General features: G+C 38.7%; 1 protein-coding gene across 1 annotated transcript; it reads right to left on the reverse strand.

Annotated features, from left to right (window-relative positions):
* Positions 1-7,373: 7,373 nt before the first annotated feature.
* Positions 7,374-113,792, reverse strand: HEPH (hephaestin). Its single transcript, XM_033201254.1, is given in 22 exon segments — positions 7,374-8,319; positions 11,024-11,068; positions 14,729-14,891; positions 16,346-16,485; positions 18,937-18,969; positions 18,972-19,164; positions 20,458-20,564; positions 61,149-61,280; positions 62,085-62,224; positions 67,843-68,056; positions 70,628-70,840; positions 72,404-72,554; positions 73,538-73,749; positions 76,195-76,326; positions 77,764-77,900; positions 79,090-79,258; positions 87,830-88,084; positions 89,261-89,443; positions 96,095-96,307; positions 97,301-97,545; positions 99,144-99,323; positions 113,460-113,792. Coding segments are annotated over 22 exon segments (3,639 nt in total). The 5' UTR covers positions 113,609-113,792; the 3' UTR covers positions 7,374-8,086.
* Positions 113,793-144,179: the final 30,387 nt, after the last annotated feature.

Genomic DNA, 144,179 nt, shown 5'->3' on the forward strand with positions numbered 1-144,179 from the left:
TGATGTATAGGAATGCTAGTGATTTGTCTACATTAATTTTGTATCTTACAACTGTTCTAAAGTTGTTAATCGGCTGGAGGAGCTTTTGGGCTGAGATTATGAGATTTTCTAGATATAGAATCATGTCATCTGCAAATAGACACACTTTGACTTTCTTTCTTCCTATTTGAATGCTCTTTATTTTATTCCCTTGCCTGACTGCTCTGGTTTGGGCTTCCACTATGTTGAATAGAAGTGGTGAGAGAGGGCATCAATATCTTATGCTGATTTTGAGGGAAAATATTTCCAGCTTTTGCCTATTTGGTGTAATATTGGCAGTGCATTTGTCATAGATGACTTTTATTAATTTAAGATATGTTCCTTCAATACCTAATTTAGAGTTTTTAATATAAAAGGGTATTGATATTTATCAAAAACCTTTTCAGTATCTATTGACATAATCATGTGGTTTTTGTCTTCAGTTCTGTTTATGTGATGAATCACATTTATTGATTTGCATATGTTGAATCAACCTTGCATCCTGGAATGAAGCCTACTTGATCACGTGGATTGGCTTTGTGATGTGCTGCTGAATTTGGTTTGCAAGTACTTTATTGACAATATTTGCATTGATGATCATCAAGAATATTGGCCTGAAATTTTAATTTTTTTGTCTCATCAGGTTTTGTTATCAAAATGATATTGGTCTCATAAAATGAGTTTGTGAAGGGTCCCTCCTTCTCAATTTTTAGAAATAGTTTTTGTAGAAATGATACCATCGTTTTTGTAGAATTTGGCTGTGAATCCATCAGATTTCAAGCCTTTTTTTTTTTTTTTTATTTTTTAATGGGTAGACTATTCATTACTGATTCAATTTTGGAGCTCATTATTAGTCTGTTCAGGGAATCAATTTCTTCCTGGCTCAGTCTTGTGAGGATGTAAGTATCCAGGAATTTATCCATCTCTTCTAGGTTTTCTAGTTTGTGTGCATAGATGTGTTTGTAGTAGTTTTTGAGTGTTGTTTTTATTTCTGTGCAGTCAGTAAAAACATTCCTTTACCATTTCTAATTGTGTTTATTTCGATCTTCTCTGTATTATTCCTTATTATTCTAGCTCACGTCCTGTTTTATTAATTTTCTCAAAAAAACAAACCTTGGATTCCCTGATTTTGGGATGGCTTTTCGTGTCTTGATTTTGTTCAGTTCAGCTCTATTTTTGTTGTTGTTGTTGTGGTTGTTGTTGTTGTTTCTTGTCTTCTGCTAGCTTTCAGGTTGATTTGTTCTTACTTCTTCAGTTTTCAAGTTACATTATTGAGATCCAAGTTTTGGTGTGGGTATTTAACGCTATGAATTTCCCTCTTTACACTGCCTTAGCTGTGTCTCAGTGATTGTGGTATGTTTCATTTCATTATTTTAAAAAATCTTCTTGATTTCTGCCTTAATTTCATTATGTACCCCCAAATCCTTCAGGAGCATGTTGTTTAATTTCCATTTAATTTCATGGCTTTGACAAACTTTCACAGTGTTGACTTCTATTGTCATTGTGTTGTGGTTTGAGAGTATGTTAGGTATGAATTTGATGTTTTTTACATTTCCTGAGAATTGCTTAATGTCTAATTTTGTGGTTGATTTTAGAGTATGTGCCATGTGGTGATGATAATAATATATATTCTGTTGCTTGGGGTTGAGGGTTCTGTAAAGGTCTATCAGATCCATTTGGTCCAATGTTGAGTTTAGATCCTGAATATCTTTATTTTTTGCCTCATGATATATCTAACACTGTCAGCGGAGTATTGAAATCTCCCAGTATTATTGTGTGGGGATCTATGCCTCTTTGAAGATCTCTAAGAACTTTTTATGAATCTGGATGCTTATGTGTTAAGTGCGTATATATTTAAGATCATTATTTCTTGTTGTTGAATTGAACTCTTTACCATTATGTAATGCCCTTCCTTGCCTTTTTTTTATGTTTGGTTTGAAATCTCCTTTGTCTGAATTAAGGATTGCAGCACTTGCTTTTTTGTTTTGTTTTGTTTCCCAGTGGCTTGGAATATTTTCCTCCATCCCTTTATTTTGAGCCTATGAGTGTCCTCACGTGTTAGATGGATTTCTTGAAGACAGCATGCCATTCAGTCTTGCTTCTTTATCCAGCTTGCCACTCTGTACCTTTTAAGTGAGGCATTTTGCCCGTTTATATGAAAGATTAGCATTGATATGTGTGAATTTGATCCCGCAATTGTGCTGTTAGCCTTGTTTGTGCAGTTGCTATGCATTGACACTGCTCTGTGTGTTTGAGTGTGTTTTTGCATTAACTGGTATCAGTTTTTCCTTTCTATATTTAGTCCACCTTTCAAGATCTCTTATAAGGCAGGTCTGGTGGTAATAAATTTCCTCAACATTTGCTTGTCTGAAAAAGACATTATTTCTCTTTCACTTAGGAGGCTTAGTTTGGCTGGATGTGAAATTGTTGGTTGAAGATTTTTTTTTTCTTTAATAATGTTGAATGTAGGCCCCAAATGACTTCTGGCTTGTAGAGTTTCAGCTAGCAGGTCTAATGTTAGCCTGATGGGGTTCCCTTTGTAGGTGACCTGACCTTTTCTCCTAACTGATTTTAGCATTTTTTCTTTCATTTCAACCATAGAATTTCTGAAAATTAAGTCTCCTGGAAATAATTTTCTTGTGTAGAATCTTGCAGGAGTTCTCTGTACTTGCTGAATTTGACTTTTGACATCTTTACCAAGGTTGGTAAAGTTTTCATGGATGATATTCTGAAATATGTTTTCCAAGTTGTTTGCTATCTCCCCCTCCCTTTTAGGGATGCCAATAATTTGTAGATTTGGCTTTTTTTACATAATCTCATACTTCTCAGAAAGATGCAGGTCAGCAATAGCTCAGTGCAATCAGCCCAAGATGGGGCACCTGTGCTGTGGGCCCAAGCTAGGAGTTCTCTGGTGATGAGCAGTAGCTGTGTGTGGGGGACTCATGGGGGACAGATTTGCCTCCTCTCCTTGGGTCCACTGCAGCTTGTTGGAGGTGTGGATAGGGCACTTAGAGTCTTTGCTCCTTCATTAGTCCATAAGTGGCAAGAGCAACTCCACTGCAGAGGCAGTGGCAGAAAGTCTTTCAGTTGCTCCTGGAGGCTCTGTCCAGAGAGTTGCTGAGTTGTTACTGGCTCAATAGCTCTGGCAGGAAGTGGCTGGAGGCCCAGGTCTGGAGGACCTGCCTGGTGAGGAGAAACAGGAACAGACAGTTATGTAACACTCTGGCCACTTTTCCACAGGGTTGCTGCAGTATGCTTGGAACCTGCTCCAGTCACCTCAGATTTTCCAGTACCTGGAAGTATCACCAATAAAGGCGGTGAAACAGCAAAAATGGCAGTCTGTTCCTCCCTCTGGGAGCTCTATGTCAGGGAGATATGGGCCTGTTGCTGGCCCAAACACACCTGTAGGAGGTGGCAGAAGACCCCATTTGGGGGGGGGTCCCACCCAGTGAGTAGGAACAGGATCAGTGATCTACTTTAAAAAGCAGTCTGGTCACATATTGGTAGAGTAGCTGTGCTGTGCTGGGGGTATGCTTAAGCACACAAGTTGCCTCAGACACTCTGAAGCCTGAAGGCTGGAATAGATATGTCACCCAGACAGAAAAGATAGTGGCCCACCCTTCTCTCTGGGAGCTCCATCCCAGGGAGGGTACAAATCTCTGTTTGCTGTAGAATACCAACAGCAAAGGCTGGAGGCCCCAGTTAGATGTACCAACCAGTGAGGAGAAATGAGATCAGACACCTGATTAAAGCATCAGTCTGGCCACGTTTTGGTAGAGCAGCTGGGCTGTGTTGATGGATCCCTTCTGACGCCGATCAGCTTGGACTCTACAAAGCCTGAAGGTTGGAATGGCTAAGGCACCCAAACAGTAAAGATGGCAGTCCACCCCTCCTCCCAGGACCTCCTTCTTAGAGGGTGCAATGCAGTTACTGGAGGCTGGCTGGAATTACAAGCCAGTGGATCTTATCTTGTGACGTGCCATGTGCCATGGAAGTTGGGACTGCAGGCTGTTGCTGCTCAGTCCCGTGAATTTAGCCTCTTTCCCAGGGTCAATCAGTTATCCACCGATTTCCCTTATTTTCAGGTTATGCACTTGACCAAAACTACGTCAAAGCCCACTTTACCATTATATTTATAGGTGTAAATTTAACCTTCTTTCCACAGCATTTTCTCGGCTTATCTGGAATATTCCAGCATTATTTAGACTACCCCGATGTATGGGGGGTCTAACCTCCCACTTTGCCCAAGTTGCAGCTATTTTGCCAAAAAACCCAAATAGCTAAGGCTCCAGGGTCTCCAAGCATACCTGAGCAGATGCCCTGCCAAGACTCCATGTAGCCCTGCATGTTGAGACTGAAGGCCGCAGTGGAGTGGCTTCACCAGGTGATATCCTGACCTGAGGGCTATAAAGATCCTTGGGAGAACCTCGGGGACAAACAGTCACCCACCACTTCCCTAGGTGGGAGAAGTTCCCCTGGCTCTTTGTCGCCCCCAGGTGAGCCATTGTTCTGTCTTGCTTTTCTTCATTCTCCATGGATCAAGTTGTTTCCTTGATTAGTCCCAATGTGAGTACTTGGATATTTCAGTTTAAAGTACTGTATTTCCTCGCCCCTTCCATTCCTCTCCATGAGAGATAGAGCCATACACACTAGCTGCTTCTAGTCAGCCATCTTGGCCACTCTCTAACTTTTAGGCTTTTTTTTTTTTTTTCTTTTTCGTAACTTCCAAACTGTTCTCTACAGTGGTTGTACTAATTTACATTCCTACCAACAGTTTATGAGCGTTACCTTTTCTCCACATCCTTGCCAGCATGTTATTGCTTATCTTTTGGATATAAGACATTTTATCTGGGGTGAGATGATATCTCATTGTAGTTTTGATTTGCATTTCTCTGATGACCGATGATGTTGAGTACCTTTTCACATGACTGTTTGCCATTTATGTGTCTTCTTTTGAGGCATGTCTATTCAAATATTTTGCCAATTTTTGATTGGATTACTAGATTTTTTCCTGGAGACTTGTTTGAGCTCCTTATATATTCTGGTTATTAATCCCTTGTCAGATGGATAGTTTCCAAATATTTTCTCCCATTCTGCTTGGTGTCTCTTCACTTCGTTGATTGTTTCCTTTGCTTTGAAGAAGATTTTTAACTTGATGTGGACCCATTTGTCCATTTTGGCTTTGGTTGCCTGTGCTTGTAGGGCATTCCTTGAGGTATTTCTGCCCAGACAAATGTCCTGGAGATGTTGCCTAATTTTTTCTTGTACCAGTTTCACCATTTGGGGTCTTAAATTTAAGTCTTTAATCCATTTTTATTTGATTTTTATATATGGCAAGTGATAGTGGAACCAGTTTCATTCTTCCCCATAGGGATATCCAGTTTTCCCAGCACCATTTATTGAAGAGACTTTCTTTTTCCCAGTGTATGTTCTTGGCACCTTTGTTGAAAATGAGTTCACCACAGGTGTGTGGATTTGTTTCTGAATTCTCCATTCTTTTCCAGTGGTCTATGTGACAGCTTTTATTCCAGTACTATGCTGTTTTTGTTACTATAACTCTGTAGTATAATTTGAAATTAGGTAATATAATTCCCCCAGTTTTCTTTTTCCTCAGGATAGCTGTGGGTATTCTGTGTCTTTTGTGGTTCTGTATTAATTTTAGTGTTTTTTTTTCTATTTCTGTGAGGAATGTCATTGGTATTTTGATAGGGATTTTATTGAATCTGCAGATTGCTTTGGGTCAGTTGGTTGTGTTTTAACTTAGGTGGTAGCAATGGAGATGGAAACAAATGAATAGCAATGGAGATAGAAACAAATGAATAAGATAAATATATTTTGGAGATAAAACCAAGACTCACTGATGTGTTACACTGATAATTTCCAGCTTGAGCAACTGAATAGATGGCAATGCCACTTGACTATCAAAAATAGCTACTTGCATCCCTACTTTGAGCAAACTTACAACAGAAATACATTTCTTTCTTAAATACATGGGCTCTGAGTTTCTATTCCTTGACCTGGAGTAAGATTACAAAATAAGAAGAAATGTACTCCATCTCATCTACCACTCCTAGTCTCTTAGATTTACAACTGAGACCAAGCTAAGAACCTCCCAGTTGCATGTAAATTATAACCATTAATTGACTGGAATTCCTAGCATGTACTTGGTCTTCATTAACATCCATGTTAACTGCAGGCCAAAAGAGTTCTGCTGCTGTTAAATGCGTTGATTCTGCAATGGCTTAAATACTAACCCTCGGTTAACTAGCCATCTAAATCTCCCTTCCACCCACATTGTATTTCTAAGATTCTCAGTAAAGCTCTCCAGGAACCCATTGACCATGGAAAAATAAGAGGAATAATACCCTCTTGATTGTGTTTTCCCCTCCAAACTTTAACATTACATTTTAACTGAACACCAGCTCTGTGAGTTTCTACGTTTTATCTGCAAGAGGTTGCTATCTAGACAGACAGATTGCTGGACAGACAGAAAAGTTGGAATCAATATGGGTAAGGTGGATGGAGATTAGTGGATGTTTTCATGATATAGGAGGATGAAATAGGTATTTGGAGTCAAACAGATGAATATTTGAATCCCTGTTCAACTTCTAGCTGAGGGGTCTTGGATGAAGTTACTTACCGTCCATAAGTTTTGTTCATTCAAATGTATAAGTGTATAACATTACTCAAATGTAAAATGTCTTGCTCTGAGGTAATCCCAATGCAATCAGGAATTAAAATGCTTTTTAAAGTGTAAAACAGTGCATAATTGAATCATCATCTTTACTCTCCTTGATACCTCTTCTATTCTCCACTTGTCATGTGGTACAGTATTATGGATACTGCAGTGGGGTGGGCTACCTTACCCAATCTAAAATTTATCACTTATCTGTGCTCTCTAATCAATATTTTACAGAGGCTCAAATTTGCATGTAACAAAGGAATATTGCTGTAAAATACCAGAAAGAATGACTCCATCCTATAAGGAAGTCCCCAAAGTTGCAACTAGACCTTTCACACCACCACTGCCAAAAAGGCTCCACAAGATATGGTCCTACTTCTCCTGTCCCACTGGACAGGTTTGAGTCTCATCTCAGATTTCTATTTCCCTCTGACAAATTTTCTTGGCATGCAGAAAGTTTTTTGTCATTTATGCGATAGCTCCTTTTCTAGGGTGGTACCCAACACTCTTTGATGCTTCCTCTGGAACAGTTTCCTCATTTCTAAAACAAAAACTTGTAGGTTCTACAAAGGCTAGACAAATGCATACTGTACTCACTCACCCCCTAAGTGTTTTCTGTTTCAATCACAGTGACAGAAGTCACAGAGACCATCAAAAATCACCAAATTCAGTCTTTAAGGGTTCTAACAAGTACTTTAATGGATAAGGTTTGCTGTCTAAAACTTGAAGATGTAACTCAACATTCCTTTCAGTGCCACTGTTCAGGAACCTGGAGGACTGCCTTTCTTGAGGAGCTTCTGGCTCCAGAGGTTGTACGTGCTCACAGCAGCAACAACCCATTCACCACTTCTCCAAAGTAGTTCACTGCCAAGAAGAATCAAAATTCAATTTGGATTCCCAGTCCTCAGACTACCTTCAATTTCCCATCAAGCCTAAATTCTTAGCCTTTAGTTTAAATGTGGTTTATCTTAACAGCTCACTTGGCCTCAGTTCAAAGTGAACTTTCCTGAGTCCTTGAAAGAAGTAGAAACCTAATCAATGAGTTTTTCTCTTGGTATCCACTTTGTGAGAAGATACATTTCTAGAAATTTCAAGACCTTCCAAGTGTCAGAAGGCAATATAATGTAGCTGTTGAAATTCGTGATGTAGGATACTAAGGTATTCCCTTAGCCCCAGGTGCCCAAGTAGAGCAAACAAACTAAAGAAAAAGTGAAATCCTATTATTTCCATGTAAAATAAATAAAGAAAGAAATATCCAGATAAGCTTAATTCCTCCCCCCCCTCCACCACCCATGCCCCTTTGACACTGGGGTTAGTGATTAGTCCATGGCCTGCTGGGAGTGCATTACAGATGTGCTTCCTGAGGATATCCCTAGGCTCCAGATGTTACTGCTTGAAAGACAGAAGCTTGAAGCTGTCATCCAGGATAGACCTCCTATTGCGTCGTAGCTTTCTCTGTCGATGTTGGTACCAAACCATACCACCAAGAGCCAGAGCAACAAGCAGGAGGGTGACACCAATGGCAACCAAAACAGAGGCCAGCATCTCAACATTCTTTATGGGGATCTGCATGCCCAGCATCTTCACATTGCCTTCTTCAGTGTCTCTGGGGGTCACTGCTGAAATGGAGAAAGAAAAAAATGGGCATCCTGAGATGGGGAGTACTCTAAAAGGTAACTTTCTATAGTCATCACCTGACAAAACAAGTCAATCCAAATAGGACAGGAGACCTGTCCTTATCCTTCACAAAACCAGCTGATGAAAACAGATTTAGAGGTTAAAGTAAAGAATCAAGGAAACATGATGTTACAGCTATAAGGGTCCTTGAGAATCACTGAGGCCCCAGTCCACCCATGGAAAGAGCTAAGACTCAGATTGGGAAGACCCTTGATACATTTTCTCAAATATATAAAGGACTGTGATATAAAAAGGATGAATTTGACTTGTTCTGTATGGTTTCAGAGGGTAGAATTGGAAGCAATAAGGGAAACTTCAGAAAGAAGTTTGACTCAATCATCCAGCTTATCAATAGCAATTTTGACCATTAAACTATGACAAGAACCTGCTACTAGGCTGTCCAGTCTTACCTCTTTGGGTCATATTAACACTGATATCACATAGACCTTTCCAAGTGAAATATCTGATTGTTAGTTCTTGGCATACAAATTTTTGATGATTCCCAATTAGCCTACAGAGAAAAGCTCAGACTTTTAAATCAGACATTCCAACTCTCACTATCAGGCTCTAATCTATCCTTCTAGTCCTATCTACTACTTTTCAGCCATAGCAACTCATTCTTTCCTCCTCATAAACAGTGATCCCCTTTCAGGCTTCTAAGACTTTGCTTATGCTAATCCTTTTGTCTGAACACACTTTACTCCTTCTTATCTTTCTAGCCCTACCTTAAATGTTACATGTCTCTGCAATGTTTTCTTTGACTTCATTAGAAAATTAATTGTTCTTTCCTTTATGTTTTCCAAGTGCCTGTACCTTGTACTACCATAATTTACTTATTGTGTGACCTTGGACCAAGTGACCCAATCCCGCACTTCCCATCTAAACCTCAGTTTCCTCTTTTATAAAATTAGAATAATAACCATACCTAACACAGAGGCATATTGTAAAATTTAAGTGAATTAATACTTATAAAATATCTAGTACAGCACCTAGCAGACAGAAAGTGCCCAATAAATGTTAACTGTTATTATTGTTTGCCCTTTTTGTACAGCACACAGCATCCAGCATTGCAATTATTATTTCTCTGCCTCATTCCATTGTTAGACGCTGAAAAATAGTGACTATGTCTTACTTGTTTTGATATCCCTGGTACCTGACACTTCTTTGACGATTGTATAACTGGATGAATTAATGTTATAACACAACTGAGAGAAGACAGAATATAATGAGTTCAAATAGAAGCTCAAAACTTCCTGGTTCTGAGTTTACATTCTACCACATACTCCTTTTGTGACATTGAACAAATCACTTTCAATTTCTCAGCTTCTCATGTAGAAAATTATTGGGTTTTATTAGAACAACAGTTTCAAGGCTTTTTTTCCCCATTGTGGAAACTTTTTAACAAATGATAGCTTATGAGTAATGTATATATGTACACAAAATATGTATGTATATATACAAATATACACACAAAGTATGCATGAATGCAAATATATGTAAAATATTTAAATATATATAAAATAATTGAGTTGCTCAGGTTGAAAGAGATATGGCCTGAAGGCCCACCCACACAATCACACCTTTCCTTTCCCCAACCCCTCCAGGACATATCCTGGTCCCCTGGTTAACAGTCCATGTGATACTTAGGCAGATCATTAAGACTTCTCCAAAACAGCTGTAAAACCTCAGACTAAACTACTAATTATCCCTAATGTTCCTTTTAGCTCTCGTAACTTTCTGGATCTTTCCTAGTCTGGAGACAAATGAGGTGGAGAATAACAACACTATTTGGACCCGGGCTGTGCAGAAAAATAATCTCTATAGTATTCAAGGTCAGAAATGGCTGGTTACAAAAGTTTAACTTCTTGGTATTCCATAGATGAAAGGGAAAGAGGCAAGAATAAAAATAGCTGTTGAAGAACATGTGGTGTTTCATCTAGTCTCACACTGTCCTTAGGGGAAATTCATATTTGTGCTACAACTTTTCCATGTCCAACCCAGCAGCACCTAGATTTTACTTATATATATATTTTATATATATATATATATTATATATATATATATATATATTTTTTTTTTTCCCAACAGCTTTAGGAGTACAAGTACAAGTGGTTTTTGGTTACATGGATGAATTGTATAATGGTAAAGTCTGGGATTTTAGGGCACCCATTACCCAAGTAGTGTACATTGTACCTAATAGGTAGTTTTTTATTCCTCACTGCTCTTTTACTCTCCTTGCTTCTGAGTCTCCAATGTCCATTATGCAATTCTGTATACCTTTGCATACTCATAGCTTAACTCCCATTTATAAGTGAGAACATGCAGTATTTGGTTTTTGACTAGCATCTAGAATTTTCTTCTCCCCTCACATGTTAGATGAAAGGCTAAAATAGCAGCCTTTAAATGGGGAGGAGGCTGTTTTCCCCAACTCAGGAGGTTTGGGGTGGAAGCCAGAGAGAATTAACCTGCTGAGGGAAGTTAAACCTTCATTCTTTGGCTTCTGAAGTCCTGCGGACGTCTCAGGATACTTTCTGCTGATGTATTCTAACTTTCAGTCACATAAGTCCCGTTCCCTAAATGTACCTCACCGAACCCTACACACAGACACGCTACTTATAACTCCAGTCTGTGCATCATTTTACATACCTTTTTCAGTCTCTTTGGTGATGGTGGTGATAGTGCTTAAGTGCTCTGGTTGGGGGAAAAAAGACAAGAGGTTAGCCTTGTTGTTCTTCCTACCAATTCATAGGCCCCCTATGAAAGGTCAACATTGGTTGCAGAAGTTTCTCTGTGATAAAGTAAGCAAAATAAAGGTAGAATTTACTACTTTATAGTCAAAGTCAATATTAGCATGTTGATTTGATTTTGAACAGTGACGTGAAATATGGGCAAGATAACAGGCTTGGAGTCCAAAATGTAAATCACCCCTCTGCTATTATTTACGTATTTCTTGGCACTTCCTCTATCCCCATTATTGCTCTTTTTCCCACCATTTGCCACACTTCCTTCAGGAAATCCCTGCTCCTTGTCAAACATACTTCCCTACACATTCAACATCTTCTCAGAACACTGCTTCCTCTCCTTGATTTAATAAAGCTGAGTTCTTCTCTGAGGACCATACTTCATTTACATCCCCTCAATGCTTCTTTGAGATCATTGTTTCTCCTCTTTTTGTAAAGATATATCTCTTTTGAGGCTCATATTATTTGGCTAGAACTACAATCATTTCTTGTTATTGTTAGCTAGCAGTTCTCTTCATTTATGGAAGTCTTTAGTAGCTGGCTCAGTCTTCCTCTCCCTCATTTCCAACCATGGGTGCTGACCCATCAAATACTCAAGCCTCACAGTTTCTGGACCTTTTAACTCCAATAACTTCGACGTCTACTCCAATTCTACCAAGCACTCCCATGGTCACATTAACCTTGTTGTCAAGAATTGTTACATCTCAGAAATCTAAAATCTAACAACAACCTCCCATCCTTTCAGTGCTCTAATACACTTTATTTCAAAAACTTGTTATCCTCCCCTGCCATGAGACCTCTAGCTTTCAAACCCTTCAATTTTTTTCCTCAACCTAGTGGCTTCATCCTGTATTTTCTTCCATTCCTGACCAAGTGAGACTCCAAGGTCTATCACTTCAACTACTAATCTACCAAGAGTGTTGCAATAATCTACCCAAACTCCAGTAACTATAATTTCCCTGTATTTTGTCTGGTATACTGAATGCTGCCAGAGAAAATCACACAATTGTAAAGATTAATATTATTCGTGTCCAATTTCAACTAAACCATCAATGCTGCCTGGCGATAATTTATTTCCCATTCACCAGAGTGGCTATTCAAATTTTTGTCCACTTTTCTCAAACCCTGTACCCTATCACCTGCCCTTCATTCTCAGCAGATGACTCTATTTGCACCATCAGAGAGAAGAGAAAGACCATGGGCTGAAATTCTCTGTCAGTCAAATCCCCTGGTCAAACCTACACATTGATCCTTATATTTTCTGTCTTCTTTCTTCTTACAGTAGAACGATTACTTTCCTCCACTCTTGCACTAATCTTTCACGTTACCTCTGATTCTCATTCCCTGCTGCCTTATCAGAAACCTTGTTTCAAGAATTAATCTTTTCCCTCTATCTTTTCAACTCTTCCTTCCTGTTGACCTGTGAACACATATGGGGTTGAAACAACATGAAATTAGGCCATAGCAGGTTAAAAAAAAAACCCAAAAAGGCAAATAGAAAATATTTATGGGCTGGCTCATTGTCACAGAGAGATATGAGCTATACTTCCTCATGGAAGTACCATGGCAATATGTATTGAAATGGTCTCATAGATTGGATGGCTCATATTTGGGATAACCCATTACTACATATAGAGAAAACCTATTGTCTTGGATCTAGATCTCCCTGATGATGTATCAGTTGATCACTTGACTTTTGTTCTATGTACTTACAACAAAACAAAGAAGTTTCTGTAAATCTGGGTGCTAGGGAATAGCTCCTGAGTAGTTAAGTGGAAGCTGCATTCTAGGAGTATTAGTTGACAGAGAATACATCTTTTAAATGATATAGGAAGTCATAATGTACAATCATTCATCTCCCTCCCTGAGGGTAAACAGAAGATTTGTATTCTCTACCCTCATTTGCTAAGTTTATTTGAATATTCAAAGACATTTTCCCATTCACTATTCCTGTTGATAGAGTGCCAGTGACTGACAACCCCAGAATACCATTTTTGTTTAAATAGTGGCTATATATTCTTTAAAAGCATAGAAAAAAAAAAAAAAAAAAAAAAAACAGCCTTGATTTCTGTGGACCCCAAAAGGCTCTATAGGGCTTCTTGGAAGGCAAATATTGTTGGCAGCTGGACTCAGGTCAGGAACCTTAAGAAGTAAGACATTTGACCCTTTAATTACCCAAATACACAAAAGCTAACACAGCCTACCCATCTACATTTTTTGGTGAAGAACAAGAGTGGCTGGCAAAGAAATTGGCCCAGCTGCTCCCTCTCCATATAAAATAGAAAGAAAAAGTTTTTTCCACCCTTGGTAGTAACTCTGAGATAAGCTGTAATTGAAGGTCAATATCTCTTTCCAGCCTTAGATGAAGATGTTCAAAAACCAAAAGAAACTGTCTTGCTAGATGTGGGGGCTCATTCCTGTAATCCCAGTGCCTTGGGAGGCTGATGTGGAAGGATGGTTTGAGCCCAGAAATTTGAAACTAACCTGGGCAAAGCCCTGTGCCTAAAAAATAAAAGCTAGGCCGGGTGCAGTGGCTTATGCCTGCAATCCCAGCACTTTGGGAGACCAAGGCAGGAGGATTGCTGCTGCAGAAGGAGGCCAAGAGTTTGGAACCAGCCTGCGTAACATAGGTAGACCCTCTTCTCTACAAAAAGTATAAAAATTAGCCTTGTGTGGTGGCACATTCCTGCAGTCCCAGCTACTTGGAGGCTGATGTGGAAGGATGGTTTGAGCCCAGAAATTTGAAACTAACCTGGGCAAAGCCCTGTGCCTAAAAAATAAAAGCTAGGCCGGGTGCAGTGGCTTATGCCTGCAATCCCAGCACTTTGGGAGACCAAGGCAGGAGGATTGCTGCTGCAGAAGGAGGCCAAGAGTTTGGAACCAGCCTGCGTAACATAGGTAGACCCTCTTCTCTACAAAAAGTATAAAAATTAGCCTTGTGTGGTGGCACATTCCTGCAGTCCCAGCTACTTGGGAGGCTGATGTGGGAGGATCGCTTGAGCCTAAGAGTCTGAGGCTCCAATGAGCCACGATTGCACCACTGTACTCCAGCCTGGGTGACAGATCAATACCCTGACTCTAAGAAAAAAAAAAAGAAAAGAAAAGAAAAGAAAAGGAAAGAATTGCCTTTCACAACCCCACAAAACAAATCAATTTAATGGGTGACTGTTAGACTTATTTTTATTCTCTTTTTAGAAAGACTAATTAGCAATATTCCTTGAAATAATCAGTTACTCTAATGCAGTCAAGTAATACATTTGTATATAAGTTAAATTAATTTTAAAAAAAGCAGACCTGCACTAGGCTTCAATGCATAGAGCCAAACCAGTTTCAGGCCGGGTCAACCCATGAGAGCTCAACAGGTTTTGAAGTAATTAGGAGAGGGACAGGTGTCAGGGGATTAGAAATATCAGTCGGGGCAATGGAGGGACAGGTGGAATGGAGGATTAGAAATATTGGTTGGGGCAATATCTAGAGGGAGTCTATGCTCTGTCTTAAGATGTGCTTATTCTGGGATCAGAAGGAGACAATCAAGAGGCTTTTTGGTATTATCTGGTTCCTATAGGCTAAAGTGTTAAAAGATGATCGTTTTGGGGAAGTTAGGACTTACCTGTTCGAGAAAAAACAGTGAAGAGGGTCTCCATGCCAGCATGGACATGGTCAGTCACATGGCAGTGCATCAACCATGTCCCAGGGTTGCTGGCCACCATCTCCACCACTTCAAAAGTCCCTGGGAACAGATCCACCACATCTGCCCGGTAGTTCTCACCATTCTGCAAGAGAGATTGGGAATGAGGAAGTGGAAGTGAAGGGTATAAAGATCATCTTAGAGCTTTCAGGAACTAAAAATTTGTGATGTCCACATTAGGGAGCTGAGACTCCAAGATTCCTAGAGCAGTGAGTGGCTTTAAAAGTCCACTTTATTGAAATCATCCTGGCTAACGCAGTGAAACCCCGTCTCTACTAAAAAATACAAAAAAAAAGTAGCCTGGCGTGGTGACAGGCACCTGCAGTCCCAGCTACTCGGGAGGCAGAAGCAGTAGAATGGTGTGAACCTGGGAGGTGGAGCTTGCAGTAAGCTGAGATCGCGCCACTGCACTCCAGCCTGGACGACAGAGTGAGACTCCATTTCAAAAAAAAAAAAAAAAGTGTCCACTTTATTCGTATCTCCAATGAACCCACCCACAGAAACTAAATCAACAGAGGTGACTTTCTCCTCTTAAAGTGTCCCAAAATAAGAGAATTTCTAGGTTACTTTAGAGAGTTCAAAACAAGTAACTTTATAATTTTCAGCAGGCTAAAATATGAGAAATTTGGTGTGAGTTTTGACCCCTATGAATGAGGCATATATTTCCTTTAGAAATTGATTCAAATAAAGTTATCTTTGCCATTGTCTTTTTCAGCACTTCTAAATCTCGAAGTCTGTATCAGTGCCCCCAACTCCTCCTCCTTTACCTAAGACTAAACTGTTTTCAAAATCTATATATTGTTCCATGTGCCCTCTAAGTTGAAGCTCTTCTTTTTTTTTTTTTTAATCTGAGAATGGCTTTTTTTTATTATTATTATACTTTAAGTTCTAGGGTACGTGTGCATAACGTGCAGGTTTGTTACATATGTATACTTGTGCCATGTTGGTGTGCTGCACCCATCAACTCATCAGCACCCATCAATTCATCATTTATATCAGGTATAACTCCCAATGCAATCCCTCCCCCCTCCCCACTCCCCATGATAGGCCCCAGTGTGTGATGTTCCCCTTCCCGAGTCCAAGTAATCTCATTGTTCAGTTCCCACCTATGAGTGAGAACATGCGGTGTTTGGTAAGCTCTTATTTTAATAGATTAAGGACTTTCAGCAATTCTGAGATGCCACCCTGAAATTCCTTGTTCTTAAAAATCACTGCTCATTGAGTCTCAAGTCCTTGACATTGATTCCTTGACATTGAGTCCTTGACATTGAGTCTTGATATTGATTCCTTCAGTCTCCTTACCGATAAATGGGCCATTTTTTCTCTTCCACATCAGAAGGGAAAGCTAGGGCCTAGTAGGAAGTTATTGACCCTGGGATATACAGCCAGACTAAAATTTCCAGCTCAGTGCTCCATTTACTAGACCTCTGCTCTTTTAACTAATTGTTACCTTGTTCCACACTATTACCCTTTTTCTCAATTGCTCCTAAACCACTGTTCTAATCATCCTTGAGGGACTCAGCCCACTTTCCAGCTCACCCGATACAGGAAGCTCTCTGCATGAAAGTGGATGGTATGCAGATCCACATCTTGACCCATGCCCAGCATGTACCAGGCCACTCGTTCTCCTTGGTACATGGTAAGACCCCTAAGGTTGGCATAGAGTTTCCCATTGATTGCTGTCAAAAAAAGAAGAAGAAGAAGTTTCTTACATCTCTCCTTTTGACTTCCCATTGCCACTGTCCTGGTCCTAATCTTTTTTCTCGAAGATAGCAATGGGCTCCTAATTTGTCTCATCTTTATTCCATCTGTCCCTTTTCAAGGTATCTTCTTACATTGATATTATCAAAATTATCTCTCTAAATAACTGAATGTGATGACATCATTCTGCTGCTTCAATATTTTAATTACTCTCTCCTGCTCCAAAGAGCAAGTCCATGGATCTTTACTTCACCCAACAAGATCCTTCAAAATGTAACTCCAAACCACTTTCCCAGACTTAACTCCCACTACCCAACACGCTTATTCTAATTAGGGTGATTTCTTCACCATCCCTCAAATGGTCCATGCATGTTCTTTTTGTCCTTGTGTTTCTAAGATTCCCTACTAGAAATCCTGCCTTCTTTTATCAATTTTTTAAAGCCTATCAAGTCTTTACTCCCCCAGAAAGACTTTCCTGATCTCCTAGTTCCTCTCCATACCTCTTATTCCCTGCATGCCCTTCCACCTGTGAACTCCTCCAGTACTGTCTCATGACTCCTTGGAACTCATAAGAAATTGTCTTCTACATTTACCTGTCTTTTCATGTGTGAAAGCTTACATCCCTAACTAGACTATAGGTTCCTAATATGCAGAAAAGGATGTATGTATACACTGCATTACTATAGCTTCCTTGTATTTTTTCAGAACACCCAGTAGACAGCTGGGTCAACAGTAAATGTTAAAAAAAAAAGACCTGCCACATTTATGGAATTAATAACATTAATGCATAGAATAGTGATATTAATGCCTGGGATTAATAATGATATTAATGTATGGGTCTCTTCCCAGGCCACATCTTATGCTCCAAGGACATCAAAGTACTCATTGTTATAAAAATTCACACTTCCAGGACTTTTCCCTGGAAAATTTCCCCCACTTCTCATATTCTTACAGAGGGAAGATAATTTCCACTTTATTCCTCAAGAGAGGAAGCAATCATTTATAATCTGTCTCTGTGTCTACCAAATTGTGGATTTCAGAGAGGAAACTAAACATGATCAACTCAGCCTCTTATTGATCTTTTCTCTCACTCATCAGTCGGGCCACAGAAAGGGCAATAGCTGATTCATTATTTCACTGTGGGTATGATTCTCCCTCGCTAAAGAGGAGAGTATTGTTGTCCATCTATGTCAATGACAAGGTGGAAATGTCTATCTGTTGCCAGAGAAGTGTTAGTAAGCCTATTTAGTTGTAGAACTGAAATCAGTTTTTCCATTAGCCTTCTTAGTAATAAGGTTCACATTTGATCTTAATGTGTTGGTTCAGGAACCTGAAAAGGAAGAGAGGGATATTATTTATTTACCCCTCAGATGCAAATATCTCCAGTGCTAGCACTCAGAAACTGCACAACAAATACCTGCTAGATGGATAGGTAGGTATATTTACACCTGAAGAGTGTGGATAGACACATAAACAGAATAAGGTAAGCATTAGCCAAACCCCTGCATTAACAGGACATAACTATGCCCTCTTTCCCTTTTTGTCCTGGGTCATTTCTTTGATTTGACAGTGCTAAAATGTCTGCCCTGTGAAGTTTGTGAATCATCTGTTCTAATGTGAATCATTCATCACTCCATCAAGGAAATAGTTAAAATCTGTAGGATAATAATTACTACTTTTTAGTTCCATTAGATCACTATCAAAGGTACACATCCTCAGATCAAAGAAATCTTGGGCTAAAAGGAATAGTGAGAGATCACTTAATTCTACTGCACTTATGCTCTCCCTTCTTTCTCTTGTTTTTGAAAAGCTACACAGATCTCTTGAGCAAAGGAAGACTTTGATGCACAATTTCTCTCCAAAATCCATTCAAGTACCAAAATGTTCTTCCCTGTATCTGACATAAATCCAGTATGTTTCTCACTGAGGATGTCTTCTTCAATTCTTCCATCTATAAATTGAAACTCTTTTAAAAAGAGACTAAAATACAAGCTTTCATCTGGCTGTATTGGAATCCATTGAGATAACTGGTCCCAAATTTAGAGCAGTAAATAAATAAGATGATATTGGGAGACTAAACTCAGGGTTTTAAAATAGAGAGGCACTAAGCAGTCAGTTTGACAAGTACATTGAAGGTCATACATGTCCATTTTGCCTTCTCTAATATGTTAAAATTTGCTGGTATCACCATGACAACTTTACACAGTCAACTTCCCACTTTCTGGGCACCCAATCTAACCTGGACCACATATCTGCCTTTGTATATGTAAATGTACGATAGTAGGAAATGCTTCTTCTGACTCATTCTCATTTCACCTTACCATGTTCGTGTCCTTTCTGGATTATGTTCCCTTAGATAGTAATAGGCCTATTAGATATCCCCATGTAACCAGTAGGATGCTTTGGAAAAAGAGTAGCTTTTTTACTACTGACCATGCATTTATTACTCTCCAAGAAAGTTCATCCTGTAGATTAATACTGCCGGAATCCTGGGACCCATGGGTTGCCACATTTTCCTCCAAATACCAAGACTGATTTTCATCAAAAATCAAAAACAACAATGCAAATTCCCGGTCCATGTCACTCCGTCCTCCGTGGGGCTCCAGGATGCCCTTTCGGCAGATAGTCAAGGGCCCCACCAGGCCACTATACATGTCCTGAGGAAGGGAGGAAGCAGAGAGACAGAAAGAGATGGAGTTGTTTCTGGGTAGCAGTACTCTGCAGGGAGCCAGCTTCTCATACAAGCCCACTGTGCCTCTCAGCATTTCCTCATGATATCTTACATTTATAAGTACCCCACTATGTTATTTGAATTCATTCTAACAATTATCTTGGGACTTAGTTAAGATGCACTATCTGATCTATGCTTTATCTAGGCTAAAGTATTTATTGACCTCTTAGCCTACCGAATATTTTTACAACCTAGTGTCTTTTTTGTGCTGTTTCCTCTGCCTGCAATGCCCTCCCCATCATCATACCGCTTATCTGATGGCATAATGTGACTCAGCTTTTAAGGCCAAGAGTACATGCACCTCCCATTGTGATGTCTTCTCCAGATTCTCTCTTGCTTAACTAGACAATACTCTTTGAAGGTGGAAATGTATCTTAAATTTATATCATCCAAAGCACCAAGTAAAATGCCTAAAATGTGGTAGGCACTCAATAAATGATGCTAATGGCTGGCGGTAGATGGATGGCTAGATCGATAAATCCATTTTCCAGATAAGGAAACAGAGGCAGAATGACTTATTTAAGGTCATTCTATTTTTTTTTTTTTTTTTTTTTTTTTTTTTTTTTTTTTTTTGAGACGGAGTCTTGCTCTGCCACCCAGGCTGGAGTACAGTGGCCGGATCTCAGCTCACTGCAAGCTCCGCCTCCCGGGTTTACGCCATCCTCCTGCCTCAGCCTCCGAGTAGCTGGACTACAGGCGCCCGCCTCGTCGCCCGGCTAGTTTTTGTATTTTTTTTTTTAAGTAGAGACAGGGTTTCACCGTATTAGCCAGGATGGTCTCGATCTCCTGACCTCATGATCCGCCCGTCTCGGCCTCCCAAGTGCTGGGATACAGGCTTGAGCCCCGCGCCCGGCCAAGGTCATTCTAAAAGCATGCTATAACCAAATTTGGGACTAGAGCCTCAATCTCTGTACAACCAACCCCAGGTTTCTTTTGTGTTTTCTGTTTGCTTGTGTGTTTGTTTTTTTTGTAATGATAGCATGTTACTATATAGGATCCAACATGAAAAGATAAGAAAGAAAATCTTCATGACAAGTATCTGGTGCTGCCGACTCCCTTCCTCCCTCCTCTTGTCTATTAAAATAAGTCCAGCTTTTGGGGAATGTTCCCCAAATTCTAGGCTCTAGTATCCCAGGAGCAAGCTTCTTACTACACCTGGTTAATAGCTTCTTTTTGCCGGGAGTTTGACCCACTTCCAGGTAGCCAATCCTGTATTTACCTTGATGGGATCCACTGCAGAATAATAGATCCAGGAAACACAAGCAGAGTCATTGGGCCCAGGGCCAGATCTCTCTGGGATGTTCCACTGATAAGTGAGCACCTCACCTAGGAAGTGTAACAAGGAACCTCCAGTTGCACTGGGTCAGAAATTTCTCTCAATTCCCAGGTCTCCCCAAGAGGCAGTGGTGGGTGAATCCCATCCTCTTTAAGATCTTTCTTCATCCTTTCTCCATCATTTTATTTTGTGACCTTGAGCTTTTCCCTCCTGGGACACCCTCAACCTTTCTTTTCTGCTTTCCCTTTCCTTAAAGGCCCAGGTCCAATACTCTGGTAAGGCAGCCTTGCTACTTTTTTTCTGCTTTTAATATCCTCTTTATCTTTGCAGGGAAGGCAGGGGAAGGGGGGAGGCAGGGTGAGGTTCCTTGCTTTGGTTTATTTTTTCCAGCTGCTGTCTCCTAAATGCAGTTGTTTGCACAACGTTCTGTCTCAGTTCTCTTCTTTCTTTCCATACTCTCTCCTTGGAACCTTTAGTCACCTTTCTGATGTCAACTATGATCTGTGCATCGATGACTCTTAAATACTTAGTTCCAGCCAGACTCCCCTTGTTACTCAACTCCAACTCTAAATATTCTATTAGATACTGAATATATTTTAAAGATTGTCCTGACAGCACCAGGAAAATAGATTGTAGGAACTCACCTCCCTCCTTTGAAAAACCACCCTCTTTTCCAATCTGTGCTCCCAGTGTCTATCTAGAAATAACACTACCGCTCTTGGACTTACTGAGACTCAAAACTTTAATCTTCTTTACTTCTTCACTTTCGTAATTCAACATCTAACCAAATGGCAGGTCTTATTGATTCTACCTCTACATTATATTTTAGAACCATCCTCTTCTCCTTTCAATTATCATTACTCTTGCCCTAGTTTAGACCCTTGTTTTCTTAACTGAACCATTACAAAGCCTCCTAACATGTTTCTCTGCCTCCAGCCTTGCCCTCTCCAATTCATCTTCCAAATAAATGTTACATTAATCTTTTCTAACAACTTTATTGAGATATAATTTGCATACAGTACAATTCACTCATTTAAAATGTTCAATTCAATGTTTTTGGTATATTACCAGAATTTTGTAACCACCACGATTCATTTTGCATTTCATTACCACCAAAAGACTCCTGCACTGCCCTCACCCTCTCATCCACCCACCCACCCCCACCCCACCCCACCCAAGGTAATCAATATTCTACTTTCTGTCTCTATAGACTTGTCCACTTTGGGCATTCCATAGTTATTGAATTATATCATACATTTCATTTTGTGACTGATTTTTTATTTAATATGTTTTCATTGTCCACTCACGTTGTAGCACATATCAATACTTAATTGTGTTTATTGACAAATATTCCATTGAATAGATATACCACATTTTATTCATTCATTCTTCAGTTGATGAACATTTGGGTCATTTCCACATTTTAGTTATTATGAATAGTGCTGCTATCAGCATTTGTTTACAAGTTTTTATGTGGATATATGTTTTCATTTATTCCTGATTTGTATGGTAATGCTATGTTTAACCACTTAAAGAATTGCCAAACTGCTTTCCAAAGCACCTGCACCATTTTGCATTCTCACCAGCAACATATTAGGGTTCCAATTTCTCAACATCTGCATGAAAACTAGCTATTGTCTGCTTTTTTTAAAAAAAGTTTCATTATCCTAGCATGTGAAAAGTGTTATCTCACTACAGTTTTTATTTCCAATTCTCTGATGGCTAACAATGTTGAGCATCTTCTCTTGTGCTTAATAGCCATTTTAACATCTTCTTGGGAGCAATGTTTATTCAAATCCTTTGCCCATTTTAAATTGGGTTATGTGGTTTTTGATAATAGCATTGTCAAATAACAATGACATCAAGCAAAGTTCCTTATGGATTCTGGATACAAGTCCCTTATCAGACATATGATTATGGAATTATTTCACATCCTGTGGATCACCTTTTCGCTTTTTATGGTGTCCTTTAAAGCACATTTCAAATTTTAAGCTATTTCAATTTATTTGTTCACTTGTGCTTTTAGTGTTGTATAAAAGAAACCATTGCCTAATCCAAGGTTATGAATGTTTGTTCATTTATTTTCTCCTAGAAGTATAGCTTTAGCTTTTATATTTAGGTGTTTGATCCATTTTGAGTTGATTTTGATTTTTCTGTATGTTGTGAGTCAGAGGTCCAATTTCATAGTTTTGTATGTGGATATTCAGTTGCCTCCGCACCATTTATTGAAAAGACTATTTTTTTTCCATTGAAAGGTCTTGGTACTTTTGTTGAAAATCAATTGACCAAAATGAGAGGGTTTATTTCTGGATCTTCAATTCTATTCTGTTGATCTATCTGTCTATCCTTATGCCAATGCCACACAGTCTTGAGTTCTATGCTTTGTAGTAAGTTTAGAAACCAGTAAGTATGAGTTCTCCAACTTTGTTCTTCTTTTGTGACATTGTTTTGGTTGTGCAATATTAATTTTCAAAAATCTTTCTTTGTTCATGTCACGCCTTTTGTCAAAGACCTGTAATGGCTCCCTCATATTCAAATAATAAATTCCAAAAATTTCCCCATCAGCTAAGCCCTCTCTAATTCAGCCTGGCCTGCCTTTTCAGCAATGTCTCTTACTCTTTCTAGTTCTGCAAAATATATACTGGTCAAACCTAACCACTTGCTCACCTCTGGTCATACCACATACTTTCACAGCTCTGTATCTTTTGTCATGTTGTTCTGTTTACATGAACTTCTCTCCAACCTCTCCATCGAGTTCAAGACTTATTCAACAGTCTTCTTGGCATCTCCATTTGTCTAATTTTTATCTCAGACTCAACATATTAAAAATAAATATTTGACCTCTCCCCCAAACTTTCTCCTCTTCAGTCTTCCTTTTCTCACTAGAGAGTGCCACCAGTTATGAAAGCCAAAACCTCAAGAGTTATCTTTGATTAGTCTCACTCCTTCACATCTCATATCCATCATCAAAATTCTGAGGGATCTACCTGAAAAGTATATGCTACCACCATAGTCTGTGCCATTATCTTCTGTCACCTGAAAAACTACAATCGTCACCTATCTTGTTCCTCTCATGTGTTTCACATAACAACAAGTGTAACCTTTTAAAATACAATGTAAGCTATGCCACATCTCTGCAACAGCTCCTCACTGTGAGTAAAACTAAATAAAAATTCCCTACCATTGCTTGCGAGACTCTACATGATCTTACTTATCCTTCTTTATATCTACAAACTCATTTCTTATTATTCTTCATCTTTCTCAGTATACTACAGCCACACTGTCTTCTTCTTATTCCTTAAGTACACTGAGATCATTCCTGTCTCAAGGTATTTACACCTGCAGTTGAAGCTGTCCTGTAGCTTTCTTAATATGGCTGATTTATATGCTACCTTCAAGTTATCAGCCTAAATATAATTTCCTCAGAGAGCCTGGGACTGACCGTAGTAGTCAAAGCTTCACTCTTGTATCCAAAATACATAAAGAACACTTAAATTTTAACAAAATAAAAACAACCCAATTAAAAATAGGCAAAAAATCTGAACTGATATTTCACAACACAAGATATAAGAATGACAAATAAACATATGATAGATGTTAAACATTATTAGCCATTTAGAAAATGCAAATCAAAATTACAATGAGATATCATTACATACCTGTCACAATGGCCTTTAAAAATCAGTGATAACACCAAATGCTGGCAAGGATGTGGAACAACTGAATCACTCACAGTTTGCTGATGGGAATGTAAAATGGTTCAGACACTCTGGAAAAAAGTTTGGCAGTTCCTTATAAAGTTAAATATCCCCTTACTGTATGATCCAAAAATCCTAGTTCTAGGTATCTACCATGGAGAAATGTGAACGATGTTCACACAAAAGCTTCTACACAGCACCTGTAATCCCAGCACACTAGGAGGCCGAGGCAGGTGGATCACTTGAGGTCAGGAGTTTGAGACCAGCCTGACCAATATGGCAAAACGTATCTGTGCTAAAAATACAAAAATTAGCTTAGTGTGGTAGGGGGCACCTGTAATCCCAGCTACTCAGGAGGCTGATGCATGAGAATCACTTGAACCTGGGGGGCAGAGGTTGCAGTTAGCCAAGATCGTGCCACTGAACTCCAGCCTAAGTGACAGAGCGAGACTCTGCCTCAATCAATCAATCAATCAATGCCTCTATACATATAGTCGTAGTAATTTTATTAATAAAAGCCAATAACTGGATAAAATCTAAATTCCCTTTAACAGTGAAAAGTTGTACAAAATGTGATACATTCATACCATGAAATACTACTCAGCAATAAAAACAGTAAACTATTGACACATACAACAACTTAGAAGACTCTCCAGAGAATTATGCTGTGTGAAAAAGGTTAATCCTGAAGGATTGCATACTGTATTATTCCATTTATATGTAGATATCACTTACGTAAATCACAGAATATGTATACATATATATGCATCTTTTTTTTTTTCTAGGAAAGATGTAATAATAGGAATTGAGAACAGATCAGTGGTTCAAAGAAGGTGGGAATAGTAAGAAAGTCAACTGCTCTAATTCCTAATTGCGGTGATGATTATACTAATCTACACATCAAAAAAGTCAATTATATTGTAAGACTTTAACAACTATAGGAGTTTAGATTTATTAATAACTGGAGAAAGTGTTATAGGAGAGTTTAGGCTTGGTCTGAATCTCAAGGAATGAGGAGAGCTTAAAGAAGAAGAGTCAGAGGTGAAAGCACGCAATTTTTTTTTTCACCCATACAATCAACAAAGCTGTGTTGAACACATATTACATGTTGAATGTTGGAAAGAGTCATAAACAAAACAACATAGTGCTTGTCCTCTTAGAATCTAGTCGGGAGAGGAAACAACATACAAGTAAACCAACAACAACAACAACAACAAGAAAACATGTAGAATTACAAACTGGGATAAGTGCTATGTTCTTGTGAAGATCCCTACCCTCCTTTACCTTTTTAAATCAGGTCCCTCCTGACTCCATCCTTTTCCCTATCTGGTCCAAATTCCCTCACTGCCATGATCAGCATTTGAACTAATCTTTTACAAATATACTGTACTCTCATGTATCCTTGCCTGTTACTGTATTCTACACAATGCATCCCCTTCACCCCTCCCACCCCATAATAACTTCATGGAAATCAGTGGTCCTCAAAGTATATTGCTTCCACCAGCAGCATCAGAATCCACATAGCAGCTTGTAGAAATGCAAATTATTGGGAATCTCTCCACACCTGAAGATTCAGAAACTCTGGGTGTGGGCTCAGCAACCTATGGGCAATATAACAATCCCTCCAAGTGATTCTCATGTTCACTAAAGTTGGGTACCAGTAACCTCCCTAGGTGTATCTTATAATCTGGCTCTTCTGATCTTAGACTGTGGCTGAACACAGCTGGAGAAAATTGTACAGCCTTCTGTAGTGCTGCTTCTTCAAATTTCTATTTCCAGTCTCATTGTGTCCTCAGTGCTGTTTGGTTCGATAGCTTCCAATCCTGTTCCTCTTGGTGACAATTCCAAACTTTCACTACACTCCTCAAGCCTTATTTGTTCCTTACTTCCTCACTCTAAAAAACTTAATTCAACTCACATTTCACAGAATAAGAATAATATTGGCAAAAACTTGCATAGCATTTATAAGACATTAACTCAAAATCCCTATGAGACAGATATTACTATCAATTTCATTGTATATATGAAATAACTAAGGCTTCAACTCATAGATATTATATCACTTTCTAAGGATCACACATCATAGATGAAATTTGAGCCCATGCAGTCTAGCTTCAGAATTCCTTTTACCACTACTCTACAAAAACTCTCATCCTTTAAAATTCCATTCTTTATCCACATCTACCAAGCCCTGGAGCCTCAGAGGGGGAAGTGCTCCTACTCCAATTCAAGGTTCATACTTTCTCCCACTTCTTGCCAGATTTGAATTTCCTCTTCCTCCTGATCTTCTGCTTCTCCTCTGCTTGTTCCTTTCCCCATGTAAGCCATGCTCAAGTCTCTCCTTTCTCTCTCCTGTGACCCTCAAGCTACTGCAATTCCTTGTTCTGTCTTCTTCAACAGCAAGGCATTTTTAAAGTCCTGCCAACATCTACTTTCTTTACTTCCTTATTTCCTGTATACTCCTTAATAAGTCTTTCTTCATAGTCAAAAATAAAAAATAAAAAATGAAAAAAATAAAAAATAAAAAATAAAAAACTGCTGACACCTTGATTTGGAATTCTGGCCTCCAGAATTATGAGACAATACATTTATGTTGTTTAAGTCACTCAGTTTATGGTACTTCATAATGGCAGCCCTAGCAAACTAATACAGCCTCCAACACCTTTCATGCTGTGTGATGTAGTTTGAATTTTTGTCCCCTCCAAATATCATGCTGAAACTTGATCCTCAGTGCTGGAGGTGCCACCTAATGAGAGGGTCATAGGAGTAGATCCTTCACGAATGGCTTGGTGCTGTCCGCTCAGCAATGAGTGAGTTCTTGGTCTATTACTTCACACAAGAGCTGATTGTTTAAAAGATCATGGCATCCCTCCTCTCCTTCTCTCTTGCTCCCTCTCTCAACATGTAACACACTTGCCCCCTTTTCACCTTCCATTACAACTGAAAGCTTTCTTGGGTCTTCAGTAGAAGCAGATGCTGGTGCCATGCTTCTTATATAGTGTGAAGAAACATGAGCCAAATAAATCTCCTTTATTTATAAATGACCCAGCTTCAGGTAATCCTTTATAGCAAGCAAAATGGACTAAGACACTATCAAAAGATATAGATAATTTAAATCCTTTCTTTCTTTCCTGATCTTGTGCCTCATTCCTGAAAGCTTAGCTAAAACAATATGCTAACACACAATCACCCAAAAATATGCAAATGTTTGATACCATGAAGGTGTCTCCAGCAACTACTCAGAAACCTCCTCTCTTAGCTCCTGATGCTCTCTTACTCTGATTCAAGTCTCTTTCTCCACTTCACTTCTGCATGTTAGGTCCGTCTCCCATTGCAGCTTTGCTCCTGTACTTTAGAATCTAGCTTTTACAATTGAATGAGTGGAACTAGCAGTGCCTGACCACTTCCATTTTCACTGAAGGTCCCAAACCTGTATCACATCTTCATTTGCTCTGAGCTACTTCTTTACTAAATGTGCTCCAACCTAAGAAGTTAGCCATATGAAGTTTATGAATCATCTGCTGTAATGTCAAGCATCCATCTCCTCATTAAGGAAAAGTAGCTAAAACTGTGGAGCAATGTGATCCTGAGTCAGACTGCATTAGAGTAAATGTTACAGATACGTTTTGTTTTCAGATTTAAAAAACAAGCAAACAAACAAAAAAACTTTTGTTCATCCTTTCAAGAATCAGAGGTTAATTAAAGAAAGTGAGTTCCAAACCGTATCTCCTCTGGCACTTCCCATATTGAGCTGTCTTCCAGTCTACAATAGAACCTTCTAGCTATAGCATCTTAAAACAACTTCCAAGCCAGTCTGCCTAGCTGGTCAGCCAGATGAAGACTTCCTAGCCGTTCAAGGGTGAGGAATGGAAATATGATTGGGATTCAGACACTATTCTTACCATTCGCACTATCTGACCCCTTAGACCATCCTTTTCTTAAAGCTCTATTTGACTTCCAACCACCATTGCCTCCTGGTTCACTCACCAATCTTGCATTCCCCTTTCATTGCTTTATTTTTCTCTACCCATCTCTTTCTTTTTATTTTAAAATAAAGTTAACAAATAACAATTTTTAGTTATTAAAGTAATATATTTACATGAAAGTGTATGCAAATACAGAGAAAGAAGTCTAGATGGAAACGTACCAAACCAATAAGAAGTCTAGATGGAAACGCACCAAAGTTTCAAGAGTGGTGCACATTACACTGTATTCCCAGTAACAGGATAATTTTTTAAAATCTTTCCAAATTGAAAATAAAAAGACAAAAAAAAAACAACAAAAAAAAACAAGAAAATTGATTTTTCTTGGAATTTATTATCTGAAACCTCACGTGGGTCCTCCGTGCTGTTCATCAGTCTTATTCCATTTCTCAGAAAAGTTTGTTTTCCTACCCTTTGAATCAACAATTTCATACATTTTTTCCTTTCCTTCAAACCTTCTACCCCAGTGCACCCACCTGCACAACACTAATGGCCTTTACTCAGATCTGAATCAGAAAATTGAAACCATCAGACAAAAACTCTCATTACACTATTGTAAAATCCTCAAACTTCTCTCACTATACGGTAGTCCCCTCTATCCATGCAGGATACATTCCAAAACCAGTGGAAATCTGAAAGCACAGATAGTACTGAAGCCGATTACTGTCAATTGAAACACATTTCCATTTTTATCTTCCACCCACAAATGCAATGCCTTTTTCGTCTTAACTAAGCACTTATCATACATTGTGGCCATAGCCTCTGTAGTTTGAGGTGCTCCAGAAAAACTTGCATAAATTTATTTTTCCTTCTTCACAATTCCATAGATAGAATATTCATTCTTACCATCAATCTTGGCAACCTTAGCATACAATTTTTTTCATTATTAATTCAAGAATTTTCACCTTTTCACTAAAAGCAGCACTATATGGCTTCTCTTTGGCACATACAAATTGCCAACATCACTACTCTAGCACTTTGGGGCCTTTATTAACTAAAATAAAAGCTACTTTAACACAAGCATTGCAAAACTGTGACAGTTGATCTGGTAACTGAGACAGCTAAGTGCCAAATGGGCAGGTAGCATATCCAGTGTGGATATGCTGGACAAAGGAAAGATTCACATCCCAGATGAGATAGTATGAGATGTTATCACACCACTTATAATGATACAAAATTTAAAACTTTTAAATTGTTTATTTCTGGAAGTTTTCATTTAATATTATCAGATTATGATTGACCATGAATAATTGAAAGCATAGAAAGTGAAACCAGGAATGAGGTGGTACTACTGTACTAGAGTGTGTCGATCTAGCAGAGAGGGAGAGACTGATAATTAGGTGGGAGAGAGAGAGAGATAATAACCATAGGACTTAGGTAAGTAAAAAAAAAAAGAAAATGGAGAGGGAATGGGATCCAGAGCATGAATGATAGGGATTAATATTTAGAGAAAAGATGCCTTATCATTTGTAACTGGAAGAAAGAAAGGGAAGATGGTGCAAATTAGAGGAGTTTTCAGTGCTGTCCAATACAGTAGTCATATGTAGCTAATATAAATGAAGAACTTAATTTATAATTAATTATAATGAATCTAAGTTTATATAGCCATATGTAACTAGTGACTATGGTATTGGACAGTTCAGCCCAAACTATGCCATTTAAAAAACCTTCCTTAGTCACACATTTCTATCGAACTACAATATCCCATTTTTTAATACCCTTTAAAATAAGCCTTGAGAAAAGTTGTTGATACTCCCTATTTTCATTCCCACAACTCCTTTTCACTCTTTAGTTCATGTAACTTGACTTTTGTTCCTACTATTTCACTGAAATAATTACTTATAACAGCTGTTTAAATATGCTTAAAGAACTGAAAACATAAATAAAAAGTAAAGAAAAGCTCCTAAAACTGTATCTGAACAAAATTCAAATACAAATAAAGATACAGAAATAAAAAGGAAGCAAACAAATTCTGGAATAGAAAAGTAGAATTGAAATTTTAATTCACTAGAAGAGTTAAACAGCGGATTTGAGCAGGCAGAAGGCAGAATCAGATAACTTGATGATAGGACAATTGAAAATATCTAGTTATGGCTAGCCAATTTTCCCAGCACCATTTATTAAATAGGGATCCTTCCCCATTTCTTGTTTCTCTCAGGTTTGTCAAAGATCAGATGGCTGTAGATGTGTGGTATTATTTCTGAGGACTCTGCTCTGTTCCATTGGTCTATATCTCTGTTTTGGTAACAGTACCACGCTGTTTTGGTTACTGCAGCCTTGTAGTATAGTTTGAAGTCAGGTAGCGTGATGCCTCCAGCTTTGTTCTTTTGACTTAGGATTGTCTTGGCAATGAGGGCTCTTTTTTGGTTCCATATGAACTTTAAAGCAGTTTTTTTCCAATTCTGTGAAGAAACTCATTGGTAGCTTGATGGGGATGGCATTGAATCTATAAATAACCTTGGGCAATATGGCCATTTTCACGATATTGATTTTTCCTATCCATGAGCATGGTATGTTCTTCCATTTGTTTGTGTCCTCTTTTATTTCACTGAGCAGTGGTTTGTAGTTCTCCTTGAAGAGGTCCTTTACATTCCTTGTAAGTTGGATTCCTAGGTATTTTATTCTCTTTGAAGCAATTGTGAATGGAAGTTCATTCATGATTTGGCTCTCTGTCTGTTACTGGTGTATAAGAATGCTTGTGATTTTTGCACATTAATTTTGTATCCTGAGACTTTGCTGAAGTTAGAATGGCAATCATAAAAAAGGCAGGAAACAACAGGTGCTGGAGAGGATGTGGAGAAATAGGATCACTTTTACACTGTTGGTGGGATTGTAAACTAGTTCAACCATTATGGAAAACAGTATGGCGATTCCTCAAGGATCTAGAACTAGAAATACTATATGACCCAGCCATCTCATTACTGCGTATATACCCAAAGGATTATAAATCATGCTGCTAGAAAGACACATGCACATGTATGTTTATTGTGGCACTATTCACAATAGCAAAGACTTGGAATCAACCCAAATGTCCATCAGTGACAGGCTGGATTAAGAAAATGTGGCACATATACACCATGGAATACTATGCAGCCATAAAAAAGGATGAGTTTGTGTCCTTTTTAGGGACACGGATGCAGCTGGAAACCATCATTCTCAGCAAACTATCACAAGAACAGAAAACCAAACAGCGCATGTTCTCACTCATAGGTGGGAACTGAACAATGCGATCACTTGGACTCAGGAAGGAGAACATCACACACCGGGGCCTATCATGGGGAGTGGGGAGGGGAGAGGGATTGCATTGGGAGTTATACCTGATGTAAATGACGAGTTGATGGGTGCTGATGAGTTGATGGGTGCGGCACACCAACATGGCACAAGTATACATATGTAACAAACCTGCACGTTATGCACATGTACCTTATCACTTAAAGTATAATAATAATTAAAAATAAATAAAAATTTAAAAAAGAGAAGAAAAAGAAACAAGAACAAAAACGAAAACAAAAACAAGAAAAAAAAAGAAAATATCTAGTATGAGGAGCAGAAGGAGAGAATAATGAACAGAGCATAAGGGACCTGTAGGATAACATCAAGTGGATTAATATATACATTATGGAAGTCAAAGAAGGGGGAGAGGGAAAGGAGAAAAAACATCTGAAAAAATAATGGCTAAAAATGTCTTACATTTGACAAAACATATGAATCTATACATCCAAGAAGCTCAACTGACTAAAGGTAGGCTTAGCAAAACCCTACCCACACCAAGGAGCATTGTAATTAAACTATTTAAATAAAGACAAAGAGAACCTGAAAAGATGCAAAACAAGATTTGTCACAGAAAATAATTTCTCAATAAGATTAATAGCCAATTTTTTCTTTGAGACCATGGAGGTTAGAAATAAGTCAATTGACATATTTAAAGTGCTGAAAATAAAAATACTCTTCATCAAAGAATTCTATATTTGACAAAATGGCCCTTCAAAAACGAGAGAGTGGGAGCAGCCAATATGGCAGAATAGAAGCAGCAAATGTACTCCACTCTCACAGAGAGGAAACAAAAGGTTAGTAAACACTGTCCCTTCGGGCTAATCAACAGAGAAACCATGTCAGGATTCATCAAGGCAGCAGGGCTACAGAGATCAGGGAAGAGGGAAGCTGAGCACTGGGCTGTATGGGCACAGCAAAGAGCCAGAAGAACCTCTCCAACAGGGGGAAGGGTGAGTAAGTGAGAATCTTCTGGGAAATTCACATCCTCCACAGGAACCTATGCAAGACTGGGAACAGCAGAATCACTCTGCCCCTCCCCCCCCCACTGCCCCCACCATGCTTCTAGACTGAGGCAGAGAACCACCTGGATATTTTGCAGGGGAAACTCTTGACTCCAAGAGGAACTCTACAAGTCTTAAGCCACAGAACAGACCAGCACTGACACCACAGCCCCAATAGAGACTAGAGTCATGGTGCCTAGAAGGAGTAAGATTGCTCTACTGCTCCTCATCAGACAGGGCTCAGCATCAGCTTCTGACACATTGGTCTCACTTCTACCTAAACTCAGCCAATATCTGTAGCCTCTGCTGTCTTAAAAAGCACCCAGATGGCAGGAATGACAATCCTACCCACTCCTGCCACTGGTAGCCAGGCAGGTAATGCCTGCTAAATTTTCTAACCCAACAGTCTCCCTCTGTCTGAACTCAGTCCTGTTCAGCTTCCTGCTGTCCCAGGAAATACCTGGACAACAGGGCAATCAATTCCATCCACCTCCTCTCATGGCCAGACAGGCTACATCTGATAGAGCTTCCAATTCAGCAGTCCCACTTCTGCTGGAACTCTGTGGGCAGGCACAACCCCATGTTCCCCCAGGAAACACTCCAACAGCAGATTACAGCTGACCCAGCAAGGATATGGCCTGTCTGCAACTGCAGCGCTTGCCTAAGGGAGCTTCATGGACAAGAACACCCAACAAAAGAAACACAGGCACAGAGACAGTAATCAGAGGGAGTTATTTAAAGACCAAAGAGTGGACTACAATCAAAACCATTTCACTGAACCCACCTTGCACCACAATCAAACCCCAAGGGCATCAAAGAATACAAAAGCAAGAAAAACCTATCCGAAAGACAGCAACTTCAAAGACTGAAGGAACATCGGCGTACACAGATGAAAAAGAATCAGCACACAAACTCTGAAAACTCAAAAAGCCAGAGTGTCCTCTTACCTCCAAATGACCACACTAGTTATCCAGCCATGGTTCTTAATCAGGCTGAAATGGGTAAAATGTCAGAAATAAAATCAGAATATGGATAGGAATGAAGATCAACATTCAGGAGAAAGTAGAAACCAATTTAAATAATCTAAGTAATACAATAAAATGATACAGGAGATAAAAGAAAATAGACATTTTAAGAAAGAACCAAGCTAATCTAATAGAACTGAATAATTCACCTCAATAATTTCATAATAAAATTGCAAGTATTAACAGCAGAATCAACCAAGCTGAGGAAAGAATCTCAGAGCTCAAAGACTAGTTCTCTGAAATAATCCACTAAGACAAAAATAAAGAAAAATAGAAGAATGAACAAAATCTCTGAGAAATATGAGATTATATAAAGATACCAAATCTACGACTCATTGACAACCCTGAAAAAGGGAGAGAGCAAGCAACTTGAAAAACACACTTGAAAATGTCCATGAAAATTTCACCTAGCTCACTTGAGAAGCCAGCATTCAAATCCAGGAATTGCAGAGTACATCTCAAGGATACTATACAAGATGACTATTCCTAGTGTGCACAGTCTTCAGTTTTCTTCAAGGTCAAAATGAAGGAAAAAAATGTTAAAGACAGATAGAGGAAAGGGGCAGGTCACCTGTAAATGAAACCCCATCAGGCTAACAGTGTACTTCTGAGCAGAAACTCTACAAGGCAGAAGAGATTGGGGGCCTATGTAAAGCATCTTTAAAGAAAAGAAATTCAAACCAAGAATTTCATAACCAGTGAAACTAAGCTGTATAGGAGAAGGAGAAATGAGATCCTAAGATCCTTTTCAGGCAAGCAAATGCTAAGGGAATTAGTTATCATCACACTTGCCTTACAAGAGGTCATTAAGGAAGTGCCAAACATGGAAAAGGAAAGACCCTTACCAGTGACCACAAAAACATGCTTAAATATATAGACCATTGACACTATAAAGAAAGCACACAATCAAGTCTTCATAATAACCAGGTAACAACACAACGACAGGATCAAACCTACATGTATCAATAATAACCTAATATAAACGGGCTAAATGCCTCAATGAAAAGGCATGTAGTGCCAAGTTGGATAAAGAAGCAAGACTCAACTGTATGCGTTTAAAAGACATCCATATCACATGCAATGACACCCATAGGGTCAAAGTATAGAGATGGATAAAAATCCACCAGCAAATGGAAAACAGAAGAAAGCAGGAGTTGCTATTCCAATTTCAGACAAACAGACTTTAAACCAACAATGATCAAAAAAGACAAAGAAGAGCATTCCGTAATGGTACAGGGTTCAATTCAACAAGAAGACCTAACTAGCTTTTTGATCCTTATCTTCCTGGCATGCTCCACCCTCAAGAACGCCCTGTACTCTCTTGTACTCAAAGTTTAGCTCCCACTTGTGAGTGAAAACATGCAGTATTTGGGCTTCTGTTTCTGCATTAGTTCACTTAGGATTATGGCCTCCAGTTCCATCTATGTTGCTGCAAAAATATGTCATTCTTTTTCATGGATGTCTAGTATACCATAGTGAATAGTACCACTTTTTATTATCCAATACTCTGTTCATGGGCATGAAGATTGATTCCGTGTCTTTGCTATCATGAAAAGTGCTGTGATGAATATACACGTCAGGTGTCTTTATGATAGAATTATTCATATTTCTTTGGTTGTACACCCATAATAAGACTGCTGGGTCAAACAGTAGTTCTGTTTTAATTTCCTGGAGAAATCTCCAAGCTGCTTTCTACAGTGACTAAACTAATTTACATTTCTGCCACAGTGTATGAGCATTCCCTTTTATCCACAATCTCATTGGCATTTGTTAGCTTTTGACTATTTAATAACAGCTACTCTGACTGGTGTGAGATGGCATATCATTGTGGTTTTGATCTGTATTTCTCTAATAATTAGTGTTGTTGAGAATTTTTTCATATGCTTTTTGGACACAGGATATAATGTCTATGCCTTCAAGAAGTATCTGTTCACATCCTTTGTCCACAAGGTTGTTTGATTCTTGCTTGTGGTTTAAGTTCTTACAGATTCTGGATATTAGACCTTTGTTGGATGCATAGTTTGAAAATATTTTCTCCCATTCTGTAGATTGTCTGTTTGCTTTGTTGGTAGTTTATTTTGTACAGAAACTTTTTAGTTTTATTAGATTCCACTTGACAATGTTTGTTTTTGCTACAATTGCTTTTGGAGTATTTGTCATAAAATCTTGCCAGGCCTATGTGCATAATGATATGTCCTAGGTTTCTTCTAGGGTCTTTATAGTCTTAGGTTTTACATTTAAGTCTTTAATCCATTTTGAGTTGATTCTTGTATATGATTAAAGAAAGGGTGCAGTTTCAATCTTCTGCATATAGCTAGTAATTTATCCCAGCACCATTTATTGACTAGGGACTTCTTTTCCCATTCCTTGCTTTTGTCATATTTGGAAAAGATCAGATGGTTTTATGTGTGCAGCTTTATTTCTTCATTCTCTAACCTGATATATTGGTCTATGTGTCTGCTTTTGTACCAATACCCCACTGTTTGGTTACCACAGCCTTGTAGTATAGTTTAAAGTTGGGTGACGTAATGTCTTCAGGTATTTTTGTTTTTGTTTTTGTTTTCGTTTTTTCTGCTTAGGATTGTCTTGTCTACTCAAGCTCTTTTTTGGCCCCATGTTCATTTTCAAATAGTTTTTTTTCTAATCTGTGAAGAATGTCCTCAGTAGTTTGATAGGAATACCATTGAATCTAAAAATTGTTTTGGGTGGTATGGCCATTATAACAATAGTGATTCTTTCTATCCATGAACATGGAATCTTCTTCCATTTGTTTATGTCATCTCTGATTTCTTTGAGCAGTGTTTTGTAATTCTGTTGCAGACATCTTCCACCTCCCTGAATTGCTCTATTTGTAAGTATTTTATTCTTTTTGTAGCTATTGTGAATGAAATTGCATTCTTGATTTGGCTCTCAGCTTGGATGTTACTGGTGTGTAGAAATACTACTAATTTTTGCACATTGATTTTGTATCATGAGATTTTACTAAAGTTGATAATCAGTTCTAGGAGTGTTTGGGCAGAGACTACATGATATTTTAGGTATAGAATTATATTATTTATACGATAGCTTGACTTCTTTTCCAAAGTGAATACCTTTCTTTCTCTTTCCTAATTTCTCTAGCTAGGATTTCCAGTGCTATGTTTAATAGGAGTAGTGAGAGTGGGCTTCCTTGTCTTGTTCCAATGCTCAAGGGGAATGCTTCCCTTTTGTTCATTCAGTATGGTGCTGGCTGTGGGTTTATTATACATGGCTGTTATTTTTAGGTATAATCCTTCAAAGCCTAGTGTTGAGGATTTTTTACATGAAGGGATACTAAATTTTATCAAAAAGCCTTTTCTGTATCTACCGAACTAATCATGTGGTTTTTTGTTTTTTGCTCTCTTTATGTGGTAAATCACATATATTGATTTGCACATGCTGAATCAGGCTTACATACCAGGAATAAAGCCTAGCTGATTATGGTGGATTAGCTTTTTGATGTGCTGCTGGATTCTATTTGCTAGGATTTTGTTGAGTATTTTTGTGTCTAAGTTCATCAGGCATATTGGCCTGAAGTTTTCTCTTTTGTTGTGTTTCTGCCGGGTTTTAGTATAAGGATGATTATTGCCTCATAGAGTGAGTTAGAGAGGTTTCCCTCCTTTTTGATTTTTTGGAATAGTGTTAGTAGGATTGGTACTAGCTCTTCTTTGTACATCTCATAGACTTAGGCCGTAAATCTGACTATTCAGGGCTTTTTCTGCTTCATAAGTTTTTTTTTTTTTTTTTTTTAATTGCTAATTCAATTTCAGAACTCATTATTGGTCGGTTATCACTTTCCATTTATTTCTGATTCAATTTGGGAGCTTGTATCTTCCAGGAATTTACCCAATTTCTTGTAGGTTTTCTAGTTTGTGTGCACAGAGGTGATTGTAATAGCCTTTGAGGGTTTTTTATATTTTTGTGAAGCTAGTGGTAATATCCCCTTGGTCTTTGCTGTTTGCATTTATCTGGAACTTCTCTCTTTGTCATTAACCTAGGTAGTAATCTATCCATTTTATTTGTTATTTCACAGACCCACTTTTTGGTTTTATTGATCTTTTTATGGTTTTACTCATCTGCATTTCATTCTGCTCAGCTCTGATTTTGGTTATTGCTTTTCTTCTGCTAGCTTTGTTGTTAGTTTGCTGTTGTTACTCTGGTTCTTCTAGATGTGATATTTGTATGCTACCTTGAGATATTTGTTTTTAATGTGAGCATTTAGTGTCATAAACTGTCCTCTTAATACTGCCTTACCTGTGTCCCAGAGATTATAGTAAGTTGCACTTTTGTTTTCATTAGTTTCAAAGAATTTGATTTCTGCCTTAATTTCATTGCTTACCCAAATGTCCTTCAGGAGCAAGTTATTTAATTTTCATGTAATTGTATGGTTTTGAGATATCTTCTTGGTATTGATTCCCAGTTTTATTTTGCTAAGGTCTAAGAATGAGGTTGGTATAATTTTGGTTTTAATTTGTTGAGAATTGCTTTATGACTGAGTACGTGGTCGATCTTTTTTTTTTTTTTTTTTTTTTTTTTTTTTTTTTTTTTTTTTTGAGACGGAGTCTTGCTCTGTCGCCGGGGCTGGAGTGCAGTGGCCAGATCTCAGCTCACTGCAAGCTCCGCCTCCCGGGTTCACGCCATTCTCCTGCCTCAGCCTCCCGAGTAGCTGGGACTACAGACACCCGCCACCTCGCCGGCTAGTTTTTTGTATTTTTTAGTAGAGACGGGGTTTCACAGTGTTCGCCAGGATGGTCTCGATCTCCTGACCTCGTGATCCGCCCGTCTCGGCCTCCCAAAGTGCTGGGATTACAGGCTTGAGCCACCGCGCCCGGCCAATGGTCGATCTTAGAGTATGTGCCATGTGCAGATGAGAAGCATGTATATTCTGTGGTTGTGGGATGAAGTGTTCTGTAGATTTCTGTTAGGTACATTTGGTTGAATGTCAAGGTTATGTCCCAAATATCTTTGTTAATATTATCTCTTGATAATCTGTCCAACATTGTCATTGGGGTGTTGCAGTCTTCCACTGTTATCGTTTGGTTATCTAAGTATCTTCATAGGTCTCTAAGAACTTGTTTTATCAATCTGGGTGCTCCAATGTTGAATGAATATATGTTTAAGATAGTTATGTCTTCCTGTTGAATTGAACCCTTTATCATTATGTAGTACCCCTGTTTGGCCTTTTTGATTGTTGTTGGTTTAAAGTCTGTTTTATCTTGAATAATAATAGCTACCTCTGTTCTTTTTTGTTTTCTGTTTTCTTGATAGATCTTCCTCCATCATTTTACTTTGATCTTATGGGTGTCATTGCATGTGAGTGGCTTTCTTGAAGACAGCATAGAGTTGGGTATTGCTTCTTTATCCAATGGGCACTCCATGTCTTTTAATTGAGGTGTTTAGCCCATTTTCATTCAAGGCCAATACTGATATGTGGAGATATGATCTTATCATAATGCTGTTAGCTGGTTTTTATTAGGCATGATACGATAGTTGCTTAATAGTGTCCATGGACTATTCACCTAAGTTGGTTTTTGTCATGGCTGGTAGTGGTTTTTTATTTCCATGTTTAGCACTTCCTTAAGGACTTCTTGTAAGACAGGTGTGGTGTTAATGAATTCCCTTAACAAATGCTAAGTGCTTGTCTATATTTTTAGTAGAGATGGGGTTTCTCCAAGTTGGCCAGGCTTATCTCAAACTCCTGACCTCAAGCAATCTGCCTGCCTTGGCCTCCCAAAATGTTGGGATTACAGGCATGATCCACTGTGCCTGGTGTAATATTTTTTCTTGTATGATGACCTTGCAGAATCTGATGACTATGTGTATTGGGGGTGTTCATCCTGAAGTAGTTATTTAACATGTTTTGTAGTATAGGTGTGTAGGCAATGAATCTTCATAGACTTTTTTTTTCTGAAAATGTGTTTGTGTTTTCTTTTTAATTTCATTGTACCAAATTCTGAGTAAACTATTTTTTCTTTCAGCACATAAAAGATTTTTGTAACATTATCTTCTGGCTTCTATGGTTTCTGATGAAAACATTGCTCTAATTTTTGTTTCTTTCTATATTTAGTTTTGTTTTCTTGGTTTTTAAGATTTTCTGAATGTCTTTGGTTTTCAGTAGATTTTACGTTGTATGCCTAGGGGTGGGTACATTTATTTATTTTTTTAATAATTAGCCAAGTTGTGGTTCTTTGAGTTTTTTGGTCTATGGTTTAATATTTGTCAACAATTTTGGAAAATTATCAGCCATTTTATTTGAAATCTTTCTTCTGTCACATATTTCTTTTCCTTATACAATTAGAATTTCATTTATGTTAGGGAGTTTGATATTATCTCACAGATCCCGGATGATATATTTCATTTTCTTCCTTTTTTTCCCCTAGTGATTCAGTTTGGATGAGTTTTATCGACATATCTTTAATGTCACTAATGATTTTCTCAGCTGTGCCAAGTCTCCTGATAAGGCCAATAAAGAGACTATATGTATTATTGTGTTTTTAATTTCTAGCATTCCATTTTATTCTGGTATATTTTCATCTCTCTAATGAATTACCCAGCCCATTTTGCATGTGGTTCACCTTTTCCATTAGAGCCTTTAACGTTTTAATTGTAGTTATTTTTACTTCCCTTTCAGGCATTTCTAACATCTATATCATTATCAGAATCTAGTTTGTTTGATTTATTTGTTTCTCAGAAGTATGTTCTGTATTAGTCTATTTATACGCCATTGTGAAGAAGATAAAGCTTAGAAACATAGAAAATAGTGGCAGTGTTTACCAAGGGTGAGAAAGTGGGGGAAGGGCTTGACAACAAAGGGACAGCATAAGGGATAATTCTGAGGTGATTTAATTTTTCTTTATCTTGATTGTTATGGTAGATATATGACTCATTTTGTAAACTCATAAAAACACTACATTATGAGAGAATTTTACTAAATATAAAGTTTTAATTTAAATGTTAAAAATCTTAGAAGAGTGTGTTCTTTCTGCTCTGGAACCATAGGATTTGGCTAGGCCATGCTCTGTGCGGTCAGGGTCTAGATCCTGCTTGGTTTCACATTTTTCTCTGGCTATGAATCATGCAAATCTTCACGTGATGAAGTAAACAACAATTAAAATATCTGGGAACCCAAAGCGATTATGTGGAAGTAATTATCACATAGAGGATGGTCTGTTCCATCTATGAACAAGAAATCTTAACCATTTAAAAACATGTCTCAGGTAAAGTGGCTGACCAGACACAGCCAGGTGGAACAGATGCCACCGAGATACTGAGACAAATGGCATGCTTCTAACAAGTATTCAAAGGGAAGACACCAGAAGCTGGGTTGAAGTGGGAGGAAGCTGTGGACTCTACAAGGGGCTACCATGCACCCGGACTCATTCCTGGTCCCCAACAACTCAGGGGGAATGGGTGAGTTGAACCGACAAGCAGCAATTTCCTGTCACCATGGGCCTCTGAAATACCAGCAGAAAGAGACCCTTCAACCACCAGGGATACTGGACTTGGCAGGGAGAAATGCTTAGGGAAGTGGTGGGGGCAGCAAGCCAACTGACGTGGAGCCCAGAGGATTTGGTGCAGGAGTGTCTGTAGCAGAACATGGCCAAGATGGCCATTCCCCTAGACTCAATTTGCTCCCATAGGAGACTTTAGCCCTATGGGAACTGTCAGACATAAATTCTGCAGTGTGATCTTGCTCATCAGACAAAACTGGCCCAATCTGAGAACGTTTTGGTTTGCTGGCCTCTACCAAGGGCCCAGCCTGGCTATGCCTGCTTCCAGGACAGCCTGAAGTTCCCTGGGGACAAACACAGTTCCTCCATGGAAGACTGTGTCCGGCAGGTGGAGAGCTACAGCGGGATGGCCCTAATGGCCATACACCAGCCCATCTGCTCCCTTCTCACACTGCAGCTATGTCCCCAGAACCACAGCAACCCCCACATCACTTTGCTGGCACAAGTGTACACAAGTGAGTTTTGCCTTTCTTGCCCCAGTGGAGTACATGTGTGGGTGCATCTTGCCATACCACTGCTTCAGCCAGAGAACAGTCCAATCGCTGTACCCCCAGTGGGCCATCATTGCAGTGAAAAGTTTTGGTGAGCACAGAGCCAGCCAGCCTACCCCTGCCAGTGTATCGCCCCTGTGCCAACAAGGCCACTGGAATGAAACTAGGCACAGAGGACAGTGGACTCTTCTCCACCCTGAATGACCACCTCTGTCTGTGGTGTTTAGAAAGTGCATGCAGGCGTGCACCTGCAACTGTCCCAACCCTGTGCTAACACCACAACCAGCACAATCACACACACAGTCACCAGAAAGGGCCCCCACCCCACCCGAGCCAGACTACCTCTACCACTGTGGTGAATGACCACATGGAGGCAGGCACCCTGGTATTCAGTAGCATTCTGCCACAGTCAATGAGTGTGCTCCCTGCTACACAGTTGCTGGTACAGCTATTGGCACATGCGAACAAGAACAGATCCCACTGCCACCGCACTATGAAACACTTTGGCTGACACCACTCATCAGTGTAGTGACCAGTGGTCTGGGAGTAACTTGGCCCTATCAACACAGTGGATTCCTAACCTTGAGAAGCAAGAGAAACAAATTAAAGGCCCAATACAATTCCCCCAGAGTTAGAGCACACAGTCCAAGAGTGGGAGCCCAGCTGACCCCCTAAAATCTCCCATATAAGAAGACAGTCAATTGAATTTACCTTATACCACAATCAAACCCTCAAGGTCATCAAACAGGATAAAAGAAAAAAGAATATCCAAAGGTCACCAACTTCAAATATTGAAAAAGCATATACCCGCAAAGATGAGAAAAACACATCACAAGAACTCTGACACTTTAAAAAGACTAAGTGCCTTCTTTTCTCCATACTATCATAACACCTCTCCAGGTAGAGTTATGAACTCGGCTAAGATGGCTGAAATTACAGAATAAAAATTCAACTATAAACAGGAGTGAAGATCATTAAGATACAGGATTACACTGAAACCCAATCCAAGCAAGCTAAAAATGACAATAAAACATTACAGTAGCTGGTAGACAAAATAGCCAGTATAGTAAAGAATGTAACTGATATGATGGACCTGAAAAACACAGTATAAGAATTTCATAATGAAATGACAAGTAGTAATAGCAGAAAGACCAAGAAGAGGAAAGAATCCAGAACTTGACTAGTTTTCTGAAATAAGACCAGCTACGGCCATACCACCCAGAACGTGCCCGATCTCATGCAAAATAAGACAGTCACAATGAATGGAAATAAAAAGAATAGAAAAAAAAAAAAAAAAGACAGAAAAAAGAATAAAAGGAACAAACAAAGCCTCCAAGAAATATGGAATTATGTACAGAGGCCGAATCTATGACTAATTAGTGTCTCTGAAAGAAATGGAAAGAATGTAAGCAACATAAAAAAACATATTTCAAGATATCATCCATGAGAACTTCCTTAATCTAGCTAGAGAGGCTAATACTGAAATTCAGGAAATCCAGAGAACTCCAGCAAGATACTTCACAAGAAGATCATTCCCAAGACACACAGTCATCAGATTCTCCAAGGTCAAAATAAAAGAAAGAAAAATGTTAAAGGCAGCTAGACAGAAAGGGCAGGTCACCTACAAAAGGACACCCATCAGACTAACAGTGGACCTCTCAGCAGAAACCCTACAAGCCAGCCAATATTCAACATTCTTTTTGTTTGTTTGTTTGTTTGTTTTGACAGGGTCTCACTTTGTCACGCAGGCTGGAGTGCAGTGGCATGATCATAGCTACATGCAACCTTGAATTCCTGGGCTCAAGGGATCCTCACACTTCAACCACCCAAGTACAACATTCTTAAAGAAAATAAATTGCAACTCAGAATTGCATATCTGGCCAAGCTAAGCTTCATAAACAAAGGAAAAATAAGATTATTTTCAGACAAGCAAATGTCAAGGGAATTTGCTCCCACCAGAACTGCCTTACAAGAGCTCCTGAAGGAAACACTAAATATGGAAAGGAAAGACCATTACTAGTCACTCCAGAAACATATTGAAGTATACAGACTAGTGACACTATAAATCAACCACACTAATGAGTCTGCATAACAAGCTAATATAATGACACATTCAAATCCACACATTTGACACATTCTAATCCACAAGGTTAGTATAGTATACCTATACTAACCTTGAATGTAAATGGGCTAAAGGCCCCCATTTAAAAAGCACAAAGTGGCAAGTAGCATAAGGATTCAAGACCCTACTCACATGCTGTCCTCAAGAAACCTATCTCACATGCAATGACACCTACAGACTTAAAATAAAGGGATGAAAAAAATCTACCAAGCAAATGGAAAGTACAAAGAAGTAGGGGTTGCAATCCAAGTTTCTGACAAAACAGACTTTAAACCAACAAAGATCAAGATAAAAAAAGAAAGATATTACATAATAGCAAAGGGTTCACTTCAACAAGAACACCTAACTATCCCAAATATGTATGCATCCAACACAAGAGCACACAGATTCATAAAGCAAATTCTTAGAGATCTTCAAAGACATTTAGACTCCCACACAATAACAGTGGAAGACTACAACACCCACCCCACTTACAGTATTAGACTGATCACTGAGGCAGAAAATGAACAAAGATATTCAACATGTGAACTCAGCACTGGATAAAATGGACCTGATGGAAATCTGCGTTAACTATCCACCCAAAACAACAGAATATACATTTTTCTCATCACCACATGGTACATCAAAATCAACCACATAATTGAACAGAGGACACTGCTAAGCAAATGCAAAAAAACTGAAATCATAACAGTCTCTCAGAACACAGTCCAATCATATTAGAAATCAAGACTAAGAAATTCACTCAAAACCATACAATTACATGGAAACTGAATAACCTGCTTATGAATGACTTTGATAAATAATGAAATTAAGGCAAAAATCAAGCCTTCTTTGAAACCAGTGAGAACAAAGATGCAGCATTACAGAATCTCTGGGACACAGCTAAGGCAGTGTGAAAAGGGAAAGGGAAAGTTTACAGCACAAAATGCCCATATCACAAAGTTGTAAAGATCTCGATTTAACAACCTAACATCACAACTAAAAGAACTAAAGAAGCACACGAAAAAAACAATCCCAAAGCTAGCAGAAGATAAGAAAAACATATCAGAGCTGAACTGAAGGAGACTGAGACACACACACACACACACACACACACACACACAAATAAATAAATAAATAAATCAAAAGATTAATGAATCCAGGAGTTTATTTTTTGAAATAACTAATACAATAGATAGACTTCTAGCTAGATTAATAAAGAAGAAAGAAAGAATATCCAAATAAACGCTATTAGAAATGACAAAGGGGATATTACCATTGGCCCCACAGACATGCAAGTAACCAACAAGGAATATATGAACACCTCTATGCACATAAACTAGAAAATCTAGAAGAGATGGATAAATTTCTGGACATATACACCCTCCCAAGACTGAGCCAGGAAAAAATTGAATTTCTGGAAAGACCAATAAAAAGCCCTGAAGTTGAATCAGTAATAGCCTACCAGCCACACTTCCCATAAAAAAAGAGCACAGGACCAGACTGATTCACAACTAAATTCTACAAGATGTACAAAGATCTGCTACCATTCCTACTAAACCTATTGCAAAAAATTGAGAAGGAGGGACTCCTCCCTAACTCATTCTATGAGGCCGGCATCATCCTGATACTAAAACCCCACAGAGACACAACAAAAATAGAAAACTTCAGGCCATATCCTGATGAACACTGATGTAAAATCATCAACAAAATACTGGCAAACAAATTCCACAGCACATCAAAAGGCTTATCCACCATGATAAAATCGGCTTTATCCCTGGGATGTAAGGTCAGTTCAACATATCCACATCAATAAATGGGATTCATCTCATAAACAAAACTAAAGACAAAACCCACATTATTATCACAACAGATGCAGAAAAGGCTTTCAATAAAATTCAACACTCCTTCATGTTAAAAACTCTCAATAAACTAGGTAATGAGGTAACATATCTCAAAATAATAAGAGCCATCTATGACAAACACACAGCCAACATCATACTGAATGGGCAAAAACTGGAAACCAGCACAAGAAGAGGATGCACTCTCCCACAACTCCCATTCAATATAGTATTGGAAGCTCCAGCCAGAGCATTTGGGCAAGAGAAATAAAGAAAGGGAATATGAATAGGAAGAGAGGAAGTCAAACTATCCCTGTTTGCAGGCAACATGATCCTATATCTAGAAACCACATAGTGTTAGCCCAAAAGTTCCTTAAGCTGATAAGCAACTTCAGCAAAGTCTCAGGAAAATCACTAGCATTCCTATACACCAACAATAGTTAAGCCGCGAGCCAAATTAGGAATGCTATTCCATTCCATTCCATTCCATTCCTAAAACACTGCCCAGAGAAATCAGAGATGATACTAATGCAAATATGGGATCATGAGTAGAAAGAATCAATAACATTAAAATGGTCATACAGTCCAAAGCAATGCATAGATTCAACGCTATTCCTATCAAACTACAGATGACATTCTTCAAATAACTAGAAAATATGATTTTAAAATTCATGTGGAACCGAAAAGAGCTCAAATAGCAATCCAAAGAAAAAGAACAAAGCTGGAAGCATCACAATACCTGGTTTCAAACTATAATACCAAGCTACAGTAACCAAAGCAGCATGGTACTGGTACAAAAACAGACACATAGATCAATATAACAGGATAATGAGCCCAAAAAGAAGGCCTACAATGATCTGATCTTCAACAAAGCTAAAAATTAAACAAGCAGTGGGGAAACAATCCCCTAATTCAATAAATGGTGCTAGGATAACTAACTAGCCATATGCAGAAGACTGAAACTGGACCCTTTCCTTACACCATGTTCAAAAATCAACTCAAGATGGATTAAAGACTTAAATGTGTAATCCAAAAGTATAAAAACACTGGAAGAAAACTTAGGCAATACCATCCTGGATCTACAAAAAAGCAATGATTTCATGACAAAGACACCGGAAGCAATTGCAACAAAACAAAAATTCACAAATGGCACCTAGTTAAACTAAAGAGTTTCTACACAGTAAAAGAAACTATCAATGAGTGAACTGAAAACCTACAGAATGGAAAAAAGTTTTGCAAACTATGCATCCAAGAAGGGCTTAATGTTGAATATTGATAAGGAACTTAAACAAATTTACAAGATAAAAACAACCCAATTTAAAAGTGGGCGAGGACATGAACAGACCTTCTCAAAAGAAGACATACATGCAGCCAACAAGTATATAGAAAAAAAAAAAAAAATACTCAATGGCTGCATGTGGTGGCTCATGCCTGTAATCCCAGCACTTTAGGAGGCTGAGGCAGGCAGACTACTTGAGGTCGGCGATTTGAGACCAACCTGCCCAACATGGTGAAATCCCATCTCTACTGAAAATACAAAAAAAAAAAAAAAAGAAAGAAAAAAAAAAGAAAAGAAAAAAATAGCCAAGTGTGGTGGCATGTGCCTGTAATCCCACCTATTCACAAGGCTGAGGCATGAGAATTGCTTGAACCCAGGAGGCGGAGGTTGCAGCGAGCTGAGATCATGCAACTTCAGTCCAGCCTGGGCGACAGAGCAAAACTCCTTCTGAAATAAAAAAAAAAAAAAAAAGATTCAACATTACTGATCATTAGAGAAATATAAATCAAAACCACATGAGATAACATCTCATACCCGTACAGCTATTCCTAAAATGTCAATAAATAAATAAATAAATAACAGATGGTGGCAAGATTGCAGATAAAAGGGAATGCTTATACACTGTTGGTGGGAGTGTAAATTAATTCAACTGTAGTGGAAAACAGTAGGGCGATTCCTCACAGACCTAAAAACAGAACTACCATTCAAGTCAGCAGCCCCATTACTGGGTATATACCCAAATAATATGAATTGTTCTATCATAAAGACACATGCATGCATGTGGTCATTGCAGCACTATTTGCAATAGCAAACGAACAGGTCAACTGAAATGCCATCAATAGTAGACTGGATTTTTTAAAAAAGCATTATAAGTACACTGTAGAATGTTATGCAGCCATAAAAAATAATGAGATCATGTCCTTGGCAGAAACATGGATGGAGTTGAGGCCATTATCCTTAGCAAACTAATGCAGGAACAGAAAACCAAATACTACATGGTCTCACTTACAAGTAGGAGCTAAATGATGAGAACACATGGACACATATGGGAACAACAGACACTGGAGCCTACTTGAGGGTAGCAGTGGGAAAAGGGAAAGGATCGGAAAAAATAACTATTGGGTACTAGGCTTAGTACCTCAGTGAGATAATAGTCTGTACAACAAATGCCCACGACACAAGTTTACCTATATAACAAACTTGAACATGTACCCCTGAACTTAAAATAAAAAATAAAAATTAAACTAACTAAATACAAATAAACATGTTTTGACAGCCTTGGTCTAGAATCATGACTGACCAGTGAATTCTGAAAATCAAGACTTTGGTTAAGTACATAAATTTGATGGATGCCTTGATTTCCATATTATGCTTTTTAGAAATGTATATATTCAATTTAATTTTAATATATAGTATGGTCACTAATAATGTTTCCTTGAGAAAGACAAAAATCTAATACTAGATGCACAGATTAGCCATTGTTAAAGAAGATTTCTTCACTGAGTTACTTAATTTTTTTTTTTTATGTTGATGGTTTTAATGTTTAATGTCGGCAGTGAAGTAGTTAAAAGTTTAACATTGGGCAAAAGAAAAAATTCTGTCCAAACAGATTGCTCAGTAAGCCCAGTGCTCATAAATTCACTGTAGGAAAGCTCCTCACAAATAGCTGGCAATTAAGGCAGACACAAAGAGCAACCCCATCAGCCAAAGCACTACAAAGCCTCCTCACAGACCCAGAACTGTTATTATTACCAGACGTGAACAAAGCATCTAATTTGACATCTGCTGTCTGGGGTCTCAAAACAGGCTTGAGGTTTGGTAATACAGTTATGGATGCCTTTCAGGAGGCTGGTGAAGCATGCTTGGTGGGATTTTTTCAACATGCTTACCTGTGTACCATCCTTCCTCAATAATTAGTTCATCATACACATACATACCCAGTTGGCCAATTGGTTATGAAGAGAAGCAGTTTGTATGATGTTTTGTATTAATTGTGTAAACGATGTTAATTTTAATGCATGATATATTTGTAAAAAATTGTTATAAGATGCTGCATTTTTACTTAAGTAAGACCATTTTTGCTTAGATCATAATCATGCTTCTGTAGGTTAATGATTTGTTGGCTGGCTCTTAAGGTACTATAATTGATATACTTGTATACAGAGTCCTTATAAAATACAACTTATAACTAAATCCAGATATTTAATAATTGGGCCCATTAAGTCCAATCACACATCACTATGACAGAGCAAAAGCTTTTCCAAGGGTATAATTTTTCTATGTAATAATTTATGTTATCCTATAAAAAGTAAATCTGGCCGGGCGCGGTGGCTCAAGCCTGTAATCCCAGCACTTTGGGAGGCCAAGACGGGCGGATCACGAGGTCAGGAGATCGGACCATCCTGGCTAACACGGTGAAACCCCGTCTCTACTAAAAATACAAAAAACTAGCCGGGCGAGGTGCGGACGCCTGTGGTCCCAGCTACTCGGGAGGCTGAGGCAGGAGAATGGCGTGAACCCGGGAGGCGGAGCTTGCAGTGAGCTGAGATCCGGCCACTGCACTCCAGACCAGGTGACAGAGCAAGACTCCGTCTCAAAAAAAAAAAAAAAAAAAAAAAAAAAAAGTAAATCTGGCATCTGGTTTACTGATAGAATATATCATATGCATTTATCATAACTATTTTATGTATTTTGGTGCTATTTATGTGTTTTTTATGTATTTTAAAATTAAATATTGTACATTGATACACAGGAGAGCTTATCATTAAGGTGGGTATACAGGTAGTTTTCTCCTGACTAGACTGTAATTGTTTTCATAAAAATAAGATGTTATGCCACATTATAACTTGCATATGTCCCCATTGCACCATATATTAACCAATCTTATAACTGACAATACTAATACTACACTAGGATTTAATACGGACATTATATTAAAATATAAATTGCTCATGCCAGCGTTCTGAGCAGACACTGCAGATTTTCAATAGTGGTATGGTTGATGTCATAACTAGGTTGGATTTTTATTCTCTATTAAGAGAAACTAAATATAGGAGAAGCTGTATGTCTTCTACGTATTATTGTAACAACCCTTAGAGTAAATTTTCTTTGGAGAGTAGGATGAAAGGGACATATTTCAAGCTTATCAAAGCTTATCAGAATCTATGCCATCTAATGCGATTTAAAGATTAAGATATGTTGGGTATAAACATCTTGGAAAAGGTACCTTATAGAGGTAGTCTTCAAAATGTTTTATTTTTCTTTCAATAGGTTTTTGCGGAACACGTCTATTTTGTCACATGAATGAATTCTGTAGTGGTGATTTCTGATACTTCTGTGCACCCATCACCTGAGCAGTGTACATTGTATTCAATGTGTAGTCTTTTATCCCTCACTTACCTCCCACCCTTTCCGCTGAATCCCCAAGTTCATTGTATCATTCTCATGTATTTGCGTCCTCATAGCTCAGCTCTCTTTTATGAGTGAGAATATATGATGTTTGGTTTTCCATTCCTGAGTTACTTCATTTAGAATAACGGTCTCCAATTCCATCCAGTTTGCTGCGAATGCCACTATTTCATTTCTTTTTCTGGCTGAGTAGTATTCCATGGTGCATCTATATCTATATCTATATCTATCTCACATTTTCTTTTTCCACTCTTTGACTGATGGGCATTTAGGCTGGTTCCATATTTTTGCAATTACAAATTGTGCTGCTATAAAAAATGCATGTGCAAGTATCTTTTTTGTATAATAACTTCTTTTCACTGGGTAGTTATGCAGGAGTGGAATTGCTGGATCAAAGGGTAGTTCTACTTTTAATTCTTTAAGGAATCTCCACACTGTTTTCCATAGAGGTTGTGCTAGTCTACATTTCCAGCAACAGTTTAAAAGTGTGCCCTTTTCACCATATCCACGTCAACACCCACTGCTTTTTTTATTTTTTTGACTACGGCCATTCTTGCAGAAGTAATGTGATATCACACTGTGGTTTTGATTTGATTTTCCCTGATCATTAGTGGTGTTGAGCATTTTTTCATGTTTTTGGCCATTTGTATATCTTCTTTTGAGAACTATCTATTCATGTCCTTAGTCCACCTTTTCATGGGATTGATTTTTTGTTTTTTTTGTTTTTTTTTCTTGATGACTTGTTTGACTTCCTTGTAGATTCCAGATATTAGTACTTTGTCAGATATATAGATTATGAAGATTTTTCTCCCACTCTCTGGGATGTCTGTTTATTCTACTGATTATTTCTTTTGCTGTACAGAAACCTTAGTTTATTTAAGTCCCATCTATTTATCTTTGATTTTGTTACATTTCCTTTTGGGTTCTTGGTCGTAAAGTCTTGGCATAAGCCAATGTCTAGAAGGATTTTTCCAATGTTATCTTCCAGAATTTTTACGGTTTCAGGTCTTAGATTTAAGACTTTGATCCATCTTGAGTTGATTTTTGTATAAGGTGAGTGATATAGTTTGGCTGTGTTCCACAAAAATCTCATCTTGAATTGTAGCTCCATAATTCATGTTGTGGGAGAAGCCCAGTGGGAGATCATTGAACCATGGGCATGGTTTCCTCCATACTGTCTCGTGGTAGTAACTAAGTCTCACAAGAACTGATGGTTTTATAAGAGGAAACCCCTTTTGCTTGATTTTCATTCTCTTCTCTTTTCTGCTGCCATGTAGGACGTGACTTTCACCTTCCATCATGATTGTGAGATCTCCCCAGTGGCATGGAACTGTGAGTCCATTAAACCTCTTTCTTTTGTAAATTGCCCAGTCTCAGGTATGTATTTATCAGCAGCATGAAAATGGACCAATACAGTGAAAGGTGAGGATTCAGTTTCATTTTTTTTTTACATTCAATAGAATTTCCATCAAAATACCAACATCATTCTTCACAAAACTAGAAAAAAAAATCCTAAAATTCATGTGGAACCAACAAAGATCCCATATAGCCAAAACAAGTTGAAGCAAAAAGAAGAAATCTGGAGGCATCACATTACCCAACTTTAACCTATACTATAAGGCCATAGTCACCAAAAGAGCATGGTACTAGTATTAAAAAAAGGCACATAGACCAATGGAACAGAATAACCCAGAAATAAAGCCAAATATTTACAGCCAACTAATCTTCAATAAAGCAAACAAAACCATAAAGTGTAGAAAGAATACCCTATTCAACAGAAGGTGCTGGGTACTAGTATGACAAATGGTACCGATTTGTGTACATTAATTTTGTATTCTGAAACTCTGCTAAATTCATTTACCAGTTCTAGGAGCTTTCTGGATGTGTCTTTAGGGTTTTGTAGGTATACAATCATGTCATCAGCAAACAGTGAGTTTGACTTCCTCTTTACCGATTTGGATGCCCTTGATTTCTTTCCCTTGTGTGATTTCCAGTTGAATAGAAGTGGTGAAAGTGGGCATCCTTGTCTTGTATCAGTTCTCAGGGGGAATGCTTCCAACTTTTCCCCATTCAATATAATGTTGGTTGTGGGTTTGTCATACATAGCTCGACATATCTTAAGGTATGGCTTGTGAAATCTTAAGGTATGCGCCTTCTATGTCAGTTTTAATGAGGGATGCTAGATTTTGTCAAATGCTTTTTCTGCATCTATTGAAATGGCCATGTATTTTTTGTTTTTAATTCTGTTTATGTGATGTATCACATTTATTGACTTTCAGGTGTTAAAACATCCCTGCATCCCTTGTATGAAACCCATTTGATCATGGTGGATTATTGTTGATATGCTGTTGGATTCAGTTCACCAGTATTTCGTTGAGGATTTTTGCATCTATATTCATCAGGGATATTGGTCTGTAGTTTTCTTTTTTTGTTGTGTCCTTTCCTGGTTTTGGTATTAGGGTGATACTGGCTTCATAAAATGATTTGAGGAGGATTCCATCTTTCTCTATATTTTGAAATAGTGTCAATAGGATGGGAACCAAATCTTCTTTGAATGTCTGATAGAATTCAGCTGTGTACCCTGGGCTTTTTGTTGTTGTTGACAACTTTTATTGCCATTTCAATCTCATTGCTTGTTTTTGGTCTGTACAGGTTTCTATTTCTTTCTGCTTTAAACTCGGATTGTTGTATATTTCCAGGAATTTATCCATTTCCTCTAGGTTTTCTAGTTTGTGCATGTAAAGGTGTTCATAGTAGCCTTGAGTGATCTTTTGTATTTCTGTGGTATTGGTAGTAATATCTCCTGCTTCTTTTCTAGTTGAACTTATTTGTTCTTATTTTCTTGGTTAATCTCCATTATGGTCTATCAATTTTGTCTTTTCAAAAGAACCAGCTTTTTATTTCATTTATCTTTTGTATTATTTTTGTTTCAGTTTTATTTAGTTCTGCTCTGATCTTGGTTATTTCCTTTCTTATGTTGAGTTTGGGCTTGATTTGTTCTTGTTTCTCCAGTTCCTTGAGGCATGACCATAGATTGTCTATATATGCTTTTTCAGAATTCTTGATGTAGCATTTAAATGTATAAACTTTCCCCTTAGTAAGGGAGGAGACCACCCCTCATATTGTCTTATGCCCAATTTCTGCCTCCAGAGAAACAAGAAGAAGTGAAAACTAAAAGGCAGAAATGAAATCCACAAGCAGACAGCCTGGCACCACACCCTGGGCCTGGTAGTTAAAGATTGACCCGACCTAATCGGTTATGTTATCTATAGATTACAGACATTGTATAGAAAAGCACTGTGAAAATCTCTGTCCTATTCTGTTCCATTCTAATTACTGGTACACACAGCCCCCAGTCACATACCCCTTGCTTGCACAATCAATCATGACCCTCTCACATGGACCTCCTTAAAGTTGTGAGCCCTTAAAAGGGACAGGAATTGCTCATTCAGGGAGCTCAGTCGTTGGAGACATGAGTCTTGCCAAAGCTCCCGGGTAAATAAAGCCCTTCCTTCTTTACCTCAGTGTCTGAAGGGTTTTGTCTGTGGCTTGTCCTGCTACATTTGCACCACTATTGCTGCATCCCAGAGGTTTCGATAGGTTGTGGCACTATTACTGCTCATGTCAAAAGGTTTTTAAATTTCTATCTTGATGTCCCTGTTGACCCAATGATCATTCAGGAGCAGATTATTTAACATCTAGGTATTTGAGTGGTTCTGAGGGTTCCTTTTGGAGTTGATTTCTCATTTTATTCCACTGTGGTCTGAGAGAATACTTTATATAATTTCAGTTTTGTTAAATTTGTTGAGACTTGTTTTGTGTATCTTGAACTTTGTCTGTCATATAGTGTATCTTGGAGAACATTCCATGTGCTGATGAATAGAATGCATATTCTGCAGTTGCTGGTAAAATGTTCTGTAAATATCTGTTAAGTCCAATTGTTCTAGGAATAGTTTAAGTCCGTTCTTTGTTGACTTTCTGTCTTAATGATCTATCTAGTGCTGTCAGTGGAATATTAAAGTCCCCCACTATTATTGTGTTGCTGTCTACCTCATTTCTTAGGGCTTGTTTTATAAATTTGGGAGCTCCAGTGTTAGGTGCATATATATTTAAGATGGTTATATTTTCCTGTTGAATTAGTCCTCTTATTATTATATGATGTCTGTTCCTCTTTGTCTTTTTTAACTGCTGTGGCTTTAAAGTTTGTTTTGTCTGATATAAGAATAGCTACTCCTGCTCACTTTTGGTGTCCTTTTGCATGGAATATCTTTCTCCACCCTTTTACCTTAAGTTTATGTGAGTCATTATGTATTAGGTGAGTCTCTTGAAGACAGTAAATACTTGGTTGGTGAATTCTTATCTATTCTGCTATCCTGTATCTTTTAAGTGGAACATTTAGGCCATTTACATTAAATGTTAGTAGTGAGATGTGAGGTATTGTTCTATTCATTATGCTGTTTGTTGCCTGAATACCTTGGCTTTTTTTTTGTTGTTGTTGTTGCTGTTTTATAGGTCCTGTGGGATTCATGCTTTAAGGAGATACTATTTTGGTATAGTTTGAGAACTGGTTTCAAGTTTTAGATTTCCTTTTAGCAGTTCTTTTAGTGCTGGCTTGGTAGTGGCAAATTCTTTTCAGCATTTGTTTTGCTGATAAAAAAACTATCTTTCCTTCATTTATGAAGCTTAGTTTTGCTGGTCAAAAAATTCTTGTCTGATAATTGTTTAGTTTGAGGAGGCTGATGATAGGACACCAAACCCTTCTAGTTTTTAGGGTTTCTGCTGAGAAATCTTCTTTTAATCTAATAGGTTTTCCTTTATAGGTTACCTGGTGCTTTGCCTCCCAACTCTTAAAATTCTTTCTTTACTTTTGACTTTAGATAACCTGATAGATATGTACCTAGGGAACGATCTGTTTGAGAGGAATTTCCCAAGTGTTCTTTGAGCTTCCTGTTTTGGGATGTCTAGATCACTAGAAAGGCCAGGGAAATGTTCCTCTATTATTCCCTTAAATATGTTTTCCAAACTTTTAGGTTTCTCTTCTTCCTCCTGAACACCAATTATTCTTATGTTTGGTCGTTTAACATAATCCCAAACTTTTTTGAGGCTTTTTAAAAAATATATTTTCTTTGTCTTTGTTGGATTGAGTTAATTTGAAAGCCTTGTCTTTGAACTCTGAAGCTCTTTCTTCTACTTCTTCAATTCTATTGCTGTGACTTTTCAGTGTATTTTGTCATTCTGTAACTATGTCCTTATGCTATCTATTTCACTGGAGATTTTTCATTTATATCCTGTATCATGTTCTTAATTTCTTTAAGTTGATATTTCTCTTTTCTGGTGCCTCCTTGATTAGCTTAATAATCTACCTTTTGAATTCTTTTTCTGGCAATTCAGAGATTTTTATCTTGGTTTGAATCCATTGCTGGTAAGGTAGTGTGATCTTTGGGGATTGTTAAAGAATTTGTTTTGTCATATTACCAGAATTGGTGTTCTGGTTCCTTCTTACTCAGGTAGACTATGTCAGAGGGAAGATCTGGGACTCAGTGACTGCAGTTCAAACTATTTTGTCCCACAGGGTGCTCCCACGATGTGGTGCTCTCCCCTTTCCCCTAGGGACAAGGAAAGCACCATGTCCTGAGAGGTGAACTGCAGTGATTGTTATTTCTCTTCTGGATTCAGCCACCCAGCAGAGCTACTGGGCTCCAGGCTGGCAATGGGGAGTGACCGCAAAGAGTCGTGTATATAATCCATCTTCATGTCTCTCAGCCATGGATATCAGCACCTGCTCCATTGGAGGTAGCAGGGGAGTGAAGTGGACTATGTGAGGGTCCTTGGTTGTATTTTTATTAAGCGCATTGGTTTTGTGTTGTTTGGACTCCAATCAGGAGGTGGTGCTTTCAAGAACACATCAGCTGCAGGTGTATAGGGAGATACATGGTTCTCGTAGGGTTGCCTTTGGATAAGTGTTCAGTTTTATCAGGTGGTACGGAGGGCCATAGAGCTCCCTAGGGATTATGTTCATTGTCTTTAGCTAACAGGAGTGCAGAATTAGGCATGCCTGAACTCAGATTCTCTTTGGGCAGGGCTTGCTGTGGCTGCTTTGGGGGATGTGAGTGTGTTTCCCAGGCCAATGGAGTTATGTTCCTAGGGGGATTATGGCTGCCTCTGCTACATCACACAGGACACCAGGGAAGTGAAAGAAAGATGGCAGCCCACAGCCGAAAAGGTCAGTCTCAATAGCATCATGTCTCCCCAACAGCACTGAGTTTACTTCCAGGCAGTTGGTGAGCAGGACTGACAACCTTCCCCAGGCTACAAGCCTCCCAACTGAGAAAGCAAGACAACTTACAGTCCCTCATCTGTCCCATGGAGCTTGCAGTGGCAATGCACCTCCTTCAAAGGGTCTGTGGATTCTCTCAGTGGTATGTTTCTACGGTAGTTCCTGGAGCAAAAGTTGATAATATGGATCTCCACATGCTGCTCTGTCCATCCCAGTGGGAGCTGCAAGTTAGTCTACTTCCTATCCACCATTTTCTCCTCCACCACCAAAATGGTTTCAAAATTATTCTTCTATTGAAGGTTTTAGATCAGTTATCTTGATTAAAAATTTAAATAAATTTTTGTTCACTTAGAAATTTAAATAAATATCCAGAAAAATCATAGAAAACAGAGAGAAACTTTGCATGCATTCCCTTGAGATTGGGAGAAAGTTGAAGATGACCACTACCATCACTAGTATTGGTGATCCTGGCAAAAATATATGGAAATGGAAAGAATAAGAGATAGGAGAATAAAACTCTCAATATTTCTGGAATCAACAAAGTAGTAAAACTAACAAGGGAATTCAGGAAGACTATCGGATACAGGTTCAACTTACACAAATGAATAGCATTTCTCTACATTATAAATAATCTATTAGAAATATAATTTAAAAGTAGTATGAAAAACTAAGAAGCATTAATGGATTAACTTAACCAAGCATATGTACAACCTTTATGATGACATTTTTACAACACTGTAAAGTCATAGAAGACCATCTGAATAAATGGAAATCCATTCTAACAAATAATGCAAAGATGCAAATTCTCTCCTAATTAATCTATAAATTTAATACAATGTCAATCAAAATTTTAGCTGTATTTGAGAAACTTGAAACTTACTCTAAAATCTATATGGAAAAAACATACACTTAAGTAAATCCTGAATAAAAGAGATTTGTTCTTCAAATATTAAGACAACTTTCAAGCCTATGACAATAAAAATAATATGATATTGTTGCAATAACTGGATAGACAAATATAACATAATAGATTGGAGACTGATTAATGTATTTAAAGAAACTAAACATGAAATAATGATGGCAAAGCAACTCAAAGGGGGGATCGTCGAATGGTTTAGAAGATGGTACTAATAACATTTTCTTTCTATATAAAGAAAAATTAAAAATGGATTTCTAGCTAATAGCATATAAAAATGCAAACTCTGGTCTGATTACAGATTTGAATGTGAAAAAAGAAACTTATAAATTTAACAGAAGATAATGCAGCAGAATGTCTTTGTGTCCAAGGGTTGGGAAGAACTTGATAAACAAAATTTCAAGAGCACAAACTATGAGGCCAAAATTCCATCGATTTGATCACACCACATCAAGGATTTCTGTTCAACAAAGGATATCACACACAAAGTTAACAAATTGGGAAAAGATATCTGCCATGTTTAAAACATAGAAGGGATTAATGACTAAAATGTAGCAACTACCGAAAATAAAAAAGACAATATCTAGAAACCCCAATTCACCAGCTAATTTCTTAACCATCAAAATAAATCCAGAATTAGAAAACTACTCACCCTTTCCACTTTATTGGGCTGGTCCAAGCTGCCATCATCTCTTACCTGAATTAATCCAGCCACCTTTGCCACTACTTACTGTATAACTCACTCCTTCAGTGATCTCATCCATATTATGACTTTAAATATCATCTACATGCTGATGACTCTCAAATTTCATTAAATTAAGGTAGCTAGATCTGCAGCACAGACCCTTTACTAACTCACATATCCAACTTACCCAGTTGCAGGCATAGATCAACTTACTATATGGAAAGGGGCAGTGCAATAGGGAGTGCTGAGATAAAAGAAACAGTAATCCTGCCCACTGGTGAGACATTTCCAGCGAACATTTTAGCTTCTGACTAATCAAATTAACATCTTTCTTGTCTGAAGCTGATGGAGGTAGAAGGTAGATGTGTGCAGTTAGTAATAGACTAGCATTATCTGTATTCCCATTGCTATTGACAAAGCAGAAGCATGGGTCCGTTTCACGAATGTTTGTTTTGTCCTATTGATTTTTATTTACAGTATCATGTCACTTTAATTATTGTATCTTCATCTTCATAATATGCTATACTATTGGGTTATGCTAGTATGATTTCATTAGTATTTTTAAAAGTGTTTTGGCTCTTCTTGCTCAGGTATTCTTTATTTTTCCAAATGAACTTTGCATACAATAATTTCATTGCAGTACAAAAATATATCCAGTTGTAGTTATACAAAATAATAAAATACCTAGGAATAATAAAAATACCTAGTAAAAATTTTAACCAAACAGATGAAAGATCTCTACAATGAAAACTACAAACACTGATGAAAGAAACTGAAGAGGATACAAACAAATGAAAAAATATCAAAAGAATTAATATCATTAAAATGACCATATTGTCCAAAGCAATCTGCAGATCCAATGCAATTCCTCTAAAAATATTAATGTCATACTTCATGAAACTTTTCAAAAATTTGAACATTTTTATGACACCAAAAAAGAGCCCAAATAGCCAAAGCAGTCCTGAGCCATAAACAAATAAACAAATAAACCATTGGAGGCATTACATTACCTGACTTCTAAATATATTAAAAGGCTATGGTAACCAAAACAGCATGGTATAAAAATAGACACATAGACCAATGAAACAGAATAGAAAATCCAAAAATATTGCCACATATTTACAGTCAACTGATCTTTGACAAAACTGACAAAATGTTACATTGGAGAAAGAACATCCTCTTTAGTAAACAGTGCTGAGAAAATTGGATAGCCACATGCAGAAGAATAAAACTGGACCTCTATCTCTCACCACATGCAAAATTATCTTACAATGGATTAAAGACTAAAATGTAAGATGTGAAACTATAAAAATACTAGAAGAAAACTGGAGAGAAACTCTCCTGAACATTGGTTGAGGCAAAGAATTGACGACCTCAAAAGTACAGTTAATAAAAGCAAAATAGGCAAATGGGATTATATTTAACTAAATATTGCACAGCAAAGGAAATAACAGAGTGAAAAGACAACCTGTTGAATGGGAGAAAACAATTACAAAGTATTCATTTGTCAGGGGACTAATACTAGAATACCAAGAAACTCAAGCAAGTTAAAAGGAAAAAAAAAAAAACACATTAAAAAGTGGGTAAAGGACATGAATAGACATTTCTCAAAATAAGACATACAAATGGCCAACAGGTATATGAAAACATGCTCAGCATTACTAATTATCAGGGAAATGCACATTAAAACCACAATGACAGATCATCTTATCTTAGTCAGAATGGCTATTACTAAAAAGACAAAAAATAATAATAATAACAGATGCTGGCAAGGATGCAGCAAAAAGGGAACTCTTACACACTATTGGTGGAAATGTAAACTAGTTGAGGCACTATAAAACATAGTACAAAAACTTCTAAAAAAACTAAAAAATTACTATTCAATCCAGCAATGTCACTAATAGATATTTACCCAAATGAAAAGAAATCAATATATCAAAGGAATACCTGCATTTATATATTTCTTATAGCACTATTCACAATAGCAAATATATGAAATCAACCTGTGTTCATCAAGGGATGAATGGATAAAGAAAATGTGGTATATATACACAATGGAACACTATTCAGCCATAAAAAAGAATGAAATCATATCATCTGCAGCAACATGGATGGAAATGGAGGTCATTATCTTAAGTAAAATAAATCAGACACAAAAAGACAAATATTGCATTTTCTCACTTATATGTAATAGCTAAAACCTTTGATCATATGGAAATAAAGAGTGGAAAGGTAGATAACAGAGACTGGGAAGGGTGGTGAGTGTTAAAGAAAGGGAAAGATGAAGAAAACTGATTTAAAGGGTAAAAATATACAGTAAAATGGAATGAATTCAATGTTTGATAGCAGATTAAGATTACTATACTTAACAAAAATATATTATACTCGGATGATGGACACTGTACATATTCTGACTTGATCATTATACGTAATATACATGTAACAAAATTTCTCACATACTCCTTACATTTGTACAAATAAAATAAAATATCCAACTGTGATTGGATATAGTTAGAATTACTTTAAACCTATACATTATTTAAGATAGATTACCTCCTCTTAAATAGTAGTATGTCCCAAAGTTTCATTCTCAGCTAATATCATTGTCACTTTACACACTATCTCACTGGGTGATTACATACATATCATGATTTCAACTATCATCCATTGTAATTACTTACAACTGCTAAACTTCTATGTCTATCCCAGGTGTCTCTTCCAAGTTACAGATCCATATCTCAAACTGATGATATTCTCCTATCAGTACAGCTGTCTCATTTCCACCTGGAGTGTGGTGGCATGATCTTGGCTCATTGCAGCCTCCACCTCCTGGGTTCAAGAGATTCTCCTGACTAAACCTCCTGAGTAGCTGGGACTGCAGGTGCATGCCACTGCACCCAGCTAATTTTTGTATTTTTGGTAGAGATGAGGGTTCACCATGTTGACCAGGCTAGTCTTGAACTCCTGACCTCAAGTGATCCACCCACCTCAGCCCCTCAAAACGCTGGGATTACAGGAATAAGCTACCACTCCAGTCTGAAGTACATAATTTTTAAAGGAACAATCCAGAAGCCTGAAGCAGAGGTGATGCATGTCCCTTGTTCTTTCACTAAGTGTCCCCACTCACCAGGCTCAGCAGCCAGTGGCCAGCCGGTAGTAGATTCTAGCACTCCATGAGCATGAACAGAGTAGGGGCGGCTGGCATTGTTCTTGAATACCACAGTCAGGATATCACCAACTTCTCCTTTGATAAGTGGACCTAATGTAGACAAAAATAAGTAAATAAATAAAGTTTCATTAATGAAGGAGTAGGACAGGGAACATTAAAGAAAGTGACATACATGGTCACTTCATAGAATTAGGAGTTTACCCTGAGAAAACATCCTTCTAAGACCTAGAAGGCATGGCTAGCTCCATTTTTAGATTCAGAAGTCCTTAAACTGTTACTATTACCCACAGGATGAAGATACTTCAACGACAAGATTATACTTTCAATTACCTCCACTTTTCCCACCCATACCCTCTATCTATAACAGCCCTAAGGTCTAAAGAATCAAGGTGCTGTGGAATCATTGATGATAAGGAGTGATAAGTTTGGCAGACAATATAGAATTGAGAGGAACTCTTCAGGAGTCAGTGGGTCCCTTCTGTACCATAACTAGAATAAGGGGGAAAACACCTAAAGCAATAGTTAAACAGGGGTACAATGAAAAAACTGATTCCTTGTATATATATATATATTTTTTTCACTTTTTGATGTTCCTAAGTTCTCCTGCCCCTAGCATTTATTACAACTTACCATCTGCAGAAACTCATACCTTGAAGATATAGAAAACCCAGTAAAACCTGGTTCATGTTGCAGCAGAATTCATGATTTCCTTCCTCCTCCTTCACTGTTTATTGCCGTGGTTGTTTCACAAAATGGAACAAAATGTTCCATAATTCCAGTGTATCATATGAAAACACTGAGAATGGGGAATAGTGAGGCCATCCTGGTACAACATAGCTGCCCTAGGTGCAGATCAGGCTGTTAAACATTAGGAGGGAAGTGGAATTCCCTTACCCAAGATTCCCAAGTGTTCTTCTGGTCCAGTCCTTGGCCGAGGGATCCTGAATGTACCATCAGTGTATTCCCTGAATACAGCTTTCTTGTATCTGGAACCCAGGAGCCCATCCTTGTTGTTCAGGAAAATGTAACCATAACTAGAGGAATCCAAAGAGTACTATCAGCACCTGGCCATCCACCCCTCATTTTCATTTGAATATTTATGGGGAAGCCAGGTCAGAACCAGCTTCATGTCACAGATAGAAAAAAAAAAGGGGATCTATTCCTTTTTTTTTCTTTTTTTAAAAATTGATTTATTATTATTATTTTTTTAGAGGGAGTTTCGCTCTTGTCACCCAGGCTGGAGTGCAATGGCACGATCTTGGCTCACCACAACCTCCGCCTCCCGGGTTCAAGCGATTCTTCTGTCTCAGCCTCCAGAATAGCTGGGATTACAGGCATGCGCCACCATGCCCGGCTAATTTTTATATTTTACTAGAGATGGGTTTTCTCCGTGTTGGTCAGGCTGGTTTTGAACTCCTGACTTCAGGTGATTCACCCGCCTTGGCCTCCCAAGGTGCTGGGATTACAGGCGTGAGCCACCACGCCTGGTCCCTATTTCTTCTAATGTCAGACTTCTCACCACATTGGCTGCATAACCACAACTAAAGATGGCAGGTATGCCATACACGGTGGCTCACACCTGTAATCCCAGCACTTTGGGATGCTAAGGCAGGTAGACTGCTTAAGCTCAGGAGTTTGAGACCAGCCTGGGCAACATGGCAAAATCCCATCTGTACTAAAAATAAAAATTAAAAAAATTAACTGGGTGTAGTGGCTTGTGCCTGTAATCCCAGCTACTTGGTTGGCTGAGGCACAAGAATCCCTTGAACCTGGGAGGCAGAGGTTGCTGTGAGCCAAGATCATGCCACTGCACTCCAGCCTGGGCAACAGAGTGAGGCTTTGTCAAAAAAAAAGGAAAAAGGAAAAAGGATGGCAGGTTTCCTTGTTTGCCATCATCCAGATAGAAATTTGTTATATAATTAATACTACAAGAGCACTGAGCTAAGAATCAGAAGCCGCAGGCTTTAGCTGCAGCCCTAATGATGTCTTGATGAAATTAGTTTTACAAAAGGGCAAGGTACAAGGTGGCAGGAAAGCATTAACTATGGTGAGACATAGGAAGGGAATGAAATCTTACAGATTTTATCCTTATAGGATTCTGTCTAGTTTACAAACAGATTTATCGTTTGACATTTCTAATAGGCCTATGGGGTTTAGGTAGGTGCCAGAGGTGTAATCAGTTGCACAGAGATGACAGGACTTATTCTACAAGAGACATTGTTAGCCAGAAAGTGAGCCAGGATGTAGATTCAAGCCTGCTGCTCCTTCCCTCCCTCCTTTTCTAGTCCTGTTCTTTCATCTTATACAGCATAATTTTCAAGATGAGTATACCCAGGCTCAGAGAGAGGAAGTCACTTTTTAAAATTTCCAAAAACTGAAACAATTCAGAAGCAAAAAACAAATAACCCCATTAAAAATGGGCAAGAAATGGGTGTGGCAGTGTGTGCCTGTAGTCCCAGCTACTTGGGAGGCCGAGGCAGGAGAATTGCTTGAACCCGGGAGGCGGGGGTTGCAGTGAGCCGAGATCAAGCCACTGCACTCCAGCCTGCATGACAAAGTGAGACTCCATCTCAAAATAAAAACAAAGGCAAGAAAAATAAATCATTCTACCAAAACGACACATGCACTCATGTGTTCATCACAGCACTATTCACAATAGCAAAGACAGAGAACCAACCTAGGTCCCCATCAATGGTGGACTGGATAAAGGAAATGTGGTACATATAAACCATGGAATTCTATGCAGACTTTAAAAACAATGAAATTATGTCCTTTTCAGCAACATGGATGTAGCTGGAGGCCATTAATTTCTCAGCAAATGAACGCAGGAACAGAAAGAAAAATGTTCTCACTTATAAGTGGTAGCTATACATTGGATACTTATGGACATAAAGATGGCAACGATAGAAACTGGGATGGGGGGCAAGGGTTGAAAACCTATTGGGTACTATGCTTACTACCTATGAGATGGGATCTGTACCCCAAACCTCAGCATCACATAATACACCCATGTAACAAACCTGCACAGGTATCCCCATACCTAAAACAAAAGGTGAAATTAATTAAAAGAAAGATTTAACAGGAGACACTGGGGATTACTAAAGGGGGAAGGGAGGATGGGGAAAATGGTTGAAAAACTAACTATTGGATAGTATGCTCACTACCTGGATGACAGGATCATTCATACTCTAAAACTTAGCATTGCACAATATACCCATGTAACAAACCTGCACAAGTACTCCCTGAACCTAAAATAAAAGTCCAAATAATTTTAAAAAGTATTCTCACTTGGGCCCTACCTGAATGCTAGCAACTAATAATACATTTTTAAAAAACGGATGTAAATATCTCGTTTCCTGCTTCTTTATTTTTAAATTATAAGATCTTGTTAGATGTTTCTCACTGGGTTCTGATCAGAAACAAATGAGAGGAACTAAATAAATAACTGATTTGATATCATTCCTTCTGAAACTATTCCAATCAATAGAAAAAGAGGGAATCCCCCCAACTCATTTTATGAGGCCAACATCATCCTGATACCAAAGCCTGACAGAGATCCAACAAAAAAAAAGAGAATTTTAGACCAATATCCCTGATGAATATCAATGCAAAAATCCTCAATAAAATACTGGCAAACCGAATCCAGCAGCATATCAAGAAGTTTAGTCCACTATGATCAAGTGGGCTTCATCCCAGGGATGCAAGGCTGGTTCAACATATGCAAATCAATAAATGTAATCCAGCATATAAACAGAACGAAAGACAAAAACCACATGATTATCTCAATAGATGCAGAAAAGGCCTTTGACAAAATTCAACAGCCCTTCACGCTAAAAACTCTCAATAAATTTGGTATTGATGGAACATATCTCAAAATAATAAGACCTATTTATGACAAACCCAGAGCCAATATAATACTGAATGGGCAAAAACTGGAAACATTCCCTTTGAAAACTGGCACAAGACAGGGATGCCCTCTCTCACTACTCCTATTCAACACAGTGTTGGAATTTCTGGCTAGGGCAATTAGGCAAGAGAGATAAATAAAATGTATTCAGTTAGGAAAAGAAGAAGTCAAATTGTCCCTTTTGCAGATGATATGATTGTATATTTAGAAAACCCCATCGTCTCCGCCCAAAATCTTCTTAAGTTGATAAGCAACTTCAGCAAAGTCTCAAGATAAAAAATCAATGAGTAAAAATCACAAGCATTCTTATACACCAGTAGCAGACAAACAGAGAGCCAAATCATGAATGAACTCTCATTCACAATAGCTTCAAAGAAAATAAAATCCTTAGTAATCCAACTTACAAGGGATGTAAAGGACCTCTTCAAGGAGAACTACAAATCACTGCTCAGTGAAATAAAAGAGGACACAAAAAAATGGAAGAACATACCATGCTCATGGATAGGAAGAATCAATATTGTGAAAATGGCCATACTGCCCAAGGTAATTTATAAATTCAATGCCATCCCCATTAAGCTACCAATGACATTCTTCACAGAATTGGAAAAAACTGCTTTAAAGTTCATATGGAACCAAAAAAGATTCCGCATTGCCAAGACAATCCTAAGCCAAAAGAACAAAGTTGGAGGCATCACGCTACCTGACTTCAAACTATACAGTAAGGCTACAGTACCCAAAACAGCATGGTACTGGTACCAAAACAGAGATAAAGACCAACGGAACAGAACAGAGCCCTCAGAAATAGTACCACACATCTACAGCCACCCGATCTTTGACAAACCTGACAAAAACAAGAAATGGGGAAAGGATTCCCCATTTAATGGTGCTGGGAAAATTGACTAGCCAGAAGTAAAAGCTGAAACTAGATTCTTTCCTTACTCGTTATATGAAAATTAATTCAAGATGGATTAGAGACTTAAGTGTTAGACCTAAAACCATAAAAACTCTAGAAGAAAACCTAGGTTATACCATTCAGGACATAGGCATGGGCAAGGACTTCATGTCTAAAACACTAAAGCGATGGCAACAGAAGCCAAAATGACAAATGGGATCTAATTAAACTAAAGAGTTTCTGCACAGCAAAAGAAACTACCATCAGAGTGAACAAGCAACCAACAGAATGGGAGAAAATTTTTGCAATCTACTCATCTGACAAAGAGCTAAAATCCAGAACCTATAAAGAACTCAATCAAATTTACAAGAATAAAACAAACAACCCCATCAAAAAGTGGGCAAAGGATATGAACAGACACTTCTCAAAAGAAGACATTCATACAGTCAACAGACACATGAAAAAATGCTCATCATCACTGGCCATCAGAGAAAAGCAAATCAAAACCACAATGAGATACCATCTGACACCAGTTAGAATGGCAATCATTAAAAAGTCAGGAAACAGCAGGTGCTGGAGAGGATGTGGAGGAATAGGAACACTTTTACACTGTTGGTGGGATTATAAACTAGTTCAACCATTGTGGAAGACAATGTGGCAATTCCTCAAGGATCTAGAACTAGAAATACCATTTGACCCAGCCATCCCATTACTGGGTATATACCCAAAGGATTATAAATCATGCTGTTATAAAAACACACGCACGTGTATGTTTACTGTGGCACTATTCACAATAGCAAAGACTTGGAATCAACCCAAATGTCCATCAATGACAGACTGGATTAAGAAAATGTGGCACATATACACCATGGAATACTATGCAGCCATGAAAAAGGATGAGTTCATGTCATTTGCAGGGACATGGATGCAGCTGGAAACCATCATTCTCAGCAAACTATCACTAGAACAGAAAACCAAACACCACATGTGCTCACTCGTAGGTGGGAACTGAACAATGAGAACACTTGGATACGGGAAGGGGAACATCACACACCGGGGCCTGTCATGGGTTGGGGGGAGAGGGGAGGGATAGCATTAGGAGATATACCTAATGTAAATGACGAGTTAATGGGTGCAGCACACCAACATGGCACATGTATACATATGTAACAATCCTGAACGTTGTGCACAAGTACCCTAGAACTTAAAGAATAATAAAAAATAAATTTTTAAAAAAGTGAGGTATACAGCTTCCATGCTGTGTCCTTATAAACAACTCTGCTTGCCCTAGACTTCTTTCTTTCTTCATGATAGCTGGGAATAGCTACAACTGGAACAGACATCTTGGCCCCAGAAAGGAAAGCAAGTGCTGAAGATGACAGGGTTCACCTGCCAGCTCTGAACTGCTCATATTTGTATTATTATGTGAAAAAGAAATAAAATTCTATCATATTTAAATCACTCTGTTTTAGACATTTTCTGCTACATAGCTTAGTCTGTACCTTAATAAATGCAATGCCATTTTGTCAAGGGGCAGCTGAGCTTGAGACATTCAGTCCCTTGAGTAAATCCTGTAAAATTTAAGTCCCAGGGTAAATACTTCAGTTAACTGAAAGAAGAGAGACAAAGATTAAGAGCGTGAAGGTGTGGGCAAGCTTTATTCCCTCACTATGTCAATATAGAAGCGGCACTGAGCTAGAATTCATAAGAGCTGCATTATAGCCCCATCTCCCAAATCTGTTGGTATCATATTAGGAGACCTGAGATAAGAGTCTCCTCATCTCAGAATTTCAGTATTCTCATTTGCAAAATGCTTTTCTAAAAGTGTAATCTCTCCATTTCTGAAGCCTTACCTGTCCTTCTCAGACTGGTTGTGCCATTCCAATTCCCAGCTCCTGTCAGGGCAATAGTCCCACTCTACTTCTTCTGCCATGATATAGTAGATTCTTGCAGCTTGGTAGCGTTGGCGAGGGGTGGCTTGGTGGCCAGGACACTGGGAGACGTTATAGATTGCCCTCATCCCTGCTTCTCGATGGCTGCCTGCCTGGCAATAAATCTCAAATGTCCCTAAGGGAGGATCAGAGAGAAAAATCTGACTCAGAACACCCCAGGGTGGTGCCTGGGGGATTTCCTGTCTTTCCCTAGGCATACTGTAGAAAATAATTAGTCTCAGATAGACTCAGATAAGGCTTTTGTCTTAACTACACATAGATAAAAGAGTATTAAAAGTTTATTGAGAGTAATGAGCTCAAAGGTTAAGAGCGCCAGCTTCAAAGCTACATACACTGGGTTTATTAAAACTAAACTCAGCCACTAGAATAACCAACTTCTTCCAGGATGTTTCAAGTTTTAGCACTGTAAGTCCCATATTTCTAGAAACCTCTTAGTATTAGGCAAACTGCCATGGTTGGTAACCCTATCTTTCATTTATTATATATAAATCATACACACACACACACACACACACACACACATACACACACACACACATTAAACCTTGTGGCAATTGCTAAACCTCTGTTTTTCAGTTCCCTCATCAGTAAAATGAGGATTATTTTACTTTATTTGGTTGTTTTACAACTAAACCCAATAGTTTTTGAACAGTGCTTAGTACAGAACATATTCAATGCTCAGTTAAGTGATGCTATAAATAAGTAAATATAGCTGTAATAATTCTTATTCCAAGAAAAACAGTGATGAGTTGTTTCTCACCAAGTACCAAAGAAAGAAAATAGGCTTCAATAGTTAGCTAAAAAGAAAGAGAACGTCTTGATTGCAGAGGGATGCTTACTTAAGACAGCTTTAGAAGGTCCTTCACTCTTTTTTTTACAATGGAATGTGCAGGTAACAGTCTTAAATGTCTGTGTTGTGGAGTTGCCGCGGTCGGATCTTAAGCTCCAAATTTCTACCTCAAGGATACTCAAACTCAATGTCGATCAAAGAAGCTAACTTTCGTAGAACATTACTCTCATTGTTTCCTTACTTTGCTGCTCAGTGCTTATCCCATTACTACAAACTCTTCTTCCTGGCTGTCAAAGCCTTCTATGAGTTGGTCCCAAACTACCAATCCAGTTCTACCTCCCACACATTGTCTCAAATTCAACTATCACTCCAACTACACGGAACTCTGACTGCTTCTCTCACACATCTCATCATTCCTACCTTGAAATCTTCATTCATTTTGTCACCCTCTTTGTGGAACTTACCTACCCACCCAACCCCCAAGTATCTATGAGAGTCCACTCATTATCCAAGACCCAATTCATGTTTCTTTTCCAGAAAGCCCTCCCTGACTATTTCGGCCCAAACAGAGTTCTACATTCTTTGCTTCTCCACCCCTAATGAACTTTATATCTAAACCATATGTTAAAGGGCTAAGTGCCCCTCTCTTTTAAAATGACCCCTTCTACTAGTTTATAAACACCTTGAAAGAAAGGGTCATTTCTTTCCACATCTACTTCTTCTATTTCCCTTACCACCCTTATCTATTGCATCAGTAAATCCTATCAGCAATTCCTTCAAAATTATTTTTTCGTTTCCACTGCCTCTTCCCTAGTCCAAGCCACAAGCTTCTCTCACGAGAAAACTACAATAGCCTCCAAACTGTCCTTTCTATTTCTGAAGAGACCAGCTTTATGTCAAGTGTTTGTCAAACTCAGGACTAGGTTAAATTTAAAGTGTTGAAGACACTTGTTCAAGGATGTTTTTCCCCCTAAATATGAATGGAATTTACAGGAGTAAAACAAAAGTTTAATAGGAACTGTGTGGAGCTGACAGGTTGTTCTTACAAACACTATTGTCATCTAATGGCTGGAAAAAAAAAATACACCATAGGGACAAAAGAAAAGATAACTGCTCCATTATGAAATGCTAGAAATACATAGAATCTGAAGAAACGTTACAGTCAAACATCTTCATAAAAGGAAGAAAAAGGATATGCAGGGAAGGAGAGATGGAGGGAGGACAAAAGGACAGAAGGAAGGAAGGCAGAAAGGAAAGAATCAAGGAAGGAAGAAATCTAGCTAGAGAGAAGGGAAGTAATTAGACCAAAGTTCGCAGCAAGTTAATGAAAGAGCCTGAACTAGGGCTCCTGTGTTCTTCTTTCCAGGCTGAAATTGTTACATCACCACACACACATACAAACACACACAACGGGGTGGCGGGGGGCGGCGGGGGGGAGTGTCGTGGGGAGAAAGAGAGAGAGGGAGTGACCAGAAATGAGAAAGTCTGTAGAAATCCTCACAGAATATCAATTTGATAGCACTTATAAGTGCATTTTATTGACCTTCCTCCCAATAAAAGTACTATATCTAAAAAATCTCTATGTAGTCAAGTCCACTCCCTGCCATGTAAGAACTGCACTAAAGCTGATCAACATCCCAACTTCCCTTCTGTTGCTCCAGAAAAGAGCTTCCTCCACCTTCTACTAACTCTATTCTGCCTGCTGCTGAGTAGGGAATCCAAGTAACCAGAACATGGAGAGCACATTGAAGAAGAAAAAGAAAAAAGTGTTTTTAAAATCTTCCTAGAACCGTCAGCATGCCTCTTCTTTTCTCTTCACCATCCCTCCCTCTTCCTGACCCCATTCCTGGCCCTATACCCAATAAAGCTTCTAGGGCCAGCCGCTAAGGCACTTACCAAGGTTGTCAGGCTGCATGATGGCCATGACAAAGGTATGAGGAAAGAGCATGGCTGCACCCTTCCTCATGCCCTGAAGCTGCACAGTGTTGCCCTGGAACATGACTCCATGCACATCAGTCTCTGTGCCCAGGCCGAGCAGGTGCCAGGCCACTGTGTCACCCTTGCACATGTCCAGTCTGGGCAGGTTGGAGAATAGAAACCCATTAATGGCTGGAAAACAAAAACACAGGACAAGATGGGGAGATGAGACCAGACTACTCCAGCACTGGCCAGCAGCATGGTATCAGCTATGTACTATGGTTTCACACAACTTGAAACTGCTGAGTCATCCTCAACACCTCTGGCTTTTTCTCTAATCCACTTAACTCTACTCGTGATTATCTGCGTCTTTGGGATGAGCACTCAACTGTCCTTTCTTGCCTCACCTCCACCATGATCCACATCCTGACAACGTTAAACCACTACCGCATACACACACACACACACACACACACACACAACACACACCAATCTCTCCTATTCCCTATTTCTTGAAACTCTCTTTCCTTGGTTTCTGTGGCAACACACTTTCTGGTCCCTTTACAACCACTCTAATTGTTCCTTTTCTACATTGATCTCATTTTCCACCCCTCCATAATGTGTTGGGGATCTGAAAATTCCATCTTCAGCTCTCAACCTGTTTCCTCCTCTTCATCTTCACTGCTACTGCCCTAGTTCTGGCCCTCATCATCCCTGGCCTGAACTCTTACAATAGCCTCCTCTCTGGTACTCCTACCTGAAGTCTGTCCTCCCATCCTCTTCCACACACACACACAAACACACACACACACACACACACACACACATCCCGTTGTCCTTATCTATGAGCTCTATTTTTCTCTGTATTACTGAAACTTTAAACATTGTAGGTGCTTTGATAATACCTGTTGACTTTTCACATAGTTTCCTCTTTCTGCAATAAACTTCCCTTATGGTCTCTTTCTATGGCATCCTACCACTTACCCATCGTATCTTTGTTCAGATATCCTCTGTAAATCAGTTATTACTCTCTCTTTGATCCATGAAACTTTTATCCCACGAAATTCTGCAGTATCAGTTGTCGTGGAATGTAATTGATATACTTTCTGGTGATTTACTTACAAATGTATTTCCTGCACTGGATTGACATAACAGGAAGCATATAATTTTTTTTTTTTCTATATCTATGTGACTGCCTGAGCACCTAGCACATTACCTAGTACCAATTAGGCACTCAGTAAATTCTAACTGGAATGAACTTTGCTCATGAGACAGTTTTACTTTTTCCAAATGATGAAACTAACTAGTAATGGGAACCAAGAGATGGAGCATTTCAAGTGAAGGGAACAGCACTGCAAAAGCATGACATCAGCATGTTCACAAAGAAAAATAGCCCCAGTTGGCTGGAGTATGGGGTAGGGGAGCAAAGGTACTAAAATATAAGGAAGAGGGAGATAAGATTGGAAAGGTATCATCTGGCTTATTCTTCACAATCCCTTGTGGATTTCTTGTGCACAATCCTCATTTTGCAGTTCTTTCTTCCAGTGTCCCACATACTATGTAACACAGGACACAGCACCCAAAGGTACTAAGTATAAGATCTGTTGTGTTTGGTTTAACTTCTCAATCTATCCCGCCTCTTGGACAGAGATGACCAATAAAATCAGTGTTTTCAGGATTGGTCATGATTACGGTTAAAGTTAGATTTTACTTGGGACCCCTCAATTTAGCCCAGGGCAAAAGTATTCCCAATACCATGCATCCGATTGGAGTCTTGGAAGCCCTCAATATCCTCTGAAAGCAGTCGGAAATCCAACATAGCAGCTGCTTGATTGGCATTGCTGTACCAGCTCTTGTTCTCATCCAACACAGTGAAGAGAAGAAAGAATTCTTTATCCACCCCTTTCTGCAGGCCCAATAGAAGAAAGTAGAGGGAAAAATGACAATGGTTTCAGCAGTTGTGGACTGTGTCGTTACAGATCAAGGCATGCCAGATTCTTTCCCATTTCCTTTTCCCATTTTGAGCCCATACCTCCTATCCAGAGCTGCAGCAGTTTTTCCTTAGGTAACCTCAAATTGCAGATGAGAGAAGAAGATCAGAATAAAAGGACAAGCCTGACAGGGAAGAACATATGAAAGTAGGCAGGGAAGGAGCATAGGATAAGAAATAAGAGGTGTAGAGTGTAAAAGAAGAGAGCTGGGAATCACCTGGGGAGAGGAATGAGGGGAGGTGACTAGAAAAGCAGGGGGGCATCTTGGGGGGAAACCAGAAAATAAAAGATAAGTAATATCGATATTAATTATTGTTACCACTAACATTTACTGAGTGCTCACTACGTGCCAGACCCTATGCTAAGCACTTTATATGGATTATTTTAATTAATCTTCACAGAAACCCAAGGTGTCTTCTTCCATTGTTATGCCATTTTTACAAATGAGGAAATGGAGTCAAAGAGAAGTTAAGTAGCTCAACCAGTGTTACACAGCTAGAAATCGTGGGCTGAATACAAAAGAAGACAAGCAAACATTAAAGCAGATTTACCAATCAGGAGCAAGATTTAGGGGCCACCGAGATGAGTGAGAGAGATAGGGAGAAGGAGAGGGAGAAGAAGGGAGGGAAGGAGGGAAGGAAGGAGGGAGGAAAGAAAGAGATGATGAAAGGATATCGTGAATTATCTGCAAGGCTAAAGAAGATATATATTTGTCAGTACAAAAAATAACATGCAAGATAGCATGAGGTCACCAACTATTAATTTCTGATGGACCAGCTCGATTATTTTTCCTCTATTCCATAAACTTTAGAACCCAGTTCCATGCTTAACTCCTATCCAGCAACCCAGCTTCATCCTTCTCCCAGCAGGCTTCATAACCAGATAACCCCGACAATACCTGCTTGCCATCTGCACCCAAGGCACCAGCCCTGCACACAAGCAGCGGGCCCACCAGGCCAGAATTTGTGTCTCTTATGGGATCTGCAGCAGAGAAGTACATCCAGGTGAGACAAGCAGGATCCTGAGCAGTGGGACCGGCATGGGGGGGGACTGTCCAGCGGTACGTTACTTTCTCAAAGGGCTTGGCAACCAAGCCAGGGTGAGATGAGCCTGTAGGGAAAATATGGGACTAATGACTTAGATTGACTAGAATGAGAATCATCAGCTCCAAACAGTGAAATAAAAATTGTGAAGTACAAAGGCATTTTGGAGCAGCAGTAGCAGCAACATGGAATATTGAATATTGAGGAGACCTCTGGTCAAGGAGTCAAGAGATGAGTTTATTTTCTCGTTCTGCCACTATTTGCTATATGAAATGCAGCAATTTAATCTTCCCTATGTTTCAGTTTTCCAAAATCATAGGACCTTGGGACTAAAAGGGACTTTAAGTCTTATTTGGAACATCTCTCACTTGAAAACATACATTAATCTGCTCTTACATCCCTACTTCTGCTTAAAACTCTCCAGTGATGAGGGACTCACTACCTGCCATTATAGCCCATGTCATCTTTGAACAGCTCTGATCATTTAATACTTTTTTATTTTAATATGTATTATGTACATGTGTATGTATATGTTATGTATGTATGTATATATATACACATATATATATAAAACACTAGGCTGTAATTTCTAAAATGGACACAAGACATGGTCAAGCAATGCACAGACTTTTTTTCAAATTTTCACGCCATCAGTAATCAAAGAAGTACAATTGAAAATAGCTAGATAACTTTTTTACAAATTAATTTAGCAAAGATTTTACAAATTGTAATAATGCATGATGGTAAGAAGTGGTTTAGATGGCAACTGCCCTATTCCCTCACCTATAAAGAGTGTAAATGTAAAAGGGAATAACACTTTTGAAAAAAATGTAGACAAAATTTGAAAAAAAAAATGTAGACAAAAGTGTAGACAAAGCTATTTATTTAAAAGGTTCATATCCACAAGTAGAATAATATATGCAATAAATATTGAATGTTCAACAAGAAATAATCAAACAAACATAAATCAAATCAACAGTGAGTTTTGTTGATGTTGTCACATGCCTACAAGACTGCCATTTCGACAATATTGAAAAGATTTAACCATTGCTGATGAGGTTGTAAGAAAAGGAGCCCTCCTCAGGTACTTCTAATGGAACTCTAAACTGATAGGGCTGCAAATCTTTCCAGAGAGCAATTTGGGTGTAGGTACCAAAAATTTTAATGTACGTATCCTCTGATATAGCAATTCCCCATCTTAAAAATATATTCTGAAGAAAGGTTATAAAAATGTTCAAAGAAACATATGGAAGGATATTTGTAGTATAGCTTATAACAAGGGGCTATAATTTAGGATGGTTTTAACCTATCTTTTCTTATTCATTCATTATTTCTTACTCTTCAAATTTTCGAATACACAGAAAACTTTAAAAAACAGTGCAATGATCACCCTATCACCTAGACTCTATTGCTAACATTCTGCCATCTTTATCTAATCTATGTGTATGTACATCTACACACACATACACAGTTTTTGTTGGTTTGCTTTTGTTGAATCATTTGGAAGTAGAATGCAAACATCATGATATTAGCAAGCATCTCCTATGTCACTATAATGCCATTATTCCACCTAAGAAAATTCCCTAATACCATCTAATATCCAATCTATATCAAGAATTTTGCAATCATCTCCAAAATGTCTCCTGAAGCTATTTTTACAAGCAGAATCAATCAAAATTTGCACATTCCATTTGTTATGTCTCTAATCCCCCTATTGATGGTATTGACTTCTTGAAGAGACTAGACCAGTTGCCTTATAGAATGTTCATTCTAGATTTGTCTGCAACTTTGCTCTTTATACTTTCAGTTTTTCTTTTATATTTTAGCTAGAATTAGCATGCATTAATATTCTCAGATAAAGTTAAAAATTAATTACACAATACTCTCACTTCTAAGATTCTCTCCTGATACAGTAATCCAAAATGCAAGCTAAGATATATGCATTCATTCATTGCAACCTGACTTACAATATTCAAAATACTGATAAAACCTACATGTCCAAGCAATAGAGGAAAAATAAATAAATTATGACAAATCCTTGAGATAAAATGTTATATAGTCATCAAAATGTTTGCAGCATTATAATGGCATGGAAAAACAAACACAATACAATGGTAAGTGAGGATAGTAGGATGCAAAACTGTATAAACCATATGATCACATATCTCTATATACAGACTTGTATAAGCACATAAAAATATTTAAAGGTATATCAAAATTTATATAACTGTCTATAAATGATGTTTATTTACTTTGTAATTGTCTGCTTTTCAGAGTTCTATAATACACTTATGTTTAGAATTAGGATATATTTAAATATATTTAAAAGAAATTTTATCTTATTATTGAAGCCTAGCTCTGTTTTACTATTATATTTTTCATTCATTCAACAATACCCACAGAAGGCAACTATTTCTGCCTACTTTGTCCTCCCCATCTCCCATTTATTTGTTTTCTAGAGACATCTGGTACCACCTAGAGCCCACATTTACTAGCAACCCTGTTGACTCACCATCATTGTACACAGTGCCTTCATAATCTTTCTCATAAAAGACCCCATGGGGCTGCATGCTGAATGGCTGGGAGGCACGATTGTAGAAGACCACCTGAATGGTGTCACCCACCTCAGCCCGGATCACTGGCCCTGGAAAATGGGAAGGAGAGACAATGAGAATGACGAAAGGGATAAACAGGGAGGAAGGAAATGGAAGAAGGAGGGAAAGAAAAGGAAAGTGTAATAAGAATAATAATAAGAATAATCCCTTTCAAGTGTATTGCAATTTACAGTTACAGAAAACATCAGAAAACCCATTATCTTATTTTGATTCTCAAACATCATTTTAAGGCAGATAGGGCAGGAATTATTAACTCCAATTTACAGATGAGAACATTTCAGCTGAGAGAGGTGGAATGTACCTACGCAAATTTAAATGGTTGATTAGCCATTCAGTCAGGACCAGAGGCCAGGAATTTCTCTCATCCCACTGTCAGCCCCAATCACATTTTCACTTACTTTATTGTCCCAGATCCCATAGCTACATCTCTTGGTGGACCTATCTAAGATCTGTGCTCGCCTCAATCTGAAACCAATTCTGAGCAAAGAGAATTATTACACCTTCTATTCAGGCACTGGGCTAGGTAATCTAGCCATAACTCCTGGACTCTTCTGAACTTCACTACCCGCCAGATATAATCTAGCTTAGGTCACCTTTGAAGCAGACCAAAAGTACCAAAACTGAGCACCTATTCTGGCTCTAACCCTTGGTCAGAGTTTCTACCTTGGTTTCCTATTCAATTTCCACATCTCATGTTTCACTTCTTCTCAAAGACTGGGCACCCATACTGAAGTCCAGCCAATGATAATTCCTTCACGCTCACCACCATCTCACTTTCCTATGGTGGATGTCTCCTCATTATATCTGCCTATCCAGCTGATGTAAGATCTATTGTCCATGATCAGATCTAGAATCAACTGGCACACACCTATCCCAAGTATGGTCCATTATATTAATTTCCCAAGATTTTTCCATCTGGCCTATTTTATTTTCTGGTTTCATCATGTTACTAACCCACATCTAACTGTAGTTTAGCCCTTCTAGATACCTTCTTCAAGTTCAGACACTAAGCCTATTTTGCATTCCTCCTATTTCAAGTATGTCTGTATGTCATGCCAATCTGCTACTGTCCCCAGATTGCTGAGAACCTATACAGTCTTAATTCCTCATGTAGCCCTTTAGGAATATTTCTAGAGAAGGAATTCTAAAAGTGTTTACTGTACATCAGTGGTATTGGAAGACATTCACTGAAAAGAAGTGGAGATTCATGATAAACAAAAATAAACCTAAGGCTCTTAGAAATCCTGTAGCATAAAAAGCACTATTTAACTGCTTAATTTAGTGGTTTTACAAACACATTCAGACTCATAACCCTTTTTCACAAACAATCATCTCATAAGACTCACTTTGGGAGATATTAGTCTACACCGTGCTCCTAAGTGATGTCCAGGCCTCAGTTTCAAAGTCTTCCTCAATTCAATTCTCTGGCTCTAGTAAATGAATTTCAGAATTAAAAAATTCCTCACCCAGGATTCCAAGATGCCTATCCTCCTCCAACTGCATCTTCTCTTGGAATGTCTCATCTTGAAAGGCTTCATATCGCACTTTCCAGTAAGTGCCCCCAATTCGACTGGAGCTCTTCTGGAAAAACTTATCTGAGATACTGATGTATAAAAAGGAAAATATGATATGATTTCATTTGGTATCAAATAGACTCCCATCTCACCCTTAGTCTCATCAAGTTATGAATCTTTATGTTTAGGAGGGACCTCAGAGCTCATCTAAGTTAACTCCCACCAGTGAAGATATCTTCTTTCGCGACACCACTAGAAAGTTATATACAGCTTCTGCTTGAGCCTTTCCAAAAATAGGAAACTCATATCCAGAGGAGACAATCTCCCTTACTGTTGGTTATTTTAAATTATTGGAATTCTGTTTTATTCTTGGAATATTCTTGCTTATAATTTTCAGGCACTGGGACCAGTTCTGCTCTCCAGAGATTCATAGTCTACATCTGTCCTTAATCATCCTTAGTATTAATAATCCTTTCACTCCAAAATGAAAGCCCACTATGTTAATAAGCCCAGTTCTAAATCCTGGAATCCATGCTGAGACTCAAACACCAACTTTCCTAAGTTTTCTCCAGATTTACTCTATTATTTCCTGCTAGAAGTATAACCATGAAGGACCTTCTCCCTACCCCTCTCTTAGTTGTCTATCAAGCGCCTCCTCTGTGGAAAACCTGTCATCATCAATTGCCCAGTGAGTGGTATGACTTAAGACCCAGCAACTGAGTAGGGCACTAACCTCCTACTCTTTCTTGCCCACATCTGGATCATGAATTAGAGGAGAACTTGGAGAAATTCTTTGAAAAGAATGGGCATGTGATAGCCAAAAAGCAGGTTGCCTCTCTTCCTACATTTCTCAGAGTACTTTTTATACCCCTGCTCAAACGCCTCATTCAGACTATAGAAAGAAATGAAGGAGCAAGGAGGTAAATAATGGGTAAAGTGAAGAAACCTGGAAAAACAGCTATTTCAACTGATACAAGAACTGGTCCTACCTGGGCTTTCCTTTATGAAAATGGCCAGGAATTATAGTAGGACCAACTTCAAACTCTGCTTGGACCCATTGTGGGGATATGGAATAATCCCACAAAAACCTTTGCTACCTGTATCTCCCCAAGAGCAAGCTCTCCAAGGGCCACAAGAACTTGGCTAACAGTTGGTCCATGTAATCCCAGTCAGACAATGATTTGGATCCCCGAGTAAAGTGAGAGATTTCTAGAAGAAAGATAGTAAGTGTTTGGAGCTGGACCCAGAAGTAAAGAGAGGGATCCCACTGCCTCTTACCTGCCTGGCTCTCTCAAATTCTTCCCAGTACTCCCATCATGCCCCATCGGGCCATAGTTCCATTGAATCTCATGGGCCTCAATGAAGTACTGTCGAACTTTGCCTGTGAGCAGGTCCACAGGAGGGGCCATGGAGCAAGACTTGACCTTGTAGAGTGCCTGCATGCCATCTGAAGGAAGAACATTATGGGTGACCCCATTCTATCCAATAGGATTTTAACCCAGAGGACTCACCTTCCTCCTTCTCTTAGTGTTTCCTCCTCCCACCCTCCACTAATCTCTACTCCTGCTCCAAAAAGCGCCACTTTCTCTCACTCTTAAAGTGCCTGACTGAGAGAGAGAGTCCAGGTTAGAATTCAAGTACCTCCACTTGCTTATACTATCACTGATGCATTTACTAGATCCTCATTCCTGCCTCTGAATAAAGACTCACATTGTAGCAACATCACAGAGATGGAAGTAAGGAAACGAGTTCAAGCCCAAGCTTTAAGCACTATCTATAGGACCTTAGGCAAGTCACTTCCTCAATCTGAGCTTCCCTCTTTTGCCAAAGGAGAGAATAGGAATTCTACCTCATGTGGCCGGTAGGAGCATCAAATTTAAAATAGGGGTTAATTATTTATAAATGGGAAGCTCCCAAAATAATAGAACATCTTCTATCAGTGGAGATAAAGCTTCAGACTTGGGACTGTAAGAAAATGTAGATTCTAAGTAGTGTTTTCAAATGTGGAATATACTACATTGGGTCATAATGGCAATGGATAGTACTATCTTATATTGGCTTAGCAACTTATAGAGGTCACTTAGTATATTATTTTATTAGAGTCCCACAACATCCCAGGGAGATTTGAAATCTGTAAATTAGAAACCTGAGGTATGATGAAGGGAGTGGAAAAAATATTCTTTTTTCTTCAACATGTATTATGTTAGGTAGGTTCTGTGTCAGGTGTTTTACATATTTTTTAAAATTTCAGTCCCAGGGAGTACATATGTTACCCCTATCAATCTTTACAACCATTGTATGAAATATACTTTTAATGTCCCCTTTTGCAGATGAAGAAAACTAAATGTCAGAGAGGTTAAATAACTTGCCAAGGTTGCACAGCTAGTGAGAGGTGGAGTTGAGACTTAAATTGCCACCTTTCACCTACAGATCTTAAGTGTTCATTTTATTTTCTTATATCTACTATCTTGGTTACATCATCCCCCTATTCTCTAAGACTCAAAATTACATTTTTACTCTAAAACGTCATTACAATTTTATACATCACTACTGCTATTAAGAGGCTCAGAGAAGTGACATGATTTATCAAAGGTGGCTAAACAAGTGATAGAACCAGATTTGAATCCAGGCATGTCTGTCTCTAAGGTCCATGCTTATTCCACTATCATGCTGCATCTCTAACCCCAATTCATATTTATAGTCTCTTACCTAGGAAGCTTTGGGGCTAAGACATACCCTGGATAATGGAGCACATGTAACTGGCCCCTATTGTGTCAAATCTAACACTTAATATTTATTATCCTATTAGTCTATGAATCCTAACCTACTCAAATCCACTTCAAGAACTCGCATGTCATTTTGTGACACCCATTCTAAGTTACCATGAATCAAATAATTCTAGAAAATGAAAGCTGAAGAGGATATAAAGATTATTTAGACAAACTTTCCCATTTTACGGATGTAGCAAATGTGACCTAGATATGAAAGGCACCTGTCTAAAGTCATATAAAGTTTTTCGGGGGGGCGGAGCTAGATGGCCGAATAGGAACAGCTCCAGTCTCCAACTCCAGCGTGAGCGACACAGAAGACGGGTGATTTCTGCATTTTCAACTGAGGTACTGGGGTCATCTCACTAGGGAGTGTCAGACAATCGGTGCTGGTCAGCTGCTGCAGCCCGACCAGCGAGAGCAGAAGCAGGGCGAGGCATCGCCTCACGTGGGAAGCGCGAGGGGGAAGGGAATCCCTTTTCCTAGCCAGGGGAACTGAGACACACAACACCTGGAAAATCGGGTAACTCCCACTCAAATACTGCACTTTAAGCAAACGGGCACACCAGGAGAATATATCCCACACCTGGTCGGGAGGGTCCCACGCCCACGGAGCCGCCCTCATTGCTAACACAGCAGTCTGCGATCTAACGGAAACCGCAGCAGCGAGGATGGGGGAGGGGCGCCCGCCATTGCTGAGGCTTAAGTAGGTAAACAAAGCCGCTGGAAAGCTCGAACTGGGTGGAGCTCACAGCAGCTCAAGGAAACGTGCCTGTCTCTGTAGACTCCACCTCTGGGGACAGGGCACAGTTAACAACAACAACAACAAAACCAGCAGAACCTCTGAAGATGCAAATGACTCTGTCTGACAGCTTTGAAGAGAGCAGTGGATCTCCCAACACGGAGGTTGAGATCTGAGAAGGGACAGACTGCCTGCTCAAGCGGGTCCCTGACCCCTGAGTAGTCTAACTGGGAGACATCCCCCACCAGGGGCAGTCTGACACCACACACCTCACAGGGTGGAGTACACCCCTGAGAGGAAGCTTCCAAAGTAAGAATCAGACAGGTACACTCGCTGTTCAGCAATATTCTATCTTCCGCAACCTCTGCTGCTGATACCCAGGCAAACAGGGTCTGGAGTGGACCTCAAGCAATCTCCAACAGACCTACAGCTAAGGGTCGTGACTGTCAGAAGGAAAACTATCAAACAGGAAGGACACCTATACCAAAACCCCATCAGTACGTCACCATCATCAAAGACCAGAGACAGATAAAACCACAAAGATGGGGAAAAAGCAGGGCAGAAAAGATGGAAATTCAAAAAATAAGAGCAAATCTCTCCGTGCAAAGGAGCGCACCCCATCGTCAGCAACGGATCAAAGCTGGTCAGAGAATGACTTTGACGAGATGAGAGAAGAAGGTTTCAGTCCATCAAACTTCTCAGAGCTAAAGGAGGAATTACGCACCCAGCGCAAAGAAACTAAAAATCTTGAAAAAAGAGTGGAAGAATTCACAGCTAGACTAATTAATGCAGAGAAGGTCATAAACGAAATGACAGAGATGAAAACCATGACACGAGAAATACATGACAAATCCACAAGCTTCAGTAACCAACTCTATCAACTGGAAGAAAGAGTATCAGCGATTGAGGACCAAATGAATGAAATGAAGCGAGAAGAGAAACCAAAAGAAAAAAGAAGAAAAAGAAATGAACAAAGCCTGCAGGAAGTATGGGATTATGTAAAAAAACCAAATCTACGTCTGATTGGGGTGCCTGAAAGTGAGGGGGAAAATGGAACCAAGTTGGAAAACACTTTTCAGGATGTCATCCAAGAGAACTTCCCCAACCTAGTAGGGCAGGCCAACATTCAAATTCAGGAAATACAGAGAACGCCACAAAGATACTCCTCGAGAAGAGCAACTCTAAGACACATCATTGCCAGATTCACCAAAGTTGAAATGAAGGAAAAAATCTTAAGGGCAGCCAGAGAGAAAGGTCGGGTTACCCACAAAAGGAAGCCCATCAGATTAACAGCAGATCTCTCGGCAGAAACTCTACCACCCAGAAGAGAGTGGGGGCCAGTATTCAACATTCTTAAAGAAAAGAATTTTCAACTCAGAATTTCATATCCAGCCAAACTAACTTTCATAAGTGAAGGAGAAAAAAAATCCTTTACAGATAAGCAAACGCTTAGAGATTTTGTCACCACCAGGCCTGCCTTACAAGAGACACTGAAGGAAGCCTAAACATGGAAAGGAACAACCGGTACCAGCCATTGCAAAAACATGCCAAAATGTAAAGACCATCGAGGCTAGGAAGAAACTGCATCAACTAACGAGCAAAATAACCAGTTAATATCTTAATGGCAGGATCAAGTTCACACATAACAATATTAACCTTAAACGTAAATGGACTAAATGCTCCAATTAAAAGACACAGACTGGCAAACTAATATAAAGAATCAAGACCCATCAGTCTGCTGTATTCAGGAGACACATCTCACATGCACAGACATACATAGGCTCAAAATAAAGGATGGAGGAAGATCTACCAAGCAAATGGAGAACAAAAAAAAGCAGGGTTGCAAGCCTAGTCTCAGATAAAACAGACTTTAAACCATCAAAGATCAAAAGAGACAAAGAACGCCATTACATAATGGTAAAGGGATCAATTCAACAGGAAGAGCTAACTCTCCTAAATATATATGCACCCAATACAGGAGCACCCAGATTCATAAAGCAAGTCTTTAGAGACTTACAAAGAGACTTAGACTCCCATACAATAATAATGGGAGATTACAACACTCCACTGTCATATTAGACAGATCAACGAGACAGAAAGTTAACAAGGATATCCAGGAATTGAACTCATCTCTGCACCTAGCGGACCTAATAGACATCTATAGAACTCTCCACCCCAAATCAACAGAATATACATTCTTCTCAGCACCACATCGCACTTATTCCAAAATTGACCACATAATTGGAAGTAAAGCACTCCTCAGCAAATGTACAAGAACAGAAATTATAACAAACTGTCCCTCAGACCACAGTGCAATCAAACTAGAACTCAGGACTAAGAAACTCAATCAAAACCGCTCAACTACATGGAAACTGAACAACCTGCTCCTGAATGACTACTGGGGACATAACGAAATGAAAGCAGAAATAAAGATGTTCTTTGAAACCAATGAGAACAAAGATACAACATACCAGAATCACTGGGACACATTTAAAGCAATGTGTAGAGGGAAATTTATAGCACTAAATGCCCACAAAAGAAAGCAGGAAAGATCTAAAATTGACACTCTAACATCACAATTAAAAGAACTAGAGAGACAAGAGCAAACACATTCAAAAGCTAGCAGAAGGCAAGAAATAACTAAGATCAGAGCAGAACTGAAGGAGATAGAGACACAAAAAACCCTCCAAAAATCAATGAATCCAGGAGTTGGTTTCTTGAAAAGATCAACAAAATTGACAGACCGCTAACAAGACTAATAAAAAGAAAAGAGAGAGAATCAAATAGACGCAATAAAAAATGATAAAGGGGATATCACCACCGACCCCACAGAAATACAAACTACCATCAGAGAATACTATAAACACCTCTACGCAAATCAACTAGAAAATCTAGAAGAAATGGATAATTTCCTGGACACTTACACTCTCCCAAAACTAAACCAGGAAGAAGTTGAATCCCTGAATAGACCAATAGCAGGCTCTGAAATTGAGGCAATAATTAATAGCCTACCCACCAAAAAAAGTCCAGGACCAGATGGATTCACAGCTGAATTCTACCAGAGGTACAAGGAGGAGCTGGTACCATTCCTTCTGAAACTATTCCAATCAATAGAAAAAGAGGGAATCCTCCCTAACTCTTTTTATGAGTACAACATCATCCTGATGCCAAAGCCTGGCAGAGACACAACAAAAAAAGAGAATTTTAGACCAATATCCCTGATGAACATTGACGCAAAAATCCTCAATAAAATACTGGCAAACCGGATTCAGCAGCACATCAAAAAGCTTATCCACCATGATCAAGTGGGCTTCATCCCTGGGATGCAAGCTGGTTCAACATTCGCAAATCAATAAACGTAATCCAGCATATAAACAGAACCAAAGACAAGAACCACATGATTATCTCAATAGATGCAGAAAAGGCTTTTGACAAAATTCAACAGCCCTTTATGCTAAAAATGCTCAATAAATTCGGTATTGATGGAACGTACCTCAAAATAATAAGAGCTATTATGACAAACCCACAGCTAATATCATACTGAATGGGCAAAAACTGGAAAAATTCCCTTTGAAAACTGGCACAAGACAGGGATGCCCTCTCTCACCACTCCTATTCACATAGTGTTGGAAGTTCTGCCTAGGGCAATCAAGCAAGAGAAAGAAATCAAGGGTATTCAGTTAGGAAAAGAAGAAGTCAAAGTGTCCCTGCTTGCAGATGACATGATTGTATATTTAGAAAACCCCATTGTCTCAGCCCAAAATCTCCTTAAGCTGATAAGAAACTTCATCAAAGTCTCAGGATACAAAATTAATGTGCAAAAATCACAAGCATTCTTATACACCAGTAATAGACAGAGAGCCAAATCATGAATGAACTTCCATTCACAATTGCTTCAAAGAGAATAAAATACCTAGGAATCCAACTTACAAGAGATGTAAAGGACCTCTTCAAGGAGAACTACAAACCACTGCTCAGTGAAATAAAAGAGGACACAAACAAATGGAAGAACATACCATGCTCATGGATAGGAAGAATCAATATCGTGAAAATGGCCATACTGCCCAAGGTTATTTATAGATTCAATGCCATCCCCATCAAGCTACCAATGAGTTTCTTCACAGAATTGGAAAAAACAGCTTTAAAGTTCATATGGAACCAAAAAAGAGCCCGCATTTCTTGACAATCCTAAGTGAAAAGGACAAAGCTGGAGGCATCACGCTACCTGACTTCAAACTATACTACAAGGCTACAGTAACCAAAACAGCATGGTACTGGTACCAAAACAGAGATATAGACCAATGGAACAGAACAGAGTCCTCGGAAATAATACCACACATCTACAACCACCTGCTCTTTGACAAACCTGAGAGAAACAAGAAATGGGGAAAGGATTCCCTATTCAATAAATGGTGCTGGGAAAATTGGCTAGCCATAAGTAGAAAGCTGAAACTGGATCCTGTCCTTACTCCTTATACGAAAATTAATTCAAGATGGATTAGAGACTTAAATGTTACACCTAATACAATAAAAACCCTAGAAGAAAATCTAGGTAGTGCCATTCAGGAAATAGGCATGGGCAAGGACTTCATGTCTAAAACACCAAAAGCAATGGCAGCAAAAGCCAAAATTGACAAATGAGATCTCATTAAACTAAAGAGCTTCTGCACAGCAAAACAAACTACCATCAGAGTGAACAGGCAGCCTACAGAATGGGAGAAAATTTTTGCAATCTACTCATCTGACAAAGGGCTAATATTCAGAATCTACAAAGAACTCAAACAAATATACAAGAAAAAAACAAACAACCCCATCAAAAAGTGGACAAAGGATATGAACAGACATTTCTCAAAAGAAGACATTCATACAGCCAACAGACACATGAAAAAATGCTCATCATCACTTGCCATCAGAGAAATGGAAATCAAAACCACAGTGAGATACCATCTCACACCAGTTAGAACGGCAATCATTAAAAAGTCAGGAAACAACAGATGTTGGAGAGGATGTGGAGAAATAGGAACACTTTTACACTGTTGGTGGGATTGTAAACTAGTTCAACCATTCTGGAAAACAGTATGGCAATTCCTCAAGGATCTAGAACTAGATGTACCATATGACCCAGCCATCCCACTACTGGGTATATACCCAAAGGATTATAAATTTTTCTACTACAAAGACACATGCACACGTGTGTTTATTGTGGCACTATTCACAATAGCAAAGACTTGGAATCAACCCGAATGTCCATCTGTGACAGACTGGATTAAGAAAATCTGGCACATATACACCATGGAATACTATGCAGCCATAAAAAAGGATGAGTTTGTGTCCTTTGTAGGGACATGGATGCAGCTGGAAACCATCATTCTTAGCAAACTCTCACAAGAACTGAAAACCAAACACCGCATGTTCTCACTCATAGGTGGGAATTGAACAATGAGATCACTTGGACTCGGGAAGGGGAACATCACACACTGGGGCCTATCATGGGGAGGGGGAAAGGGGGAGAGATTGCATTGGGAGTTATACATGATATAAATAATGAATTGATGGGTGCTGACGAGTTGATGGGTGCAGCACACCAACATGGCACAAGTATACATATGTAACAAACCTGCACGTTATGCACATGTACCCTAGAACTTAAAGTATAATAAAAAAATAAAATAATAAAATAAAAATAAAAATAAAAATAAAAAACTTAATTTACTTAAATGGAAAAAAAAAAGAAAGTGCAAAGATTATTCCATGTTAATTTGGATTTTACCTTTAAAATCAGATATTATGGTGATGTATGTTATTTCAGCCAATGAAAAATATGAAAAACTCCCCAGATAATTTTGTGTATCTATAATCACACCCAGTGAGAAGAATATATTATCAAAAAAAAAAGTTTTTCACAAACCTAAGACTACAATTCAAACCTAATCACTTATCTGCTATTCTTTCCATTGCCTCATATGCTCTTACTCCCCTCTGATGCATCTGATGCTCCTCAATACATTGCTCTGCAATGACATTACTTTCATGTTTCTTCCTTTGAAAATGAAACCTTCCACTCCTATTGCTATTGAGTTCCAACCAGAGTGTAAGTATGTACCCACAATACACCATGATCTCCTACAGAAATGTTACTCTCTTTTAACTAATCTCTCCGTCACTCCCTGTTCAATATGTTGAAAATGTCTCCAGGTATTAATTGTTTAGAATTCTAAGCAAATAACAAAAAGCTAATTAAAAGTCTACCTATTCATCCCCAACCTATCTTATGTTCAAGGTGGGGAAGATTAAACACAGAGAGATGTGCCCAAAGTTATCCAGCAAGTTTCCCAGCAGATTCAGGAAAAAACCTGGGTCCCCTGACTTCTAATCTAGTGTGCTATCCTTTATCCCAAGATGCCTCAACTGGAAGACTTATCTATGGCTTCAGGCCAGAAGCCCAGCCTCCTTTGACATTACCGTACCTCTGTCTTACAATCCAAGGGTCAGAAATCTTGGATCTCACCTCGAAAGTGACTGTTCACTTGACAGCTAACTAACCAGGTACCAGGTTCCCAGGGCACCATCTCGGCAGTCACAAAGGTGGCTGGAAAGATCTGAGCCACATCAGTGTGGTGTCCACGGGTAGTCAGCATCTGTCCATGGAAAAATGCTGTGTGGACATCAACTTCATTGCCCATGCCAAACAAGTGCCAGGCCACACGTCTCTGTGCACACATGTTCAGCTCTGGTAAATTCCCAAAAACAAAGCCATTGATTGCTGCAAAAGAAAACCGAAGGAAAATATCAAGATTAGGAAAGGACACCCGAATGGAAGAAGCCTTACCATTTGACAATAATAGATAACATTTAAATGAGGTTATAAAGAGCACACTGTGTTGACCATATCTTCTTTAAATCTCAAAACATCCCTTAGAAATAGGCAGATATCATTAGTCTCATTAAAAAAAAAAGAGAGAGAGAGAGAAAAACAAGGCTTAGAGAGGTGGAAGTTACTTCTTTCCCAATGCCACAGAGCTAATAAATTCTTAAAGCCAATATTCCAAACTGGAAATGTGAGGAAGCTCTCTAAGGAATTTAGCTATTTTGCAGGCTATTCCTTCAGGGTGGTTTCATTCTAAAAATTTCAACAGGACAATTGTCAAATTGGCTAATTGGCTGACTAATTAACATGGCTATTATACTCAATTGGTATAAAATTCAAGAGAAAGTTGAGCTGTCCAAACCATCCTTTACATCTTCCTTCTGAATTTCCGCCTCCTTTTGGGGCTGTACGGTTTTTAGCCCACCCCTGTCACCAGTGGCCAGTAAATGACTTCCTTAATGAAATAAAAACAAAATCGACTTGTTTATATTCTTAAAATCAGTTCACTATTTATGCCTCAGATCTTCTGTGACTTTAGTTTCTTTTTAATTTAATTAATATGGCCAATGCCCTTATAGGCATAAGCACAGAGTAGGATGGGAGATATAAACAAGGTAGCTTAAAAGCAACCATTTTTCTCCTCAAAGTGGATAATTTTGCTAACTTCTTCCTTTTTAAAACAAATCAATATTAATTAATTGTATCAGTGGGAAACCCACAGCAAAGTAATTGAGTATATATCATATAACTTTAGGCTGTTTGCTATTCCACAGGCCATCATCAGCCTATGTGGTATTCCACATTATGAGGCAGAATAGCCTAATGGCAAGAGCACAATCTATGCAGTCAGAGAGATCAGGGTTGGAATTTTAGCTGTGCCATTTATCTGCTGCATAATCTTAGGAGCCTTGGTGTCCTCACATGTAAAACAGGGAAGAGCCATCTACTACTCCCTGTCCTTGTGATGACTAAAAAGGACTATGTATGTGAAAGCATCCACCAAATACTAGCCCAGTGTATACCCTCCAACAATGTTCCCTGTCACAATGTGGCCACCTTTTCCCAACTCACCATGCATCTTATTGCTTTCCTGAAATGTCTCATCTTCTTTGTCCACTGAAGCAGGGTCTGAGCAGTAAGTGGCAATGTTCTCATCGAGATGCCAACTGAGGTTCTCATCCACCACACTGAAGAGCAGGAAGAAATCATGATCTACATCCTGCCGTTGAGGAGGGGAGTTCCCATCCAGGGCTCCTAGAGCAAGTAAGAAAGTTTCCCTTGAGAAAATCCTTTCCTTAGCAATAGTAAGCTGAAAAGGGTACTCATAAGAAAGGAATGGAAAGAGAGGGGCCTTAAGAATCTGTAAGCAACAGAAAAGCAGATATAACCCTCTTGGGTTAATTTCATTTCTGAACTCCCCATTTAAAACCACCAATTCAATTGAGCCTAGGACTTGATGTTAAGACACATGGGATCTACAATAATTCCCTCCCACCATCCCTGCCTATGTCTTCAACCCAGGGCCTGAACCTGACCACATTCCTGCCACCCTCTGGTCTTCAAGTCTGACTTTTCCTGGAGAATGTCCTATTACCAGCAAAATCCTCCCAAACCCTGATGACCACACTTTCAATCTTATCCATATCTAAACTCTTACCACATATCTGATTTCAATGTGACTTGACTCCTATAATGACTAATTTGAGATTTAAAAGTGAAGCAACAAAAAATAAGAAGGAGAAAAGTTTGGTGTTTTGTTGTTTTTAATAACAATAATTTTTTAAAAGGTTCCTAGGATCATCATGGTGGACAAGAGTCAGGACTAGACTGCAGCTCAGACTTGGATGGACAGAGCAGCATGTGGAGGCTTGCATCATGAATTTTAGCTCCAACACCTTGCATGAACACACCAGGAATCCCAAGAGGACCCACAGACCCTCTGAAGGAAATGGACTGCTCCTGCAGGACTCGGGAGACACCCCAAATACTGAGCTGATATTCACAGCAGAGAGACCCATACACAGTTCGCATCACAGGATTCTGTGCAGACAACCTCCAGTATCAGTCCAGAGTCAGGTAGACTTGCTGGGTGGCTAGACCCAAAAGAGAGATAACAATCACTGGAGCTCAGCTCACAGGAAGCCGCATCCATAAAAAAGAAGGGAGAGATCAAGGGGACACCCTTTGAGACAAAAGAATCTGAAGAACAGCCTTGAGCCCTAGACCTTCCCTCTGACAGAGCCCACCCAAATGAGAAGGAACCAGAAACCCAACTCAGGTAATACGACAAAACAAGGTTCTTTAACACCCCCAAAAAATCACGCTAGCTCACCAACAATGGATTCAAACCAAGATAAAAAAAAAAAAAAAAAAAAAAAAAAAAATCCCTGATTTACCTGAAAAAGAATTCAAGAGGTTAGCTATTAAGCTAATCAGGAAGGCACCAGAGAAAGGTGAAGCCTAATGAAAGGAAATAAAGATAAAACAGCAACAACTACAAAAATAAGAAGTGAAGGGAGAAATATTCAAGGAAATAGATAGCATAAGAAAAAACAATCAAAACTTCAGGAAACATTGGACACACTTATAGAAATGCAAAATCCTCTGGAAAGTCTCAGCAATAGAACTGAACAAGTAGAAGAAAAAAATTCGAAGGCTGATGACAAGGTCTTCAAATTAACCCAATCCAACAAAGACAAAGAAAAAAGAATAAGAAAACATGAACAAAGCCTCCAAGAAGTCTGGGATTATGTTAAATGACCAAACTTAAGAATAATTGGTATTCCCGAGGAAGAGGGGAATTCTTTTTTTTTTTTTTAATTATACTTTAAGTTCTAGGGTACATGTGCATAACATGCAGGTTTGTTACATATGTATACTTGTGCCATGTTGGTGTGCTGCACCCATCAACTCGTCAGCACCCATCAATTCATCATTTATATCAGGTATAACTCCCAATGCAATCCCTTCCCCCTCCCCCCTCCCCATGATAGGCCCCGGTGTGTGATGTTCCAGAATTCTAACAGTTTGGAAAACATATTTGGAGGAGTAATAGGGGAAAACTTCCCTGGTCTTCCTAGAGACCTAGACATCCAAATACAAGAAGCACAAAGAACACCTGGGAAATTCATCACAAAAACATTATCACCTAGGCACATGGTCATCAGGCTATATAAAGTTAAGACAAAGAAGGAAAGAATCTTAAGAGCTGTGATACAAAAACATTAGGTCACCTATAAAGGAAAACCTATCAGATAAACAGCATATTTCTCAGCAGAAACCCTACAGGCTAGAAGGGATTGTGGCTCTATCTTCAGCTTCCTCAAACAAAACAATTACCAGCCAAGAATTTTGTGTCAAGGAAAACTAAGCATCATATATGAAGGAAAGATACAGTCTTTCTCAGACAAACATATGCTGAGAGAATTTGCCACTACCAAGCCACCACTACAAGAACTGCTAAAATGAGTTCTAAATATTTAAACAAATCCAGAAAATACATAAAAATGGAACCTCTTGAAAGCATAAATCAATCACACAGGACCTATGAAACAAAAATAAAATTTAAAAAGCAAAAACAAAACAAAACAAAAAAAAACCCAAGGTACACAGGCAACAAATAGCATGATGAATGCAATGGTACCTCATATCTCAATACTAACACTGAATGTAAATGGCCTAAATGCCCCACTTTAAAAATACAAAAATGCAAAATGGATAAGAAGTCACCAACCATCTCCTGCTTCAGGAGACTCACCTAACACATAAGGACTCACATAAACTTAAAGTCAAGGGTGGAAAAAGGTATTTCATGCAAAAGGAAACCAAAAGCGAGTAGGAGAAGCTATTCTCATATCAGACAAAACAAACATGAAAGCAACAACAGTTAAAAGGGACAAAGAGGGACATTATATATGGTAAAAGACCTTGTCCAACAGGAAAATATTACAATCCTAAATATATATGCACCTAACACTGGAGCTCCCAAATTTATAAAACAGTTACTAATAGACTTAAGAAATGCCATACACAGCAACACAATAATAGTGGGAGACTTTAATACTCCACTGGCAGCACTAGACAGGTCACCAAGGCAGAAAGTCAACAAAGAAACAACGGACTTAAACTATACCTTGGAACAAATAGGCTTAACAGATATATACAGAATATTTCATCCAACAAACGCAGATTACACACTCTATTCAACCGCACATGGAACTTTCTCCAAGATATATAATATAATAGGCAATAAAACAAGCCTCAATAAATTTAAGAAAATTGAAATTATATCAAGCACTCTCTCGGATCACAGCAGAATAAAACTGGAAATCAACTCTGAAAGGAACCTTCAAAACCATGGAAATAAATGGAAATTAATCTGTTCTCGAATAAGTATTGGGCAAAAAATGAAATCAAGATGGAAATTTAAAAACTCTTCGATCTGACTGACAATAATAACACAACGTATAAAAGCTTCTGTGATACAGCAAGAGTGATGCTAAGAGGGAAGTTCATAGCTCTAAACGCCTACATCAAAAAGATTGAAAGAGTGCAAACTGACGTTCTAAGGTCACACCTCAAGGAACTAGAGAAACAAGAACAAACCAAACCCAAACACTAGAGATGAAAGGAAATAACCAAGATCAGAGAAGAACTAAAAGAAATTGAAACAAAAAAAAATACAAAAGATAAATGAAACAAAAAGCTGATTCTTTGAAAAAAAATAAATAAAATTGATATACCACTAGCAAGATTAACCAAGAAAAGAAGAGAGAAAATCCAAATGACCTCATTAAGAAATCAAAGGGGAGATATTACAACTGACACCACAGAAATACAAAAGATTCAAGGTTACTATGAACACCTTTATGCACATAAACTAGAAATTCAAAAGAGATGGATAAATTCCTGTAAAAATACAATCCTTCTAGATTAAACCACCAAGAATTAGATACCCTGAATACACCAGTAACAAGCAGCAACATTAAAATGGCAGTTAAAAAATTACCAACCAAAAGACTAGATGGATTCACAGTGGAATTCTACCAGACGTTCAAAGAAGAATTGGTACCAATCCTTTTGACACTATTTCACAAGAGAGAGAAAGAAGAAACTCTCTTTAATTGATTCTATGAAGCCAGCATCACCCCAATACCAAAACCAGGAAAGAACATAACCAGAAAAGAAAACTAGGACCTATATCTCTGATGAACATAGGTCCTAAAATTCTTAGCAAAATACTAGCTAATGGAATCCAACAACATATCAAAAAGATAATCCACTGTGATCAAGTGGGTTTCATACTAACTTGATGGGTATGAAAGGGATGCAAGAATGGTTTAACATATGCAAGTCAATATATGTGATGCACCACGTGAACAGAATTTTTTAAAAATCACATGATCCTCACAATAGATGCAGAAAATGCATTCGACAAAATCCAACATTCCTTTATGATTAAAACTCTCAGCAAAATTTATATACAAGGGACAAACTCCAATACAATAAAAGCCATATGTGACAAACCCACAGCCAATATTATACTGAATGTGGAAAACTTGAAAGCATTCCCTTTGAGACCTGGAATAAGACAAGGATGCCCACTCTCACCACTCCTCTTCAACTTAGTACTGGAAGCCCTAGCCAGAGCAATCAGACAAGAGAAAGAAATAAAGGGCATCCAAATCTGTAAAGAGGAAGTCAAACTGTCACTGTTTGCTGATGATATGATAGTTTACCTTGAAAACTCTAAATTGGACTCCTCCAGAAAGCTGCTAGAACTGATAAAAGAATTCAGCAAAGTTTCTGGATATAAGATGAATGTACACAAATCTGTCTCTCTTCTATACACTACCAGTGACCAAGCAGAGAATCAAATCAAGAACTCAACCCCTTTTACAATAGCTGCAAAAACAAACAAACAAATAAACAAACAAATAAATAAATAAATACTTAGGACTATACCTAACTGAGGAGGTGAAAGACCTCTACAAGAAGAACTACAAAACACTGCCAAAAGAAATCATAGATGACACAAACAAATGGAAACATCCCTGCTCATGGATGGTTAGGATCAATATTGTGAAAATAACCACACTGCCAAAAGCGATCTACAAATTCAATGCAATTCCCATCAAAATACCACCATCATTCTTCACAGAATTAGAAAAACAATTCTAAAATTCATACAGAACCAAAAAAGTGTCCGCATAGCCAAAGCAAGACTAAGCAAAAAGAACAAATCTGGAGGCATCACACTACCTGATGTCAAACTATACTATAAGGCCATTTCACCAAAACAGCATGGTACTGGTATAAAAATAGGCACTTGGACCAATGGAACAGAATAGAGAACTCAGAAATAAACCCAAGTACTTACAGCCAACTGATCTTTGACAGGGCAAACAAAAACATAAAGTAGAGTAAAGACACCCTTTTCAACAAATGGTACTGAGATAATTGGCTAGCACATGTAAGAGAAAGAAACTGGATCCTTTTCTCTCACCTTATACAAAAATAAAATCAAGATGAATTAAGGACTTAAATATAAAACCTAAAACTATAAAAATTCTAGAAGAAAACATTACATAAATCCTTCTAGACATTGGCTTAGGCAAGGATTTCATGAGTAAGAACCCAAAGGCAAATGCAATAAAAACAAAGAAAAATAGTAGGGACTTAATTAAACTAAAGAGTTTTTACATGGCAACAGGAACAGTCAGCAGAGTAAACAGACAACCCACAGAGTGGGAAAAAATCTTCACAATCCATACGTCTGACAAAGGACTAATATCCAGAATCTACAGTGAACTCAAACAAATCAACAAGAAAAAAACAAATGAACAATCTCATCAAAAAGTGGGCTAAGAACAGGAATAGACAATTCTCACAACAAGATATATAAATGGCCAACAAACATATGAAAAATCCTCAACATTACTAATGATTAGCGAAATGCAAGTCAAAACCACAGTGCGCTACCACCTTACTCTTGCAAGAATGACCATAATCAAAAAATCAAAAAACAGTAGATGTTGGCTTGGATGTGGCGAACAGGGAACAGTTACTTCTACATTGCTGGTGGAAATGTAAACTAGTGGAGCCACATGGAAAACAGTGTGGAGATTGCTTAATGAACTAAAAGTAGAATTACCATTTGATCCAGCAAGCCCACTACTGGGTATCTATACAGAGGAAAAGAAGTCATTATACAAAAAGATACTTGCACATGCATGTTTATAGTGGCACAATTCACAATTGCAAAATCAATCATGGAACGAACTCAGATACCCATCAATCAACAAGTGAATAAAGAAACTGTGGTATATATATATACGATGGACTAACTCAGCCATAAAAAGGAATGAATTAATGGCATTTGCAATGACCTGGATGAGATTGAAGACTATTATTCTAGGTGAAGTAACTCAAGAATGGAAAACTAAACATTGTATGTTCTCACTGACATGTGGGAGCTAAGCTATGAGGGTGCAAAGGAATAAGAATGATACAATGGACTTTAGGGATTTGGAGAAAAGGCTGGCAGGTGGGTGAGGGATAAAAGGCTACAAATAGGGTGTAGTGTATAGTGCTCAGGAGATAGGTGCACCAAAATCTCACAAATCACCGCTGAAGAACTTACTCATGTAACCAAATACCACCTGCACCACAATAACCTATTGAAAAAAAAATTGTTCCTAACCCACAAACAAAGAAAAAAGTAATGAAATTGAAAAAAAAAAAATAGTGGAAAGTCAGTTTAGCAGAGATTTTCCTTGCTAATAAAAAAGAGTGCTGAATTAGCACTCCTCAAGCTGCTGCCCAATATGTAGGTGGTTCAACCATATCACTGCTACCCCTAGATGTCCCAAGCTGCACCTCATAGCTTATCCTTGGGACTTGTACCTCTTTTACAGGTGATGAGAGGCCCAATTAGGCCAGTTGCAATGTCTCGTGGAGCATCTACATGAGAATGGTAGATCCAGGTGAGGCACGCTGGGTCAGCATCTGTGGGTGCATGGCTTTCTGGAATGGTCCAGTTGTAGATATGACTGCCCCCCGGGGGAACAGAGTCATCGGCTTTCAGTGGCCCAGAGGAGCCATCTGGGTATAGGGAACCTAGAAATGAAATTGCACATGCCCAGGCCCAGAATAAGCGAGGGACCGTGGCAAATACATAAATTAAGACACAGCTGACATGTAGAATCCTAGGTCTGGTCTTATAAAATGTAGCATTCTAATGACCTGCATAGTGTTCCTCACAACCTAAGGAGAGCACAGATTTAGGTAACATTTAACCTAAAAAATCCAGTCCTCACATTAACAATGAGTGGAAAGGTTGTAGCCACTTGAAAAGTTCTATGGCTAGGAAAAGTACAGCTCAGCCTAATCTGGTAATGCCATAGCATAAAGCTGGTGGCATAGAAGCAAGGAAGAAGACAGGATTCCCTCCCTTCAAAAACTCACTTTAAAAAAAAAAGCAGGCAATCACATAATTTCAGTCTACAGTCAACTTAATGAATAGTTGGTTCACTTCTCCATTGTATGGAAGAGAAAACTAAGGAAAAGTAACTTGTCCAGGATTATACAGGGATTTAGTGGCCCAGCCAGAGTCTTCTGACTTCCCTTTCTATTCCTCTTACTCACTGTTGTCAGTATTATAAATCAATGGGCCAGGAATAAGGGAAGTAGAGATAAATAAGCTGAACTCCCCTTTAGGGAAAAACGAAATGGAACTTTCAGAAGACCGTGACACTAGGATGACAATCCTTCACATTTATAGCATTCTCTTTTGTTACCATAAAATATTCAAATATTCTATGGAGATGCCATTCAAATAGTTCCTTGTGTTAAGAGGTAGACTGTGTTTTCACATTTCTGAGAAGGAATCTGAGACCCAGAGAGAGAAAATGACTCATCCAAGTCACACAATATATGAATGGTAGAGCTGATACCAGTGCCCACCCTTGTTTACTCTGAGGAGAGTCTTTGCCACCTCAGATAAATAGGAGGAAAAGATAATCTTCACTGCCAACTCTTCTCCTTCAAATGGCAGTAAAGGAAAAGTGATATTTGTTGGGCATGGGGGAAAGAAATGGCAAAATGGTTTACCTTCGGAGTCCTTCTCGTAGAAGACACCATGAGGGTGGATGGTATAGGGACGAGTGGCAAAATTCTTCAGGTGGATAAGAATGACATCCCCCACTTCAGCCTGCAACACTGGCCCCAGGAAGCCCAACCAGGCAGGCTGGGCCACTTCATCTGTGTATGAGTCATCCTTGTATTCCTTATAGATGGTCTTCTTGTAGATTCCCCCTATCCGGTTCCTGTCAGACTTTAAGAAGCTGGAAGCCACTCTGGGAAAGAAGAAAGAGAGTCACAATTTTGCCCCCCATCTTCAAGGCTTGGAAGGTTCCTTTTCCAGAGGAGACTGGCCAAAAAGTGAATATCTTTGTTTAGGACAAAACAGGAGGAAATGGGATTGTACCGATCAAAACACTAAAGTTTTAGATTTAACTTAAAAATTTCAAATATCAACATATGAAATTGCTGATATTTGACCACTTTAAACCCACACAAAAGGCAATTTCACATAGTTTGACACAATATATGGTAACAAAGAGACAACCAACTGTAGACTGACTCTTTAAGTGATCGACTCCTCATTGACGTAGCCTGACTTAACATCATTCTGAGACATATGGGAGACCTTAGGGCATAGTGGTTATAACTCCAAACTTTGGAGCCAAGCCACTTGGACTGATTTCTTACTCTGTCACTTCCAAATTAGTGGGATGTTGAACAAGTTATTTAACTACTCCGTACACAATTTGCCCATCTGTGAAATGAAAATAATCATAGTTCCTAACTCAGATAGCTTTTATTGGTGACTAAAAGAAATTCAAATACATGAAGAGCTTAGGACAGTGGCAAATAGTAAAAGCTCAATAAATATGGACTATTACTTCAAAGTATTAGGGATGGAAGATAATGAATTTATTCCCTCAAAAAAATTAATACAAGGACTCTGACTCTGAAACTAGGTGAATACTTTGTGTCAAAAAAGACAGAATTGTTATTCCTACTATAATTCTTCTCAGAGAACTCAGAGATGTTACAATCAACTTTGGAAAACTCCAAAGCTTTGGAGAGAAAAAATGAGTAACAGTCACAAAAGATTTTTTCGTACATTCTTTTATTCTTTAACAGATATTTGTGGAGCACTTGCTATTTTCTAAGATCAAGAAAGGTTAATCCTGTGGGATCTATGAGGGACAGAGTGGTGAGAAGAGTATTAGTTTACATTCACATTATCCAGGTTCAAATCCTATCTCTTTCATTTACTAGTTATAGGACTTGGATAAGTCACTTGCCCTCCCTGAGCCTCAGTTTTCTCATCTATAAAATAACTACACACATACTTACCTTCTAGAGTTTTTGTGAGAGTTGAGACAAAGAATGTAAATTTCTAGTATGGTCTGTATCACAGAGTATTACATAAGTGAGAGCTATTACCATTAATTCCTTGATTCTAAGGTTTACTTTCTTTTTTTTCATTTTCACATATCTGAAATAAATATACAGTAGCTTCACCAAACTATAGAAGCATAGCTCCCACACATACATCTTATAACACTGTACACATTTCATTATTCTTTTTTAAAGTCAAAGAGCTGTTATTAAATAAGTAAGCATTGTGGGTATCAGATTAGAAAACAGCAAATATGGAATTCTCTTAGGACTCTAAAAATGTTATGGCAAACTCCAGATAAAATACTGGCTTCTGAGTCAACTAGCCTTCTTCCCAGGAAATCTGCCATTAAGTGTGTACAGCTCGGAGTGATCAGGAATTGGAGGCTACCACATCCAGGGAAAGGGGCCACAAGAGGCTACTTCCTGACCTCAAGGGTGCTCCCACAACTTCCCCACAAATACCACAAGAAATTAAACCTACATGTCACTGTCCAGAGGCTGGTTAGTGATGACGTTTCTTCCCTTGGGAGCATAGTTCCACTGCACATCCCGGATGCCCAGGTAGTAGACTCGAGTGGCTCCATCAGTCAGTTGAGGCCACAAGGACTGCATGAACAGCAGAGCCCAGAGGAGGTGGCCTGACTCCATGGCCCACATTACTCTGGGAAACAGGCAAACAAAAAATGCTGGTATAGAAGAAAGAGAACAAAGGGGCTTTCTACGTGTCCAGAAAACTGAAGAGGCATGAGCCAGATTGAGTGACTGAGAAAGCAAAACCCAATTAGCCCAGTTTCTTTAACTTACCTGATTCCTTCTGGTTCAATAAGTGTTCAGTGATTGGATTTTGAAGGGAATAGTTAAAAAGTCACCCGTGCTGCTAATTGTGTATTACTAGTTCCTTCAGAAGAGAGATCTGGATCCAGTTTTTTCAAAGGTGTAGCAGGAAGAATGCTCTCTGTCCCAAGAATCAGGAAAGAGGCACCAGAAGCCTTATTGGGCCGCTAACACTAATTCTCCCTTTGCCTCTGTTTTCCCATAGGCAAAAGGGGAACACTCATTGTTGCCACTTCCTATCCTCTCTAAATTGTACTTAACAACAAGTGAGAATTTACCAAAAAATATTTACTAGAATATTCATAAACCCAAAATATAAACAGTCAAAATGTTCATGAACACTATAATGAATGAACACATTGCATTTTATTCATAATGAAATTCTTTATAGCAATAATAATGAACAAACTACAACTACACACAACAATATGAATGACTATGACAAATGTAATGTTTAAAAAAATAGACACAAAATAGTACATATTATATGATTTCATTTAAATAAAGTACAAAATCAGGCCAACATAATCTATGCTGGTAGAAGTGAGGATAATGTTTGCCTTGGAGTAGGATTCTGTGACTGGGAAGGGAAGAGGATGGCTTCTAAGTAATGCTCTGTTTCTTGATCTACATGCTGGTTGAAAACGCGTGCTCAGTTGTGAAGATACATTGAGCTATAAACAAGATTTGTGCACTTTATGTGTATTATACTTCAAAAGTTAACAATGAACCAAAAATAAATGACAGTATATGAGGGAAGTATTTTGAACTTCTCAGAAGAAATGTTATCTCCTGATTCCCAAGGCTATTCATAAACTCATTTAATAGGTCTAATCCTGAGTCAGAATCAGACCCAAGATTCTAACCTCTCACTTCAATGCATAAGTCAGGACATTAGTTTTCCTAGGACTAGGACGAAGCATTCAGTGATACCATACACAGTTACAGTCAAACACAGAAACATGGACAGCATTACATAAATACATAAACTTGCACACACAGGTACATGTAGTCTTACCTAAAAGCAGAGATGCACACACTTCCCTTTACACATAAAATCACTCTGTTACATAAAATCTTAGTCAACTTCAGGACAATAATAATAATAATAATAATAATAAAGCTATATTTATTGTATGTGCATGGTGCACCTGTTCCAAGTGTTTTACACAGATTAAATCATTTATTCCTCACAACCACCCTACGAAGTAGACACCATTATTATCCCCTTATTACAATGGAGAAACTGCAGAACAGAGGTGTAAAGTAGTTTACCCAAAGCCATCTAGATAAAAATCGGTAGAGTTGGGATTTGAGCTCAGGAAGTGTGGCTCCAGCATAATCACCATGCTGTACTACCTTCCACAAAAATATACTTGCACACTCACATGTATATACACAGAGAACATACATATGCCCATAGCTACAGCCATATCTGTGAAAAAAACACATACATTCTGAAACAAGCAATTACATGCAGTTATAATCACTTTACAAACAGACACACATACTCATGTAGGCAGAAATATACCTAAAAGATTGTATTAATGATAATGATGATAATGGCTACTATTCACTGAGAGATTATTACATAGTAGCACCATGTCCAGTGCTTTATATAAATTATTCACTAAATCTTCAACCCAAGCACATGAAATAGGCATTGTTAATAAAAAATAGAGAATCAAATGTATGCACAGATTTACATATGGATAGATAATGCCCAGATATTTACCCTTTTTAAGAAACAAACTTGGGCCGGGCGCGGTGGCTCAAGCCTGTAATCCCAGTACTTTGGGAGGCCAAGACGGGTGGATCACGAGGTCAGGAGATCGAGACCATCCTGGTGAACACGGTGAAACCCCGTCTCTACTAAAAAATACAAAAAACTAGCCGGGCGAGGTGGCGGGCACCTGTAATCCCAGCTACTTGGGAGGCTGAGCCAGGAGAATGGTGTGAACCTGGGAGGCAGAGCTTGCAGTGAGCTGAGATCCGGCCACTACACTCCAGCCTGGGCGACAGAGCGAGACTCTGTCTCAAAAAAATAAAAAATAAAAATAAAAATAAAAATAAACAAACTTATAGACTACTTCACAAACTCCCAGACCCTCTCCATATGCAGCAGTGACCCAAGTGTTAATCCCTAGATTCCATATTATATTTGGCAGAAAGCCCTTGATGTAAGAGAGGATCTGTTTTGTGGTTCTTTTTTCCAAAACCTGGCTCTCCCACTGACCAGCTGTGTAGCCTTGGGAATTTCTTAACCACTCAGAAACGGTTTTCTCATCTGTAAAATGGGTATAATAATACCAGCCTTGGAGAAATACATCAGAAAGCTTACATGAAAGGGACAAGTATCATCAATGTTTGGAACATAGTAGGCAGTAGTAACTACTGGTTGCCTTCTTCTTCCTTTTCCCTCCTGGCTACAGTTTGCTAATTCATCTCTACAGTCTCCCATGCATCATACTTTCTATATTACTACTCCAAGGTTACTTTGAATGCTTACTGCTCCAGAAGGCCACCTCTAGCCTCTCCATATCACTATCCTCTGAAGGGCTACTTACTAGCACCCAATTAGATTAAGTCAGACTCTGTATTATTGTTACCTTTCCATCTCATGACCTGCGTCGTGATCTGTCTTCATTTCCCAGATTGTACTACACACTCCTTGAGAGAGAATGTCATTTTTTAGAGGTTGCTGTGTATCTATTACCAGACATGGTGATGGAGGCCAAGTAGATGGGCAATAACAGCTATTGTTAAAGTGACATAAAGAAACACAAGCATACATTTTTCCATCAGTTGGGTCTGGTTCAAGTTCTAATACTTGTTCAGGGTGAATTTAGGCAAGTTTCTTCACCTCATTTTTCCCATCTATAAAATAATTGACTATATAAAGCTGGACTATATAGTTCTTACCTTTTGAGGGAGTCACAGAAGTTTGGTAATCTAAGTGCAGAACCATAAAAATGTGGTATATAATGAGCTCTCAAAGAGTCCTTCCAGCTTTCACATGCTGCCAATACTTACATTCACTGAAGAAACACAGGCATACTCATATACACCTATATATAGCTCTATATATGGTCACACAAATAGTCATGTCTTGGAATCCTTAACAGGGAGGGAGTGTCCTTGGTTCATTCCAAGTCTGAATGCAACATGGAACCCTTTCAATCTTCTTTCTCAGAGAGGTGTCAACAAAGCAGTTGTGCCTTGAACTCATTTACCTAGACAGAAAACTGTCCCAGGCAAGAGCTCCACAACTGGAGAAACACATGATAAAACTGAAAATATTGGGGGCGGAGCAAGATGGCCGAATAGGAACAGCTCCAGTCTCCAACTCCCAGCGCGAGTAACACAGAAGACCGGTGATTTCTGCATTTTCAACTGAGGTACTGGGGTCATCTCTCTAGGGAGTGCCGGACAATCGGTGCTGGTCAGCTGCTGCAGCCTGACCAGCCTGAGCTGAAGCAGGGCGAGGCATCGCCTCACCTGGAAGCGCAAGGGAAAGGAAATCCGTTTTCCTAGCCAGGGGAACTGAGACACATAACACCTGGAAAATCGCATAACTCCCACCCCAATACTGCGCTTTAAGGAAACAGGCACACCAGGAGAATATATACCACACCTGGCCGGGAGGGTCCCACGCCCACGGAGCCTCCCTCACTGCTAACACAGCCGTCTGCAGCGATCTATACGCAAGGCAGCAGCGAGGCTGGGGGAGGGGCGCCCACCATTGCTGAGGCTTAAGTAGGTAAACAAAGCCGCTGGGAAGCTCGAACTGGGTGGAGCTCACAGCAGCTCAAGGAAACCTGCCTGTCTCTGTAGACTCCACCTCTGGGGACAGCCCACAGCTGAGGTCCAATAGGGAAAGCAGCGGGGGCGGTGCAGAGGCGAACGACTCTGTCTGACAGCTTTGGGGAGAGCCGTGGATCTCCCAACGCGGAGGTTGAGATCCGAGAACGGACAGACTGCCTGCTCAGGTGGGTCCCTGACCCCTGAGTAGCCTAACTGGGAGACATCCCCCACTAGGGGCAGTCTGACACCCCACACCTCACAGGGTGGAGTCATCCCTGAGAGGAAATTTCCAAAGGAAGAATCAGACAGGTACACTCGCTGCTCAGCAATATTCTATCTTTGGCAACCTCTGCTGCTGATACCCAGGCAAACAGGGTCTGGAGTGGACCTCAAGCAATCTCCAACAGACCAACAGACAGTCCTTCTGACTGTCAGACGGAAAACTATCAACAGGAAGGACACCTATACCAAAACCCCATCAGTACGTCACCATCATCAAAGACCAGAGACAGATAAAACCACAAAGATGGGGAAAAAGCAGGCAGAAAAGCTGGAAATTCAAAAAATAAGAGCGCATCTCCCCCTGCAAAGGAGCGCAGCCCATCGCCAGCAACGGATCAAAGCTGGTCAGAGAATGACTTGACGAGATGAGAGAAGAAGGCTTCAGTCCATCAAACTTCTCAGAGCTAAAGGAGGAATTACGTACCCAGCGCAAGAAACTAAAAATCTTGAAAAAAAGTGGAAGAATTGACAGCTAGACTAATTAATGCAGAGAAGATCATAAACGAAATGACAGAGATGAAAACCATGACACGAGAATACGTGACAAATGCACAAGCTTCAGTAACCGACTCGATCAACTGGAAGAAAGAGTATCAGCGATTGAGGATCAAATGAATGAATGAAGCGAGAAGAGAAACAAAAGAAAAAAGAAGAAAAAGAAATGAACAAAGCCTGCAAGAAGTATGGGATTATGTAAAAAGACCAAATCTACGTCTGATTGGGGTGCCTGAAAGTGAGGGGGAAAATGGAACCAAGTTGGAAAACACTCTTCAGGATATCATCCAGGAGAACTTCCCCAACCTAGTAGGGCAGGCCAACATTCAAATTCAGGAAATACAGAGAACGCCACAAAGATACTCCTCCAGAAGAGCAACTCCAAGACACATAATTGCCAGATTCACCAAGTTGAAATGAAGGAAAAAATCTTAAGGGCAGCCAGAGAGAAAGGTCGGGTTACCCACAAAGGGAAGCCCATCAGACTAACAGCAGATCTCTCGGCAGAAACTCTACAAGCCAGAAGAGAGTGGGGGCCAATATTCAACGTTCTTAAAGAAAAGAATTTTCAACCCAGAATTTCATATCCAGCCAAACTAAGTTCATCAGTGAAGGAGAAATAAAATCCTTTACAGATAAGCAAATGCTTAGAGATTTTGTCACCACCAGGCCTGCCTTACAAGAGACCCTGAAGGAAGCCCTAAACATGGAAAGGAACAACCGGTACCAGCCATTGCAAAAACATGCCAAAATGTAAAGACCATCGAGGCTAGGAAGAAACTGCATCAACTAATGAGCAAAATAACCAGTTAATATCATAATGACAGGATCAAGTTCACACATAACAATATTAACCTTAAATGTAATGGACTAAATGCTCCAATTAAAAGACACAGACTGGCAAACTGGATAAAGAGTCAAGACCCATCAGTCTGCTGTATTCAGGAGACCCATCTCACATGCAGAGACATACATAGGCTCAAAATAAAGGGATGGAGAAGATCTACCAAGCAAATGGAGAACAAAAAAAGCAGGGGTTGCAATCCTAGTCTCTGATAAAACAGACTTTAAACCATCAAAGATCAAAAGAGACAAAGAAGGCCATTACATAATGGTAAAGGGATCAATTCAACAGGAAGAGCTAACTCTCCTAAATATATATGCACCCATACAGGAGCACCCAGATTCATAAAGCAAGTCCTTAGAGACCTACAAAGAGACTTAGACTCCCATACAATAATAATGGGAGATTTCAACACTCCACTGTCAACATTAGACAGATCAACGAGACAGAAAGTTAACAAGGATATCCAGGAATTGAACTCATCTCTGCACCAAGCGGACCTAATAGACATCTATAGAACTCTCCACCCCAAATCAACAGAATATACATTCTTCTCAGCACCACATCGCACTTATTCCAAAATTGACCACATAATTGGAAGTAAAGCACTCCTCAGCAAATGTACAAGAACAGAAATTATAACAAACTGTCTCTCAGACCACAGTGCAATCAAACTAGAACTCAGGACTAAGAAACTCAATCAAACCGCTCAACTACATGGAAACTGAACAACCTGCTCCTGAATGACTACTGGGTACATAACGAAATGAAAGCAGAAATAAAGATGTTCTTTGAAACCAATGAGAACAAAGATACAACATACCAGAATCTCTGGGACACATTTAAAGCAGTGTGTAGAGGGAAATTTATAGCACTAAATGCCCACAAGAGAAAGCAGGAAAGATCTAAAATTGACACTTTAACATCACAATTAAAAGAACTAGAGAGGCAAGAGCAAACACATTCAAAAGCTAGCAGAAGGCAAGAAATAACTAAGATCAGAGCAGAACTGAAGGAGATAGAGTCACAAAAAACCCTCCAAAAAATCAATGAATCCAGGAGTTGGTTTTTTGAAAAGATCAACAAAATTGACAGACCGCTAGCAAGACTAATAAGAAGAAAAGAGAGAGGAATCAAATAGACGCAATAAAAAATGATAAAGGGGATATCACCACCACCCCACAGAAATACAAACAACCATCAGAGAATACTATAATGCCTCTACGCAAATCAACTAGAAAATCTAGAAGAAATGGATAATTTCCTGGACACTTACACTCTCCCAGACTGAACCAGGAAGAAGTTGAATCCCTGAATAGACCAATAACAGGCTCTGAAATTGAGGCAACAATTAATAGCCTACCCACGAAAAAAGTCCAGGACCAGATGGATTCACAGCTGAATTCTACCAGAGGTACAAGGAGGAGCTGGTACCATTCCTTCTGAAACTATTCCAATCAATAGAAAAAGAGGGAATCCTCCCTAACTCTTTTATGAGGCCAACATCATCCTGATACCAAAGCCTGGCAGAGACACAACAAAAAAGAGAATTTTAGACCAATATCCCTGATGAACATCGATGCAAAAATTCTCAATAAAATACTGGCAAACCGGATTCAGCAGCACATCAAAAAGCTTATCCACCATGATCAAGTGGGCTTCATCCCTGGGATGCAAGGCTGGTTCAACATTCGCAAATCAATAAACGTAATCCAGCATATAAACAGAACCAAAGACAAGAACCACATGATTATCTCAATAGATGCAGAAAAGGCTTTTGACAAAATTCAACAGCCCTTTATGCTAAAAACGCTCAATAAATTCGGTATTGATGGAACGTACCTCAAAATAATAAGAGCTATTTATGACAAACCCACAGCTAATATCATACTGAATGGGCAAAAACTGGAAAAATTCCCTTTGAAAACTGGCACAAGACAGGGATGCCCTCTCTCACCACTCCTATTCAACATAGTGTTGGAAGTTCTGGCTAGGGCAATCAGGCAAGAGAAAGAAATCAAGGGTATCCAGTTAGGAAAAGAAGAAGTCAAATTGTCCCTGTTTGCAGATGACATGATTGTATATTTAGAAAACCCCATCGTCTCAGCCCAAAATCTCCTTAAGCTGATAAGCAACTTCAGCAAAGTCTCAGGATACAAAATTAATGTGCAAAAATCACAAGCATTCTTATACACCAGTAACAGACAAGCAGAGAGCCAAATCAGGAATGAACTTCCATTCACAATTGCTTCAAAGAGAATAAAATACCTAGGAATCCAGCTTACAAGGGATGTAAAGGACCTCTTCAAGGAGAACTACAAACCACTGCTCAGTGAAATCAAAGAGGACACAAACAAATGGAAGAACATACCATGCTCATGGATAGGAAGAATCAATATCGTGAAAATGGCCATACTGCCCAAGGTTATTTATAGATTCAATGCCATCCCCATCAAGCTACCAATGAGTTTCTTCACAGAATTGGAAAAAACTGCTTTAAAGTTCATATGGAACCAAAAAAGAGCCCGCATTGCCAAGACAATCCTAGTCAAAAGGACAAAGCTGGAGGCGTCACGCTACCTGACTTCAAACTATACTACAAGGCTACAGTAACCAAAACAGCATGGTACTGGTACCACAACAGAAATAGACCAATGGAACAGAACAGAGTCCTCAGAAATAATACCACACATCTACAGCCATCTGATCTTTGACAAACCTGACAAAAACAAGAAATGGGGAAAGGATTCCCTATTTAATAAATGGTGCTGGGAAAATTGGCTAGCCACAAGTAGAAAGCTGAAACTGGATCCTTTCCTTACCCCTTATACGAAAATTAATTCAAGATGGATTAGAGACTTCAATGTTAGACCTAATACCATAAAAACCCTAGAAGAAAATCTAGGTAGTACCATTCAGGACATAGGCATGGGCAAGGACTTCATGTCTAAAACACCAAAAGCAACGGCAGCAAAAGCCAAAATTGACAAATGGGATCTCATTAAACTAAAGAGCTTTTGCACAGCAAAAGAAACTACCATCAGAGTGAACAGGCAACCTACAGAATGGGAGAAAATTTTTGCAACCTACTCATCTGACAAAGGGCTAATATCCAGAATCTACAAAGAACTCAAACAAATATACAAGAAAAAAACAAACAACCCCATCAAAAAGTGGGGAAAGGATATGAACAGACTTTCTCAAAAGAAGACAGCCATACAGCCAACAGACACATGAAAAAATGCTCGTCATCACTCGCCATCAGAGAAATGCAAATCAAAACCACAATGAGATACCATCTCACACCAGTTAGAATGGCAATCATTAAGAAGTCAGGAAACAATAGATGTTGGAGAGGATGTGGAGAAATAGGAACACTTTTACACTGTTGGTGGGATTGTAAACTAGTTCAACCATTATGGAAAACAGTATGGCGATTCCTCAAGGATCTAGAACTAGATGTACCATATGACCCAGCCATCCCACTACTGGGTATATACCCAAAGGATTATAAATTACTCTACTACAAAGACACATGCACACGTATGTTTATTGCGGCACTATTCACAATAGCAAAGACTTGGAATCAACCCAAATGTCCATCTGTGACAGACTGGATTAAGAAAATGTGGCACATATACACCATGGAATACTATGCAGCCATCAAAAAGGATGAGTTTGCGTCCTTTGTAGGGACATGGATGCAGCTGGAAACCATCATTCTTAGCAAACTATCACAAGAAGAGAAAACCAAACACCGCATGTTCTCACTCATAGGTGGGAACTGAACAATGAGATCACTTGGACTCGGGAAGGGGAACATCACACACTGGGGCCTATCATGGGGAGGGGGGAGGAGGGAGGGATTGCTTTGGGAGTTATACATGATATAAACGTTATGCACATGTACCCTAGAACTTAAAGTATAATAAAAAATAAAAAATAAAAAAAAAAAAAAAAGAAAATATTCCTAGAAGAGACTAGTACAGGCCTTCAGCATACAGTGAACAAGCATTCAACAGTGGTGACTTATGATCCAAATTGCTTAGACAATAGAATCTGGGGAGTGGGGGGAAGTGTCACCTAACATATCCCTAGCAGTTTCCAGATTACGTGTTTTTCATATCTTCCATCTTACATAATTCTCAAGATCTTGAGAGATAAGGAATACTTACTCGATTTTGCATCCAGGGCATAGGCTTGGTATCAGGCTACCTAAGTGAATCTTGGCTCCACTTTTCCCAGCTGTATGACTGGGAACCTTCTTCATTTATTTAACCACAGTGTCTTTATTTTTTAAATGGTATTAATACTATTAGCTACCTCATAGAGTTTTGTGGGGACTAAATTAATTAAGGTCTGTAAGTACTTTAAGGGCAAATGTAAGTGATCAAATGGTATTAGTGGCTATTACTATCGCAAGTAAGGAAATCGTTTGGAAATGAAACTTGACAGGGCCATAAATATTTTCCATTTTATGAATAGGAAGAAATATGTGCACACTCATAAATTCTCATATATGGTAACACATTCTAAGCATACGGGAATATATACACAGGTATGAAAACGCACACAGCCCAAGCTGAACTTTCTTCTTGGAAACAACATGCTATAATGTAAAGAACTAGAACTTTTGAGTCAGACGAACTTAGGTTTAAGTACTGTTTTACTCTGTATTTAAATAAGATAACTTTTTGCAGTATCTGGGACTTAGTAGGCACCTGATAAGTATTTTTCTTCCTTCTAATTATTGACATCCTTTCTTTCCTCCTCAAATCTGAATTTGTCATTGTTATTGCTGCTATTTAATTTGGTTTTATCATATACTATAAGAGCAGAAAAAATGGAAAACCCAAAAAATCCTTTGTAACCACTTCGATATTAGGCCGAGTGTGGTGGCTCATGCCTGTAATCCCAGCACTTGGGAGGCCGAGGCGGGCGGATCACTTGAGGTTGGGAGTTCAAGACCAGCCTGACCAACATGGAAAACCACGTCTCTACTAAAAATACAAAAATTAGCCGGGCGTGGTGGCACATGCCTGTAATCCCAGCTACTAGGGAGGCTGAGGCAGGAGAATCACTTGAACCCGGGAGGCGGAGGCTGTGGTGAGCCGAAATCGCTCCATTGCACTCCAGCCTGGGCAACAAGAGCGAAACACGGTCTCAATACATAAATAAATAAACAAACAAACAAAATAAAATAAAATAAAATATAACCACTTAGATATTTCATGGTAAAGTGGACTGCGTTCAGGTACCAGAAAAAGTAAGTTCTAGCTCTGGATTCATCATTTATTGGTTATATGACCTTGAACAAGTCCCTAACTTCCTGAGCCTCAGTTTCCTCATGTCTTGAATGAGGATTGTCTCTACTTTGGGCCCCTCGTTAGTTTGTAATAAAGGTCAAATAATATGAAAGATGTGAAAACTCTGTGTAAGCTTTTCACTTGGGCAAGGCTATTTTTTTCTCAGCTAAGCCGATAGAGAAGAACCAGACTGATGAGGAAAAAGAACAGGAAGAAATAAAAGGAGAAATGAAGTAAGTAAGTTGAGAAAGAATCCTGGGAAAAAGTAAAAAAAAAAATAATTAATTAATTAAAAAGGAAGGCAGAAGGAAGAGGCACTCAAAGGAAGGAAAAGAGAAAGAAAATTTCTAGGCTATATGGATAGTTTAGTTAAGATATAATGAAACCTTGTGCCAACCTGGAGAGAAAATCAACCAATATAAAGTTAAGCCTCCCTTAGCTTTACCTTACATTCCTGTCATCCCAGTGTCACCTGGGTCTGGTCCCTATTATTCATAACAATTTGCATTGCTGTGTTCCCTGGAATTTGCAAACTGTTCCTTTATTGTGACAATGCTCTTTTCTCTCCCTCCATCTCCCTTCTCAGTTATAGTACTTTGGGCTAGACAGGCTCATCCTAAACAAAGGATTACTCCACTGAGTAAAGGAATGCTGAGCCAAATTTGGGGCCCTGTCTCCAATCTCTCAGCAGCCTTCCTAATAAACCCTCCATCAAAATTCCCCTTTTGGTCCTCTGTTTTCTTAACTCGGTGATAGAAAACATACCAATTTGAAGTTAAAGACCTTGATTTAAATCCCATCTCTTGTCTGTGATAGCTATGTGACCTTTCAATAAATTATTTTAGCCTTAGTCATCTCATCCAAAAAATGGGATGATATTTATTTCACAGGATTGTCTTGAGGCCCAAACAAAACCATGGATATTTGAGTCCCTAGCAAAAGGATTGCTTGTCATATAACAGATGCTGAGTAATGAAAAACTGAACGTGTTATAGATTCACACATGCATGAAACCTTTAGAAACGATCTTTTTCAATCACTCTCATGTGATATACAAAAAACTGAGACCAGAGAGGTGCAGGGATTTGCTCAAAGTCAGGGAGCCGGTTGTTAAAAATAGCCAGAATTTGAACCAATGATTTCTAAAAGATTTTTGCTATTTAGACACTAAGACTACTCAAATTCAGATGTTTAGCTTAGTTTAGCTATCATTTATTGGCTTACTCTGTGCCAATCTGAGTCTTGGTCTCAAAATATGAAACCAAACATGGTTATTTTTAAGTATTTGAGTTCCCACTTATATAATCCTTAGATCCATCACCTCAATAAATTCCTCAACCTGTGAGACAGAAGGTGAGCAAGCTGTTTCGACAGGAAAATGAACTATTCTGTATGGCTCCAGGATTGGCCCTGAAACAGACAAGCCAGTGTGGTCCTGGCTACTTGGGCAAGAGGAACAAAAGGAGCCTATTGTCTCCTTTAACTTTCCTGCACACCAGCCAAACCTCCTCCAACTTTTAGCCACTGACTTTTTCTCTCAATGGCCAAGACTCACCTAAGCCCAGCTAAATAAACGTTTTTGCACAGGAAGGCAGGTGAGGTAGGATTTGAAAAGAGAAAATAAAGCTTACCTTTGCTAGAGAAAACTACTCCATATCATGTCAGCGGCCATTAATGCTGCACTGCAGACCCCGGCCTGAGTCCGCCAGCCATGTTCAGTCAGTATCTTGGTTACAGGGCCTTTCTCCTAAATAAGTCCAGGATTCCAATTTGGCAGGGGTTACTGGGATGGGAGGATGAGGGAGGGGGAAGGGCTGGGTGCCCTCTTTTCCAGAAACAAAACTACTGGAACTTCCTGTTCCTCTGGGGCCTGGTTTGATACAAAATCCGGGATGGTTCTTTACCCATATCCGGGTGTTTTACAAATCCTGGTTAGGATCTCAGGAGGAATTACAAGGGGGTGGGTTGTACTTCTGTTTTCAGAACTTGTTAATTGGTCTTTGCTGAGAGGAGGACACTGTCAGTTTGGCCAGCCAAAGCTCATGGGTAGATTTCAACAGCTCCGTTTAAGAAATGAGGTAGAAATGGAAAGAGTCTCCATCTCACCAGTTCTTTCCCTTTTTGCTTTGAGGCACAATTGTCAGCCCTGACTATTATTCTGAGGTCATGGCTGCTTGGTCATAACTAAAAATAAAACTGGCAGTAAAACTAAGAGCTTTTTTTTCTACATTCTAAGTCCTATGTTAACCATTTTACATGCATTCTCTTATTTAAGTCTCACAATTATCCTGTGAGATGAATACTCTAATTCTCTCTATTTTACAACTGAGGACAATTCAGCTGTGAGAGGGAAGGTAGCTTGTCCAAGGTCACACACTTAGGAAGTAAAAGAGAAGAAAGATTTACTGGGCCTGCCTAAACTTTTAACCATGAAACCACCACATACACTGTGCTGCTTAGGGGAGAAACACAGTCCTTTCGAGGGGGTAGAAGGGACTTCACAATTATTGGAAGTCTACTGGCCACCAGGCACTGTTGAATTTTTTGTTTTTTTTTTTTTATATACATTAACTTTGCCTCTGTCATTTCTAACAGATTCTAGAGTGAAATTTTATATTAACTATATTTAACATTTTCCACCTGAGGAAACCAGATATAGCTAGAAGATAGCCTGGATTAACACAGATCAACATCCTAAAAACTAAGACACGGAAGAATTGAAAATACTAAAAAGAAAAAAAAACCTAAATGTTCTCCCAAAAATTCAGGGTAAAACTAAGGTCTGGATTGTTTAAAGTCAAAGGTCATTCCCATTCCTGGTGGAAGAGAGAACAGTGAAAAGTCACCATCCTGAGTCAAGTGACCAAGGTTCTTATCCCACTTGCTCTAGCAGTAATCAGCTATGTGGATTTTGTGGATTTGGCCCACTCCCTTCTCTTCTCTAGGCCTTTTTCTATTTCTATAATGAGGGTGTTAAACTAGATATGGACCCTCCTAGCCCTATAAATTTACATATTTAGAATTCCGTGAAGAAAGTATAGTCTAGATATTAAACATAGAAGATAAAGAGGTTTTGAAGACACAAAGTATAGGAAAAGAATGAGTGGGGAGCAATTTGTGGCGACAGGTCTGAGAATACTATGCCTCTCTAAAAAGGACTGCATCTACCCAACAGACCCAGGTATAGGAAGGGGACAGGTATGATGGAGGTTCCACCACCTGATATTCTTACTTTGTGATGAGGAGATCTTGGCTAGGAGCAGATGCTTTTCTCCAGGCAAGCTGGGTACATTTTCCTCTTGTGAATTTAAAGTGTCTGGAGCACGGTCCAGGGAAGAGAACATTCAGAAGTCTGAGCTGGTAGGGCAAAGTCTGGGTCATAAACCACTAGAGATTCTTAAGTTAAGTGTGCTCAGACACTTAGGCGCTGCCCCATGAACTGTAACTCAGACCAAGGCAGGTGGAAGCACCAGTAGGAAGGAGGGAGGAGCCACCAGCCTCAACTCCCTTAGAAATGCTCAGTGGTCAAGGGAAGCTTAGCCAAGCCACGGCAGCTCCTAGAATTATCGGTCTGGCACACATGTGAACCTTGAAGCAAGAAAGGGGAAGTGGAGACAAAACTCATTAAGCTGAGATCCAAGTCCAAACTCTAAGGCATTTATGACAGGGAGGGGAGGGATAAGGCCTCTGCTCTGACTCATGAAAGACAACAAGAACAGGTCATAATAAACTTGAATCAACACAGTGAAGACTGAAGGAGGCCAGGTAGGCCAGGTTTCCAGGCTTGTATTATTCATTCACCAATTTCACTGACAATACAAACAGCACCCACCTCTTCTGCAAATCCAGGGTACATTTCTGGTTCCTTCTCCTGGAGGTCACTTGAAAAACATTTTAAAGTTGATGTCTACAGACCAGAGGTTGGCAAACCTTTTCTGTAAAGGGCTAGTTACTAAATATTTTATTTCCAGAACATACAGTTTCTGTTTGCCATAACTACACAAATTTGTCTTTGTAGCTCACAAGGTATATCATTGTTCCAATAAAAATGTATTTACAAAACAAGCAACAAGCTAAATAATAGACTTTTTTTTCAATATAGACATTTGAAATATGGCATCACTATTAAGAGCATGAAAACTGAAATTAGATATTCTGAACTGAAATCCCAACTGTGCCATTTCCTGATTCTATGATTAAAGAAATTTAATCCCCTTAAACCTCAGTTTTCACCTCTTTAAAATGGAGATAATAATATTACCCATTTTATAAGGCTGTTATAAGAACTTAAATAAGGCTCACATGTACCCTAGAACTTAAAGTATAATAATAAAAAATAAATAAATAAATAAGAAGTTCCAGATCAGCTTAGCCAACGTAGCAAAACCCCATCTCTACTAAAAATACAAAAAGGAGCCGGGAGACTCTGGGGAGATCCTGTGTCCAAAAAAAAAAAAAAAAAAAAAAAAAGAAAAGAAAAGAAAGAAAGAAAAAAGAAAGGAAAGAAAATAGATATTCTTGCAATTTCTTTTTGACAACACAACTGAGGGCAGCAAGGTACTTGTTCTGCAGTGATTTTTTGTTATGCAAATAGTTTGATGCAATTCACTTTTGAAAAATTACATTGACATTCATGGCTAACATTTGCCCTGGTGAAAAGAAATGAGTGTTAACTTGTTTAGCCAAAGTATTCAAAAATAAGAGTAAATAGCCCTTTTCATGAATTCAAAATGGAAAAAAAAAAAAAAGAACTTAAATAAGGCTATACATATTAAATATTTAGCACAATAACTGGAACATAGTAAAGGCAAAAATTAGTTATAATTTTTAATATTTCAATTCTAAATAGTTGTTAAATCTAAATAATTGTTTCCTCATTAGGACACAAACTGTATTAACTTGTGTAAAAAAGAAGAATGTTTCAAGAATCCTGGCTTCATGTTCTAGTTATGCTACTAAAGAGCACACAGTGACCCTGGACAAGTCTTTTTGCCATTCTATCACTCAGTTTCTTCACCTCTAACATGAAAAAGGTGGTCTAGATTTGGATTTCTCAAAATTAATTTTGGCAGCAGAACCCTTTCCCCAAACAGAATCTTAGTAAACACCCACTACTTATGGAAGATGAAAGTGGATTTGTTCTAGGTAAGGCAGGGAAGGAGATAGGAATGGGCAAGGGTGAAGGGACAGAGGAAACTGTCCACTGGTTATGATTGGTTTCCCAGACAGTGTGATTATGTCCGGAGCACCAGTAAGAAATGTCTAGTACACTAAAAATATATTTGAAAACCATAAGACCAGAATACCCTTAAGGGGCCTTCACGTGTTAAAATCTGTCACTAGAACATCTTTTCATTTATTCATTCAACAAATATTTCCAGGTTACTCATCTGTGGGCCATCATTAACAAATGGCCCTGGGGTGGCTATAAAGAGGAGAGGACCCCAGGGACCTTCACATTAGAGTCAACATGGTCTAGTGTGAGAAGCATGGCCTTTGGGGTCAGAAAGACTAAGGATTGTACCTTGGCTGCCTTTTTCTGAGCTATGTGACCTTGGGCAAATCACTAAACTTTTTGAGCCTCTGGTTCCTCATCTGCAGAATAGGAATAATAACACTTCCATGACTGAAATATTGTGAGGATTAAATCAGCTGGCATTTGTGTGAACCCTTAGCACAGTGCTCAGCATGTTGGGACCCCCACTAAATGTTGTTTTCCTTCCCATATTTTCCACAGTAAAATTTTGTGACAGTATCAGGTACCAGGAGAAAATTAAAAAATGTTGTTTTCCTTCCCATATTTTCCACAGTAAAATTTTGTGACAGTATCAGGTACCAGGAGAAAATTAAAAGTCATGGGAAGTGCCTTGGCACAGACAGTCTAACTCCTTTACCTCAGAATCCTCTGATGAGCTTGCTTTTAGCAGTTTCTTAAAAAGATGACCTCTGGGGAAAGGTGGAGGGGAGCAGGGAAGAGGGTGTTGTCCCCCAGAGACCACATCTCTGAAGCCACTCCCCATCACCACTTCTGACCAGCAGACTCTGTTATGCTTTGGAAAGGTTGCTCTGCATTGCTGTGATGTGTGACAGTCCCAGGTTTGCTCTGGGTACACTGTTTGGGTCTTGCACTCTGGCTCTTGAACTCCACTTGCTGCTTTCCCTAGTCCTCTAAGACTGTAGGTCTCAAACTTAAACATGTATCAGAATCCCTTTTAGGGGTTGTTAAGACATTGAGATTTTGCTTCAGTTAATCTTGGGTGATGCCCAGGAACTTGCATTTCTGGCAAGTTCCCAGGTGATGCTGATGTTGCTGGTCTGAGGACCACACTTTGAGGACCACTGCTCAAAGGGATGCTTGCTCTGAAGCTCACCTCCTCCACCCCTCAACACTACCAGCTTACTTGCGTCTGCAGACTGATTCTTTAGCTCCAGACTCCCCTGGTCTTTGAGTATTCACTCTTTGGCCCTAGGTCAAAAATATATTTTATTCATCTTCCTGGTACCTCATTCATGTGGCATCACCCTGAGAGTCCTCCCAACACCTATTTCCCCACTCCCTTTGCCCAATAATCTTTCTGCTTGCGTGGCTGAAGCTTCCTCTCCTCTCTCTGTGCAATTAACATGTTTTCTTCTACACTGCCTGCCTGGAGCAGCTCTATACATGGTATCAGCTCCTCCTCCCAACTCTTCTATACTTTTTCATTTGGCTTCCTGATGGTGGGCTCTGGGCATAGACAAACCTGGTTTGAATATCAGCTCTGTCTCTCCCTAAAATGTGTGATCTTGGGGAAGTCACTTGAGTTCTCTGAGCCTCCGTTTTGTTATTTGTAAAATCAGGCTGTGAAAATAAAATGCAATATCTGGAAAAGGGCCCTGTGCAGCACCTGTTACATAGTAAATTATCAGTAAATGTTAGCTTCTTTTTCTTCTTCTATTTTCCTCATGCCTTCCTACTTCAAGCCACACTACTAAGGAGTACATAGCATGTAAGAAGGCTAAAGCAACGTACAAATAAAGTGTTTCATTACTATAAATGGACATAGTAAGTAAGAGAATAGAGGTCTGTACAATATGATTTAACATTTTAGAGTAGGAAGAGGATATTTTCAATGGGTGAGTGTCATTCAGAATAAGCCTCCTGAACGACTGAATGATATAATTAGGATTCTCATTCCTATATACCAAGCCAGAGACTTGAATGTCATCTGAGATTACTCCCTTCTCTCTCACTCTCTACAACCATTTCATTGATAAGTCCTGTCATATTTATATTTTACATCTTTTCAATCCAGCCAGTTCTCTCTATTTCCACTGCCATGGACTTGGTCTAAGCCACCATAATCTTTTAATTGGACCAGCATAATAGCCTCCTTATAATTCTTTATGACTCCACTCTTGACCCGCCCCCATAATCTGGTCTTCAAATAAGAGCCAAAGCTATTTTTCCCATACACAAAAGTGGTTGTAAACACTTATTGCTTAAAATCCCCCAGCAATCCCTCCCTTATTGACTAAAGTTGGAATAATAATGAGATTAGTAAGACGCCCTAGTAAGGACGGCATTCAAACTGATGAAATATTTCGTGTATGTGTGTGTGTGTGAATGCACATATGAAAATATTTTCAATATATGTCATTAAATAAAGAACAAGGTGCAGAAGAGTGAGCATTTTGTGATCGGTTAAATATAGAGATGTAGATAACTCCATATATACACACACACCAACACATACACACACACACACACACACACACCACACACACACATATACAGACTTACATGAGAGAACAAGGAATACTTCTTCTGGAAATAACACAAAATATTCTTTTTTTTCATCATCTTTTAATATTACATGAAAATCTTGTTCAAGAGAGAAGGCCAAGTTTACATTAATGTACTATTAATGTCAAATCCAATTCTTGATAAAACCTTATAGACAAATCTGTCTAGTCTTAATTAGTTTGATCATAGGTAAGATTACATAAACCTTTATAATTTTTTACAATTTTTGGGAGTTAAAGAGCAGATCACTACTCCAAGGAAACCCTTGTTGTGGGTTATTCCAATGTACAATTTATGGAAAAACTGAATCACACCCCTTTAATTTTAGTCAATATGTTCACACACAGAATTTTTTAGAAGATTAATCTTTCACAAACCCTCCACAGGTTGCTCAAATCTTTTTTTTTTATTTTTGTTAATTTTTTTCCTTATTATTATTATTATTATACTTTAAGTTCTAGGTTACATGTGCATAACGTACAGGTGTGTTACATGTGTATACTTGTGCCATATTGGTGTGATGCACCCATCAACTCGTCAGCACCCATCAACTCGTCATTTACATCAGGTATAACTCCCAGTGCAATCCCTCCCCCCTCCCCCCTCCCTATGATAGGCCCCAGTGTGTGATGTTCCCCTTCGCGAGTCCAAGTGATCTCATTGTTCAGTTCCCACCTATGAGTGAGAACATGCGGTGTTTGCTTTTCTGTTCTTGCGATAGTTTGCTGAGAATGATGGTTTCCAGCTGCATCCATGTCCCTACAAAGGACACAAACTCATCCTTGTTTATGGCTGCATAATATTCCATGGTGTATATGTGCCACATTTTCTTAATCCAGTCTGTCACTGATGGACATTTGGGTTGATTCCAAGTCTTTGCTATTGGGAATAGTGCTGCAATAAACATACATGTGCAAGTGTCTTTATAGCAGCATGATTTATAATCCTTTGGGTATATACCCAGTAATGGGATGGCTGGGTCATATGGTATTTCTAGTTCTAGATCCTTGAGGAATCACCATACTGTTTTCCATAATGGTTGAACTAGTTTACAATCACACCAACTGTGTAAAAGTGTTCCTATTTCTCCACATCCTCTCCAGCACCTGTTGTTTCATGATTTTTGAATGATTGCCATTCTACCTGGTGTGAGATGGTATCTCATTGTGGTTTTGATTTGCATTTCTCTGATGGCCAGTGATGATGAGCATTTTTTCATGTGTCTTTTGGCTGTATGAATGTGTTCTTTTGAGAGATGTCTCTTCATATCCTTCGCCCACTTTTTGATGGGGTTTTTTGTTTTTTTCTTGTAAATTTGTTTGAGTTCATTGTAGGTTCTGGATATTAGCCCTTTGTCAGATGAGTAGATTGCAAAAATTTTCTCCCATTCTATGAATTGCCTGTTCACTCTGATGGTAGTTTCCTTTGCTGTGCAGAAGCTTTTCAGTTTAAATAGATCCCGTTTGTCAAATTTTGCTTTTGTTGCCATTGCTTTTGGTGTTTTAAACATGAAGTACTTGCACATGCCTATGTCCTGAATGGTTTTACCTAGGTTTTCTTCTAGGGTTTTTATGGTATTAGGTCTAGCATTTAAGTCTCTAATCTATCTTGAATTAATTTTCGTATAAGGAGTAAGGAAAGGATCCAGTTTCAGCTTTCTACTTATGGCTAGAAAATTTTCCCAGTACCATTTATGAAATAGAGAATCCTTTCCCCATTTCTTGTTTCTCTCAGGTTTGTCAAAGATCAGATGGCTGTAGATGTGTGGTATTATTTCTGAGGACTCTGTTCTGTTCCATTGATCTATATCTCTGTTTTGGTACCAGTACCATGCTGTTTTGGTTACCGTAGCCTTGTAGTATAGATTGAAGTCAGGTAGTGTGATGCCTCCAGCTTCGTTCTTTTGACTTAGGATTGTCTTGGCAATGCGGGCTCTTTTTTGGTTCCATATGAAATTTAAAGCAGTTTTTTCCAATTCTGTGAAGAAATTCATTGGTAGCTTGAGGGGGGTGACATTGAATCTAAAATTACCTTGGGGAGTATGGCCATTTTCACAATATTAATTCTTCCTATCCATGAGCATGGTATGTTCTTCCATTTGTTTGTCTCCTCTTTTATTTCACTGAGCAGTCGTTTGCAGTGCTCCTTGAAGATGTACTTTACATCCCTTGTAAGTTGGATTCCTAGGTATTTTATTCTCTTTGAAGCAATTGTGAATGGAAGTTCATTCATGATTTGGCTCTCTGTCTGTTACTGGTGTATAAGAACGCTTGTGATTTTTGCACATTAATTTTGCATCCTGAGACTTTGCTGAAGTTTATTATCACCTTAAGAGATTTTGGGCTGAGATAATGGGGTTTTCTAAATACACAATCATGTCATCTGCAAACAGGGACAATTTGACTTCTTCTTTTCCTAACTAAATACCCTTGATTTCTTTCTCTTGCCTGATTGCCCTAGCCAGAACTTCCAACACTATGTTGAAAAGGAGTGGTGAGAGATGGCATCCCTGTCTTGTGCCAGTTTTAAAAGGGAATTTTTCCAGTTTTTGCCCATTCAGTATGATATTGGCTGTGGGTTTGTCATAAATAGCTCTTATTATTTTGAGATACGTTCCATCAATACCGAATTTATTGAGCATTTTTAGCATGAAGGGCTGTTGAATATTGTCAAAGGCCTTTTCTGCATCTATTGCGATAATCATGTGGTTCTTGTCTTTGGTTCTGTTTATATGCTGGATTACGTTTATTGATTTGCCAATGTTGCACCAGCCTTGCATCCCAGGGATGAAGCCCACTTGATCATGGTGGATAAGCATTTTGATGTGCTTCTGGATCCAGTTTGCCAGTATTTTATTCAGGATTTTTGCATCTATGTTCATCAGGGATATTGGTCTAAAATTCTCTTTTTTTGTTGTGTCTCTGCCAGGCTTTGGTATCAGGATGATGTTGGCCTCATAAAATGAGTTAGGGAGGATTCCCTCTTTTTCTATTGATTGGAATAGTTTCAGAAGGAATGGTACCAGCTCCTCCTTGTACCTCTGGTAGAATTCAGCTGTGAATCCATCTGGTCCTGGACATTTTTTGGTTGGTAGGCTATTAATTATTGTCTCAATTTCAGAGCCTGCTATTGGTCTATTCAGGGATTCAGCTTCTTCCTGGTTTAGTCTTGGAAGAGTGTAAGTGTCCAGGAAATTATCCGTTTCTTCTAGATTTTCTAGTCTATTTGCATAGAGGTGTTTATAGTATTCTCTGATGGTAGTTTGTATTTCTGTGGGGTCAGTGATGATAGCCCCTTTATCATTTTTTATGGCATGTATTTGATTCTTCTCTCTTTTCTTCTTTATTAGTCTTGCTAGCAGTCTATCAATTTTGTTGATCTTTTCAAAAAAGCAACTCCTGGATTCACTGATTTTTTGGTGGGTTTTTTGTGTCTCTATCTCCTTCAGTTGTGCTCTCATCTCAGTTATTTCTTACCTTCTGCTAGCTTTTGAAGTGTTTGCTCTTGCTTCTCTAGTTCTATAATTGTGATGTTAGATTGTCCATTTTAGATCTTTCCTGCTTTCTCTTGTGGGTACTTAGTGCTATAAATTTCCCTCTACACACTGCTTTAAATGTGTCCCAGAGATTCTGGTATGTTGTATCTTTGTTCTCATGGTTTCTTTTTTTTTTTTTTTTTTTTGAGGCGGAGTCTCGCTTTGTCGCCCGGACTGGAGTGCAGTGGCTGTATCTCAGCTCACTGCAAGCTCCACCTCCCGGGTTTACGCCATTCTCCTGCCTCAGCCTCCCAAGTAGCTGGGACTACAGGCGCCCGCCTCCTCGCCCGGCTAGTTTTTGTATTTTTAGTAGAGACGGGGTTTCACCATGCTAGCCAGGATGGTCTCGATCTCCTGACCGCGTGATCCGCCCGTCTCGGCCTCCCAAAGTGCTGGGATTACAGGCTTGAGCCACCGTGCCCGGCCTGTCATTGGTTTCAAAGAACATCTTTATTTCTGCCTTCATTTCGTTATGTACCTAGTAATCATTCAGAAGCAGGTTATTCAGTTTCCATGTAGTTGAGCGGTTTTGATTGAGTTTCTTATTCCTGAGTTCTAGTTTGATTGCACTGTGGTCTGAGAGACAGTTTGTTATAATTTCTGTTCTTGTACATTTGCTGAGGAGTGCTTTACTTCCAATTATGTGATCAATTTTGGAATAAGTGTGATGTGGTGCTGAGAAGAATGCATATTCTGTTGATTTGGGGTGGACAGTTCTGTAGATGTCTATTAGGTCTGCTTGGTGCAGAGCTGACTTCAAGTCCTGGATATGCTTGTTAACTTTCTGTCTCGTTGAGCTGTCTAGTGTTGACAGTGGGATTTTAAAGTCTCCCATTATTGTATGGAAATCTAAGTCTCTTTGTAAGTCTCTAAGGACATGCTTTATGAATCTGGGTGCTCCTGTTTTGGGTGCATATATATTTAGGATAGTTAGCTCTTCCTGTTGAATTGATCCCTTTACCATTATGTAATGGCCTTCTTGTCTCTTTTGATCTTTGATGGTTTAAAGTCTGTTTTATCAGAGACTAGGATTGCAACCCCTGCTTTTTTTTGTTCTCCATTTGCTTGGTAGATCTTCCCCCATCCCTTTATTTTGAGCCTATGTATGTCTCTGCATGTGATATGGGTCTCCTGAATACAGCAAACTGATGGGACTTGACTCTTTATCCAATTTGCCAGTCTGTGTCTTTTAATTGGACCATTTATTCCATTTACATTTAAGATTAATATTGTTGTGTGTGAACTTGATCCTGCCATTATAATATTAACTGGTTATTTTGCTCGTTAGTTGATGCACCTTCTTCCTGGCCTCGATCGTCTTTACATTTTGGCATGTTTTTACAATGGTTGGTACCAGTTGTTCCTTTCCATGTTTAGTGCTTCCTTCAGGGTCTCTTGTAAGGCAGGCCTGGTGGTGACAAAATCTCTAAGCATTTGTATCTGTAAAGGATTTTATTTCTCCTTCACTGATGAAACTTAGTTTGGCTGGATATGAAATTCTGGGTTTAAAATTCTTTTCTTTAAGAACGTTGAATATTGGCCCCCACTCTCTTCTGGCTTGCAGAGTTTCTGCTGAGAGGTCTGCTGTTATTCTGATGGGCTTCCCTTTGTGGGTAACCCGACCTTTCTCTCTGGCTGCCCTTAAGATTTTTTCCTTCATTTCAACTTTGGTGAATCTGACAATTATGTGTCTGGAGTTGCTCTTCTTAAGGAGTGTCTTTGCGGCATTCTCTGTATTTCCTGAATTTGAATGTTGGTCTGCCCTACTAGGTTGGGGAAGTTCTCCTGGATGATATCCTGAAGAGTGTTTTCCAACTTGGTTCCATTTTCCCCCTCACTTTCAGGCACCCCCATCAGACGTAGATTTGGTCTTTTTACATAATCCCATACTTCTTGCAGGCTTTGTTCATTTCTTTTTCTTCTTTTTTCTTTAGATTTTTCTTCTCACTTCATTTCATTCATTTGAGCCTCAATTGCTGATACTCTTTCTTCCAGTTGATCGAGTGGTTACTGAAGCTTGTGCATTTGTCACGTATTTCTCGTGTCATGGTTTTCATCTCTGTCAGTTCGTTTATGACCTTCTCTGCATTAATTATTCTAGTTATCAATTATTCCACTCTTTTTTCAAGATTTTTAGTTTCTTTGCGCTGAGTAGGTAATTCCTCCTTTAGTTCTGAGAAGTTTGATGGACTGAAGCCTTCTTCTCTCATCTCGTCAAAGTCATCAAAGTCTTTGATCCATTGCTGGTGATGAGCTGCATTCCTTTTGAGGGGGATATGCGCTCTTATTTTTTGAAGTTCCAGCTTTTCTGCCCTGCTTTTTCCCCATCTTTGTGGTTTTGTCTGCCTCTGGTCTTTGATGATGGTGATGTACTGATGGGGTTTTGGTGTGGGTGTTCTTCCTGTTTGATAGTTTTCCTTCTAACAGTCAGGACCCTCAGCTGTAGGTCTGTTGGAGATTGCTTGAGGTCCACTCCAGACCCTGTTTGCCTGGGTATCAGCATCAGAGGCTGCAGAAGACAGAATATTGCTGAACATCAAGTGTACCTTTCTGATTCTTGCTTTGGAAGCTTCCTCTCATGGGTGTACTCCACCGTGCGAGGTGTGGGGTGTGGGTCTGCCCCTAGTGGGGTATGTCTTCCAGTTAGGCTACTCAGGGGTCAGGGACCCACTTGAGCAGGCAGTTTGTCTGTTCTCAGATCTCAACCTCTGTGTTGGGAGATCCACTGCTCTCTTAAAAGCTGTCAGGTAGAGTCATTTGTGTTTGCAGAGCTTTCTGCTGCTTTGTTGTTGTTGTTGTTGTTGCTGTTGTTATTTAGCTGTGCCCTGTCCCAGAGGTGGAGTCCACAGAGACAGGTAGGCCTCCTTGAGCTGCTGTGAGCTCCACCCAGTTCGAGCTTCCCAGCGGCTTTGTTTACCTACTTCAGCCTCAGCAATGGTGGGCGCCCGTCCCCCAGCCTCGCTGCTGCCTTGCTGTTAGATCGCAGACTGCTGTGCTAGCAGTGAGGGAGGCTCCGTGGGCATGGGTCCCTCCCGGCCAGGTGTGGGATATAATATCCTGGTGTGCCCTTTTGCTAAGACCCTTGGTAAAGCGTAGTATTGGGGTGGGAGTTACCCGATTTTCCAAGTGTTGTGTGTGTCAGTTCCCCTGGCTAGTAAAAGGGATTCCCTTCCCACTTGCACTTCCCAGGTGAGGCGATGTCTCGCCCTGCTTCAGCTCTCACTTTTCGGGCTGCAGAAGCTGACCAGCACCGATTGTCCGGCACTCCCTAGTGAGATGAACCCAGTACCTCAGTTGAAAATGCAGAAATAACCTGTTTTCTGTGTCGCTAGCACTGGGAGCTGGAGACTGGAGCTGTTCCTAGTCGGCCATCTTGCTCTGCCCCCAACACAAAATATTCTTAATAGTGGTTTTCCTTGGGAGAGCAACTTGGTTGGGGGAAGCATGACATTCATTTTTCATTTTGAACTGTTTAGTTTTTCAAGCCTTATACATTAGTTACATTTACAAAAAAAGAAAAAAGAAAAAGGTCACCTGGAAAGTGAATATGAAGCCACTTTTCATCTTTGTATTTCTATTCTCTCAAGAAAGAAACTCATATCTGTTACATTAAGAAAATAAATTCTGTATTATTTCACTAGGATAAAGATCAAACTTCTTAACATGTCCTATATGGCATTTTATGGCCCAGCCCTTCCTAATCTTTCTAGGTCACTGCTTACCCTTCCTCATCTCACACTCAATGCGTCCCACCCATGCCAGAGCACTGTCAATTTGTCAGTTTTCAATGTGCATGGTGCTCTCTCTTCCCTCCGACAGATTCTGATAGGTTGTTTCATCTGCCTCAATCACTTTTTCACCTGTTCATTCACCTACTCATCTTGTGGGTCTCAGTTTAGAAGTCCCTTCCTCCAAGAGGTTTTCCCTGACTTTCTATGCTTCTGGGTGAGGTCCCCCTGTGATGTGCTCCCAAGTCACCCCGTACATCTAACCACAATTTGTTGAAATTGTTTGCTTAACTACTTCTCTCCTCACCTTATAATGGAAGCTCTGTGGGGTCAGGGATTACATTTTTCTTGCTCCCTACTGTAACCTCAATGCCTAGCACATCACTTGATAGAGAGTTGGTGCTCAATAAATAGTTTCTGGATGAGTGAATACATGAATGATTAGTGAAAGAATAAGACAGCAACCTTAGAGCTGACCTTCAAGGTAAGCAAGATCCTACTAGAAAAAAAGTGTTTGCTAACTTCACATTTCAGAGGATAACTTGAGACTTTTCTAGTTGAAAGGTTGACTTGATTGTACCTGACAGTTTCATTTTTTTGAGCAAGTTTGTTTCTAAAAGGCCTGTGTGTATGTTACTACAAACCCCTGTGCTATTCCAATCCATCCATCCAGTGGCCCAGCCCTATTCCTCTAAGCACCTAACCCCCAAATTATCTTAGGTTACCTTGGGTTAGAAGAATAGTGAACAAAATGAAGCCTCAGAAGGCATGGTTGTCATTTGCTTTCAAATTATGTTGCCTCATAGGGCTTTTCAGAAGACTGTATTTATCCATTTAATAGACTGGAAACATATTAAATGGGTAAATGCAACCACATAGACTTTCATTCGAAGGAATAAATTTTGGTAAAATTAACTTGAAAACTCCCAAATGTACCCACAGCATTATTTCCAAATGGCTATACGAACTCTGCTTGGATACATGTAATAACTGAGAACTCACTCAATTATCTCTCAAGGCAACTCTAGATTATCTTTTCCCATATTCAATAGCCAACATATGCCGCCTTCAACCTTCTGTTAATTGGTTCCTTTTTCTAGTGAATTTAGAACTCCTCAGCAAAAATGCCAGTTAGTGCCATCTTGCCCTCCTCTAACAGCAAAAGAACTAGCTCTCTTTGTGAGAGTGTATTTTTTTTTCTTGAGTACCTACAATGAATGCAGTTCTGACTTTCAAGTCCCATTCTTCTTTGTTTTCATGCCCAATGCTTTCTTCATCCCCACAGAACTGTGTTAGAAAATGTCTCTATGATGGCTGGCCTAACCACTGGTTGAAGGAAGTGATCATGTTCATGATATTATTTAAGGGACTAAAAAAATCCCATGCTTCCTCTCCAAAATGACAACTTAGTTTGATATAATTGGGCACAATAGTGAGGACTGCATTCCAGTCCTCTCTGCCACAAATTTATGTGTTACCTGGAGTAGGCTATTTCCCTTCTTTGGACCTCAGTCCTCTCACATGGAAAATAAGAGCCTTGTGTTAATGGCCTTTGAGGTCCCTTTCAGCTCTCATATTCCAAGGTTCTGTGACTCAAGCTTTTGGATTAGAACCTGCAAACATCCAGAAGGCATGCACATGTGTCTGAACACAACTTACAGACTCTGTTTTTGCGTGACTCTATGGCAAGTTCACCATTATGAAAAAATGAATTGTATGCAATTTCAAACTCTGACTCTATTTATATACAGAATTCCCAGACATTCTTAAAATACAACTGCTCTTCTAAGAAATAATGTGAACACAATCAAAGGTATATCCTAAGTAGTGGCAGTTGTGTCCCTTCCCAAACCTACTTTCCAAACCTATTGGTCTTAGCCCTACTACTCCTCTGGCTACTTGTTAGTCTGTTAAGTGAAAAAGACAGTGGATTAAGGGTTGAGGTAGACAGAGTAACGCTTCTCCCAAAAATGTTCATGTTTCAATCCCTGGAACCTGTGAATGTGTTATATTACATAGCAAAGTTCCAGTTAAAGTGAAAGAGAGAAAAAGGAGAGAAGGTTGGAATAATGAGGTATGAGAAGTACTCAATTCACTGTTGCCAGCTTTGAAGATAGAGGAAGAAGGCCATGAAGTGGGGAATTTAGGTCTCTAGAAGCCAGAAAAGTCAAGTAAATAGATTGTCCCTAGACATTCCAGAAGTAAGCACAGTGAGACACCATTTTAGATGTCTATCCGATGTCTATCCTATTAAAAATATGAGATAACAAATACATGCTGTTACATGGACACATGGGAGGGAAACAACACATACTGGGGCCTGTTGGAGGAGGTAGGGTGGGGTGGGAAGAGGGAGACCATCAGGAAGAATAGTCAATGGATTCTGGGCTTAATACCTAAGTGATTGGATGATCTGTGCAGCAGACCACCATGTACCAATGTAACAAACCTGCGCATCCTGCATATGTACACCTGAACTTAAAATAAAAGTTGAAGAAAAAACCCGAATAAATAAATATGTGTGTTTTAAGAAACCAGGTTTTTACTAATTTATTATAGTAGCAATAGGAAAGTAACACAGGTGTCAACAGACCTAACTCTGAGTCCTGCTATTGAAACATACTAGCTGCTTGTTATTGGACAGGATTTTTTAAAAATTCTCTCTACAATTTAGAATCCTATTCTATAAAATGAAGATAAAACCATCTTCCTTGTGAACTTCACAGGTAGCCCTGAAGATCAACTAAAAGTGCCATATAAATGTAAGATGGAATAGTGTACACAAAAACATAAGTAAAGTGGAAAGATGAGCAATAGACAAGGAAAATTATTCATCACATATATAACAGATAATTACTATCAGAATATATGTGGAAAAGATATCCAATGAAATTATACTCAAAGGATAAGAATAAAAACAAGAACCAAAGTGGACAATCAAACATGGAAAGAAGCTCAAATCACTAGTAATCAGAGAGATACAAACTGCAAATAAAAGCAGCAAAATCCATCACAAATCATATATTGACTAACATTTTTAAAACCTTTAGAAATTGACGAAGGCGTGTGAAAGTATGTGAGGAAACAAGCCTCTCATACGCTAATGAGAACTATAAATTGGTAGAAACTACTGTGGAAAGTTAACTTGTTAATATCTACTAAATATTTAAAATATATTTACTATGTATGTTACAGAAATACCTGCTCCTATTATTCATGAAATGGGCACAAATAGACAAGAATATTAATTGCAGCACTGTATGTAATAGAAATAAACGTCATACAAATTATGTTATCACAATTCTACAAAATGTATGTGACAGTTTAAAACAAGTTAAAAATTTAAGATGCATTTATGGCTAAATACAACAATTCATAGATTCATAGATGTGATAAAGGAAGCATAGTAACATTTTTTTTTATATTATTATACTTTAAGTTCTAGGGTACATGTGCATAACGTGCAGGTTTGTTACATATGTATACTTGTGCCATGTGGTGTGCTGCACCCATCAACTCGTCAGCACCCATCAATTCATCATTTATATGAGGTATAACTCCCAATGCAATCCCTCCCCCCTCCTCTCTCTCCATGATAGGCCCGGTGGGTGATGTTCCCCTTCTCCAGTCCAAGTGATCTCATTGTTCAGTTCCCACCTATGAGTGAGAACATGCGCGTTTGGTTTTCTGTTCTTGTGATAGTTTGCTAAGAATGATGGTTTCCAATGCATCCATGTCCCTACAAAGGACGCAAAACTGATCCTTTTTTATGGCTCCATAGTATTCCATGGTGTATATGTGCCACATTTCCTTAATCCAGTCTGTCACAGATGGACATTTGGGTTGATTCCAAGTCTTTGCTATTGGGAATAGTGCCACTATAAACATACGTGTGCATGTGTCTTTATAGCAGCATGATTTATAATCCTTTGGGTATATACCCAGTAGTGGGATGGCTGGGTCATATGGTACATCTAGTTCTAGATCCTTGAGGAATTGCCATACTGTTTTCCAATGTTGAACTAGTTTACAATCCCACCAACAGTGTAAAATTGTTCCTATTTCTCCACATCCTCTCCACACCTGTTGTTTCCTGACTTTTTAATGATTGCCGTTCTAACTGGTGTGAGATGGTATCTCATTGTGGTTTTGATTTGCATTTCTGATGGCGAGTGATGATGAGCATTTTTTCATGTGTCTGTTGGCTGTATGAATGTCTTCTTTTGAGAAATGTCTGTTCATATTCTTTGCCCACTTTTTGATGGGGTTGTTTGTTTTTTCTTGTAAATTGTTTGAGTTCTTTGTAGGTTCTAGATATTAGCCCTTTGTCAGATGAGTAGATTGCAAAAATTTTCTCCCATTCTGTAGGTTGCCCGTTCACTTTGATGGAAGTTTCTTTTGCTGTGCAGAAGCTCTTTAGTTTAATTGGATCCCATTTGTCAATTTTGGCTTTTGCTGCCTTTGCTTTTGGTGTTTTAGACATGAAGTCCTTGCCCATGCCTATGTCTTGAATGGTACTACCTAGGTTTACTTTTAAGGTTTTATGGTATTAGGTGTAACATTTAAGTCTCTAATCCATCTTGAATTAATCTTCATATGAGGAGTAAGGAAAGGATCCAGTTTCAGCTTTCTACTTATGGCTAGCCAATTTTCCCAGCACCATTTATTAAATAGGCAATCCTTTCCCCATTTCTTGTTTCTCTCAGGTTTGTCAAAGACCAGATGGCTGTAGATGTGTGGTACTATTTCTGAGAACTCTGTTCTGTTCCATTGGTCTATATCTCTGTTTTGGTACCAGTACCATGCTGTTTTGGTTACTGTAGCCTTGTAGTATAGTTTGAAGTCAGGTAGTGTGACGCCTCCAGGTTTGTCCTTTCGACTTAGGATTGTCTTGGCAATGCGGGCTCTTTTTTTGGTTCCATATGAACTTTAAAGCAGTTTTTTCCACTTCTGTGAAGAAACTCATTGGTAGCTTGATGGGGATGGCATTGAATCTATAAATAACCTTGGGTGGTATGGCTATTTTCACAATATTGATTCTTCCCATCCATGAGCACAGTATGTTCTTCCATTTGTTTGTGTCCTCTTTTATTTCACTGAGCAGTGGTTTTTAGTTCTCCTTGAAGAGGTCCTTGACATCCCTTGTAAGTTGGATTCCTAGGTTTTTATTCTCTTTGAAGCAATTGTGAATGGAAGTTCATTCTGATTTGGCTCTCTGCTTGTCTGTTACTGGTGTACAAGAATGCTTGCGATTTTTGCACATGAATTTGTATCCTGAGACTTTGCTGAAGTTTCTTATCAGCTTAAGGAGATTTTGGGCTGAGATAATGGGGTTTTCTAAATATACAATCATGTCATCTGCAAACAGGGACGATTTGACTCTTCTTTTCCTAATTGGATACCATTGATTTCTTTCTCTGCTGATTGCCCTAGCCAGAACTTCCAACTATGTTGAATAGGAGTGGTGAGAGAGGGCATCCCTGTCTTGTGCCAGTTTTCAAAGGAATTTTTCAGTTTTTGCCCATTCAGTATGATATTAGCTGTTGTTTGTCATAAATAGCTCTTATTATTTTGAGGTACATTCCATCAATACCAAATTTATTGAGCGTTTTTAGTATGAAGGGCTGTAGATTTTGTCAAAAGCCTTTTCTGCATCTATTGAGATAATCATGTGGTTCTTGTCTTTGGTTCTGTTTATATGCTGGATTACGTTTATTGATTTGCGAATGTTGAACCAGCCTTGCATCCCAGGGATGAAGTCCACGTGATCATGGTGGATAAGCTTTTTGATGTGCTGCTGAATCCAGTTTGCCAATATTTTATTGAGAATTGTTGCATCGATGTTCATCAGGGATATTGGTCTAAAATTCTCTTTTTTTGTTGTGTTCTCTGCCAGGCTTGGTATCAGGATGATGTTGGCCTCATAAAATGAGTGAGGGAGGATTCCCTCTTTTTCTATTGATTGGAATAGTTTCAGAAGGAATGGTACCAGCTCCTCCTTGTACCTCTGGTAGAATTCAGCTGTGAATCCATCTGGTCCTGGACTTTTTTGATGGGTAGGCTATTAATTGTTGCCTCAATTTTCTGAGCATGCTATTGGTCTATTCAGGGATTAACTTCTTCCTGGTTTAGTCTTGGGGGAGTGTAAGTGTCCAGGAAATTATCCATTTCTTCTAGATTTTCTAGTTGATTTGCGTAGACTTGTTTATAGTATTCTCTGATGGTAGTTTGTATTTCTGTGGGGTTGGTGGTGATAGACCCTTTATCATTTTTTATTGCATCTATTTTATTCCTCTCTCTTTACTTCTTTATTAGTCTTGCTAGTGGTCTGTCAATTTTGTTGATCTTTTCAAAAAACCAACTCCTAGATTCATTGATTTTTTGGAGGGTTTTTTGTGTCTCTATCTCCTTCAGTTCTCCTCTGATCTTAGTTATTCTTGCCTTCTGCTAGCTTTTGAATGTGTTTGCTCTTGCCTCTCTAGTTCTTTTAATTGTGATGTTAGAGTGTCAATTTTAGATCTTTCCTGCTTTTCTTGTGGACATTTAGTGCTATAAATTTCCCTCTACACACTGCTTTAAATGTGTCCCAGAGATTCTGGTATGTTGTATCTTTGTTCTCATTGGTTTCAAAGAACATCTTGATTTCTGCCTTCATTTTGTTATGTACCCAGTAGTCATTCAGGAGCAGGTTGTTCAGTTTCCATGTAGTTGAGTGTTTTGATTGAGTTTCTTAGTCCTGAGTTCTAGTTTGATTGCACTGTGGTCTGAGAGACAGTTTGTTATAATTTCTGTTCTTACATTTGCTGAGGAGTGCTTTCCTTCCAATTATGTGGTCAATTTTGGAATAAGTGCGATGTGGTGCTGAGAAGAATGTATATTCTGTTGATTGGGGGTGGAGAGTTCTATAGATGTCTATTAGGTCCGCTTGTGCAGAGATGAGTTCAATTCCTGGATATCCTTGTTAACTTTCTGTCTCGTTGATCTGTCTAATATTGACAGTGGAGTGTTGAAGTCTCCCATTATTATTGTGTGGGAGTCTAAGTCTCTTTGTAAGTCTCTAAGGACTTGCTTTATGAATCTGGGTGCTCCTGTATTGGGTGCATAGGTATTTAGGAGAGTTAGCTCTTCCTGTTGAATTGATCCCTTTACCATTATGTAGCGGCCTTCTTTGTCTCTTTTGATCTTTGATGGTTTAAAGTCTGTTTTATCAGAGACTAGTATTGTAACACCTGCTTTTTTTTGTTCTCCATTTCTTTGGTAGATCTTCCTGCATCCCTTTATTTTGAGCCTATTTATGTGTCTGCATGTGAGATGGGTCTCCTGAATACAGCACATTGATGAGTCTTGACTGTTTATCCAGTTTGCCAGTCTGTGTCGTTTAATTGGACCATTCAGTCCATTTATATTTAAGGTTAATATTGTTTTGTGGAACTTGATCTTGCCATTATGATATTAACTGCTTATTTTGCTCATTACTTGATGCAGTTTCTTCCTAGCCTCGGTGGTCTTTACATTTTGGCATGTTTTTGCAATGGCTGGTACTGGTTGTTCCTTTCCATGTTTAGGGCTTCCTTCAGGGTCTCTTGTAAGGTAGGCCTGGTAGTGACAAAATCTCTAAGCATTTGCTTATCTGTAAAGGATTTTATTTCTCCTTCACTTATGAAACTTAGTTTGGCTGGATATGAAATTCTGGGTTTAAAATTCTTTTCTTTAAGAATGTTGAATATTGGCCCCCACTCTCTTCTGGCTTGTAGAGTTTCTGCTGAGAGATCTGCTGTAGTCTGATGGGCTTCCCTTTGTGGGTAACCCGACCTTTCTCTCTGGCTGCCCTTAAGATTTTTCCTTCATTTCAACTTGGTGAATCTGGCAATTATGTGTCTTGGAGTTGCTCTTCTCGAGGAGTATCTTTGTGGTGTTCTCTGTACTTCCTGAATTTGAATGTGTTGGCCTGCCCTACTAGGTGGGGATGTTCTCCAACATGGTTCCATTTTCCTCCTCACTTTCAGGCACCCCAATCAGACGTAGCTTTGGTCTTTTACATAATCCCATACTTCTTGCAGGCTTTGTTCATTTCTTTTTCTTCTTTTTTTTTTTGGTTTCTCTTCTCGCTTCATTTCATTCATTTGATCCTCAATCGCTGATACTCTTTCTTCCAGTTGATCGAGTCGGTTACTGAAGCTTGTGCATTTGTCATGTATTTCTCGTGTCATGGTTTTCCTCTCTGTCATTTCCTTATGACCTTCTCTGCATTAATTACTCTAGCTGTCAATTCTTCCACTCTTTTTTCAAGATTTTTAGTTTCTTTGCGCTGGGTACGTAACTCCTCCTTTAGCTCTGAGAAGTTTGATGGACTGAAGCCTTCTTCTCTCATCTCGTCAAGTCATTCTGACCAGCATTGATCCATTGCTGACGATGGGCTGCACTCCTTTGCAGGGGGAGATACGCTCTCATTTTTTGAATTTCCAGCTTTTCTGCCCTGCTTTTTCCCCATCTTTGTGGTTTTATCTGCCTCTGGTCTTTGATGATGGTGACGTATGATGGGGTTTTGGTATAGGTGTCCTTCCTGTTTGATAGTTTTCCTTCTAACAGTCAGGACCCTCAGCTGTAGGTCTGTTGGAGATGCTTGAGGTCCACTCCAGACCCTGTTTGCCTGGGTATCAGCAGCAGAGGTTGCAGAAGATAGATATTGCTGAATAGCAAATGTACTGTGTGATTCTTACTTTGGAAGCTTCCTCTCAGGGGTGTACTCCACCCTGTGAGGTGTGGGGTGTCAGACTGCCCATAGGGGGATGTCTCCCAGTTAGGCTACTCAGGGGTCAGGGACCCACTTGAGCAGGCAGTCTGTCCCTTCTCAGATCTTAACCTCCTTGTTGGGAGATCCACTGCTCTCTTCAAAGCTGACAGACAGAGTCGTTTGCGTCTGCAGATGTTCCTGCTGCTTTTGTTGTTGTGTTGTTTTAACTGTGCCCTGTCCCCAGAGGTGGAGTCTACAGAGACAGGCAGGTTCCCTGAGCTGCTGTGAGCTCCACCCAGTTTGAGCTTCCCAGCGGCTTTGTTTACCTACTTAAGCTCAGCAATGGTGGGCGCCCCTTTCCAGCCTCGCTGCTGCCTTGTGGTTAGATCGCAGACTGCTGTGTTAGGAATGAGGGAGGCTCCGTGGGCATGGGACCCTCCCGGCCAGATGTGGGATATATTCTCCTGGTGTGCCCCGTGCTTAAAGTGCAGTATTGGGGTGGGAGTCACCCAATTTTCCAGGTGTTGTGTGTTAGTTCCCTGGCTAGGAAAAGGGATTCCTTCCCCCTTGCGCTTCCCAGGTGAGGCGATGCCTCGCCCTGCTTCAGCTCTCGCTGGTTGGGCTGCAGCAGCTGACTAGCACCGATTGTCCGGCACTCCCTAGTGAGGTGACCCAGTACCTCAGTTGAAAATGCAGAAATCACCAGTCTTCTGTTTCGCTTGCGCTGGGAGTTGGAGACTGGAGCTGTTCCTATTCGGCAGTCTTCCTCCACCCCTCCAAAATCAGTAACATGTTAATGGTAGAATCTACTTACTATGTATATGGACATTTCCTGTTAGATTCTTTCAAGTTTGCTGTTTATTGAAATTTTTCATAATAGAATAATAGGAAAAAAATAATGTGCTGATCAGATTAAAAAACAGCATCAACAATGAAAAACAGTAAGTCAATTTTTTATTACAAAGATATACATTTAAGACCGACTGGAGCAGGCACAAAATGATATACCACTTATGTTCAAAAATACGCTAATTAACATTGCATATTTTCTTTAGGTAAACACATGTACTTGTACAACTATAAACATACGACTTGTACAGCTATAAACAACACATACACTGCATAAATACACATTCCATTACACAAGTTACATCATTTATGCAAAATATACACATAAGCACACACATACAAAGACACAAACTAATAAAATCATGTAAAGAACCTAAGGGGTAGAAGACAGTGTATGTATGTACACTGTGTGGGCCCCATTAAATCTGTAATGTTTTAATAGTTTACAAAACTAATGTTACTAGAAATTACTTTAAAAATAAAAACAAAATATTAATTCTAATTCATGAACATGGAATATCTTTCCATTTATCTGTGCTTTTTTATTCCTATTTCTTTCATCAGTGTTTTATAGTTCTCAGTTTTACACCTAAGTATTTAACGTTTTGTTTCTATTGTAAATGGGATTGCTTTCTTAATTTCCTTTTTGTATTGTTCATTATTACTATATAGAACGTTATTGCTTTGTGTATGCTGACTTTGTATTCTACAAATTCGCTGGATACAGTTCTAATAGTTTTTTGGTAGAGTCTTTAGTGTTTTCTATATATAAGATCGTGTCACCAGCAAATAGAGACAATTTGATTTCTCGTCTTCCTATTAAGGTGCATTTTACTTCTTTCTCTTGCCTAATTGCTCAGCTAGTTCTAGCACTTTGTTAAAAAGAAGTGGCGAGAGTGAGCATCCTTGTCTTGTGCCGTAAAGGAACGTGCCTTAGAGGAAAATATTTCAACTTTTTACTGTTGAGAATGACGTTATCTGCAGGTTTGTCACATAAGGCCTTTCTTGTATTGAGGTACATTCCATCTATACATAATCTGTTGAAAGTTTTTATCATGAAAGGGTATTAGATTTTTTCCATTTTTTCTATGAGATGATCATATGATGTTTTATCCTTTATTGTTTTCTATGTTGTGTATTATATTAGTTGATTAGCATTTGTTTAACGTCTTTGTATCCCCTAGATAAATCCTGTTTGATCATGAAGTAATTATTTTTAATGTGTTCTTGAATTCACTTTGCTAACACTTTGTTGAGGATTTTTGCATTTATGTTCATTAGGGATATTGGCCTATAATTTTCTTTTCTTGTAATGTCCTTGTCTGGCTTTGATATCAGAGTAATGCTAACCTCTTATAATGAGTTTGAAAGTCTTTATTTTAATTTTTTGGAAGTGTTTGAGAAGAATTGGTATTAATTCTTCTTTAAATGTTTGGTAGAATTTAGCAGTGAAGCTGTCTGGTTCTGGGCATTTCCCTGGTGGAAAACATTTTATTACTGATTCCATTTCCTTATTCTTTGTCTGTTCAGATTTTCTATTTCTTTCGTGATTCAGTCTTAATCGGTTATATCTGTCTAGGGATTTATCCATTTTTTTCTAGGTTACCTAGTTAATAATGTGAAGCTGTCCGTACTACCCAAAATGATCTACAGATTCAATTCACTCCTTGTTGAAATTCCAATTTTATTTTTAAATAAACGAAAAAAATCCAAAAACCCCTGAATAAATGAAACACCCCCCCCTTTTTTTTGTTTGACAGAGTCTTGCACTCTCGCCAAGGCTGGTGTGCAGTGGCACGATCTTGGCTCACTGCAAGCTCCGCCTCCCGGGTTCACGCCATTATCCTGCCTAGGCCTCCCAAGTAGCTGGGACTACAGGCGCCTGCTACCACTCCTGGCTAATTTTTTGTATTTTTAATAGAGACCATGTTTTAATTCACCGTGTTAGCCAGGATGGCCTCGATCTCCTGACCTCGTGATCCACCTGCCTTGGTCTCCCAAAGTGGAAACAATCTTTACAGAAATAACAAATCTGGATGCATCACACTCACTAATTTCAAAACATATTATGAAGTGATTGCAATCAAAATAGCATAGTACTGGCATAAAAACAGACACATAAACCAATGGAATAGAATATAGAACACAAAAATAAACCCATGTACTTACCATCAACTTACTTCAACAAAGGTGCCAAGAACACACAGTGGGGGGAAGAACAGTCTCTTCAATAAATGATGTTGAAAAAAGTGAATATCCACATAAAAAAGAATGAAATTAGACCCTTATACCATATACAAAAATCAACTAAAAATGAATAAAGACTTAGATATAAGACCTGAAACTGTAAAACTACTAGAATAAAACATAGGAGAAAAGCCTTCACAATACTTGCCTAGGAAATGATTTTTGAATATGACCCTAAAAGCACAGACAACCACAGCAAAAACAGACAAATAGAATGGCATCAAACTAAAAAGCCTTTGCACAGCAAAGCAATCAATCAACAAAGTGAAGACATTACTTCCAGAATAGGAGAAAATATTTGCAAACCATACATTTGATAAAGGATTAATATCCAAAATATATAAAAAGCTCAACAACTAAATAGCAGAAAAACAAATAACCTGATTTTTAAAAGGGAAAAAGATCTGAAGAGACATTACTCCAAAGAAGACCTATGAATGGCCAATAGGTATGTGAAAAAAAAATCTTTAAAATCACTAATCATTAAGGAAATGCAAATTAAAACCACAATAAGATATTAACTCACAACTGCTAGAACAGTTTTTATCAAAAAGATGAAAGATAAGAGTTGGAGAGGATGCAGAGAAAAGGAACTCTTATGCATTGTTGGTGGGAACATAAATTAATAGAGCCATTATGGAAAACAGTATGACAGTTCCTCAAAAAAACTAAAAATGAAAGTACCATACAACCTAGTAATCCCACGTCTCGGCGTATACCCAAAATAACTGAAATCAACGTGTCAAGGGATATCTGCACTCTCATGGTTATTGTGGCATTACTCACAGTAGCCAAGATATGAAAAAAACTTGATTGTTCATCAATGGATGAGTAGATAAAGAAAATGTGGTATAGGCCTGGTGTGGTGTCTCACACCTGTAATCCCAGGATTTGGGGAAACTGAGGCAGGTGGATCGTGAGGTCAGGAGTTCGAGACCAGCTTGACCAACATAGTGAAATCTGGTCTTTACTAAAAATACCAAAAAAAAAAAAAAAAAAAAAAAAATTAGCCAAGTAGCCTATAATCCTAGCTACTTGGAAGGCTGAGGCAGCAGAATCATTTGAACCTGCGAGGCAGAGGTTGCAGTGAGCCGAGATTGCACCACTGCACACCAGCTCCGGCAACAGTATGAGACTCTATCTGAAAAAAAAAAGAAAGAAAAGAAAAGAAAATGTGGAAATGTGGTATATATACACAATGAAATACTAAACAGCGTTTACTTTTAAAAGGGGGTGGGATCCTGTTATTTGTGACACCATGGATTAATCTGTAAGACATTATGCTAAGTGAAATAAGCCAGGCTCATAAAGACAATATGGCATGATCTCTCTTATGTCAGGAATCTAATGAAGTTGAACTCACAGAAGTGAAAAGGAGAACGATGGTTACCAGAGACTGGAGTGGGGTAGAGGAACTGGAGAGCTATCGATCAAAGGCTACGAAGTTTTATATAGACTGGTAGAATAGGTTTTGATGTCTATTGAAGAGTAAGGAGACAATAGTCAATAATAATGTATTATATATAATTAAAAATGAGTAAATTTCAAATGTGTAACCATAAAAAATGATAGGTAAGCATGGAGATGGATATATTAATTAGCTTGATTTAATTATATTTTTATTGTATACATATATCAAAACATCATATGGTACCCCATAAATGCATATAACTATGATTTGTCAATAAAATACATATATGTAATCATTCTCTAAATGCCAAATGTAAGTTAGCATTATCTGTGAAGTCTCCATAATATTGACCAAGAGTTCTGACTGCTATGTTTTAGTCAAAGAAAGCTATCATTCTGCTTTTCGGATTTATTTCAATTTTATAAGAACCTTTTTGGACATTTTTTATCTTCAGCAATGGTTAGTTGTAAAAATAATGTAAGGCAAAAGAACATTACAGGTGCCAAAAAGCAATGTCAGTTTACACCCAGAGCCTAGTTTAGGGGTATAAACATATTTGACCCACCACCACCATTCCACCTAAAATGCTCTTCTCCTCAATTTCCATTAATACAAGTCTTTTCTATCTTTCAAGGACAAATTGAAGTCCCACCTTGTCCAGAAAGTCTCCTCTGAAAACTCCAGCCTTCATGAATTACTTTCTCCTCCTAAATCCTGAGCATTTTTAATTGGTATCAAGCAGCATAGCTTTTCGTTCAATAACCTCTTAAAACACTTTCCGGCAATTCAATGTGGGAGTTTTGTCTTAGGTGTGAGAGTGACCTCACTGAGATACCTATCATCTCCCTAATCACCAGGAACAAACTACATGACTCTCATGGCATGTTATCTTTCCTGCCTGACTCACTCTGGCAGTGGAAAGAAGAGCAGTGGCTATTGCAGACACTTAGAAGTCTGATTTCCAAGTCCAATGTGAATGAAAATATGAGTATTGTTTAAAAGCAGGATAACTGGGTTTGTTACTGGGATCTCTTACAGTCTGGCATAATGTTCTGCAGATAAGTATCTGTTGGATAGATGCATCAAAGGATAGTAATGCTGGCACACACTACAAAAAGTATAAAGTAGATCCACCAAAATCTAATCACTTAATGGATGCTTAGATTTAAATGGCTATTCTGGCAAAAACCAAAAACAAACAAAAAACATGGTTTCAGGAAAAGTGAAGACTTAGCTACACTCTTTTAAAAACAAAGACTTTTTACTACATAAATCTTGATCAATAGAGAGAAGTTTTGATTAATAAAGTGAAATTTCTAGGAGTGAGGCTCAATCTCTGTTATGTGATATTTTTGATCAACAAGGGAACTTTCTGGAAAGAAGGGCCCTGTTATGTGATCTGATACAGGTAAATTCATCAGGGTAAAATACAGAATCTAAATTCCACCATGCACTGAAATGGCTTATTGCTGAAGAATACACCTCATTCCGTTAGGAGACTGAGAGAAAAATAGTAATACAGTGTTTAAGTACATGTAACCATGACTTGCATTTTTATACTAGTTTTCTTACAAGGTCCCTGTAAATTCACTTTTTGTTTCAGAGTTCTCAGCTAGAAGAGAATAAAGAAAAAAGGTTATAAAGTCTGGGCATCCTAAATAAGTCATTTCTATGAGATAATGTATTTGAGGGGCTTTGTAAATTTAAAAGTGATAACTTACAGAGGTACATACAGGCAAGAAACTTTTGTAAGAATTCTTCCACTGCTCACCACCATCAGTTGCCTATATGCCATTCTGTAGCCATGGTTATGACCACAACTCAGTACCTGATTGCACAGTTCCATGTCTGAAATGCATTAAAAAAATAAAAATAACTAAGATAACCTCCTTTGTGTGTGTGTCTTATAGTCTCTCACTTAAAAAAAAAAATTTCTTCTTTCTACATCTGTCTCCTCTCCTTTTTTTCTCATTCACTTCTCTCTCATATTAAGTCCATTTCCTTGTACCATTTTCTACTCACATTTTCTTATCTCTTCATCTTTATTCTCTTCTTCCTCACTCCTCATTCCCATTTTTCTCTCTTCTTCCATCTTTTTTCTATTTCACTCTTCCTTCTTTGTCTCACAACTCTCTTCTTTTTCTGTTTCCAGCTTCTGTATGTGTCTCTGCTTTTGTCTTTCTGCATCTTTGGTGGTCTCTGTCTCTCCTTATCTGTTACTTACTTTCTCTTTAACACAACCCCAACTGAGCTCAAATCTCTCTTATGATAGACTACCCACTATGAATGTTATTCCTCAAACTCTCTAAAATGTAACTCTTCATCCGTTTGTAGGGTTTTATGGCAATCTCCATGCCTCATAGAGCCACTTGCTCTTATTTATGGTGGTTTTTAAATAATTTCTCTTTAGAAAATTAACTTTATATTCTTGCAAAGTTGTGACTTTATATTCTTGCAAAGTTGATGTTACTAAATGGAATCGCTCTGGGTTTTGCAACAACAGAGCAGGAAATAGCTGCCCAGGCTGAAGCAAATCACTCAGTAAGACTGCTTCAAAGGACTGAGCAAATCCTAAGGAAATATGATTCTGGGCATTTCTGTTTCATTTTCTTTTTTTCTGTGATATGATACGATAGTGGAAAGGTGGATGGCCTGGATTTGATCTTGGCTTTGGCACTCATTTTTTTTCTTCTTTTTATGATCTCAGAACTTTCACTTAATAGCAATGGCCTTGAAATCCTCATCTGTTAAATAAGAAATAAAAAATCCTGGCCACCAGGCCCACATCCTGGGGTCTCTAAAGATCAAATGAAATCATAGATATGAAAATGTTTTTGGAAGGCTTAAAATCCTTTATACAGAGGTTCAGGATTCTTCTGACAACTCACTCAACTGAGAAAGAGTTTAGGATTTTTACCTAAATCTTAAGGTTCACCATCATAGAGACTGAATGAAAGGATTTTGAAATGGAACCAATGGTGAACTCTGAGCTGAACCTATGTGCAAACCTGAATCCAGATCCAAGACTGGAATACTGAATTTCTCCCTGATGACTTTGACTTTGATTAATTGGTTGCTGGTTAGGAAATGGATTCCTCAAAGTGATATTAGAAACGAAATAAATTTTTGTTCTTTTTTCTTCCTTTCCCTTAAATGTATGTTGTCATCATTATTAGAAAGCAACAATTATACATCTTGTTCTTCCTGGTGCCATGTCAATCCTGGTACAGATATAAGTGCCCTCTGATCACTTACGACCTAAGACAAACAACACAAATGAGTTTTTTTAAAACATATCGACATTTGAAGATAATAAAGAATGTTGATGTGAGGCAGAATGGTTTAGTGAAAAGGGCTGGGGGTTCAAATGTCTAGTTTCTAGTTTTGGCACCATTTCCAATTTGCTGTGTGATTTAGAGCAAGTCCTACCATTTATTTTGAACCTTGTTTTTTCTACTGTAAAATGAGAAAGTGAAACTATATTATGTAAACCCCCTTCAGCCTGGAAGTTCAATGAGTTAATGACAAGATGAAGCATTTTAGTTAAACTGATTTTTGGTTTTCCTTTCAGGACCTGATGCCTACCAATGATAAGGATGCAATGAAACAGTTTTTCCTAGAAAAGAGTAAAGGTAACTTCCAATTTTGCCGAGATTGAGTAACCCATTTCTCCTAGGTCCTCTTACTTACAACTAACAAATCCTGTACCTAAAAAAGAACAAGCATAAGAAGGCTCTGAAAGATAGAAAGAAGAAGGTAGGCTGCTAGAGACCTCGGGACTTGAGGAATGACAAGGAGGCGAGTTTCCTGGGCTTGCTGATTGTCCCCACATATTCTAAACAAGCCACTCCAAAAGCCTCCTACCTAGAACTATCAATGGGCAGACATAGAAATGCTACCAGAAAAGTCCTTTTCCCATATTCAAAGACCTGGGGAAAGAATAATCTAACAAAAGGAAATATTTCTGATAATTCCCACCCTATTCTAGCAAAAAATCAATGAAAAATACACAGCCCTTCTTCCAGCTGATATTCCAGCCCACTGAACCCCCTTTACTACTCTCCAAAGAAGTAGATGGTACAGCAGGGCCAAACAGGGAATTAATCTTCTTATCTGCTGAACAGGAGACTGTTGTTCCATCTCCACTTGACAAGAACAGAACTGGGATTCTCTCATTTAGTGCTGTCAATAGGGCCCAGTAGAAAACTGATGTTCCACTTCCACCTAAAGGAAGCAAGTAGTGCTCGACTGATTCCGTCATCAAGGTAGTGCCAATGTCACCCAACATCAAGGAGGCAGAATGAGATGGAGGGAGATCGAATGGCAGTAAATAAGCGTAAAATAAAAATTTAAAAATTCCACTTACAATATCATTAAAAACTTAAGCATTAATTTAACAAAAGGAGTGCAAAACTTATACCCTGAAACAACAAAATTTCGAAAAATTAAAGATCTAAATAAACAGAAAAACATCCCATACTGATCACGATATCTAGTAATTTAAGAAGGCAAAACTCCCCAGAATTGACCTACACATTTGTTTAGTCCATTTGTGCTGCTGTAACAAAATACCTGTGACTGGGTAATTTACAAGAACAGAAATTTATCACTCATAGTTCTGGAGGTTGCAATCTGAGATCAAGGCACTGGCAAGTTTGGTGTCTGGTGAGAGCCCCATATCTGCTTACAAGATGGTGCTTTGTTGCTGCAGATTCTGGAGAGGAAGAATGCTGTGTCCTCACATGGCAGAAGGGCTGCAAGGGGCAAAAACGGACTAAACTCCCTTCCTATCTATCTATCTACAGTCTATCTCTCCAGCTGATTTTCAACTAAGTGCCAAGGAAATTCGGTGGGGGAAGGATCGTCTTTACAATGAAGGTTGCTGAGACAGCTAGATATTCATATGCAATAACTAATAATAACAATTAACCAATACCATATACAAAAATTAACCCAAAATGAATCAAAGATCTAAATATGTGAAATAAAACTATAAAACCCTTAGAAGAAAATATGAGTTTAAATTTTCATGACTTTGGATCAATCAGTCACTTCTTATATATGACAAAGCACAAGAGACAAAAGAAAATAATAGATACACTGAACTTCATCAAAATTAAAACATTCTGTGCCTCAAAGGACACCATCAAGAAGTGAAAAGATAACCCACACAATGGAAGAAAACTTTTACGAATCATGTATCTGATAAGAGACTTGTATCTAGAATATCTATCCAAACAACTACTAAAATTCAATAATGAAGACAAAAAGGAAAATCATGCAATGAAAAAAAGATGGGGGGTAGTGATTAGAAGGTACACAAGGGCTTCCAGGGTTCTGGAAATGCTGAAAGTATTCTGTTTCTTGACATGCCTAATGCTTCTATAGGTTTGTGAAAATTGTTTTGTGAAAATTTACTGAGCTTCCCATCTATGATCTATGCACTGTGCACTTTTCTGAATGTATATGCCAATACATTTGTTTGTTAAAAACAAAAACAAGAAAATAAATGCTGTTTCAATCCAATCAAACAAAACCTGAAATTTTGAAATAAGAAGTATGGGAAAGTCTAGTTAGGTTAGTGTGTGACATCTCCCCAATTTGGGACTATCCTTACAATACCTGATTTTAATTGGTTTGTCAAAAAAAAAATTAATACTGAATT

The sequence above is a fragment of the Trachypithecus francoisi genome, unplaced genomic scaffold (assembly GCF_009764315.1).
Source record: "Trachypithecus francoisi isolate TF-2019V2 unplaced genomic scaffold, Tfra_2.0 Lachesis_group6, whole genome shotgun sequence".
NCBI classification, from domain to species: Eukaryota; Metazoa; Chordata; class Mammalia; order Primates; family Cercopithecidae; genus Trachypithecus; species Trachypithecus francoisi.